General features: G+C 38.6%; 1 protein-coding gene across 1 annotated transcript; it reads right to left on the reverse strand.

Annotated features, from left to right (window-relative positions):
• Positions 1–121,915: 121,915 nt before the first annotated feature.
• On the reverse strand, positions 121,916–122,635 carry LOC149182450 (uncharacterized). Its single transcript, XM_089414559.1, has one exon. The coding sequence runs from the start codon at positions 122,633–122,635 to the stop codon at positions 121,916–121,918; it is 720 nt and encodes a 239-aa protein (XP_089270685.1).
• Positions 122,636–144,179: the final 21,544 nt, after the last annotated feature.

Genomic DNA, 144,179 nt, shown 5'->3' on the forward strand with positions numbered 1-144,179 from the left:
TTTTAACGAGTTCGAAAATATAAGTGCTCGACAATCTTTTCATATTTTGGGAGTATGAAAAGAGATGAAGAGGACTCCACCTGGAGGAATGAGTGGTGTTAGCACTTGAAATTTCACCTCAGGCTGAAAAGGCAAATCTCAAAGCTACATCAAACCATTCAGCCTCGTAGCTAGCCCTACGGGGCAGGAGAAGGCTCTCTCCGGTCAATCTCGGTAAATTTTCAATAGGAAGAGATGACCAATCAAGGTAACATTGATATTAGGCTAGTAAACTGATTTGAAGGTTGATTTGGGGGTTTCTGGGGTTTTTGGTGGAAAATTGAGGAACTGCAATTTAGGGTGCGGGGATTTGACACAGTTTCTGCAGGGGGGTCTTTGGGGCAAGGTAGGAACCTGTATTGATGTCTTTAGCTGAAAGGGATGATTTAGAAGAAACATGAGAGGGCTAAAGAGAGAAAAAAATGGATTTGAATTCTCTTTAGACAGCAGAAAACATAGAAATTAAACAAATTTAAAAGCAGAGCATGGCAAGCATGAATTCTAACTTTATCACCTTGTTTGTTTAATATGCAGCAGTATAGAAAGGAAATGAATCACATAACAAAGCTTACAATAACATGTAGAAACACACCATCAACACATGAGTCCACAAGAATCCCAATGATGACTGCAAAACCCTGGTCTTCCTTAGCCAAAAATTGCAGAGATACAAGTGAAATATACAATGATAGCTCCTCCCTCAAGAGTCCAACCATGAAAATGAGCAAAAGAGTGCATAATATAGATGATATAACCTCTTTCCCCACCTCTAGGGGTCGATCTCCCTTTCCTAGGAGCTGTTTCAACTACTTCTAAACTGAGCACTAGATAATAGGCAGTCATAACAACTTGCCTCTATAAGCTAGGAAACCTATCCATACATTAAATATTTACCATTTACATTCAAGAAACTTATAGAAGTGTTAAAGAAGAGTAAAAGTGTCTTTGAGTCATGATAGTTACATAAAAATCCATCATCTAGAACCCCAAAAAGTCAAACTAAGTGAAAACAGTGATTTTTTGGCCGAACTGGTAAAATCTGGCACAATTTCCTCAACGGGTCGCGCACACTTTCTCAACAGGTCGCGAACTTTGGAGCTCTGTTTGGAGGCCTTCCTGTGGTCAGAATTGAGTGCAGGATAGCTCGTTGGAAAGGTCTCTGATTCTAATTTCCAACCCAACTAGAATTTTTGGATTTGGAGGTAATTTTCCCAGTCAATGGTCAATTCTCCCAAGACTACTTCTGTAGCTCAAAAAAGGGGCAGAAAGTCAAAATTTGGCTGTATTTTGACCTTTTGGAGGCCTAAAACTCCATGAAAACTCAAATCCATCCATAGGCATGTGTAGCTTTGCATGAAAAATCCAAAAATGTTGAGTTTTTGCAAAACGGAGCTACGATGACAAAGGGTCTCACCGGGGGTGAGACCTGTTGAGAAGCCAAAACCTGTAAATTTCCCAAAAATACCAAAATGACCCAAAATTCTCAAAAAATTTTGGGATTTGTGCTGTAGCTGATGCTAGTGAGTGCCATGATCCTTGAGGGATGCCTCAGCCAAGATACGGAGTGGATTTGGCCTTTTTCTCCATTTTAGTGCCTCGGTCAACCTCCTTTGGAACATTTTCATTTTGGCCTTGCATACATGCATTCTTGCCCAATAATGATTCTTCATGTTTCTCAGCAGCCTTTTCTCTTGGTTGGCCTTAGCCAACAGCCTCTCCAAGTATGCATTCACCTGAATGAGCAATGACTCCCGGTCAGCAGGCAATAGGTCACCGGGCCTCCTTCTTTTCAAGATTCGGTCTCCTCGAATCCTCCATAGCTCATCAAGGACTTTCTCATATCTCCCCAACATTTGGAATCCCTGTAGCCTGTGCAATCACCTCGGGTGTCAAAGTGAAATCCACCCCGGCAAGGTTGACATGTCCTTCATGCAAGTGCAAGACAAAGAACTCATAACAGGACATGTACTGAAAGCAAGAAACTGCCAAAGGACAAGCTTGTAGACCTGCCAAAGAAGTAGGCTCCTCTCTCCTGTGATGGCCACCTTTTCCACCTCTATGTGGCCTCCTCTGTACCTAAACCTCTGAAGATGATGAATGGTCATCACTTTTCTCATATGTTTCAGTGTCTGACATGTTTGAGGAGCCATTTAAAATTTCATCCACTTGCCCAATTCAACTTTTGCACACGAGAGCCATCAATCATGACAAACCACCAACTGAAGTGTAGAAGGCCTACCTCAAACAAATTTGATGATTTGGAGGAAGATTGAGCAATTTTGTGGTCACTTGGCAGCTCACTGGCAATTTTTTGTGGAGAAATCCTCAACGGGTCGCGCCCCTCCCAACGGGTCGCGCACGTTGATTTTTTACACTGCAGGAGGGCTCTCAACAGGTCGCGCACCTCCCAACGGGTCGCGCTTTTGTAGGAGGATTTTGGAGGCCTTCCCGATGTCAGAATTGGGCACAGGATGGCTCGTTGGAAAGGTCTTTGAGTCTACTTTCCAACCCAAGTGGAACTTCTCAATTTGGAGTTGATTTAACATGTCAAAAATCAAATCTCTCAAGACTGGTCAAAAAGTGCCAAATGAGGCTGCCTGAAAGAAGAGTATTGTTGCAGTAAACTTTTGAATGCTTTCCTCAACCCCAAATTGAGCCCATGATAGCTCATTGGAAAGATAGTTGTGTCTAGTTATCATTTTACCCATCAAGCAAGTAATTTGGCCAACCAAGCTAGGAGACAACTTGATTTTCCCAAGGTCACTTCAGAGGTGTCTTTGATTCTCCTGAGGCAACGGTATTCTTGACATTTCTCTCAAAAAATGACACCTGTGAAAAACGTGAAGGAGGTTTTTCTTACTTGGCATGTTATGAGAAAAAACCTCTCTCATTTTCCCAAAATTCATCTTTGATTGCTCTAAAACATCATTTGAGTGAAACTTGTCCCGATGTGTGAAACAAGGAATTTTGTCGAAATGAAGCGAAATGAAGAGGATAAGGGGCTTCTAAATTCTTGGGGAAATTTTTGGGAGTGGGGAGGGATGTTAGGAAGCAGGGGAAACTGGAATCTTAGAGATTGAGTAAGGGGAAGGGGTCGAAAAGGGCAAAACACAGGCCAAACCTAGAAACTAGGGTTTGTGCAAAAATGAGGAATTTGGCGGGTCTAAGGGATGGGAAGTGTTTGATAAGGTAATTTAAGGATAGGGGAAGGTGTATGAACATTAGGAAACAAGTTTTTCCGGTGATTTGACTGTCCAAGAGAAATTGGCTTTCAAAACCCTAGGAGAGGGAAATGAGCTTGCCTAGGCACAACTGAAGCATGAATAAGGTGTAAAATGACTCATTCAACACTGACATGATAATGAAAACCCTCTGAATGATGATAGGCTCAGCTGAATGATGACATGGACTGACATTTGGGCAAAGCCTAGACCTAATGCCTAGTGACCAAATTTTGCTTGAAGACTCACTGAAATGACAAAATTTGACCTTGACACTTTGAGACCACTTTGTAAGAGCACATTTGATCACTGGAGGAAGGCTGGAAAGACTGACACTAACATTGGCTCCAATGGGGATGGTAGCTCCTTGGAGGTGCCAAGAACCTTAGACCTCTGGGAGAGCAGACCAGTTCTTGCAACCATTGGGCGATGGGGTAAAAAACTCAAGCTGAAGTGCATGACTGAAAAATGATGACTTGATAACACAAATTGACTCTCACTCAACTAAAAACTGACTCAACACTTAAACACAACCGACAAACTGAAAATGATGCTCAAAGGGGAGCTTATTCATCACAACCTACTCTAACAGTTTCATACATCACCGGGTCAAGTGAAATGAAACAACCAATGTAACCAAGCAAGTATCCGATCTGCTGTTCAAATTCTCCACAATTTCTCGCTTATGAATAACAAGAGAGAACTACTGAAAGGAAACTCCCATGACAACTTAGAAACAGATCCGTGGAATGATATGAATTCTCTATCCACCTCCAAAAACACTGCATAAGGATCTTGAAATTCAAGCACACTGGAACTTAGCTCATCCAATGGATTACTTCTCGTTTCCTCATATGAATGCAATTTGTGATCTGAGCCTTGTGACGAGACCTCTACTGAAAATGACAAATAAACTGACTGCTGGATCAAATTCATATCAGCACATGTTTCAAGCTCACATGTGGTCAATGGAGAAAGAATTTGACTGCAAACCTCATCCAAAACATCAGCAATTGGATCATGAAAAGCTTGAAAAGACTGTTGCAACCCATTTTCTATTGGTTCCAATGTGATTACATGATTGCCTACATGCTGCTCATTCTTCACTGAAGATGGACTATGGAAATTTCCCTTCAAATACTGAAATGATTCAAAACAGAAAGGTAGGGAACCTTCTTGTATCATTTGATCAAATATGTCAGCTTCCATGCTTTCATCTGCAACATGACAACCAATGGCATTTGGGGACTGCAAATCTGAATATGTAAAGTCTGGAACAAGGTTTTTATTGCCTTCAAGATGGTCTAGATCAAGACTTGTTGACAGCTGATTTCTAATTTCATGGAAGTTGTCTCTAATGAACTGACATGAATCAAAACAAAAAGACAAAGATCCGCCACTTACTTCAAACTGTGCTGCACTTTCCTCGTCAATGTCATAGCTGATATGTGATGGCTGAACATTGTATTCAAGCTGCTGAAAATGAACTTTTTCCTTCCACAAACTAGCTGCTTGTTTGATTGCAAAATTAGCCTCTGTTAGGAGAACATAATCATCATCATACTGATCAAAACGAGGCAAATAATCACTATAAAACACATCATCAAGAATGCATGTCATATCAATAGATCTCTCTTCTCCAAGGTGATCTACAAAACAATCATTATCAGATCTATGAGAACTAGGGTAAGAAACAAAATGTTTTGGATCAGCAACTTGTTCTTCTTCAATCAGCGAGCCATGGGCTTGAACATAATAAGCATTTCTTGCGTTGATCTTGTCCATCATATTTTCTACTGCACTTACCAAAATGTCAAGCTTCACCTCTAGAGATTTTGATTCGGCCGGATCTATGTTTTTCATCTCTTCTTCTTTCAACCTTGCCCTTCGGATCAGCAGATGAGCCTCTACATTTACTGCACTGTTTTGCATCTCGTGAAGTGTTGCAATATCCCTTTCTCTCAACTGAAACTCCATCTCCGGATCAAAGGCACCTGGATAGTGCAAGAGAGCAGATTTAGGAGTAGGCCTTATATCAACTGGGATTGAATAATAAACTTGATTAAATCTGGCTGAAAACTGTTGTACTGTCTCCCCTGGCAATCTTTTCAGATGGTTATACTCTTCTACAATCAAGAAAAGGTTTTGCCCGATCATCCACCTGTCGAGAAAAACTTTGACAAACTGCTGGAAATCTGAGATGCTTGTATTAGGCAAGGCTTTGAACCAACTCTTCACTTTGGCTTGCAAAGAAAGAGCAAAAAGCCTTATACTAACATCTTCTTCATCAACTTCAAAAAGATCTAGAAAATTCTCAAAATTCTGGACGTGCTGCTCAGCGTTGACATTCTTACATTCACCATCAAACATCGGCAAGTATAGATCATAGTTTTTGGGGAAAGCATGAAGAACAGAAGGTAAAACAAGAGGTTTATACCGATCTGGAAATTTACAAGGTATAGGGGTATGTACAGCAGGTATAAAATCAGTCTTGGTCTCTTGAGATTCATCAATTTGAATATGATCATCGGAAAATTCGGAAAAAGGATCTTGATCAAGCTCAAAGGCATGCAAATCATTGGTATTCACAATCTTCAAAGGGAAAGAATCAACGGCAGGTCGAGGATCTTTTCTCAAGCATAATATACTTTGCAAAGCCTTCTTGACATTCTTGGGAAAAGAGAAGAAATAATTTATGACAAAGAACAAAATGTCTTGGATAAATTTCCAACTTGAATACCTGATATGTCCATGTTGTCCTTTCATGTTTCTGCTGGTCGGGATTATCCTCCAGTGGAGTCTTTGGATCTGATCTTGAAAATGATTTAGAGTCGCCAAGTGAATGATTTCAGCCTGTCAACTGTCTGATCGTTGTTCACCATCAACAATCAGATCTGAACTTGATACATGTACTGGGGTAAAGTGTCAATGAAGCGCTACATTCACAAGCTCACGGAGATTGACTAAAGCAGCGTTTATCTACTAACGCTGATGTAAAACAAGAGCGTTTTCGAAGGCTACCTGGCGTAACTTCAGGCTCCGTCTAAGACTTATGAAATAACACGTCAATGAGCAAACAATCAGTTGTTCTCCCCAGTATGGTCGACAGTATGTTAGCACTTGAAATTTCACCTCAGGCTGAAAAGGCAAATCTCAAAGCTACATCAAACCATTCAGCCTCGTAGCTAGCCGTACGGGACAGGAGAAGGCTCTCTCTGGTCAATCTCGGTAAATTTTTAATAGGAAGAGATGACCAATCAAGGTAACACTGATATTAGGCTAGTAAACTGATTTGAAGGTTGATTTGGGGGTTTTTGGGGTTTTTGGTGGCAAATTGAGGAACTGCAATTTAGGGTGCGGGGATTTGACACAGTTTCTGCAGGGGGGTCTTTGGGGCAAGGTAGGAACCTGTATTGATGTCTTTAGCTGAAAGGGATGATTTAGAAGAAAGATGAGAGGGCTAAAGAGAGAAAACAATGGATTTGAATTCTCTTTAGACAGCAGAAAACATAGAAATTAAACAAATTTAAAAGCAGAGCATGGCAAGCATGAATTCTAACTTTATCACCTCGTTTGTTTAATATGTAGCAATATAGAAAGGAAATGAATCACATAACAAAGCTTACAATAACATGCAGAAACACACCATCAACACATGAGTCCACAAGAATCCCAATGATGACTGCAAAACCCTGGTCTTCCTTAGCCGAAAATTGCAGAGATACAAGTGAAATATATAATGATAGCTCCTCCCTCAAGAGTCCAACCATGAAAATGAGCAAAAGAGTGCATAATATAGATGATATAACCTCTTTCCCCACCTCTAGGGGTCGATCTCCCTTTCCTAGGAGCTGTTTCAACTACTTCTAAACTGAGCACTAGATAATAGGCAGTCATAACAACTTGCCTCTATAAGCTAGGAAACCTATCCATACATTAAATATTTACCATTTACATTCAAGAAACTTCTAGAAGTGTTAAAGAAGAGTAAAAGTGTCTTTGAGTCATTATAGGTACATAAAAATCCATCATCTAGAACCACAAAAGGTCAAACTAAGTGAAACCAGTGATTTTCTGGCCGAACTGGTAAAATCTGGCACAAATTCTTCAACGGGTCGCGCACACTTTCTCAACGGGTCGCACACTTTGGAGCTCTGTTTGGAGGCCTTCCCGTGGTCAGAATTGAGTGCAGGATAGCTCGTTGGAAAGGTATCTGAGTCTAATTTCCAACTCAACTGGAATTTTTGGATTTCTAGGTAATTTGCCTAGTCAAAAGTCAATTCTCCCAAGACTACTTCTGCAGCTCAAAAAAGGGGCAGAAAGTCAAAATTTGGCAGTATTTTGACCTTTTGGAGGCCCAAAACTCCATGAAAACTCAAGTCCATCCATAGGCATGTGTAACTTTGCATGAAAAATCCAAAAATGTTGAGTTTTTGCAAAACGGAGCTACGATGACAAAGGGTCTCACCGGGGGTGAGACCCGTTGAGAAGCCAAAACCTGTAAATTTCCCAAAAATACCAAAATGACCCAAAATTCTCAAAAAAATTTGGGATTTGTGCTGTAGCTGATGCTAGTGAGTGCCATGATCCTTGAGGGATGCCTCAGCCAAGATACGGAGTGGATTTGGCCTTTTTCTCCGTTTTAGTGCCTCGGTCAACCTCCTTTGGAACATTTTCATTTTGGCCTTGCATACATGCATTCTTGCCCAATAATGATTCTTCATGTTTCTCAGCAGCCTTTTCTCTTGGTTGGCCTTAGCCAACAGCCTCTCCAATTATGCATTCACCTGAATGAGCAATGACTCCCAGTTAGCAGGCAATAGGTCACCGGGCCTCCTTTTTTTCAAGATTCGGTCTCCTCGAATCCTCCATAGCTCATCAAGGACTTTCTCATATCTCCCCAACATTTGGAATTCCTGTAGCCTGTGCAATCACCTCGGGTGTCAAATTGAAATCCACCCCGGCAAGGTTGACATGTCCTTCATGCAAGTGCAAGACAAAGAACTCATAACAGGACATGTACTGAAAGCAAGAAACTGCCAAAGGACAAGCTTGTAGACCTGCCAAAGAAGTAGGCTCCTCTCTCCTGTGATGGCCACCTTTTCCACCTCTATGTGGCCTCCTCTGTACCTGAACCTCTGAAGATGATGAATGGTCATCACTCTGCTCATATGTTTCAGTGTCTGACATGTTTGAGGAGCCATTTAAAATTTCATCCACTTGCCCAATTCAACTTTTGCACACGAGAGCCATCAATCATGACAAACCACCAACTGAAGTGTAGAAGGCCTACCTCAAACAAATTTTATGATTTTGGAGGAAGATTGAGCAAGTTTGTGGTCACTTGGCAGCTCACTGGCAAGTTTTTGTGGAGAAATCCTCAACGGGTCGCGCCCCTCCCAACGAGTCGCGCACGTTGATTTTTTACACTGCAGGAGGGCTCTCAACGGGTCGCGCACCTCCCAACGGGTCGCGCTTTTGCATGAGGCGTTTGGAGGCCTTCCCGGTGTCAGAATCAGGCGCAAGATGGCTCGTTGGAAAGGTATTTGAGTCTACTTTCCAACCCGAGTAAAAGTTTTCAATTTGGAGATGATTTGTCCTGTAAAAAATCAAATCTCCCAAGACTGGTCAAAAAGTGCCAAATGAGGCTGCCTGAAAGAAGAGTACTGTTGCAGTCAACTTTTGAATGTCTTCCTCAACCCCAAATTGATCCCATGATAGCTCATTGGAAATATATTTGTATCTATTTATCATTTTACCCATCAAGAAAATTATTTGGCCAACAAAGCTAGGAGAAAACTTGATTTTCCCAAGGTCACTTCAGAGGTGTCTTTGATTCTCCTGAGGCAACGGTATTCTTGACATTTCTCTCAAAAAATGATACCTGTGAAAAAAGTGAATGAGGTTTTTCTTATTTGGAATGTTATGTGAAAAAACCTCTCTCAGTTTCCCAAAATTCATCTTTGATTTCTCTAAAACATCATTTGAGTGAAACTTTTCCCGATGTGTGAAACAAGGAATTTTGTCGAAATGAAGCAAAATGAAGAGGATAAGGGGCTTCTAAATTCTTGGGGAAATTTTTGGGAGTGGGGAGGGATGTTAGGAAGCAGGGGAAACTAGAATCTCAGAGATTGAGTGAGGGGAAGGGGTCGAAAAGGGAAAAACACAGGCCAAACCTAGAAACTAGGGTTTGTGCAAAAATGAGGAATTTGGCGGATCTAAGGGATGGGAAGTGTTTGATAAGGTACTTTAAGGATAGGGGAAGGTGTATGAACATCAGGAAACAAGTTTTTCCGGTGATTTGACTGTCCAAGAGAAATTGGCTTTCAAAACCCTAGGAGAGGGAAATGAGCTTGCCTAGGCACAACTGAAGCATGAATAAGGTGTAAAATGACTCATTCGACACTGACATGATAATGACAACCCTCTGAATGATGATAGGATCAGCTGAATGATGACATGGACTGACATTTGGGAAAAGCCTAGACCTATTGCCTAGTGACCAAATTTTGCTTGAAGACTCACTGAAATGACAAAATTTGACCTTGACACTCTGAGACCACTTTGTAAGAGCACATTTGATCACTGGAGGAAGGCTGGAAAGACTGACACTAACAAGTGGTATAAAGGGTAGCAACTAGTTTCCATCATGATGTAACTACTAAAACCACGTAGAGGTTAAGAGGTTGACTAGTAAGACCACTCATTGCAACTGTTCCTCAGGAAAGGATAAAACAACCAAGTGAAAGCGCATGATCAACCAAACAGATGGTGATGATGGAATGAGAAAACCAAGGCTCATCTAGTAGAAATAGGTTGATGATAATGGAAATCACAAGGGATAGGATGAAAATGGTTTCATTTCTTAAACAAGCTTGAAACATGGGAAACTAGGCTTGAGATTACTTGAAGAAGGTTTCACTTTTTTCACAAGCTTGAAACATGAGAAAAACTATGCTAGGAATTGGTTTCATTTTTAGGCAAGATTGAAACATGAGAAAAACTGTGCTTGAGATAAGTTTGCATTCCCCCAACATAATCACTCAATTCGAGGTACATGCCCCCAAGCTTCATTTCATTCACATAAGTAGACTACTAGTTACTAACAGGTGGATGGAATGGAGGTTCATTTACGATATCTAGTTAAAGAATACTCGACTTGGAACGGGATCTAGTTCATTTTTTAATGAGATTGAGACAGGAAAATAACTATGCTCTAGGGACCTTGTTTCATTTTTTAATGAGCTTGACACAAGAAAAGGAACTCTGCTCCAAGGACCTTGTTTCATTTTTAACAAGCTTGACACAAGACAAGGAACTCTGCTCATAGGATCTTCTTTAATTTTTTAATGAGCTTGACACAAGAAAAGGAACCTTGATCATGGCCCATAAGAGGCCATGGCTTCCAAGAGGTTCTCATTTTATGGGAGAACAACACTCTGGAAGGGATACATATCAATTGATCTAATGCAAAGATCAGGCTCCAATGCCCCTAATACATGATGCACTATATCACTTACTAGATCATCAATAGACATGGGCATGGAACATGTTTCCACAAAATTAATCTATGGTGGGGGAGATACTACTTGTATATAAGGACCATTTAGGGATGTTTATTGATTGGGAGTCAAATTAGGACCAATGAATGAAAGATGGTCAATGGCCACGATTTTTCCTTCATGCGGGAAACACATCACACAAAAGAGTGAAGAGATAAGAGCTCCCATGACATAAACATAATCATGCCCAAGGATTAAATTAAAATACAAAGAGCCTTGGAAAACCATCACATCGATATAGAAAATATTTCCTCCCAAAGTAATAGGCAACTTAGGAAGGACCCCTAACGGTTGACTGGTTCCTCTGTTAAAATCCAACAGATTCGGGGTAATGGGCACAAGTTGTAGAGAACCTAAATCTTGCCAAGTAGTTGAGTACATAATACTAATAGACATGCCTTCATTTATGATTGTGCTAGGTACGACCACATTATAAGCCTGTACTATGATCTGGAAGGGCATATAAGGAGGAAGATGATATCCTGCCAGCTGATTCCATCAAAGGAAGTGACCACACTAATTGGAGGGGGTGTTGTGGGAGAACTTCCCCCTTGTAATGTGGGAAGAAGAGGATTTCCTCCTAGTTCATTGGAATCTGAAGAAATAAGAAGAACCTGAGTGGTATGAAGTTCACTCTCTACGAGAAAGGTACGATCAACTAAAGGTGGAATCGAGTCAACCATTTTCTCAACCAATTTTTGGTCGAGAACAGACTCATGGGATTCAAGTTTAGAGAGAGTGGGATTGACTAGAGATGAATTTTGATCAATCACTTCATACACTAGTGGAGGATTAGGGGAAAGATTTAGATAACTAGCTGGAAGATAGGGCTGAGAAGATGTAAGGTTGTCCAACACTTTTGAGGCTTCATCCATATAAGGACAAAGGTGAATAGGATGATTCCCTTCACATAATTTGCAGGGAAATTTGACTTTACCCTTCTTCCAAGTGGGCCTTACTATCACTAGGTAATGGTTTATCACCAACATGATCTCCAGAGGCTGATGAAAAAGGCTGATGTGAGCCTATGGACCACACTTCTAATACCTTGGGAATACCAGGACGATCTCTGAGACGGTGGTCACCCTTACATAACTTGCAAGGGAATTTAACTTTACGAGGCTGATTGGAAGATATCTCCATACTAGTTGCATCGATAGAAATGGATGCTTCATTTCTCCCTTGCTTATTTTGCTTCTTCTTCATCATCCTCTTCTTCTTCTTCTTAGCTTCCTGGTTACTAGGATCAAGACTTTTACCAGGTGAGGAGGAAGAACGAGATGAAGAAACAACAGGTGAAGAAGACAAAGGGTCAAATTTAGGATCAACTTGAGGTTGATATTGTTCAGGTGGAGGAGAACTTAGTTAAGGAGCATTTTGGACATTCGGAACCATAGGGGTCGAAAATAACCAAATTGGTAAAGAAATGGTAAATATGAGAAGGGACAACATTGCCATATAAGGAGCACCAATATTTCCAAAAGGAGGAAAATTACTAGGATTCACATCAGAGGGGTTTCCTTGATTGATAGGCTCGGGAACTGTTTCCATTAGTCTCCACCTAAGATCTACTAATGAGTTGTTCCATGGGGAGGATGTTGTTCTGCGGTCAGTTAATTGATTTTATGAGTTAAAGACACAAATAAAAACAAAGAGGGGTAACTAGGCAAAAGGGTTACCAAGCAACCGTGAACTGCAAAATACACCTTGGAGAACCAAGGACTTAACGTACATGTAGGAAATATCCACAAATGTTGTTTTCGGTGTATCATAGTATACAAGATGACTAACTCGGTTACTTATGGCGAGGATATAAATTACCTATGGTGGACTTCCAAAATATACTTGAAGGTACGTGGAAGTGCAGTCTGTAGTAGTGTTGTCTAATGCGTAATTATTCAATGAGATTGTTCCCATATAATTTTCATGTTTGGAGCGCCATCCAATATACCTGAAGGTACGTGGAGTACGATCCTATCCATTTACGTGTGTGGAACGGGATATCACCCCCGGAATGAAATGATGGAAAAAAACGACAGCTCCTACATTTAAAGACATCAGAACACGTCTCTAGCCTAGACCTCTTTGGTCTACGAAACCAAAGATTCTGGGTTCAATCCCCAATGGAGTCGCCAATTTTTTATACGGAATCTACGACTGTGGATAGAAGTATCTTCCCTAGATTGGGTGTGTTAGTGTCGATATCCTCATCCCTCCATCAGTGATCAAATTCTCTTGTTGCATTGCATGTTAGGTGTCTCATCCGATCAACTGCATTCCATTAGGATCATGGATCATCTAATGGTAGTGGTGTTTTATAAATTTTTCCCTCATGATCTTTACCTGCTGGCCCATTTTCAAGTCATTTACAATTATTTTTTGTCTTTAAATCTGCAAAAGTCATTTTTAGGGTTTAGGTCTCATTAGGTCTAGGGTTTCGTCAATAAGGTCTTGTCAACACTCAATAACGGTCAGCAGGTGCATGAGGAGGTCAAATAAAGTCTCAGCAACCTCAGCAAAATTTTTTTCCATAATCACATGCTCAGTGATTGATTTTTTCCTCAAAACCCTGTTTTGAGGAAAAACAGAGTTTTTTATGTTTCATGTACTGAATTTCATATAATTTCATTTTTTTCCTATGTAATAATTTCAGAAACGGCCCTGGTCACTTTTCCCAGCCTCTGCTACTTCAGTTCCTGCAAAAGAAACAAAATTCCAAAGTATTTAGTCTATCAAAGCCAAAAATAAAGCAAACTACCCAAAACAGATTTTTAAAAAGCAAGTGAAAATCAAACATTAGCAAAGTGGGTTTTCTTGAATGAGAAATTAAAAGCCATCACTATATAAAGTATATTCATATCAAAGAGGTTCATTTGCATGCCAAAACTGAAGAAGACCAAGTGTATTTGTGTTTCAAAATCCAAGAGAGCAATTTTTGGCCAAAACAAGGAAAATTGCAGGCGCGACGCACCTGGGTTAGAGCACGGCGCACCCAACCCACTCGGCGCACCGGATAGTAGTGTGCAGTGTAATTTTATAACAGGTGCGGTGCATAGAACAAGCGTGGTGCACCTGTGAGGTGGCGCGGCGTACAGGTTTCCAAAGCTCGAAATTGCTCATATCTTCCTCCAAAGGCTCTCAAATTGTAAACTCTTCCTCTTACAAGTAAGTCGACACTCCCTTATGGTAAATGAATGAGTTTGTCTTAGTCTTCTTGGTGATTTAATAGGGAAATACTGAAACCCTAGTTCCTTACAGTTTGATGAAAAACCATTGCATAGGGTTTACAAATTGTATTTTTTGCTGCTAAACCTACTCCTCTCATTTTCACTCCCTCACTCCCTCATTCCCTCACTTCATTTTCTCTCTCCCTTTTCACTCATATTTTCCATTCCATATTCCCCATATTCCTAAACTACAAACCCTAAATCCCTAATCCCACTGTCCCGAACCCTAGTCAAATATCCCCAAACCCTAATTGTTATTCCCAAAACCTAAGTATCATCCCCTAAGCCCTTCTATTCCCCAAAAACCTGTTAGTAGCATTCCCAAACCCCTCATATACATTCCCTCATACATTCATATCTTTGGTAGCAAAAAACTATTGACACCATAAAATCTTTTCATACTCATCTAAGAAAACTCAAACATTGGCAAACATGGAGTCAAATTCTTCCTATGAAGAAAATGAGGAAACAGTCAGTGATTCTTCTAGAGAAATGCATGCACCAAGGAGGCCTCATAAGAGTAGAAAAAATAACCGGGAGGAGCCTACTTCACTTGCTGAGCTGTTGCCCTATCCTCTTGCTGTCACATGCTTCCAACATCAATCTTGTTTTCAATTTTGTGAGATGGTGGCAAGAGTTAAATATCACAATGAGCTGGCCAGACTATTTGTGCTCCATCTTCATAATGGCCAAGTCACTTTGGCAGGTGTGACATTCACCTTGACACCTGAGATTATTGCTCAAGCGACCGGTATTCAAAATGTAGGTGAGCAATGGAATAAGGGGCAGTTTGTTGACAGAGATCATTATGAACCTTACATCAACGTTGGTTTTCAAAGGCAGATTGGCAGATTTTTCCCTTTCAGGTACCTTCAGGACACATATGCACCCTTGATGAAACTCATAATTAAATATTTCAGCTGTGAGGGCAGATTTTCTCGCCTGTATGCTTACCACATCAGACTGTTGATGCACTTCACTAGGGTGAGAATGATGAATCTCCCCTATTTTATTTGCCAGAATATTGAGAAGATGACCACCTTGGTTCAAAGGAAGCCTCCTCATCAGCAGTATAATAGCATCTATCACTTTTCACTCATCAAAATTGTGGTCTTGCATCAGCTTGGTTTATTGAATATCTCATGGGAGGATTTCATTGCACTTGAGTTCTTTATAGGTCCTCAAGTACCCCCATCAGCTTTTCGTGAGGCAGGAGAGCCTTCACATCAGCAGGAGGTGCATGAGACATAGACTACCAGTGTGCCTGAGTTTTTTACATACCAAAAGGGCACAAGGAGATTGTTTGTAGCAGCAAAACGAGTACTATCTCCACCTGAGGTGGCAGGGGTCTCATTTCCTTCAACAACAAAGCAGATACAGGACAAGGGTAAGCAGCAATTACATGATGAGGGACCTTCAGGGGGACAAGAGATAGATTTCATTCTTATTCAGGATGATGACACCGATTTGGGCTCCCAAAGCTCAAAGCTCAAGGAGATCATTCAGGAACAACAAGCTGACATTCATGATTTGTCTCTCAACCTGGAAAGAGCCAAATGGATAATCAAATATCTAGAGCAAAGAAACAAACAGCTAGAGGATCAGCAAACCATCATGGAGCTACAAAACATACGAGAAAACGGCAAGCTCCCAAGAGGAGGAAAATCAAGTTGACACCACTTGAACAAGAAATTGATGTTGATCATGAATCTTGGCTTGAGAGGGAAAATATGCACTTGGAAAAGATGCTAGAGAAGGCCAACAGGGAGAAAAAGATGTTGAGGCACATGGCCTACCACTACTTGGCGAGAAACAAGGTGTGCAAAGCAAGAATCAGGATTTTGAAGGCCAAGTTGAAGAAAGCATCGAGGAAGTGAAAAGAGAAAGATAGACTCTAGATCTTGGCTGAGGCTTCCTTAGCCCAACAAAACACTTGATTATGGACACTCAGCCCAAATTTCAAGAAATTTGGGAAACTTTTTGCAAATTTTGAAAATTTGGCCTAAAAAACAGGTTTTTCCGTTTGGTGCACCGCGCCACCTGGCACGCACTTTTGCTAGAGACCTCCTTTTGAGGAAAACTCAACATTTTTGGATTCCTCATGGAAAAATATGAATTCCCTCACATGGCCAAGAAATTTTGATAGGTTTTGAGCTTCCAAAAAGGTTAAAAACACCTCAAAAATGACCTTTCTGCCCCTTTTTGGCCACACAGGAAGCAGTGTCGGGAGAACTCATTTTTGGAGGGACAAATGGAGGCCAAATTCAAAAATTCCACTTGTTCTGGAAAGTATACAGGTAGACCTTTACAAAAATCCCACTTGGAGAAATTTTGGTGCACGGGAAGGCCTAAAAAATCAGCTCCAAAGTAGCGCGGTGCACAGGATCAAGAGTGCGGCGCACAGGATGAAATTTGGTCATTTTGGTCAAAAAACTCTGTTTTTTCGCCTAGTTTCTTCACAATTTGACTTTTCTCTTTCTATTAGTCAAACTCATGATGTAATTTTATGTGACTTGATGGATTTTGATGTAAATATGTTAAATTTTCACTCATAGAGGTAGATTCATCCATGAAAAGGTAGTTTGCAACTGAATGAATCAGTTCCCTAGTTTTTAGAGGCAAGCTATTCCATTGCCTACTTTTTAGTTCTCAGTTTAGACTTTGTTGGAACAGCTCCTAAACTTATGAGCTCGACCCCTAGAGGCTAGGATAAGTTGTTGGTTGCCTATATCTTGTAATATTTTGGTCATTAGAAAAGGTTGGACTCTAGTGAATGCTTTGAGCATTATTGTACATTAATCTCTGCAGTTTGGCAAAGGAATAGACCAGGGTTTGCAACATTTTGTGGGATTCTTGTATCAAGTTTGATTTGGTATTGTTTTCCCTTCTGTAATTCAAATTTTACATGTGTTTATGTATGCCATCATCTCTCTCTTTTCAGCTGAACTAAATGAATCAAGGATAAAGGTAGAATTCATTGATGTTGCAGTGTTCTACCTAGGGTTTGTTTAGTTTTCTATGTTTTCAGTAGTTTGAAGAGGATCCCTGAGACTTTCATGCCCTCTCCAACTCCTCACCAGTCTTAAGACTCTCTATCTCATTCAATTTCAAAGTACTAAACCATTTGCCTACCTCGCCACAAAGAAACCTCTGCAAGACTGAGTCCGTTCCCCGGACCCAAATCTGCCTTTCACATTTGAGCCAGCAAACCAAAATTAAATTCAATCAAACTCCTCTGAGCATATACCTAGCCTAAAATTAGTTTTTACATCAGTCATCTCAAACCTCATTGATCATATTTTCCTGAGATTGACAAGGAGAGAGCCCTCTCCCGACCTGGTAGGGCTAGCTACCAGGTTAAGCGTGGTTTGATGTTACCCTAGATCCTGCCTTTCTCAGCCTGAGGTAGATTTAGGCCCTAACATAGTGGCGACCATACTGGGGAAGAAACAATTTGCTTGCTTGTTAGTGTTCTTTGCTTTATAAACTACAGGCAGAACCTGAAGTTAACCAGGTAGCCTTCGAACTGCACATTGCTTTGCGAGTGCATAAGTAGATAAAAGTTGCTTCAGTCAATCTCCGGTCTAGTCTTATAAACGGAACATTTGACTTGCAAATTTCCCCAGTACATGTATCAAGTTAGATCTGATTGTTGATGGTGGACAATGATCAGACACAGGAAGGCTGAAATCATTCACCTGGCGACTCTAGTGTCAAAGAATCCCAAGGTTCAGAATTTTTATGGCGACTCTACTCTTCAAAAATCAGTAGCCTAAAGAATTTCTTGGTGAATTCATTGTTATCAAAATGGTTTCGCTGGATCGAAGGTATGCTCCCATGAGTCGAGATCACATTCCAGGTTTTCCAAATAAAATTCCTAAGGTAGATTGGCAAAGGAATTTTCCTATGTTTAAAGATGATGATAGGAAGGATGCTGCTTTACATCTGGTTAGATTTCACATACATATTCGCAAGTTGAAGGTTGATTTTCCTGAAGACTGCTTGATGAAGATATTCATGGCCACTCTGGAAGGTGAAGCCCGATCTTGGTATGAAAGTTTTCCACCTGCTTGTATTTACTGTTTGAAAGATTTTCATACCATGTTCTTTGAAAGGTATAAAGAATCTTATCCATCCTTAAATTTAGTTCAGAATTGTTGCAAACATGTTTATAGTTTTATTGAAAATCTTGAGAAAGTTTATGAAGATGATGACTTCATGGATGATGAGATCATGGGAGCCCTGTATGAAAATCCATTTCAGCAGCATAAAGAGAACTTGGAGGATACTTATCAAGATGCTCAAGAAAATTTGCAGCAGGATCAAGATCTTAGTGCAATGGAAAATGATGAAAGAGAAGGTCTTACTTCCGATCTGCTCATAGCAGATGATAATGTTAGATACCTATACCAATAGGTTTCATATTTCATGATTGGCAAATGAAAGTTTCAAATATGCTCTGCTTTGGTGATGCAAAGATCCCATATTTCCAAGAGAAGACAATGTATGTACATAGCTTAATGTTGACTCAATTTTGATGGATGGTCCAACAGCCTAATCTGGATCATGCCATGTTTCAATTTTCTGTTGTAGCATAGAGAAAGAAGTCTGTCCAAACTGTTTAATCTTGGCAGACCAATAGTTAGGTAGAGAATTAAGGTTCCCAACTGCTTAATCTGGGGCCTTGGAAGCAATAAGGGTAGTTCTAGATAGAAAATCAAAAGAAAAAGCCAAAGGAAAAGAAAAGGCACATGAGGGTCTGCAAGTCCAAGTGCACCCTCCATGAAGAAACAAAAAATGCTAGGCAAGTAGATGGGTAGGTAGATGGGGTTGCAGAAATGTCATTCCTTTCAGTTGAATTTTGCTGGTCTAACATAAAGGAAACATCAATGGATAGAGAAGGTCCTCTCCTCTATCATTTTGCAGCAACTCAATGGAGCATGTCTAACTTCCTAATTTCCCCCCTTCACATTCATTGCTAACATCCCTACACCAGTTGTGTTCATGAAAGAAGTCAAGGTCTTGTGTTGGTTCTTGTTTCTTTAAGAGCCACATTTCTTGTCTAAAATTCTTTTCATTTTGATCTACTTCCTAAACTAAGTTGATTCCATATAAAACTTAGTGTTTCCACTTCTCAATCCACCTCTTCCACTCATATTAACCCCTAACTTTTTACTATGTAACTCCCTATACCCCCTATTCCCCTTATTGCTATGTAAATCATGTAAAAAACCCAAAAATAGCTATGTATCCCCTTCCCCGAGCATTATAGCTCTAAGCTTGGTTTTGAAAGGTTTAAGTGCTAAACCATTGAGCGCGACCCACAGAGCGCTAAAAAAATTAATCCTGGGATTAATCCAAGATCCGCTTGGATTAATAACCTTAATCCGGCTTTGTCAATAAACCCGCGCATAATCATTTTGCCCGTAACATAGTTTGAAAACCCACTTTTCTAAAGTTTCCGCTGGGCGCGCATTTCACAAAAAATATTGTTTTATTCTCCCGCCCGCTGCCGTATCGCCCTGACATCTCGATGATCCATCAACCGTCGGATCCGAGGTTCTTCATCCGACGGCCCAGATCCATATCGGGTCGGTCCCGATGTACTGCCGTTATCGCCCGAGAAACTGTCAGAGGGTGACGTCAAGCCTCTGCCAGGCGTCACCCCCATATTCTCTCGGGTCATCCTCTGACAATACTGCTTCCGTATCCAGAGCGGTCCGAGAAAATCCACTTACCGCTTCTGGTTTACCGCTGGTCCCGTCGCGCCCACGTCATTGCTACGTCATGCCCACGTCAGGCCACCTCACTGCCGCATCAGCGCCCTCGCTCGGCAATGCTCTGACATGTCCGCCACCTATGCAATCCCCGTGGACCACCCACAGGCCACCACGTCACCCGATGACGTCATGCTGACGTCACCCGACCCTGACCCCAGCTGATGACGTCATGCTGACGTCATCCAAAAAAGGCGCTAATGACCCAAAAGTCCATATTTTCGCCGAAAATTGCGTTTTTTCTCTCTTTTTGCAAAAACAACTATTGCTCCCCCTGCATGCATTTTACGACCAAACCAGCGCCAACCTGCAGAAATTGCTACAAAGACCGTGGGCGCGTCCAACCAACCTGCATATGTAACCATTGCCGGCAAAACGCAAGGTATTTATCCAAATCATTCCCTCTGAGCCTGGTTTAGTCCATAATTCTCCAAATATAGCTTAAAACGAGTGAAGAACACTGTACCTACCCGCAAACTCCAGCAACCGGTACCTATTTTCAACTGTTGGGTCGCAATTCCTTTGCAGAACCTACATTTAGCGAAATTTACCTAAATTTACAGCTGGTTCGCGCATTCGTGAACTCAAGACCCGAGCTACTCCAAATCCACCATGAAGAAAGTTTTTCAGGCCTGGCATTTGCTCCATCACTCCTCTGTGCAGTATTTCAATTGCTGTCATTACCATTTACCCTCTGTTCCTTTGCAATTCACCCCTCTGTTCCAGAGATACCTCTCTGTGTTGCTCTGTTTAGTAACACCAGTTCTAATACAACTCATAGCACTACTTAACCGTGGAAACACCAGTAGCCCTGAATATTCAACCTCTGAATGCCCCACAAAGAGAGTTAGAATGGAAGGCCCTAGGAGATATAGATTATCATATGTTAGACTGGTTCCCAATAAATTCTAAGTTTAATATTCATATGATAAATGAATTGAAAGCTCAACACCTCAGTGGAGCTGATATTTTAGGGATTTTGGACTCCAACTTGCCCATTTACAACCTCCCTCAAGTCAATGCCCTTCCAGACTTGATCCACAGATGTTGTGAATTCTATGATCCATGTCAGAGAGCTGTTCTCAATCCCACAGGCTCAGTCTTGTTTCTTTACAACATAAGGGAGGAGGGATGGAAGGAAGCAGATATGATCCTAGAGGGTCTCCGATTAGAAACTAGTTTCAAATGGGTACCTTATGACCCTAATCATTTCATTTCTCTCAGGAGGATAAAACATAAATTGGGTGGCTATGATCACATTAAATTGCCTCATATTGAGAAATATGCAAATTTATTAAGTTGGGAAGAGGGCACTGTAGAAGAACCAATCACTAGAGAGCAAATTCTACAAAGAGAAGCAAACAATATTGAAAAGGAGGCTGACTTGGAAACTTGTGGACAGGTTTCCTATTCATACCAAAGGTAGCTTGGAGCAGCTGCATCATCTTCAACAGCACATCAGCAAGAACAGCCACCTCCTATGGCAGAAAAGCAAGCAGAAAATCAGGTAGAACAACAAGAAGAAGGGCAAAAATAGGGGCAGCAAATACAACAGCAAGAACAAATAGCTGAAGCCCCAATATCCATTGAGCAACAGGCTCAAGAGAATGTGCCCCCTAGGCAAGAAAAGACTGTGGAGGCCTCAGTGCTACAAACTCCACAAAAAGAAGAAAAGGGAAAGAAGAGCGATAGAGAGCAGGAGACTCCCCTCACCACATCTATAAGTCAAGGGGAGAAAAGGCACAGGATGAATCCCCTCTCTGAGGAAGAAATGCCTATTGGGCAATCATAAGGCATGGGCCCACAAAGCATGGAGGCATCTGTAAGTTCCTTTCAGTAGGAACAAGAAAGGACAGTTGGAGGAGAAGTCAGCTCCTCAAGCCACCAAAGGGGAGCTGAAGCAGGCATCAAACAACAATTCATTGATATCAAAAGAGGAATGAGCCACTCAAGATACAGCTCTACAATCACTTGTTGAAAATGGCCCCTACAAACTAGCGGAGGTTGATGTCTGCATATGATGTACATGAGGGCAAAATGGTAATGAGTCATTTCATGCCAACCATGCTGCAGCCACAGTCAGCTGCAGACTACATAAGGACCAACCTTGAGGTCCTTGCAAAAGACATCCACCCTATGGATCAGATTGAGTTGCACAAGCAAACGGGTGAGATGGTATATGCCACACTTGCAGACAAAACATTGGTAAATCTTAGGCTGGAAAGTAGCCTAAACAACACAGCTGCCCAACTTGAGTTGGAGAAAGCATCCTCTCAAGCAAAGGACAACCGAATCAAAGCTTTAGAGGATATCATCATAGAACTTGGGCATGATCCCAAGGACATCAAGGCTGTACAAGCGCTGCTGAAATTAAGAGATGTAGATATGGCAGCACTAAGAAAAATGGTTAAGATCCCAGCAACCATTCACCCACAAACATAAGAGGTTCCCCAGCTGAGACATGACCAAGATGCAGCAGCTATGCTGGTATCATTATACAAACAACTGATCTAGACACATGAGAAATTGGGAGAATCAGAGGCAGCACTGCAGGCAGCCCTACAACAGAGGGAAGTAGGCCAAACATCTCAGCCTCCTCCACAAATAATCAACCTTGAGGAACCCCCTCAAACTAGTGCTCCTCCTACAAAACAGACAGCTCAGGCAGCACCATCTACATCAGCACCAGCACCAACAACAGAGCAGGCTCCAAGCCTTGATATGCAGAAGCTGAAGAATGAAATTCAGGCCTTAGAAGCCCAAATGGAAAAGTTAAATGAAGCCAAGGAGAATTTGGCTAAGCTCAATGAAAAATATGACAAGTCAAAGAAAAATGTAGCGGAAAAAGGAAGGGAAATAAAGGCCCTTAAGGAGAAGATAACGGAGCTGGAGAAGGAGCTCACCCTTGACAAAGTGGTAACTGAGCTCAAGACAGTTTTATGGGCCAACATTGGCCAATCAATCACAGATCAATGGCAATACATTGAGACCATTCATGAGCAAATGGAGCTCATAATCAAAGCACACAGAGAAGTCCAGAGAGCAAGGGAATATCTAGGCAACATGCCTGAGGTAGCCAATAGAATGATTAATGTGCTCAATAACCGTATAGGTCCTCAGCTGGTAGCAATGGGAATTCCCAACAGAACTAAAACCATTTTGCTGATAAAGAGGGTCCTTACATTAAGAAGCCTGGTACAAACACTGGAAAGAAGAAGCCAGGACATGCAGATAGAAGTAAACAGGTTCATGGATAAGTTTGCAGCATTGCAAGGCAGAGGTCTTCCTGGCTTACTGAACAGCGCAGGGAGGCTACTTTCACATGAGAACTATGCAAAGAGGGTCAACACATTTGCTACAAATCAGATCACTGTGAGACCAAGTACTTCAGAAGAAACAGGGCCAGCATCTGGACAAAGTCTCTATGACAGAGTAGAGAATTTATTTTTTATTATGAATGAGATCAAGCATTTGTTTGAAGTGCCTCCAAACTTCTACAAATATACAGAGGCAGATGAGACCTTAGATGCAATTTTGAGACATCAACTGCCCACACAGGAATGGTGGACCAAAATGATACAGTTGATACTGTAATCAAGAGCCTTTCATCAAGTTTTTTCATCAAAAAACATAAGTCATCATGTACAGGAAAATTTGATGCATTCAGTATGACTGAAGAAAGATGGACTGAGCCAACTCAACAGAAAGATTCGGCCACTAAAGCAACACTAACAGTTACAGATGACAGGGCCGAGAAAGCTACAGCATAACAAAGACATAAAGACACATCATTCAGCATTTATGCAGAACGCTCAACCGACTCAGTGGCCTCCAAAGGTCAAAAGGACTTCTGACAGAATTAAAGAGCATTCATTTTGTATTTAAGAGCAGTAATAACTTCTTTATCTGCTATTTTGTAAAGTTGGTGAGCGTATTTAATTATCAAAGTGACTCAGCGGTTCAGATATTTTGTAGAACCAATTGTATATATTCCCCCTCGCATAAGATTGCAGGGGTTGTTGTTACTTGTTCAGAAAGAGAACTCGGCTGTATTTTTGGAGATAATACAAAGAAATTTCGGGACTTCAGAGATTGTCTTTTCTAATGTATGATGTGTTGGAACCATTGGATGCTGCAGAATTCTAGTGCTATAGCTTGATACAATAAGTTTCTCTATCTCTGTCTGTGTTAAATTTTGTGTATTTCATTTCTCTTGTATGTGGTCTGTTCTCAACAAGAAAGAAGAAGAATAACTCAGGATTTGTCCATGGAGACACCCTGAATTCAATCTTTCCTTGCTATACATGTTTTCTTCAGGTTTATCTGTTAAATTGGAATTCTTAAATGCTCCAACTTACTATAAATCTTTAACAGTTTCTGTGCAGTAATTCTTAGATGCTACTGAATAGAAACAACCCTTCTCCACTTACAGTCACACCATGTATAAGTTTCCATTTCACTCTGTTTCATTTATAAACCAAAATTTGTATCATGAATAGCTGTCTAGCTCTGTAGTAAATCCTTCTCCATCACAGACATCAAGACCAACTCAATTTCTGACTCCATATGCCCAATGAACTAAAAATCCCTCAAACATTTCATGCCCTTCTCAATCAACAGTTCACAACCAAAACCTTAAACAAAAACCGAACTCATAACTAGCCTAAAATCCTCACAAAACAGAGATAAATCTTAAAGAGAGAGCCCTCTCTGATTACAGTTTGGCTAGGAACTGTAATCCAAAGCTTGGTTAGTGGTTACCCCGGCCATATTCCCTTGGGAGTAAAAGGGAACAACCTGGGAGTTAACATAATTGGCGACTCCACTGGGGAATGAGCATATTTTTCAACTGCTGTCTGTCTTTAGACAGTGGTTCTAAAAAACAGCTCGAACAGTCCCTTGAAATAGTTCTAAAAATATCCTAAAAAATACCAAAAAGAAGTTTAGAAGTTGGCTCCCAAAAGGAAGACTAGGCACACCAGGTCAAATCCTGACCCAAATCCTCCTCCTGTTTTTGAAAACCCCAATTTGATCCATAAAACTCATAAGAGCCAAAAGGAACCAGATCAATCTCCTGAATCTAGCCCTGAGGCAGTTCAGCACACCTTTATTCCCACCCCTTCTAAGCCAACTTTTCACCTCCATACAACTCATTCCTCCCCCTCTTCATCGTCTACTTCACAAAATATATTGGCAACACCTAACACACAAATTGTTGTAGTTGTCCCTGTTGTTCCAGTTGTCCCATTTATCCCACCAAATATGGCTAATCGTTATGCACCCCTCAAGCTGCCAAACAATCCTGAGGCTATGCCTCAGGATTACCAAGGAAAAATCACTTATTTTGATGGAACTAGTACATACACTGCCTTACAACATACTAAGAAAATGCAAGATTACTTCGAAAACTATGAGATAGATGATGATGATGTGAGAATGAAAATTTTTGTACAAATTCTGACAGGTGAAGTAAGAACCTGGTTCAGGGCATTGGCTGCAAACTCTATAGATAATTCGGGTGCTCTCTACCAGTCCTTTTTAAACAGATGGGAAAAGAAAAAATACCCTCTACATATTTTATCTGAATATGACACCATAAAGAGAGGTCCGCAAGAAACTGTCTCGGACTATTGCACTAGATTCAATTCTATCTATAGTGCCATTCCTCAAAACCTTAGGCCTCCACCTGATTTAGCACTAATAAAGTTCCCTGATGGGTTTGATGCTGATATGGCATATCAATTGAGAGAAAGAGCCCCTGCAACTTTGGCAGACATGCAAGACATAGCAGTGAGTGTAGAGGCAAATCTGATTGCCAAGAGAAATAGGGCCAGAACTGAAAGAAGAACTACCTTTAAGGAAGAACCTTTAGCATTTGAGCAGAAGTTGGATGCAATTATCAAAGGCATGGATAGACTTGGGGACAGAGTGGAAACCATAGAAAGAAAGGCATCATGGGAAGGGCAAACAAGCAATCTAAGAAACCAAAACTTTAGAAAGAATCAAAATCCCAATGTGGGAAGAACTGATCCTGACCAACATATCGGACCCCCTTTTCAAGAGAATTATGCTGAGGCTTCCACATCCAGTGAGCCTAATGAGGACCCTCACATCAACCTAATGGGTCTGGACAGTGGGAATCAAGTTTTTTTAACACAAGAATATCATAAGGATGATGATATCAAGAAGTTCCAAACCAAATCAGGTGAGTCATTTGATTTCAAACAAGGCTATGATACAGCTGTTTATGAGGTTCACAAGCAATACAAATTGAGAAGTAGAACAATAAATGTGACACAGCCTGACAAAACAAAGGAAACCCCACAAACTGAAAAGGCTATTGTCACAGAGCCAATTGACAAAACTGATCCAATCTCAAAAGAAGTAACCGTGGAAGAAATAACTGAAGCATCTCCCTCAAATCAACAGCCAGTGGCTACATCATCCTTGCAACATAATCCAAGCAATATTTCTCAAAAGGTGAATAAAAAGGACACACTCCAAGGTCAAAATGAGAATCAAGAACAAAGCTCTAAGGAGTCCATTGAAAGAATAAAGGTTGTTAACCAAAACACTAAAACCCAATCTGAAAAACCTTTTGACTTGGAAGCTGAAATTGGAAAATTGAAAATAGCTATTCCTCTCTCAGAGTTGGCCAAACATGACATCTATAAACAACAAATCAAGAGATCCCTTCAGCTTACCCATAACAAAGATGATGTTAATGTGTTAGATGATACTCCAGAACTACTTTTCGGCCCAGAGGTTGATGGAAAGACAGCAGTTACAGGTATCTTAACTTTTTATGTCAATCTGCATGTTCATGATAAGATATTACACAATGCAATGTTTGACTCAGGGGCTTCCCACAACCTGATGCCCAAGTCAGTCATGGAAAGATTAAATCTAGATATTCCAAGACCATATAAGGACCTATTTTCATTTGACTCCAGCCAAGTTAAGTGTTTAGGTCTCATAAAGGATCTCTGTGTCTCACTTGTCCAATATCCCAATAAGACAATCTTGATGGATGTTGTAGTTGGTGATATCCCACCTAAGCATGGAATGCTATTATCAAGATCATGGGCAGCTAAACTTCAAGGTTCTCTTCAATTGGACATGTCCTATGCCACTATATCTGTCTTTGGGCAACCAAAGAGACTATACAGAGAAACATTGATGAAGTACATGGTAAGCAGTGAAGAAAAACCTCAAAACTTTCCCATATATGCTGTCCATTCTGACATAGACTCCTATATTCTCTTCAATGATAATACAGGTCCTACAAATGAGGATGAAGCTAAGACCCTCAAACAAGATCAGGATATAAATGAACAAGCTACTGCTCTGGAAATGATGGTTGAGAAATCAACAAACGAAACTTTTCAAGAAGAAAAACCAAATGTAAGCCAAGATCTCAAGTTGTTGATGCCAAGCCCCATAGTGGTTGACAATTCCTCCCTTGACCAAAAAATCCTATGGTTCATTGAATTTGATGGGTCAGTCAACAAACTAGGGGCAGGAGCAGGAGTTTGGATACATAACAAACAAAACAATCATGCAGAAGGTCAAGCCTATAGACTAAATTTCAGATGCACCAACAATATGGCAGAATATGAAGCTCTTTTACTAGGCCTCAAACTAGTAAAATCCTTACAAGCCACAAAAATTTCAGTCATGGGAGATTCAGACCTAATCATCCAATAGATGAAGGGAAATTTTGTCACTAATGACAAAAGACTGAGGTCGTATAGGTCTGTTGCTGTAGAAATACTAAATTCCTTCACTGAATTTCAAATTACCAAAATTTCTAGAACCCACAATCTCCATGCTCACAGTTTGGCCACATTTGCAAGCACATGTAAACTCCCTTTTGAACCCAAGCACTGCTTCACAGCTGAGATTAAACACAGGCCTTTTGTCCCAAACAATGTCAAGGACTGGCAAGTGTTTGATGATGATACATAAATAAATAATTTCTTGACTTTGCAGCAAGAATTTTCAGGACTGAACATTGATACTGAGGCTGTAAGTGAATCACAAACAATATGTGCACAGTACCAAACAGCAGTGTCACCCAAAACAGCTAACCAAATGCTACACCCAACCATTTTTAACAAAGACAACATACAAGAAATTCAACAAATCAGTTGTGAAGAAGTAGCTGAAGCTGAAGCTGAAGTGATACAATTAAAAGACAATTTTCTTCCAACAGGCCTAACTCCATTGGAGGATATTTTTGACTCAAATGATGTCCCTAGAAAACCAAAAATGCAGTCCCTAAATGCTGCTATTGAAGAATGCAACATTGGAACTATTGAAAAACCCAAGATAATAAAATTGTCTGCATCCTTACCTCCTGATCAGAAGCCTAAATACATTGACCTCTTCAAAGAGTTTCCAGATGTCTTTGCATGGAGTTATGAGGATTTAAAATCCTATGACACCTCTGTTATCCAACACACCATCCCTCTCAAGCCCAATCAGAAGCCATTCAAACAAAAATTGAGAAGAATAAATCCTATGCTTCTTCCTTCGATTGAGAAAGAGGTGCAAAAAATGTTTAAAGCTGGTATCATAGCACCTATCAGGTTTTCAGACTGGATTTCAAATTTGGTGCCCACAAGAAAGAAAGCTGGTGAGATAAGACTTTGTGTTGATCTAAGGAATTTAAACCAAGTATCCCTAAAAGATAATTATCCCTTACCTAAGATGGATCACATTCTCCAAAGAGTGGTAGGGGCTTCGAGGATCTCTTTACTTGATGGGTTCTCAGGTTTCAACCAGATCTTGGTTCACCCTCATGATCAAGACAAAACAGCATTCAAAACCCCATGGGGAACCTTCAAATATGTAAAAAGCCTTTTGGATTGAAAAATGCAGGAGCTACCTTTCAAAGAGCAATGGATATTGCCTTTGCCAAAGAGATTCATGACTTCCTTGTTATTTATTTAGATGACCTCACACCTTTCTCAAAATCTGACCAAGAATACTTGAAGAACTTAAGACAGATATTCTTAACATGTAGGAAATATGGGATTTCCTTAAATCCTAAGAAATCTCTATTTGGTTTGGAAGAAGGTACGCTATTAGGTCACATCATTTCAAAGGATGGCATTAGAATTGACCCAGACAGGATACAAGCTATCTTACAAATGCCCCACCCAAGAAACATCGAAGAATTACAAGCTTTCTTGGGAAAGATTAACTTCTTAAGGAGGTTTATCCCAAACTTAGCAAAGTTGATCAGATTACTAAATAACATGCTAAAGAAGGATTCAAAAGTGAAATGGACAATAGAAGCTAATCAAGCTTTCGAAGGCATAAAATTGGCCCTTACCCAAACACCAGTCCTAACAAATCCTAAATTTGACAGAGAATTTATAATTTTCTCCTTTGCCTCCCAGCATACCATTGCTGTTGTCTTATTACAGAAAGATGACCAAGGAAATGAAAAACCCATTGCTTTCTTTAGTAGAGCTCTTAGAGATGCACCCCTGAAATATCAGATCATGGAGAAGCAAGCTTATGCTTTGGTCAAAGCCATTAAAGACTTTAGGATTTATATCCTATACTCCCATGTTATAGCTTATGTGCCAAGTCCCATTGTGAAAGACATACTCACTCAAGAAAACTTGGAGGGCAGAAGAGGCAAATGGATTGCCAACATCTTGGAATTTGATATTGAAATAAAACCTACAAAACTGATAAAAGGGCAAGGTTTGGCCAAATTAATGACAGAAGCAAACTTTCAAGCCTTAGACATTAACCAACTCGACAATGAACCGGAGCTGGTGACTCCAAAGATCAATGTAGCCTTTGAACAATCCTCTTGGTATTATGATATATGTTATGTGTTACAAAACCTGTGTGCTCCCCCAGGATTGTCCAGAACTAAATGTAGGTTCCAAAAAATGAAAGCTTCAAGATTTTGTGTCATGGATGGTAATTTGCTTTGGAAAAGCCATGAGGGTGTATTGTTAAACTGCTTGATTGAGAATGAGACTAACAATGTCATAAAAGAATTTCATGCAAGTGATTTGTGGTGGACATTTGTACTGGAAGTCCACTGTGGATAAGATATTAAGGGCATTTTATTATTGGCCCACTGTTTTCTCTGATGTCAAAAAATTTACTACTTCATGTCATAAATGCCAAGTGTTCGAGGGAAAGAGAAAGTTACTGCCACTTCCTTTGAGGCCTATTGCAGCAGAGAGACCTTTTCAACAATGGGGTTTGGATTTCATTGGGGAAATTCATCCCTCATCCTCAGGCCAACATAGATGGATTCTAACATCTACAGACTACTTTACTAAATGGATTGAAGCTGTTCCATGTAGACAAGCAAATGATTCCACTATCATTCAGTTCCTTGAGACAAATATTCTCTCTAGGTTTCGTTGTCCTGACAAGATTATAACAGACAATGTTGCTGCTTTTAGATCCAAGAAGATGGTCAACTTCTGCCACAAATTCCACATTACCTTGGGCCATTCTACTGCATACTACCCTCAAGGAAATGGCCTAGCTGAATCATCAAATAAAAGCCTTATAAACATCATAAAGAAGATGTTGGAAGAAAATAAGAAGAATTGGCATAAGAAGCTAGTCAATGCCTTATGGGCAGATAGACTAACAACCAAGAGATCTATTGGGGTCAGCCCATATGAGTTAGTCTATGGATTAGAAGCCAAATTTCCTTCATCACTGGGGATTCCTGTTATGAAACTACTTCAAGAAAGTCAAGCTGAGCCCAATGACATACAAAGAAGGATCAATCAAATAATATGCTTGCAGCAAACTAGAGATCAATTCTATAACAGAGTTCAAGTTTTACAAGAAAAGTTAAAGAAAGCTTTTGAAAGAAGGACTAAGGCTGAAGACTTTAACATTGGGGACAAAGTCCTCAAGTGGGATTCAAGAAGGGAAGATAAAGGAAAACATGGAAAGTTTGATTCCCTTTGGAGAGGACCATTTGTTATTCAAGCAGTGCAAGGAAACAATAATTACTTTCTTAAAATTCTTGATGAAACTGATTTGGATAAAGGTCCTGTGAATGGCAGGATGTTGAAGCACTATTTTGACTACTCTCCATGTATATAGCATGGTTGTTCCCCTATACATAATTTGTTGTATATAATGTTTTCTTTCAGCATGTGAATAGCTCAGTTTGAAAAGTCTTGCAGAATCAGGAAAAGGCTTTAGTTCAGCAAGTTCCACAAGTATGATAGATTTCAATTTTGAGATTTCAAGGAAGAAAAAATCCAAGTTTTGGTAAAAAGAAGTCAAAGGGCCAAGGCATTCTGACCTGCTGTTCTTGGTCTTTCAAAAAGAAAAACCATCCCCATGTGGAGCCACTGTTAGATACCTATACCAATAGGTTTCATATTTCATGATTGGCAAATGAAAGTTCCAAATATGCTCTGCTTTGGTGATGCAAAGATCCCATATTTCCAAGAGAAGACAATGTGTGTACATAGCTTGATGTTGACTCAATTTTGATGGATGGTCCAACAGCCTAATCTGGATCATGCCATGTTTCAATTTTCTGTTGTAGCATAGAGAAAGAAGTCTGTCCAAACTGTTTAATCTTGGCAGACCAATAGTTAGGTAGAGAATTAAGGTTCCCAACTGCTTAATCTGGGGCCTTGGAAGCAATAAGGATAGTTCTAGATAGAAAACCAAAAGAAAAAGCCAAAGGAAAAGAAAAGGCACATGAGGGTATACAAGTCCAATTGCACCCTCCATGAAGAAACAAAAAATGCTAGGCAAGTAGATGGGTAGGTAGATGGGGTTGCAGAAATGTCATTCCTTTCAGTTGAATTTTGCTGATCTAACATAAAGGAAACATCAATGGATAGAGAAGGTCCTCTCCTCTATCATTTTGCAGCAACTCAATGGAGCATGTCTAACTTCCTAATTTCCCCCCCTTCACATTCATTACTAACATCCCTACACCAGTTGTGTTCATGAAAGAAGTCAAGGTCTTGTGTTGGTTCTTGTTCCTTTAAGAGCCACATTTCTTGTCTAAAATTCTTTTCATTTTGATCTACTTCCTAAACTAAGTTGATTCCATATAAAACTTAGTGTTTCCACTTCTCAATCCACCTCTTCCACTGATATTAACCCCTAACTTTTTACTATGTAACTCCCTATACCCCCTATTCCCCTTATTACTATGTAAATCATGTAAAAATCTCCAAAATACCTATGTATCCCCTTCCCCGAGCATTATAGCTCTACGTTTGGTTTTGAAAGGTTTAAGCGCTAAACCATTGATCGCGACCCACAAAGTGCCAAAAAAATTAATCCTGGGATTAATCCAAGGTCCGCTTGGATTAATAACCTTAATCCGGCTTTGTCAATAAACTCGTGCATAATCATTTTGCCCGTAACATAGTTTGAAAACCCACATTTCTAAAGTTTCCGCCGGGCGCGCATTTCACAAAAAATATTATTTTATTCTCCCGCCCGCTGTCGTATCGCCCTGACATCTCGATGATCCGTCAGCCGTCGGATCCGGGGTTCTTGATCCGACGGCCCAGATCCATATCGGGTCGGTCCCGATGTACTGCCGTTATCGCCCGAGAAACTGTCAGAGGGTGACGTTAGGCCTCTGCCAGGTGTCACCCCCATATTCTCTCGAGTCGTCCTCTGACAATACTGCTTCCGTATCCAGAGCGGTCCGAGAAAATCAACTTACCGCTTCTGGTTTACCGTTGGTCCCGTCGTGCCCATGTCATTGTTACGTCATGCTCACATCAGGCCACCTCACCGCCGCATCAGCGCCCTCGCCCACCAATGCTCCGACATGTCCGCCACCTATGCAATCCCCGTGGACCACTCAAGGCTGCCATGTCACCCGATGACGTCATGCTGACGTCACCCGACCCTGACCCCACCTGATGATGTCATGTTGACGTCATCCAAAAAAGGCTCCAATGACCCAAAAGTCCATATTTTCGCCGAAAATTGCGTTTTTTCTCACTTTTTACAAAAACAACTATTGCTCCCCCTGCATGCATTTTACGACCAAACCAGTGCCAACCTGCAGAAATTGCTACAAAGACCGTGGGTGCGTCCAACCAACCTGCATATGTAACCATTGCTGGCAAAACGCAAGGTATTTATCCAAATCATTCGCTCTGAGCCTGGTTTAGTCCATAATTCTCCAAATATAGCTTAAAACGAGTGAAGACACTGTACCTACCAGCAAACTCCAGCAACTGGTACCTACTTTCAACTGTTGGGTCGCAATTCCTTTGCAGAACCTACATTTAGCGAAATTTACCTAAATTTACAGCTGGTTCACGCATTCGTGAACTCAAGAACCGAGCTACTCCAAATCGACTGTGAAGAAAGTTTTTCAGGCCTGGAATTTGCTCTATCACTCCTCTGTGCAGTATTTCAATTGTTGTCATTACCATTTACCCTCTGTTCCTTTGCAATTCACCCCTCTGTTCCAGAGATACCTCTCTGTGTTGCTCTGTTTAGTAACACCAGTTCTAATACAAGTCATAGCACTACTTAACCATGGAAACACCAGTAGCCCTGAATATTCAACCTCTGAATGCCCCACAAAGAGAGTTAGAATGGAAGGCCCTAGGAGATATAGATTATCAGATGTTAGACTGGTTCCCAATAAATTCTAAGTTTAATATTCATATGCTAAATGAATTGAAAGCTCAACACCTCAGTGGAGCTGATATTTTAGGGATTTGGGACTCCAACTTGCCCATTTACAACCTCCCTCAAGTCAATGCCCTTCCAGACTTGATCCATAGATGCTGTGAATGCTATGATCCATGTCAGAGAGCTGTTCTCAATCCCACAGGCTCAGTCTTGTTTCATATTACCCCTGAGGCCATAAATCAAATGCTCAACTTTCATTCTGCAAGACCATTGACTCCTCTCTCCATGTTAGATTTATTAAAGAAGGGGGGCAACTTGTCCAGTGCCCAAATCATCAAAATTAATCAGTTATTCATTCAGCCAAGCTCTGAAGCTCTGAGAACACCTCCTATTGGACATCCATATCTCAATGACTTGGGGAGGATGCTGGTAGATTTGATTAGCTATGTCCTGGGGTACAAGGGAGTTGAGGATGTTGGCGACACCATAATGGCCATGTTGTCCATATTTTCTCCTGGAAAGCCTCCTGTTGTACACTATGACTATGCTGAGTATATTGCAAACAAGATTCATGAGCAACTGATAAATCTAGAAAGGGAAAAGGTGTTCAGATACACCTCATACATCTATCATATGTTCCTATTTTATCAACCAGACAGTTTCCCCATTCCCCTCAAGAAACTTGATGCCCAGGGGAATCCAAGGTCTGTAGTATTTTGGACCTCAGTTTTCCATTGCACCTCCCGTTCACCATACACATACTGTGAATTCATAGACCTGTTCATTCATCCGGCTATGACTTTGTTATTTGGTGTTCCTCCTCCAAGATTAACCGAGGAAATGCAAAGAATTCTCCATCTCTCTAAGTCCTACAGCATTGGTGATTGGTACTTTTACCAACACCATACAGTAATCAGAATATATGGCTGTGAGTTGAACCCTTATAGGCTGCCAAGATATGTCCCGATGAGATTATTTGCCTTGGAATATTTCAGATAGTTTGGAAATGCAGACCAAATCCATTTCCATAGTAAAAACAAGAAAGTGCAGCTAAAAGTCAGGAACCAGCTAGGCCCTTTTCTTTACAACATAAGGGAGGAGGGATGGAAGGAAGCAGATATGATCCTAGAGGGCCTCCGATTAGAAACTAGTTTCAAATGGGTACCTTATGACCCTAATCATTTCATTTCTCTCAGGAGGATAAAACATAAATTGGGTGGCTATGCTCACATTAAATTGCCTCATATTGAGAAATATGCCAATTTATTAAGTTGGGAAGAGGGCACTCTAGAAGAGCCAATCACTAGAGAGCAAATGCTACAAAGAGAAGCAAAAAATATTGAAAAGGAGGCTGACTTGGAAACTTGTGGACAGGTTTCCTCTTCATACCAAAGGCAGCTTGGAGCAGCTGCATCATCTTCAACAGCACATCAGCAAGAACAGCCACCTCCTATGGCAGAAAAGCAAGCAGAAAAATAGGTAGAACAGCAAGAAGAAGGGCAAAAAGAGGGGCAGCAAATACAACAGCAAGAACAAACACCTGAAGCCCCAATATCCACTGAGCAACAGGCTCAAGAGAATGTGCCCCCTAGGCAAGAAAAGACAGTGGAGGCCTCAGTGCTACAAACTCCACAAAAAGAAGAAAAGGGAAAGAAGAGGGATAGAGAGCAGGAGACTCCCCTCACCACATCTATAAGTCAAGGGGAGAAAAGGCACAGAATGAATCCCCTCTCTGAGGAAGAAATGCCTATTGGGCAATCATTAGGCATGGGCCCACCAAGCATGGAGGCATCTGCAAGTTCCTTTTAGCAGGAACAAGAAAGGACAGTTGGAGGAGAAGTCAGCTCCTCAAGCCACCAAAGGGGAGATGAAGCAGGCATCAAACAACAATTCAATGATATCAAAAGAGGAATGAGCCACTCAAGATACAGCTCTACAATCACTTGTTGAAAATGGCCCGTACAAACCAGCAGAGGTTGATGTCTGCATATGATGTACATGAGGGCAAAATGGTAATAAGTCATTTCACGCCAACCATGCTGCAGCCACAGTCAGCTGCAGACTACATAAGGACCAACCTTGAGGTCCTTGCAAAAGACATCCACCCTATGGATCAGATTGAGTTGCACAAGCAAACGGGTGAGATGGTATATGCCACACTTGCAGACAAAGCATTGGTAAATCTTAGGCTGGAAAATAGCCTAAACAACACAGCTGCCCAACTTGAGTTGGAGAAAGCATCCTCTCAAGCAAAGGACAACCGAATCAAAGCTTTAGAGGATATCATCATAGAACTTGGGCATGATCCCAAGGACATCAAGGTTGTACAAGCGCTGCTGAAATTAAGAGATGCACATATGGCAGCACTAAGAAAAATGGTTAAGATCCCAGCAACCATTCACCCACAAACAGAAGAGGTTGCCCAGCTGAGACATGACCAAGATGCAGCAACTATGCTAGTATCATTATACAAACAGCTGATCCAGACACAGGAGAAATTGGGAGAATCAAAGGCAGCACTGCAGGTAGCCCTACAACAGAGGGAAGTAGGCCAAACATCTCAGCCTCCTCCACAAATAATCAACCTTGAGGAACCCCCTCAAACTAGTGCTCCTCCTACAGAACAGACAGCTCAGGCAGCACCATCTACATCAGCACCAGCACCAACAACAGAGCAGGCTCCAAGCCTTGATATGCAGAAGCTGAAGAATGAAATTCAGGCCTTAGAAGCCCAAATGGTAGAGTTAAATGAAGCCAGGGAGAATTTGGCTAAGCTCAATGAAAAATATGACAAGTCAAAGCAAAATGTAGCAGAAAAAGGAAGGGAAATAAAGGCCCTTAAGGAGAAGATAAAGGAGCTGGAGAAGGAGCTCACCCTTGACAAAGTGGTGGCTGAGCTCAAGACAGTTTTATGGGCCAACATTGGCCAATCAATCACAGATCAATGGCAATACATTGAGACCATTCATGAGCAAATGGAGCTCATAGGAAAAGCACACAGAGAAGTCCAGAGAGCAAGGGCATATCTAGGAAACATGCCTGAGGTAGCCAATAGAATGATTAATGTGCTCAATAACCGTACAGGTCCTCATCTGGCAGCAATGGGAATTCCCAACAGAATTAAAACCATTTTGCTGATAAAGAGGGTCCTTACATTAAGAAGCCTGGTACAAACACTAGAAAGAAGAAGCCATGACATGCAGACAGAAGTAAACAGGTTCATGGATAAGTTTGCAGCATTGCAAGGCAGAGGTCTTCCTGGCTTACTGAACAGTGCAGGGAGGCTACTTTCACATGAGAACTATGCAAAGAGGGTCAACACATTTGCTACAAATCAGATCACTGTGAGACCAAGTACTTCAAAAGAAACAGGACCAGCATCTGGACAAAGTCTCTATGACAGAGTAGAGAATTTATTTTTTATTATGAATGAGATCAAGCATTTGTTTTAAGTTCCTCCAAACTTCTAGAAATATACAAAGGCAGATGAGACCTTAGATGCAATTTTGAGACATCAACTGCCCACACAGGAATGGTGGACCAAAATGATACAATTGATACTGTAATCAAGAGCCTTTCATCAAGTTTTTTCATCAAAAAACATAAGTCATCATGTACAGGAAAATTTGATGCATTCAGTATGACTGAAGAAAGATGGACTGAGCCAACTCAGCAGAAAGATTCGGCCACTAAAGCAGCACTGACAGTTACAGATGACAGTGCCGAGAAAGCTGCAGCATAACAAAGCCATAAAGACACATCATTCAACATTTATGCAGAACGATCAACCGACTCAGTGGCCTCCAAAGGTCAAAAGGACTTCTGACAGAATTAAAGAGCATTCATTTTGTATTTAAGAGCAGTAATAACTTCTTTATCTGTTATTTTGTAAAGTTGGTGAGCATATTTAATTATCAAAGTGACTCAGCGGTTCAGATATTTTGTAGAACCGATTGTATATATTCCGCCTCGCATAAGCTTGAAGGGGTTGTTGTTACTTGTTCAGAAAGAGAACTCGGCTGTATTTTTGGAGATAATACAAAGAAATTTCGGGACTTCAGAGATTGTCTTTTCTGATGTATGCTGTGTTGGAACCATTGGATGCTGCAGAATTCTAGTGCTATAGCTTGATACAATAAGTTTCTCTATCTCTGTCTGTGTTAAATTTTGTGTATTTCATTTCTCTTGTATGTGGTCTGTTCTCAACAAGAAAGAAGAAGAATAACTTAGGATTTGTCCATGGAGACACCCTGAATTCAATCTTTCCTTGCTATACATGTTTTCTTCAGGTTTATCTGTTAAATTGGAATTCTTAAATGCTCCAACTTACTATAAATCTTTAACAGTTTCTGTGCAGTAATTCTTAGATGCTACTGAATAGAAACAACCCTTCTCCACTTACAGTCACACCATGTATAAGTTTCCATTTCACTCTGTTTCATTTATAAACCAAAATTTGTATCATGAATAGCTGTCTAGCTCTGCCGTAAATCCTTCTCCATCACAAACATCAGGACCAACTCAATTTCTGACTCCATATGCACAATGAACTAAAAATCCCTCAAACATTTCATGCCCTTCTCAATCAACAGTTCACAACCAAAACCTTAAACAAAAACCAAACTCATAACTAGCCTAAAATCCTCACAAAACAAAGATAAATCTTAAAGAGAGAGCCCTCTCTGATTACAGTTTGGCTAGGAACTGTAATCCAAAGCTTGGTTAGTGGTTACCCCGGCCGTATTCCCTTGGGAGTCAAAGGGAACAACCTGGGAGTTAATAGATAGTATGTAGGGAAATCAAATTTCAATTTCAGAATGTGATAAAGTCAGGTCGGCTATTTCAGATCGTAATGATGAAGAATACCTTGTGCTGAATCCCATGAAGGATAGATCTGCTTTTGAGATCATCTGGAAAGAAGAAGATAGAGTTATTGACCCAAGTGTTCTCATTTCATTAGAACAAAGCCTTCATGAGGAGGTAATCCAATCATTTTATGAAAAACAAGATGAGATCTTTATTCAAGTAAGTAAAAAATCTTCTTTCGATAACTCAGTGGTAAATGATAATTTGATTTCCATGTCATACGAAGATGATCAACAATGTTTTCAAATTTCAGAAGATCAGGGAATTAAGGACTGTCATTCAGGCTTTTCATGTTTTTCATGTTATTTCAAGAAGACAATAATCATTTGAGCAAAACAAAGCAGAAAGTATTATCTCCTCTGTCTGAAGATGAGATAGGTCGACTCCTAAAAGGTCATGTTACAACCCAAGATAATGCAGGTCTGCAGTGTGCACATGGTCAAGAAGGTGTTGGTGAAACTTCTTTCTCTTTTGAAAATGATGATAGTCTTGAAATTAGAATTATAGATCAGCGAACAGATAATAGTTTCTTTCATGGAGATAATAGTGCTGTCATTTTTTATAATCTTGAAGATTGTTTTCTGTTTCAGAAAGACCTAGACCATGAAATTGAGGAATATGAGAGAGACAGTATGCCAGAAAGCGAGTCAAAGTTTCTCATGGTCAAGGAATTTATAGCTAACACTCAGATGGCAGAAGCTTATACCTCTCTATGCCTTCCTATCACTCAGCAATCAATTGTTCTTTCATATTAGAGCGAAGGGAGTACTTGTTGTTGCTGGATCTCAAGACAAGCTAGTGCTTCAGGATTTTCAAGATCCCTTTGGCATTCTTTTTCAAGAATTAGAGAAGATGAATGTTGCCTAGTTCGTTAGCATAAGCCTTGGTTTCAGTTGTTATTGCGATTTGCTTACATGTACATTGTTCTACCCGCTCAACGAAAGTGAGAGTAGAATTTCAGTATGTAGCCATCTGCTGGATTGGTTACATTGGAAGGCCCACTTCACATGATTGTACATATTTCATCAGTAGGCTGGTGGTTGTCATCATGATTTGAAGCCCTCAAAGTCCTAAAATCTTGATGGTCTGCTTCTATTCAAAAATCTTTGTAAGTACTTGTTTCAGTTAAGTAAGTGTTGAGTTATGTTTTGTTTTAGTCAATTCAGTCTTGAGTCAGTTTTGAGTCAGATTTCAGTCCTGAAATTGAGTCGGTTTTGAGCCAAGATATTGGTTTTTGTTTTTCAAAGGTATTGACTCCATAGCCCAATGGACGAAGGCACTGCCTACATTCCCAGAGATCTGTAGTTCTTGGCACCTCTAAGGAGCTACCATCCGCATTGGAGCCAATGTTAGTGTCGGTATCTTCATCCCTCCATTAATGACCAAATTCTCTTGTTGCATTGCATGTTAGGTGTCTCATCCAATCAGTTGCATTCTATTAGGATCATGGATCATCTAATGGTAGTGGTGCTTTATAAATTTTTCCCTCATGATCTTTACCTGCTGGCCCATTTTCAGGTCATTTACAGTTATTTTTTGTCTTTAAATCTGAAAAAGTCATTTTTAGGGTTTAGGTCTGATTAGGTCTAGGGTTTCATCAATAAGGTCTTGTCAATGCTCAATAACGGTCAGCGGGCACATGAGGAGGTCAAATAAAGTCTCAGCAACCTCAGCAAAAAAAAATTCCATAATCACATGCTCAGTGATTGATTTTTTCCTCAAAACCTTGTTTTGAGGAAAAACAGAGTTTTTATGTTTCATGTACTGAATTTCATATAATTTCATTTTTTTCATATGTAATAATTTCAGAAGAAGCCCTGGTCACTTTGCCAAGACTCTGCTACTTTATTTCTTGCAAAAGAAACAAAATGCCAAAGTATTTAGTCTATCAAAGCCAAAAATAAAGCAAACTACCCAAAACAGAGTTTTAAAAAGCAAGTGAAAATCAAACATTAGCAAAGTGGGTTTTGTTGAATGAGAAATTAAAAGCCATCACTATATAAAGTATATTCATATCAAAGAGGTTCATTTGCATGCCAAAATTGAAGAAGAGCAAGTGTATTTGTGTTTCAAAAGCCAAGAGAGTAATTTTTGGCCAAAACAAGGAAAATCGCAAGCGCGATGCACCTGGGTTAGAGCGTCGCGCACCAATCCCCAGCAGCGCACTGGATAGTAGTGTGCAGTGTAATTTTATAACAAGCACGGCACACAGAACGAGCGCGACGCACCTGTGAGGTGGCGCGGCGCACAGGTTTCCAAAGCTTGAAATTGCTCATATCTTCTTCCAAAGGCTCTCAAATTGTAAACTCTTCCTCTTACAAGTAAGTCGACACTCCCTTATTGTCAATGAATGAGTTTGTCTTAGTCTTCTTGGTGATTTAATAGGGAAATATTGAAACCCTAGTTCCTTTCAGTTTGATGAAAAACCATTGCATAGGGTTTACAAATTGTATTTTTTTGTGCTAAACCTACTCCTCTCATTTTCACTCCCTCACTCCCTCATTCCCTCACTTGATTTTCTCTCTCCCTTTTCACTCATATTTTCCATTCCATATTCACCATATTCCTAAACTACTAACCCTACATCCCTAATCCCAATATCCCAAACCCTATTCAAATATCCCCAAACCCTAATTTCTATTCCCAAAACCTAAGTATCATCCCCTAAACCCTTCTATTCCCCAAAAACCTATCAGCAGCATTCCCAAACCCCTCATATACATTCTCTCCAAAGTCCATCATACATTCATAATCAAATATCTAGAGAAAAGAAACAAATATCTAGAGGATCAGAAAACCATCATGGAGCTACAAAACATACGAGAAAACCGACAAGCAAGTTGCCAAGAGGAGGAAAATCAAGTTGACACCATTTGAACAGGAAATTGATGCTGATCGTGAATCTTGGCTTGAGAGGGAAAATATGCACTTGGAAAAGATTCTAGAGAAGGCCAACAGGGAGAGAAATATGTTGAGGCACATGGCCTACCACTACTTGGCGGGAAACAAGGTGTGCAAAGCAAGAATCAGGATTTTGAAGGCCAAGTTGAAGAAAGCATCGAGGAAGCGAAAAGAGAAAGATAGACTCCAGATCTTGGCTAAGGCTTCCTTAGCCCAACACAACACTTGATGATGGAAACTCAGCCCAAATTTCAAGAAATTTGGGAAACTTTTTGCAAATTTTGAAATTTTGGCCTAAAAAACAGGTTTTTCTATTTGGTGCGCCGCGCCACCTGGCATGCGCTTTTGCTAGAGACCTCCTTTTGAGGAAAACTCAACATTTTTGGATTCCTCATGGAAAAATATGAATACCCTCACATGGCCAAGAAATTTTGACAGGTTTTGAGCTTCTAAAAATGTCAAAAACACCTCAAAAATGACCTTTCTGCCCCTTTTTGGCCACACAGGAAGCAGTGTCGGGAGAACTCATTTTTGGAGGGGCAAGTGGAGCCCAAATTCAGAAATTCCACTTATTCTTGAAAGTATACAGGTATACCTTTCGAAAAAGTCCACTTGCAGCAAATTTGGTGTACGATAAGGCCTCAAAAAGCAGCTCAAAATTAGTGCAACACACAGGATTAGGAGCGCGGTGCACAGGATGAAATTTGGTCATTTTGGTCAAAAAACTATGTTTTTTGGCCTAGTTTCTTCACAGATTGACTTTTCTCTTTCTAATAGTCAAACTCATGATGTAATTTGATGTGACTTGATGGATTTTGATGTAAATATGTTAAATTTTCACTCATAGAGGTAGATTCATCCATGAAAAGGTAGTTTGCAACTGAATGAATCAGTTCCCTAGTTTTTAGAGGCAAGCTGTTCCACTACCTACTTTTTAGTTCTCAGTTTAGAATTTGTTGGAACAGTTCCTAAAATTATGAGCTCGACCCCTAGAGGCTAGGATAAGTTGTTGGTTTCCTATATCTTGTAATTTTTCAGTCATTGGAAAAGGTTGGACTCTAGTGAATGCTTTGAGCATTATTGTACATTCATCTCTGCAGTTTGGCAAAGGAATAGACTAGGGTTTGCAGCATTTTGTGGGATTCTTGTAGCAAGTTTGATTTGGTATTTTTTTTCCTTCTGTAATTCAAAGTTTACATGTGTTTATGTATGTCATCATCTCTCTCTTTTCAGCTGAACTAAATGAATAAAGGATAAAGGTAGAACTCATTGACGTTGTAGTGCTCTACCTAGGGTTTGTTTAGTTTTCCGTGTTTTCAGCAGTTTGAAGAGGATCCCTAAGACTTTCATGCCCTCTCCAACTCCTCACCAGTATTAATACTCTCTATCTCATTCAATTTCAAAGTACTAAACCATTTGCCTACCTCGCCCCACAGAAACCTTTGCAAGACTGAGTCCATTCCCCGGACCCAAATATGCCTTTCACATTTGAGCCAATCAAACAAAATTAAATTCAATCAAACTCCTCTGAGCATATACCTAGCCTAAAATTAGTTTTTACATCAGTCATCTCAAACCTCATTGATCATATTTTCCTGAGATTGACAAGGAGAGAGCCCTCTCCCGACCTGGTAGGGTTAGCTACCAGGTTAAGCGTGGTTTGATGTTACCCTAGATCCTGCCTTTCTCAGCATGAGGTAGATTTAGGACCTAACATAGTGGTGACCATACCGGGGAAGAAATAATTTGTTTGCTTGTTAGTGTTCTTTGCTTTATAAACTACAGACAGAGCCTAAAGTTAGCCAGGTAGCCTTCGAACTGCACATTGCTTTACGAGTGCATAAGTAGATAAAAGTTGCTTCAAACAATCTCCGGCCTAGTCTTATAAACAGAACATCTGACTTGCAAATTTCCCCAGTACATGTATCAAGTTAGATCTGATTGTTGATGGTGGACAACGATCAGACACAGGAAGGCTGAAATCATTCACCTGGAGACTCCAATGTCGAAGAATCCCAAGGTTCAGAATTTTTATGGCAACTCTACTCTTCAAAAATCAGTAGCCTGAAGAATTTCTTTGCTGAATTCATTGTTATCAAAATGGTTCCGCTGGATCAAAGGTATGCTCCCATGAGCAGAGATCACATTCCAGGTTTTCCAAATAAAATTCATAAGGCAGATTGGCAAAGGAATTTGCCTATGTTTAAGGATGATGATAGGAAGGATGCTGCTTTACATCTGGTTAGATTTCACATACATATTCGCAAGTTGAAGGTTGATTTTCCTGAAGACTGCTTGATGAAGATATTCATGGCCACTCTGGAAGGTGAAGCCTGATCTTGGTATGAAATTTTATCACCTACTTGTATTTACTGTTTGAAAGATTTTCACACCATGTTCTTTGAAAGGTATAAAGAATCTTATCCATCCTTAAATTTAGTTCAGAATTGTTGCAAACATGTTTATAGTTTTATTGAAAATCTTGAGAAAGTTTATGAAGATGATGACTTCATGGATGATGAGATCATGGAAGCCCTGTACGAAAATCCATTTCAGCAGCATAAAGAGAACTTAGAGGATACTTATCAAGATGCTCAGGAAAATTTGCAGCAGGATCAAGATCTTAGTGCAATGGAAAATGATGAAAGAGAAGGTCTTACTTCCGATCTGCTCATAGCAGATGATAGTATGCAGGGAAATCAAATTTCAATTTCAGGATGTGATAAAGTCAAGTCAGCTATTTTTGATCTAAATTCACATCGTAATGATGAAGAATACCTTGCACTGAATCCCATGAAGGAGAGCTCTGCTTTTGAGATCATCTGGAAAGAAGAAGATAGAGTTATTGACCCAAGTGTTCTCATTTCATTAGAACAAAGCCTTCATGAGGAGGTAATCCAATCATTTTATGAAAAACAAGATGAGATCTTTGTTCAAGTAAGTAAAAAATCTTCTTTCGATAACTCAGTGGTGAATGATAATTTGATTGCCATGTCATATGAAGATGATCAACAATGTTTTCAAATTTCAGAAGATCAGGGAATTAAGGACTGTCATTCAGGTTTTTCATGTTTTTCATGTTATTTCAAGAAGACAATAATCACTTGAGAAAAACAAAGCAGAAAGTATTATCTCCTCTGTCTGAAGATGAGATAGATCGACTCCTTAAAAGTCATGTTACAGCCCAAGCTAATGCAGGTCTGCAGTGTGCACATCATCAAGAAGGTGTTGGTGAAACTTCTTTCTCTTTTGAAAATGATGATAGTCTTGAAATTAGAATTATAGATCAGTGAACAGATAATATTTTCTTTCATGGAGATAATAATGCTATCATGTTTGATAATCTTGAAGATTGTTTTCTGTTTAAGGAAGACCTACACCATGAAATTGAGGAATATGAGAGAGACAGTATGCCAGAAATCGAGTCAGATTTTCTCATGGTCGAGGAATTTATAGCTAACACTCAGATGGCAGAAGCTTATACCTCTCTATGCCTTCCTATCACTCAGCAGTCAGTTTTTCTTTTAAATCGGAATGAAGGGAGTACTTGTAGTGTTGTTGCTGGATCTCAAGACAAGCTAGTGCTTCAAGATTTTCAAGATCCCTTCGGCATTCTTTTGTAAGCATTAGAGAAGATGAATGTTGCCTGGTTCACTAGCATAAGCCTTGGTTTCAGTTGTTATTTTGGGTTTCTTACATGTACATCGTTCTACCCGCTCGGCGAAAGTGAGAGCCGAATTTCAGTATGTAGCCATCTGCTGGATTGGTTACATTGGAAGGCCCACTTCACGTGATTGTACATATTTCATCAGTAGGCTGGTGGTTGTCATCATGATTTGAATCCCTCAAGTCCTCAAATCGTGATGGTCTGTTTCCATTCAAAAAGCTTTGTAAGTAATTGTTTCAGTTAAGTAAGTCTTGAGTCATGTTTTGTTTTAGTCAATTCAGTCTTGAGTCAGTTTTGAGTCGGATTTCAGTCCTGAAATTGAGTCGGTTTTGAGCCAAGATATTGGTTTTTGTTTGTCGAAGGTATTGACTCCATAGCCCAATGGATGAAGGCACTACTTGCGTTCCCAGAGATCTGTAGTTCTTGGCACCTCCAACGAGCTACCATCCCCATTGGAGCCAATGCTAGTGTCGGTATCTTCATCCCTCCATCAATGATCAAATTCTCTTGTTGCATTGCATGTTAGGTGTCTCATCTGATCAGCTACATTCTATTAGGATCATGGATCATCTAATGGTAGTGGTTCTTTATAAATATTTCCCTCATGATCTTTACCTGCTGGCCCATTTTCAGGTCATTTACAGTTATTTTTTGTCTTTAAATCTGCAAAAGTCATTTTTAGGGTTTAGGTCTAATTAGGTCTAGGGTTCCGTCAATAAGGTCTTGTCAATGCTCAATAACGGTCAGCGGGCGCATGAGGAGGTCAAATAAACTCTTAGCAACCTCAGAATTTTTTTTTTTCCATAATCACATGCCCAATGATTGATTTTTTCCTCAAAACCCTATTTTGAGGAAAAACAGAGTTTTTTGTGTTTCATATACTGAATTTCATATAATTTCATTTTTTTCATATGTAATATTTTCAGAAGCAGCCCTGGTCACTTTGCCAAGCCTCTGCTACTTTAGTTCTTGCAAAAAAAATAAAATGCCAAAGTATTTAGTCCATCAAAGCCAAAAATAAAGCAAACTGCCCAAAACAGAGTTTTAAAAAGCAAGTGAAAATCAAACATTAGCAAAGTGGGTTTTCTTGAATGAGAAATAAAAATCCATCGCTATATAAAGTATATTCATATCAAAGAGGTTCATTTGCATGCCAAAATTCAAGAAGAGAAAGTGTATTTGTGTTTCAAAATCCAAGAGAGCAATTTTTGGCCAAAACAAGGAAAGCCGCAAGCGCGGTGCACTTGGTTTAGAGCGTGGCGCACACATCCTAGGCGGCGCACTGGATAGTAGTGTGCAGTGTAATTTTATAACAGGCGCGGCACAGAGAACTACTGTGGTGCACCAGTGAGGTGGCGCGGTGCACAGGCTTCCAAAGCTTGAAATCGCTCATATCTTCCTCTAAAGGCTCTCAAATTGTAAATTCTTCCTCTTACAAGTAAGTCGACACTCCCTTATGGTCAATGAATGAGTTTTTCTTAGTCTTCTTCGTGATTTAATAGCGAAATACTGAAACCCTAGTTCCTTGTAGTTTGATGAAAAACCATTTCATAGGGTTTACAAATTGTATTTTTTCTGCTAAACCTACTCCTCTCATTTTCACTCCCTCACTCCCTCATTCCCTCACTTGATTTTCTCTCTCCCTTTTCACTCATATTTTCCATTCCATATTCCCCATATTCCTAAACTACTAACCCTAAATCCCTAATCCCAATATCCCTAACCCTAGTCAAATATCCCCAAACCCTAATTGCTATTCCCAAAACCTAAGTATCATCCCCTAAACCCTTCTATTCCCCAAAAACCTGTTAGCAACATTCCCAAACCCCTGATATACATTCACTCCACAGCCCCACATACATTCATATCTTTGGCAGCAAAAACCTATTGACACCATAAAATCTCTTCATACTCATCTAAGAAAACTCAAACATTGGCAAACATGGAGTCAGATTCTTCCTATGACAGAAATGAGGAAATAGTCAGTGATTCTTCTAGAGAAATGCATGCACCAAGGAGGCCTCATAAGAGTGGAAAACATAACCGGGAGGAGCCTACTTCACTTGCCGAGCTGTTGGCCTGTCCTCTTGCTGTCACATGCTTCCAACATCAATCTTGTTTTCAATTTTGTGAGATGGTGGCAAGAGTTAAATACCACAATGAGCTGGCCAGACTATTTGTGCTCCATCTTCATAATGGCCAAGTCACTTTGGCAGGTGTGACATTCACCTTGACACCTGAGACTATTGCTCAAGCGACCAGTATTCCAAATGTAGGTGAGCAATGGAATAAGGGGCAGTTTGTTGACAAAGATCATTATGAGCCTTACATCAAGGCTGGTTTTCAGAGGCAGATTGGCAGAGTTTTCCCTTTCAGGTACCTTCAGGACACATATGCACCCTTGATGAAACTCATAATTAAATATTTCAGCTGTGAGGGCAGATTTTCTCGCCTGTATGCTTACTACATCAAACTGTTGATGCACTTCACTAGGGTGAGAATGATGAATCTCCCATATTTTATTTGCCAGAATATTGAGAAGATGACCACCTTGGTTCAAAGGAAGCCTCCTCATTAGTAGTATAACAACATCTATCACTTTTCACTCATCAAAATTGTGGTCTTGCATCAGCTTGGTTTACTGAATATCTCATGGGAGGATTTCATTTCACTTGAGGTCTTTACAGCTCCTCAAGTACCCCCATCAGTTTTTCATGAGGTAGGAGAGCCTTCACATCAGCAGGAAGTGCATGAGACACAAACCACCAGTGTGCCAGTGTTTGTTACATACCACATGGATAACTCATAATGGCATAGGGTTTCGAAATAAACATATTTACTAGATAGAGAGACTAAACGTCATTTTCTGAGTTAGTTTGATAGAGAGATTAAACTCGTATAAGTAAGCTAGTTTACATAAACCCTGATATGTGGCATGTGTTCTTCTATGAAAATAGCATCTAATATATTTTAGGCATTTACATTGATGAGGTGAAGGTCTTGTGGACCTTGTGGAACTCACTTAGGCAAACTTTTAATTTCCTTGTTTATTGTATATAAGGCTTTATGATGAGGCACATATAAATTCCTTGTCCTCAATGATTTGGTTGATTTATAACTCATTAATGGTATGCAAAGCAATATTTGGAGGTCATACAAACACACAATTTATATTATCCAACACAACCCTAAAAGGATGGCATGTGCAACGTGGTGTTTATGCCTCGAGGAAACTCATTTATTGACACAGGTCATTGGAATATTCTCTTGGATAAGGAATTTGTATAAATTTGTCCTTGGAAACCATGGTGCATGATTACATTAAACAATGAAATGACACCAATTGAGAAGAGAAATGATAACATATTCTAAGGGACAAGGCACGCTCTTTATTACATGATGGGAGTTTAAATTAAATAAAGTTGGGCATGCATAATGGATATTTAAATTAAATAAAATGTTTCGTGCCTTCGATGAACAAAAGGAGGAATTTGTGTATTATGCACAAAGGCCATTCAACATATGCTTTGTTAAAGGCATTCACAACTAATGAGAAAATCATGTGACCTTGGGTCAATGGGAAAGGGATTTTGGTATCTTGACGCTAAAGGGTCAATGCACGCTACAATGGTCACAGAGCTACCAATAAATCATGCACATGAGTGATATAAACAATGCACGTGCAAAGATTCAACACAACAATGTGATGGGATGGAAGTTAGTATATGTGCAATCCACACCAAGCGCAGGGAGAATATATCAGTTATTAGCCTCCAAAAAAATGCGATGGATTCAAAATATGTGGCAACATTTCATTCCAATTTTTTTTTAACCAAAACATTGGAATCAAATGTTAAAAGGCATGTTAAATTCCATATAGAAAGGCTAGCGCATTGAAGGTATAGTCACAGTTCAATGGGAAAGGAAATGAAAGACATGTTTTGTGGATAATACAAGATTTCAAGGGGCGCATAACGCACTAATTGTGCACAGGTTTTGTCTAGTTGATGTGGGATGTATGTAAAAGGTCACATATTATTTTGATAAACAAGTATGGTGTAAAAATCATACATCAGATATTACACCATCTTTATTAACCAACAAGTGTAGGAGCACCTCCATTCCACACAACTAATTGATGATTGCAGCGTATATGTATGTATGTCTATATATATATATATATATATATATATATATATATATATATATATATATATATATATATATATATATATATATATATATATATATATATATATATATATATATATATATATATATATATATATATATATATATATATCAAAGGCTAGTGACAATTTTCAACTATCAAATCTTTGGTGGATTACATTATGAGCATATTATGCGTTCAATTGAACCTGTTACAGGCCCCTACAACTCTACAATGTGGTGATATAAATAGAACAAATATGGCATTGAAATAATGCTAGTTATTTCTCGGTGAAAACGTCGTAGGAAAACAAACATATCGAGAGGACACATGCTTTGGGAAAGGATACCACCGAGTTCTATTTGTTGAATATTCTGGTGACTATACCCAAACGATGTGATGTTGTATCTACTACTCAGAAAAGGGTACGAGACTGAAAATTTTGTAGCTTGCGATACAATGTCATATGTAAAGCCACCAAATTTTACTCTTTGTATCAAGTATTGGTAATGCATGAGGGAAAGAATCCTTGCTTTTGGCAGCTCATGCAAAAGGAAATTGTTATCCCTAGCCATCATTGACTATGGTGATAAAATAGTCAATTGCACAAGTCCCAAGCCAAGCAATTGATATTAATATGGCACAGAAAGAAGACAGAAATGTGAAGATTGAATTGGTTGGTTTTTCCTCAAGAAGCCATTGAATATGGGATAATTGAATAGCTTAATTATCCTGACGAAGGTATAGAGGACTGTGGTACTGTTGTTGACCTTAACAAGTGGTAGTTAATATAAATAGTGGAGATCAGTTGTTTACAACACCATAAGCTTATTTCCACTATCAAGATTACATAAGGGATTATGACATCCTATGAGGTTTCCCTGGTAGTGGTCGTGTTTATAATTTCAACCTATATCTACAACTTTGTAGGCTATAAATCCTTGGAAAATAGCAATAGTTCCATTCTCTAGCACATTCTTTCAGGCTACTGATAGGATCCCCACTTATCAAGATGATGCTAGCAGGTAAAAGGGTCTTTCTATAGCTGAATCTTTCAAATGGGAGAAGGGAGAGTGATTGGTTCCAAACCACATTTATTAAAATGCGACCAGTCTACAGGTCACAATGTGAAAATACGACTAAAGAAATCGCACTAGGAAATGTGACTAGTCGTCGCTCGCAACCTCATAATACAACGTCAAGTCATGTTAACCTCAACATGTGACTATGTGACCTATCCCTTAGACGCAAAATCGTGTGTTAAAGTTTCAACACATAACCATAAAATGTGACCTAGCTTGACTGTGACTATGTGACCTTTCCTTGGGTCACAAGGTCACAGTGATGTGCCCAACAAACTAACAAAAGAACGCGACCTCCATTGTAATGTGACCTCACACCTATATTGCACTTATATTATTTGATTAACATCGTAGGTGACATAATCGCAATTTTCAGACTCAGGCAAGCTACCGGAAGTGTGACTGCCCCTCAACTATGACCATGCGACCCCCAAAAGTCACAAAACTGCACTTCTTGTTCTAGGACAAGCGACCAACAAATGCGACTTGTGTTGGAATGCAATTATACAACTTCTATAGGTCACATTAATAAAAATAACTACTCCTAGCCCAAAACTTGTGACATGCATTGTGATCTACACTAAGATTCAAAATCGCATTCTCATAATGCAATTAGCTTCTTGCTATGACATAACACAAATTTCAGGAAACTGTTGAAATGAGCCATCATTGAGTGCATATATTCATGACATTGTTTATGAGAAGAAGGCTATTCACATGTTGTATTGGGTCATTGTTGAACAAAGTGACCAACCTGTTTTACCCTTAAGTCACTTGGTTGGAACACATATGAGAATTCAAGGATCACGTAGTTTAGCAAGGTCAATTTTGATATTGGTTGAAGTTGTCAGAAACACGATATAGGTTGTCAAATTGTGGAGTGCCAGGATTTCCAGACCTACACTGAATGATTGTCTTAATGAAGCATTGGTGCCCTTCAAGAAAAATCAATAGTCTAGTGTAAACCCAAACCTGGTCACCGTGGTGAATACATTTAATAGACACTTTAACACACCTTTGGCTTCCTTTCAATAAATGTAAAACCTTTATGTGAAACTTCCCATGGCCCAATTAAGGGCATCCTTTCAGCATACATTAAGCTGGGAAATAACACACTCGCATGATGCTGCATATACCATAATGAAGTCAGGGGTGGAGCAAGAGAAAGTAGAAGGGTTCAAGGTAATAAGATTTTGGCATGTATGAATAAGGTTGGAAATGCTTGGAGGCACCACAACACCCAAACACTAGAATAAAACAATGATGGATCAAATGTGACTTAAATTACTTAGGTAAAAGAAGATGCACAAGATTAGTTGGAACCATGCACATGAACAAATGAGGTTCGGAACTTGACAAAGTGATCTAGGTGGCTCTAGAAAGGCTCAAAAATAAAATTCTTCATATTTGATTGAAACCAAAACCAGAGCGTAGATCTCATCGTCCTGATTCCAACAATGCAGATGACACTAAAATATGAGTTTGTATGAGAAAGTTATTGTAGTTTGAAGTTTGCACCAAACAAAAAAAAATAAAAGTCAAAATTCAACCAGAGGGTGCCACGTGACACTCCCATAGGCTTCCATGACAGCCCAATCAGTAGACCAGGTGGACCACAATAGGCGATGTCGTAATATCACAAGTCGACACATGGCATGTAGGTGACAAAAGTGGCATATGATGTGGACCAATGACAGCCTGCCACATGGACCAATCACATGGTGCCACATGGCACCTCAAATTAGGCCCAAGTGGTCTTGGCATGGTACAACCTACATTTTTGTCTTATTCTCATGGTTTGGGGAGTGAATCGTTACAATATGGTCATACATATACCATATATTATATAGCTTGAAAACTATATTAAAACCAAAATTGGGCTTTAAAACCATATTAAAGAAAAATTGAGAGTCCATGGGCTTTGAACCCAAAACCTATTCAAAAAAAAGTTACTTAATATGAATATGCCAACCACACACTTTGTCATATTCACCCTCACACTTTGTTATAAAATTCCATTCAAATGGTTCAAAGGGGACCATGGAGAATACATGAGAGATGAGGGTGCAAGTAGGCCAATGAAGTCATGAATCTCATAATTATGCTAAATTTATACTCATTTTTCTCAGATTTTTGCGAGGAACACAATGGTGTGATTAGTTTTTTCGTCTGAGTAGCCGAATTTCAGTCATCCTGTAGAAGAGAATCTTTGAGATTCTCGGGGAGCCCAAATTTGGCCGAGTCAGAAGGGGGTTGAGATTACAGTCAGATTTCACGATTTTTCACCAAGAATTCAATCATTCAATTTGTTTCTTCAGCAGAGGGGTGCACTTTTAGGCCATCCCCAGAAGTGGAGGTATAATATGCATTGATTCCATGTCTTATTTTGACTTTTTCCGAGATGATGATTTGATGTTGAGATAAGCTTTTATGCCACTTTGTGAGAGGATCCTTGTATGCCACTTATTGTGAGAGTTTGATATTTTATCATGTTGAAGGAGAGCCTATATGAGTGAGAGTTATTATAGGAGAATGTCTCGTGAAGAGACATGCCACTCTAGTTAAGGCAGTTCTTCCTTGTATTGATAAAGAATACATCATGTAATCATCATCATCTTGTAGCATTTAATGAAGTGGCCTCCCCACTCTTGACATCGGGCCCAGAGATGTAACCAACACTAGGTGAACTCCATTATCAAGTTGTGTGTGTGTTCTCTGATTTGATGGTTTCCTTTATGTTTCCTATTCTTTTAAGTATGCACATCTGGTTTTTAATACTCTTTCACATGCAATTTTTCTAACATCATAGAAGTAAAAGATCTTGATAGTTGATAGTGCCAATACAGATTGTTTCTTACTCATCCAACTGATTGTACCTCCAAATAGGTTAAACACATACCCACTTGTAGATCTTCTCTGATCCAGATCTCCAGCCCAGTCTGCATCAACAAAGCCACGAATATCCAACACTTTGTCCAATGCTGGTCTTCCTTGGTAGCACAAACCATAATCACTAGTGCCACACAAATACCTGAAAACCCGCTTCACTGCTATCCGGTGCTCCTTCCTTGGTTTTGGCATAAGCCTTCTCAATACTCCCACCGCATGTGCAATGTCTGGTCTAGTACAGACCATCACATACATCAAGCTACTGATTGCAATTTCATATCGAACACGGGACATTTCCTCTTCCTTTTCTTGTGTCTTGGGATATTGTTCAACATATAACTTTACACCTACAGGAATAGGAACCTTCACCAGTTTACTATCCTGCATATTAAACCTCTGCAATATTGTTTCGACATACTTCCTTTGGTTTAACTAGAGGTTCCTCTTTATTCGATCTCTTTTAATTTCCATGCCCAAAATATAGTTTGCAACACCAAGATATTTCATGTAGAATTTGGAGGACAAATGGGTCTTTAAATCCTGGATCATTTCTTTGTCATTTCCAACCAGCAACATATCATCCACATACAAGACCGGATAAATAACACGGTCACCAATTAATTTAAAATACACACAATGATCTGCTTTGCTTCTGGTGAAGCCAAGTCCCTATATAAATGTATCAAATTTCTGGTACCACATCCTTGATGACTGTTTTAACCCATATACAGACTTCTTTAACTTGCATACCAGTGCTTTCTTACCCTTCACACAAAGCCTCCAGGTTGCTTCATGTAGATCTCCTCTTCTAGATCCCCATGAAGAAATGTTGTCTTCACATCCATATGTTCTACCTCAAAATCAAAAGCAGCAGCAACAGATAAAAGTAATCTAATAGAAGTTACCTTGGCAACAAGAGAAAAAATATCACCAAAATCAATTCCCGGCACCTGGGAATAACCTTTTGCTACCAATGGATCTTTGTATTTCTCCACCTTTCCTTCTGCATTTGTCTTCTTCTTGAACACCCATTTGCTACAAATGGGTTTCCTTCCAGCCGGCAACTCCACCAGATCCAAAGCCTCATTTTTGTGCAAAGATTCCATTTCATCAACCATGGCCTCTTTCCAGAGTTTTCCATCCTTTGAATCTACTGCTTCCTTCACAGTTCTAGGATCATCATCAGTAATAGATAAAGAAAATTTTTAATAGAAAGTAGATGGACTATACCTTTCTGGCCGCCTTCTTTCTCAAACTCATCTTCTCACACCCAGAGTTTGTGGCTCTTAATCTTCTAATTCCTTCTCTGTTGTAAAGTATGATTCTTCCTCCTTTAGATCAAAATCTATCTTCTCAGGTTCCTTTGGTTGGAATTCATGTTTAATAACATCTTTCACCTCTCTGAACACCAAATATCAGTTGTACACAACCTTCTTTGTTACTGGGTTCCAAAGCTTATAACCCTTTAAACCATCCTTATACCCAATAAAGATGCACTTTTCAGATTTACTATCCAACTTGGTTCGTTTCTCCTTTGGAACATGTACATATGCATCACATCCAAATACCCTCAGATGTGAAAGAGAGGGTTTCTTACCAGTCCATACCTCTTGTGGAGTCCTATCCTCCAATGTTGATGAAGGTGATATGTTGACCAGGTAACATTCTGTCTCCATCGCGTCTGCCCAGAATTCCTGTCCTAACCCGACACCACTAAGCATGCTTCTTTCCCTTTCCATCAACGTCTTCTTCATTCTTTCTGCAACTCCATTTTACTGAGGTGTATATGGAGTAGTCTTATGTTGTGTTATACCACAGTTCTTAAAAAATTATTCAAATTCCTTACTGCAAAACTCTACACCATTATCTGTCCTCAACACCTTTATCTTCTTCTCTGTCTGGTTTTGCACCAGAGCCTTAAATTCTTTAAACCTGTCAAAGACTTCAGGTTTCTTCTTAAGGAAATATATCCATGTATTCCTTGAGAAGTCATCTATAAATGATACATAGTACACAGACTTACCCAGTGATGGAACCTTCACAGGTCCAAACACATCACTGTTCAGAAGCTCTAATATTTGTTTTTCCCTCTTACCACCAATGGGGAAACTCACTCAATTTTGCTTCCCATATACACAATTTTCACAGAAATCAAAATCCAGTGAGCTATTACTCATACCTTCTACCATACCTTTACCATGAAGTATTCGAAGGCCCTTCTCTCTAATATGTCCAAGCCTTTGATGCCACAACATGGTCTTCTCTCCAGAGACCACTAAATATTCTGCTCCACTTTCAGGAACCACAGAACTGTTGCACCCATCAACAACAGTGCTACCTTGTAGCTTGTATAGAGTTCCAATCCAAACTCCCCGCATCAATACCAGTGCCCCCCGAACAATCTTGTAGGTATCCTTCTTAAACACTGTTTTTACACCTACATCATCCAGCTTTCTTACAAAAATCATATTTTTTTCCAATGCAGGAATATGTAGGACACCCGGAAGTGTTCTAACCCTTCCACCTTGCAACTTCAACTTTACTTTTCCGCGACCAATGATTCTAGCCTTCCTGTCATCCCATAAGAAGACATCACCAACATCTATTTTTCATACTCACAAAACCACTCTCTATGTGGAGTGAAGTGAAAGGATGCACCTGAGTCAATCAACCATGCCTGATGATCTACATGTGTACTTGAAGAAGCCAAGTACACTTCCCCACCTTCATCTGAGGTGGTTTTTGCCTCTATAGAAGGAGCATCATTAGATCCCTTTCCTTTTTCAGGAGCTTTAGATTTACAGTCCATTTTGTAGTGCCCTTCCTTTCCGCATTTCTAGTACACCACCTTTACAGGTTTTCCTGGAGATTTAGATCTCCCTCTAGATTTAGATCTCCCACTCGATGACTTATTTTTGGTTTCTATTCTGGGACCATCCTCGTACAGATAAGGCATCACCATTCTGGCTCTCCATATTTTTCCGTCTCATCTCGTTCCTCAGCAAGGATGAGACTATTTCATCAAACTGCAGGGTAGTTGTATTGCTACCTATTGCAATAACCAGACTATCCCACGAATCTGGTAGAGAACACAACAAACTAATGCACTTATCTTCATCTGAAATTTTGATATCAACATACAGTAACTGACTTACCACAGTATTAAATGCATTCAGATGCTCTGTCACCGAGTCTCCATCTTTCATCCTCAAGTTATACAACTTTTTCCATAGGAACGGTTTATTCACAAAAGACTTAGATTGGTACAAAGTCCCTAACTTGTCCCACAAAGCCTTCACCGTAGCTTTCCCTAATACATTCAATAATACTGAATCTGAGACACACAATCGTATTTTGCTCTTTTCCTTCTGATCCAACTTCTTCCATTCTTCATCGGACACTCCCTTTGGCTTAGTACCTGGATCTACAGCGATCCATTGATCTTTATCCACCAACAGATCCTCCATCTTGATTTTCCACAACTCAAAACTCTGATCATTAAATTTCTTGATCTCTATCTTTCCACTACTCACCATCTTCTTTCACCACCAGAATCGATCTTGCAGATCTCCAACTGAACAGGGTCTACCACAGGCCCGAGCGAAACCCCTCAGCAACAAAGGCATCCCCTTGAAGCCAAAAGAGCTCTGATACTAAATGTAGGTTTTAACCACCTACAAAAATTACCTGCATACGAATTCTAAAACACAGAAAATAAACAATGCAAGAGCATAACACATAAAACACATATACACAGAGATTTTCCCCTGGATCCCAAAACCGGGACTACCAGCTTGATTTTTCATTATGTTCCTTTCAATGTTACAATACATATTTATACATGTCGAAGCATTCAGTACCATGGACCAAAAACCATCGCGTCCAAAACCATGGACCGAAAACCATCGCCTCCAATACCATGGACCGAAAACCATCGAGTCCAAAACCATGTGCGAAAATCATGCCCAAAACCATAGTTAGGTCTGCCCATCCTAACATAGGGTCCAAAACCAATATTTTCTGGGGCGCTGCCCTGGACCCCATAGAGTAGGGTTACCTGCAACCCTCAAACCCTCTGTGACTCCCCTGCTACGCAATTGGCGCAATATACATGGGCTAGTCGTGGAAAGAATATAACACAACCCAACACATAGGGGAAGAATTTTGAAGGTGTCATAATTATGTTGATTTTATACTCATTTTTCTCAGTTTTTTGCAAGGAACACAATGATGTGATCAATTTCTTCATTTGAGTAGTTGAATTTTAGTCATCTTGTGAAAGGGAAATTTTGAGATTCCCGGTGAGCCCAAATTTGACCGAGTCAGAAGGGGGTTGAGTTTACAGTCATATTTCATGATTTTTCACAAATAATTCAATCGTGTAATCTGTTTCTTTAGTAGAGGGGTGCATTTTCAGGCCATCCTCGGAAGTGGAGGTATAAGATCCATTGATGCCATGTCTTCTTTTGATTTTTACTAAGATGATGATTTGATGTTGAGATCCTTATATGCCACTTTGTGAGAGGATCCTTGTATGCCACTAATAAAGAGAGTTTAATATTTTTTCATGCTAAAGGAGACCTTATATGAGTGAGAGTTCTTACTCTAGTTAAGGGAGTTCTTCCTTGTATTGGCAAAGAATACATCATGTACTCATCATCATATTGCAACATTTAATGAAGAGGCCTCCCCACTCATAACATCAGGCCCGAAGTCGTAACCCACACTGGGTGAGCTTCATTATCAAGTTGTGTGTGTTCTTTTATTTGATGGTTTCCTTTATGTTTCCTCTTCTTTTAAGTATGCACATATGGTTTTTCATACTCTTCCACATGCAATTCTGCTAACATCACAAGATCTTGATTAATTTCGGTAGCTGAGAAAATCCATATCACAAAGGAAGAGCTCACCAAGCATATGATACCCAAATCATTCTGTTACAACTCACTTATTGGTACACATTGTTGTGGCCATCACAAAATATTCAGAGTTGTAACCAAAGTGGCATCATTCAGGAAGTTCTATTCATATCTACAGATGAGGATAAAACCTAGGGTCATTTTTGAATGAGACATCAAATGATAGATCTACCTCATGAGTTATGTCATGGCTCCTGCGTAATCTATACATACCATAATGACATTGTGGTGTTGAAAGGGACTACATAGGAGTCCCAATTAATGCTTTTCTTTCAATCAAGTGATTAAACTTTTAATTCCATTATTTGTTGGAAAGTATGTATGACCAATGCCATTTTCTTGTAGGTAGAAGAAAAGAAGCAAGGATGTTGATCTATGAGGAGGGATCAAGGTTTTCTTGCAAGAAGATGCACAACTCGGGTTTTGACAAACATGTTGACTAGATCCACGTAGTTGTACAAGGCACTGCATCAACCATAAATGGCAGGTGTATTAGAAGGAAAATGAAAATTCACACAACAAATGAAAATTTCCACCCTATTCATCAGCCTATACAAGTCACCATACCTTTGCAATAGGATTGGCCCCTGACATTAGGGTTTCCAACAACCTTCTATATTCTCCTCACAATTCCTCTTCTATCAATATGTACATATTTCTCATCATAATGACCATAGCTATGCAAAGATTAATTTGGCACGTAATAGTCATTGGACATGAGAGAATGGTGAGGAAGGTCAAGAGTCATGATGGTAGATGAAAGGTCATAGGAGGAATGTGAAAGGTCACCCTCCTCACTTCTATAAGTAGACCTTCATGCCTCATTTAGGGGGGACTTTTAGCACTTGAAATGGGACCAGTAGTAGATAGCTTATTTATGCTTGAGAACTAGAGGCACTCTAATCTTGGAAGCTAAGAGGGTGAGCTAAAGTGTGGCTAGGGTTTTGCGTTGGATAATGGCATGAGAAAACCATGTCCCACTATTGGTCTTTGATGAATTGAAGGATATGTACTTGTATTTGTAGCATCATTAATAAGATGTTCTTCATTTTTGGCACTAATTCCCATTCTTATTCATAGTGGTTGTATCGGTTGTTTGATATTCTCGCTACATTTGTATGTGTTCTTTCATACACGTAATATGTTATGGATTGGTTTGTATTTGTTGCATGTATGTATGCTTTCAAATCTATGATTACTTATTCCACGCCATGTCAGTGATCTATTGTGAACTAATTTACAATTAACCTCTGAGATGTTCTTGTTCATGTATGTCTGATTGGGTTTTGGCTCACTGATCCTTCTCATGGCATAAATCTTCTTAGTGTTGTGGTGACTTTCTTGTACTTCTTTCTGTATGTTGTCAATCTTAGGATGACTTTGTTTCATTGTTTGGACATTTAATTCTTGTTCTCACTCTGAACTCTTTTCACTTGATAGCCAAGAGTGAAATATTCATGGTGGCAGTCGGGCCCACATAACAGATGGGGCTCCTATCTCAAACGATGTGAGGTCTAATTATGACTTCACACAAGGGAGACCCCCTAGCTGTTGGCAATATATTCCATCCTGTCAATAAATTTTGGTGCTAGAAGGAGGGCCAGATAACAAGCTGAGACCTTGGAACTTGTATTTTATTTTCATATCTCTAAATGGGTCCGTCCTGAATCTCTATTCCAGGATTCTTTTCTAAAAGAATTAATATTTTGGTACTCGCGTAAATAGTCTCACTTGTCACAATGGAAGTTTGATGGTGAGGGTCAAACAATGGTATTTGGACATATGTGTCAAGTCATTAGTTTTTGTCACTCTAACGAAATACACTGCAAGGATGTTATGGGCATATTTTCCACCCTCACGCTTGAAGGTCGCGTCAATTAGTGGTGCCACATGTTTCCAACTGCTTCAATCCACTCATTCGAGCAACTCATCACTAAACTTCGTCAAGCCTTTAATAGGTACAATTTTCAAGATTTTTTTAAAGGATAAATCGAATTAGGAGGAAGCCCGAAGAATCATTAGAATATTTTTCTAGTAGGTTTGTTCATATTTGTTGTGAATTTCTTGAAAGAGACATAGACTCGGTGTATTTGTGTGACAAGTTCCAAAGTTTGGTTTATGTTTCTCTACAACATGCTCAATTTGAAATGAATCTCGATCATCATAATAATCTGCAAGTTACAAATTGGCTTGATCTTATCCCTAATATTATCTTGCCTATCTCTATGATTCAGGAAAAGCCTCAAGCCTCCAATAAGGAAATTACTGCATGTGAAATTCCTCCTCATCCTTCAGAATCATTCCCTAATGAAATTGTGGTCGTAAATAGTTTAAATGATGAATAATGTCTGCAGGGAAAGGAATCAAGTTGTCTAGCTCCCGAATCTCTCATACATCATGTTGAATGTGAAAAATAAGAACAAGTTGATGTAACATCTCTTCCTGATGATGAAACCCAACTCGAGCCTATTAAACATATGCCTAATTTTATTCCTAAATTTCATTCACCTGTTGGCAATGACTTAGGTCTTGTCTCAAATAAAGTTGAATTTCCTATCAAATCCACAAAGCATGACATGCATGAAGATTCATTGCTTCCTCGGGTTGACACTAATGTATGAGGTGTAATTCATAGATCTAATTTAACTACAATTGATGTTCCTTCACTTGAATCTTTTAATTCATTGTACCCTGATTTATTTGATAAGTCTATTGAACTAGTGGTTTCCCTGAATTCATTAGATATTCCTCCTACTAGTTTTAATTATGATTAGACACATGATAGCGTTGCCTCACAATCAAAGAATGAAAATAGTGAATCTCCTATTTGTGATCTTTTCAATATGCAATATTTACCAACTGAAGAAGAAGATTTTATATTGCAAGAAGTTAAAGATGGTACCCTGGTCAATCTATTTTCACTCTTGATCCAAGATGGGTCTTATGTGTCAGATACCCCATCTGATCGAATTAATGACTTTGAAAATTGTCACCAAATTGATAATGTCTTCACTGATACTGCTGATGACAATAGTTCACATTCTCCTATTGATCTTACGAAGCCACCAAAATTTGAAGATTCACCTTTCGAAGGTTGGGGGACTCATCAGGAAGTTGAGGAACTTCAGCTTCCACTGATGGTTATGTTAGGTCCTCACGATCCTGATGAGATCCCAGAACTAAGTCAAATTAGGGTTTTTGCACTCCACTCTCCTCTCAACATCATCATCTTGGATGCAGGTTTGTCTTGGAAATCCTTTGATTCGAGTGATTTTTCTCCAAGAATATCTTTCCACCCTCTGTCAGCCGATACACAATACTTGTCTGCTAAGCAGAGTATGCCAACCATTATTTCAAGTCCTTCTGATTCTTCCCTTGCTAGTGTAAATTGTCATCAGGTACAAGATGATGTTTTCATGCATTCCAATATATGCAAGCAAGAAAACCACAATACTCAATTTTTTCCATAGATTCATCTTGTTATTTCACCTCCTTCTTGGGAATCTGAAGAATCCAATATTTTGGGCAACTAGTTGATCCTTGTTAGAAAATTTGATGAAACCAAAAATTTATTCATTGATGGTTGTCCTATCACAGCTAATGATGACCATATGAATTCACCAGTTGATCTTATGAAAACACTGATATTTGATGACCTAGCATTTGAGGGTTCATAAATTTGTCAAGACAATGAGGCACTTCAGATTCCGCTGATGGTCATGTCAGGTCCTCACATCCTTGACGAAATCCATGAAGAACTTAAAACTAGGGTTTTTCAAAATTAGGGTTTATGTTCTTGAATCCTCTGGTATCTCTGTTGCACCTGGTGAAGGCCCATATTTTCAGAGTCATCAAGTTGATCATCCTCAATATCATGATAGGATTGTTGAATGGCTTGAAGGATCTTATCTAGCTAATTCCTCTACAACCAGGAAACATCTTGCCTCCCTTGCGTTGAATTTAGGGTTAAGCATGAATGATTGCATCTCATGGCTGGATTATCATGGTTTTCAAGTTTATAATTTTGTTGACCATGATAGGATTGTAGTTGGCTTGAATAGTCTTTTCTAGCACATTTTCCTTAACGTAGACGTGACCTTCTTTCTGTTGTGGAGGTTTCACAAGTAAGCATTGTTGTTTTTGCACAATTCTCTATATTGATTCTAATTGCTAACATCTTTGTTTTTGTAGGTTGGGAACTATTATGGTGGCTACATTGGAAGTTTGATTTCTCATGACCCGACCTCCTCTCTTGTTAAATTAGGGTTTTAGGTTTAGTCTAGTTAGGGTTTTTTAATTAAGGTTTACTTTTCCAAGTTTTCTAATTAGGGTTTATTTCCTAGGATTTTATTTATGGTTTAAATATGCTTTGCTATGTTTTCTTTATTGTAGGTAGTTTAGTTTTTTGCACCATATTAAGCCACCAGGTTGCATTCATAGTCCTGCACTACTCATTTTTGCATGGCATTCATGAAATCTATGCATATGTATGGCATGGGTCTTTTAATTACAATTAGTTGATTTCTTCTTTGCATTTACATAACATTACATTGAATTCTAGCTTTTCCTACTACATTACATCATGCATTCACCTTCTTGCATAACATTACATTGACGTAGCATTGCATTTTCTCTTTGTTGCATGCAACCACATGACCCTTCACAAACTTGGAGCCCTTTGAACCTTTGGTGCTATGACTAACTTTCTTACACGTGTTTGCACATGATCAAACCTTAAAATGACTTCTTTAGCCTCTTTCCACGGGATGAAAACCATAGAAAAGTTTCCTGGTCACTTTTCCCTAATACTAAAACCCTAACCCTAATGATTGCCTATGGTTGTGGCGCCTGCTCCAAGAGGCAGCCTCTCATAGAACCACTAATCGAAATTGTGTCCAAAACATGTCTCCTAGCAGTATATTTTATTGACGAGGAAAATACGAGAAAGTACTCTAATTAGTTCGAATGACCTATATCTGTAACCTGAACTCCATTTTCGGCTTGGTCATGGATGTTTCCTGGTATGTGTTCATTCTTCACCTATCAATTAGAGATATGATGTGGAAGCAGGGCATGAGAGAAAACCTAAATCATAAAATATTTAAGTTTCTATCAATCAAGAAACAACCTCTCTTTCCCATAAAATAAGTCGGGATCCCTCATCCTCCTTGGCACCATAAATGCCCAATAAATAATTCCAATGTACACATGAAAGAAAATAAAGTTAAGGGTAAAGGATTGAGAAAGGCTTCCTGCATAGATAAGTTATGCAACAACTCTACTAGGGTACTACCCAGGCCTACTGGCAACGAAGCAACGTTTGTGATTTCTTAAAGTGACTCTGTCTGGGTATTTTTTAGGCTAGTTGGTAGCGGAGCAATACCATAAACCTATTTTAAAATTTTGAATACAATAATCCATCTACCTTGTTCTCTACATCATCATTAACTATTGACATGTGTGAACTTCTGATGTGGTGTTTAATGACAAATGAGACTTAGCTGAGACACAGGGGAAGGGAATATCTGTTAAAGGTAGAGAAACCCTAGGAGTACCCATAGTACCTGGTTCAATACTTCCTTTCATTATTCACCATACTCAAGATGTTAAAGTGATGGAGTAAGATAATATGGATTCTATTAGTGGTTCACCAATTGTTGTAGCCGCTACAACAACTCCTAAAATTTTTTAGTACATCTAAAAATTTCAGGTCCCCCCTGTGTTTTCCTAAGGCTATAAGGGTTATGACCATGTTATAAGTCAATCAATCTCCCCGTGACCTATTTCTATATAACTCTATCAATGTATAAGCCTTAATGACCTATGTTCCTTCTTCTTTCTTGCTCCATCGTGGCTCTCATCCAAGCATACCCATTAGGGTTTTGGTAACTATGTTTCTTTCAAAACCATATGCCATTATGAGTGAATTCAAAGTCATTTTTTGAGTTAGGTTGATAAGGATATTCCACTCATACACGCAAGCTAGTTTTCATAAACCCTAATCTGTGGCATGCGTTCTTCTCTCAAAAAATAATCTAAGATATTTTAGGCATTTACATTGATGAGGTAAAGGTCTTATGGACCTTGTGGAACTCACTTAGACCAAACTTTTAATTTCCTTATTTATTAATGTAAGGATTTATGATGAGGCACATATAAATTCATTGTCCTTCATGATTTGGTTGATTTATAACTCATTAATGGCATGCATGGAAATCTTTGGAGGTCGTACAAACACACAATTTATATTATCCAACGAAACCCTAAAAGGATGGAATGCACCATGGTGTTTATGCCTCGAGGAAACTCATTTATTGACTAGGGTCATTGGAATAGCCTCTTAGATAAGGAACTTGTATAAATTTTTCTTTGGAAACCATGGTGCATGATTACATTAAACAATTAAAAGACACAATTGGGAAGAGAAATTATAACATATTCTAAGGGACAAGGCACACTCTTTATTACATGATGGGAGTTTGAATTAAATAAAAATGGGCATGCATAATGGATATTTAAATTAAATAAAATGGTTTGTGCCTTCGATGAACGGAAGGAGAAAGTCATGTATTATGCAATAAGGGCATTCAACATATGCTTTGTCAAAGGTGTTTACAACTAATGAGGAAATCATGTGACCTCGGGTCAATAGGAAAGGGATTTTGGTATCTTGACGCTAAAGGGCCAATGCACGCTACAATGGCCACAAATTTGCCAAGAAATCATGCACCTTAGTGATATAAACAATGCACGTGCAAAGATTCAACACAACAATGTGATGGGATGGAAGTAAGTATATGTGCAATCCACACCAAGCGTAGTTAGAATATATCAGTTATTAGCCTCCAAACAATGCGATGGATTCAAAATATGTGGCAACATTTCATTCCAAAAAAAAATTAACCAACACATTGGAATCAATTGACAGAGGCATGTTAAATTCCATATAGCAAGGCTAGTGCGTTGAAGGTATAGTCACAGCTCATTGGGAAAGGAAATGAAAGACATGTTTTGTGGATAATACAATATTGAAAGGGGTGCATAACACACTAATTGTGCATAGGGTTTGTCTTGTTGGTGTGGGATGTATGTAAAAGGTCACATATTATTTTGATAAACAAGTATGGTGTAAAAATCATACATCAGGTATTACACCATCTTTATTAACTGACAAGTGTAGGGGCACCTCCATTCCACAAAACTAATTGATGATTGCAGCGTATATGTGACAATTATGATCATATTATGTGTTCAATTGAACACATTACATCGCCCCTACAACTATGCAATGTGACGATATAAATAGACCAAATATGGCATTGAAATAACGCTATTTGTTGCCTGATGAAAGCGTTGTAGGCAAACAAACATCTCTAGAGGACGCATGCTTTGGGAAAGGATACCAACGAAATTCCATTTGTTGAATGTTCAAGTGACTATACCACGATGTGACTTTGTATCTACCACTAAGAAAAGGGTATGAGACTAAAACTTTTGTAGTTTGCGATACAATGTTGTATGTAAAGCCACCAAATTTTATTCTTTGTATTGGGTATTGGTAACATATGAGGGAAGGAATGCTTGCTTTTGGCAGCTCACACAAAAGGAAATCATGCTTCGTGGCCATCATCTACTATGATGATAAAATAGTCAATTGCACAAGTCTGAAGCCAAACAATTGATATTAAGATGGCAGCAAAGAAGACAAAATTGTGATGAGCAAATTGGTTGGTTTGTCCTCAAGAATCCATTGCATATGGGATAATTGAATAGGTTAATTATCCTAATGAAGGTATAGAGGACCATGGTCCTGTTGTTGACCTTAACAGGTGGAATTTAATATAGATAACAGAGGTGGGTTGTTTACAACACCATAAGCTTATTTCCACTATCAAGATTACCTCAGTGATTATGACATCTCGAGAGGTTTCCCTGGTAGTGTCAGCATTTAAAATTTCAACCTATACCTACAACTTTGTAGGCCATAAATCCTCAAAAAACAACAATAGTTCCATTCTCCAACACATTCTTTCAGGTTATTGATAGGATCCCCAATTAGAAAGATTATGCCAACATGTTCAATGGTCTCCTATAACTGAATCTTTCAAATAGGAGAAGGGAGAGTGACTGGTTCCAAATCACATACGAAAATGTGATTAGTCTACAGGTCACAATGTGAAAATACGACTAAAGAAACCGCACCAGGAAATGTGACTAGTCACCGCTTGCAACCTCAAAATGCAGGTTCAAGTTGCAAAATCATGTGTTGAAGTTTCGACACAACCAAAAAATGTGACTTGGCCTGATTGCGACTATGCGACCTCTCTTCAGGTCGCAAGTTCGTAATGATGCTCCCAACAACGTAGCAAAAGAATGTGACATCCATTGTAATGCGACCTCGTGCACTATCTTACCCTCAAATTATTTGATTAACACTGTAGGTCACATAATTGCGATTTTCAGCCTCAGGAAAGTTACCAAAAGTGTGACCTGCCCCTTAACTACGACCATCCGACCCCCAAAAGTCACAAAATCACACTCCTTGTTCTAGGAAAAGAGACCAGCAGATGTGACTTATAATGGAATGTGATTCTATGACTTCCACTAGTAACATTTCTAAACACAACTAATCATAGCCTAAGACTTGTGACCGACATTGTGATCTGAACCGGGATTCCAAATCACATTCTCATAATGTGATTAGATTCTTGTTATGACATAACACAAATTTTCGGAAACCATTGAAATGAGCCATCCTTGAGTGCATATATTCATGACATTGTTTATGAGAAGAAGGCTCTTCACATGTTTTATTGGGTCATTGTTGAATAAAGTGACCAACCTGTTTTACCCTTAAGTCAATTGGTTGGAATGCATATGAGAATTCAAGGATCATGTAGTTTAGCAAGGGTAATTTTGATATTGGTTGACGTTCTCAGGAACACTATACATTTGTCAAATTGTGGAGTGTCATGATTTACAGGCATGCATTGAATGATTGTTTTACTCTCTGCATGCACACATTTGACAACTGTACACCCTAGTGAATACATTTAATATACACTTTAACACACCTTTGGGTTCCTTTCAATAAAATGTAAAACCCTTAAGTGAAACTTCCCATGTCCCAATTAAGGGCATCCTTCCAACATGTATTAATCTAGGAAATAACACACTCGCATGATGTTTCATATACCATAATGAATCCAGGGGTGGACTAAGAGAAAGTAGAAGGGATCAAGGTAATAATATATTGGCAACGATACGAATAAGTTAGATCTAAGACTTTTGTGATCCATAATGTGGAATATATGTCTTTCGGATCAATCACATAATCTGAATTTGGTCGACATTTTGAACCAACTAATGTGGTCCATCCTCAGGACAAGGTGAAGAATCAATCGATCTTAAGGAATAAATAGTATGGATGCATCATTGCCCAGAATTAGCTGTTGAAAACTAGTCGTTGGTAAATTAGTTAGAAATTCTTGGAGGCACCACAACACCCAAACACTAGCAGAAAACAATGATGGATCAAATGTGACTTAAATTACCAAGGTAAAAGAAGATTCCCAAGATCATTTGGAACAATGTAGAAGAACAAATGAGGTTGGGAACTTGACAAAGGAAGAGCTCGCCAAGCATATCATACCCAAATTATTTTGTTACAACTCACTTATTGGTACAAATAGTTGTAGCCATCACAAAAGATTCAAAGTTGTAACCAAAGTGACATCATTTAGGAAGTTCTATTCATATCTATGGATGATGAAAAAACCTAGGGTCATTTTGCATGAGACATCAGATGATAGCACTACCTCCTGAGATATGCCATAAATCATGCGCAAGATATACATACCATAACGACATTGTGGTGTTGAAACGGGCTACACAGGGGTCCCAATTAGTGTCTTTCTTTCAATCAAGTTATTACGTTTTTAAATCCATTATTTGTTGGAAAGTATGTATGCCCAATGTCATTTGCTTGCATGTAGAAGAAAAGAAGCAAGGATGTTGATCTATGAGGAGGGATAAAGTTTTCTTGCAAGAAGCTGCACAACTAGGGTTTCGACAAATATGATGGTTAGATCCACATATTTGTACAAGGCACTGGCATCAACCATTGATGGTAGGTGTATTAGCAGGAAAATGAACATTCACACATCAAATGAACATTGCCACCCTATTCATCAACCAATACGGGTCACCATACCTTTGCAATAGCATTAGCCCCTTACATTAGGGTTTCCAACAAGCCTCTATATTCTCCTCACAATTCCTGTTATATCAATATGTACATATTTCTAATCATAATTCCCATATCTATGCAAAGATCAATTGGGCACGCAATAGTCATTGGAAATGAGAGAATGGTGAGGAAGGTCAAGAATCATGAATGTAAATGAAAGGTCACATGGGGAATGTGAAAGGTCACCCTCCTTACTTCTATAAGTAAAACCTCATGCCTCATTTATGGGTGGACTTTTAACACTTGAGCTCGGACTAGTAGTAGATAACTTATTTGTGCTTGAGAGCTAGAGGCACTCTTCTCTTGGAAGCTAGGAGGGTGAGCTGAAATGAGGCTAGGGTTTTGCCTTGGATAATGGCATGAGAAACCCATGTCTCACTGTTGGGCTTTGATGAATTGCAAGATATGTACTTGTATTTGTAGTAGCATTAATAATGTTATGGACTGGTTTGTAGTTGTTGCATGTATGTTTACTTTCGAATATGTTCTTACTTATTCCACGCCATGGGAGTGATATATTGTGAACTAATTTGCAATTAACCTCTAGCATGTTCTTGTTCATGTATGTATAATTGGGGTTTGGCTCATTGATCCTTCTCATGGCATACATCTTCTTAGTGTTGTGGTGACTTTCTTGTACATCTTTCTGTAGTTTGTCAATCTTGGGCTGACTTTGTTTCATTGTCTAGGCATTTAATTCTTGTTCTCACTCTGACATATTTTTATTTGATAGCCAAGGTTGAAATATTCATGGTGGCAGCAGGGCCCACATACCAGATGGGGCTCCTATCCCAAGCGATGTGAGGTCTAATTAGGACTTCACATCGGGGAGACCCCCTAACTGTTGGTAGTACATTCCATCCTATCAACATTATGAAGGAAATCAAAGAGGATGCTATGTCTAACCAAATCAAAATATTTTTCCATATCCAATTTGATGAGCATTCCTTTCGCTCCTTGAATTTTGCTTGAATGAACTACTTTTTGAAATAGTATGATATTGTTTATGATCTACCTTTTTTTGGATAAATTTTCTTTGGTTTTCTAAAATTATCTTCTGGAGAGGAGGATTTATCATATTTGAGATATTTTTTTATATGATCTTCTACGAAATATTACAAAGAGAAATGGGTTGAAATCTATCAATGTAGGATGGATTAATTTCCCTTGGAATTAGTGCTAGAAATGTTGAATTGATCCCTTTGATTTTTGAAATTTTTTGGGCATAGGATGTTATTCTTGTTAAAATATTCTTAATTATTATCCAACAATGTTTGTAAAAATGGGTAAAGAATCCATTTGGTCCTGGTAATGTTTTTGGATTAAATGAATTCAATACATCCAAAACTTCATTGGCTATAATTAGTTGGATCAAATTTTCATTTTCCTCTCGGGTTATTTAATGAGGGATATTCTCCAACATGTTTGTTGTAGTCTTGTCATCCATTGAAGGCTACTCTCTACACAAATTGGAATAGTGTTCTATTGCAACCCCTTTAATTTGATTGTACATAGTCAAATTCCCATCCTTAGTTGTATTTATTTTACATACATTGTTCCTCCAGATTCTCTACTTGGATTGTTTGTGGAAAAAATTGTGTTTCTCTCTCCCGCCTTCAACCATATACTCCTAGACTTAAGAAGTCACATTTCCTCCTCATTTCTCAATTCAGTTCATAATTTTTGAATTTTTTTTGCCTTCCATTAGTAGAATATGGTGACTATTTGTTGTTACATTTTTTCTTGAGTTTCTTTTAACTAGATGTTCAAGATGAGAATATACTCCTTATCTTTTTATTGATAATATTTAACCTAGATTTCAAGTGCTTCCTTAACCTTTTTATATTTTTCTCCTAGATGTATATCGACAATACATTTATCCATTGATTCCACACATTTAAGACAAGTTCAAAGAATTCATGATTCTATGTCTAGATGGGATTGTACTGGAATGGAAGAGGTCCATAATTCTCAAGAGAGGATAGTGTAGGAGATATTGGTATATGATTAGAACTTGACCAAGGGAGGATTTGAGATAGGGGTGTGATGTTTTCTTCTAGAAAGGAGTTATAGACAAGGAATTTGTTAAGCCTAGCAATAATGTGTCTGGGTCCTAAACTTCTATTGGACCAGGTGTATTTCCCTTTTATTGGATTAAGATAAACAAGGTGACAGAATGAAATACATTTTTCTCATTTTTCTCTAAAGGTGAGTTTTTCTCATTTTTCACTAAAGGGATCCCCTACCAATGAGCCCCCATTTTTTCCTAGGCATGGATGGTGGTGTTGAGGTATCTTGCATAAATATTGTTTTGTTCGTAGATTGTATCTTTCAATCTTGATAGAGAATTCTAGCATGGAACTTTATTTGGATATGAACTTGGCATGTACACCTTGAAAAAATTGACAATCTTAATTGATGGGTTATGAAGCAATCTTACAACGATCGAATGCATTGAGGATAGTTCTTAGATGAATTGGAAGTGGGATGATGACCATATGCATAATCCTCTTGATGCTCATTTTTAACTAATAACTTTTCCTATACTATTTTTTCAAACTATGTTTCTTTTATGGAGGGTTACTTTTTCCTCCAGTTTAGTCTCTTGTAGAGGAATAATTTGAGGATTCCCTACTTTGATTATGTTCTTTACTATTTTCCATTTTTCATCACTCCCCAAATCTATGCAGTTCTAGGAGAGAAATTTCATCATTTACTATTTGCTTTAGAAGCTCCTCCCATAGGAGGAACTAAAGCACCTTTAAATTTTCTAGTGTTTCTAATATAGTATCCCTCTATAGTGCATCGAATACCTATTCCTTTATCCAAGTTTGCTTGTTCTTCCCTCTTTTTCTTATTATATTTTCTTCCCAATTTCATTATTGATTTGATTACTCATCACTCTTTGGTTGCATGTCCTATAATTTCTCCTTTATTGGATTAACTTCTAGAAGTACTAGACCAATACTAGATCTGGGGGTCCCTATGATTTTGTAGATTGCAGGGATTGCTTCTTTAGAAGGGGGGATGATGGTTTCCATTGAATGAAAGAGGGCATACTCCAATGGAGGCATTACTTATAATTTTTATCCCTCATTATCTCCTATATTGTTAGTTTCTAGGGATTTGATTGACACAAGACTTCATATCCATTGATGTGTGAGGAGGAAGGAATTCCCTTTCTAGAGGGTGAGGGAATTTTTAGGGGTTATTTATAAAGGGGATATTGTGAGTTAAGGGGGAAGGCGAGGAAGGATAAATGAGGGAGTTTGGAGGTTGGCTCTTGTATTACTCATCTCCTTTTAGGTTGCTGCTATTATTCTTCCCACTTGGCCTATTTCTCCTCTATGGGGATTTTTGGGAAATTTATTGCAAAATGTCCATATTCATGGCAAGTTTTGCATTTGAATCAGAATATGATCATAATCCAACTTTTGAATAAAATTCCAATTGTCTAGGTTGAAATTAATGGCTAATGACATCACTTTTTCTAAGTCCACTTCTACACATATTGTGGCACAAACAAACTTTCCATATTTGGGTTCAACTTTATCTATGTATTTCCCTAATGGATTTCCTATATTTTTTAAGGTGCCTCCATTTCAACAATTAAGGGGTAAATATAGAATCTTGGCCGAAACCATGATTATCGAGGCTCTATCATTTTTAGGATTAAATCCAGGGTTCCATCTATTCAAATATAATCCTTGTGTTGCCATGATGTATGGGTCACACCTAAAAATTAAGTCCCTATCTTCTTTTTCTTCAAACCTGAATGTGGAAAATCCTTTTGCATAAAAAGATAATGAAATCTTACCTTTTGTTAACGTCCTCCAATTTTAATCTGCCAAGGATGCTAGCATTGAAGGAGAAGGTTAGATTCCTATGAATTTTCCAATGAGCCCCCATTTTACATGATGGAGTGCCATGATGTGAGATTGTGAAAGAATTAGAACTTTAGGGATCTCCTCCATACTTTTTACGAACTTGGATTGGGGGTTTTTTCGGATCTAGTCTGAGCTAAGATAAATGAGTTAAATGTAGCTATGTCTAGTAGGAGAGGAGGAGGAGGTAGGCCTCCTCCTGAGGAGTGACTCATCATTGAAAGCGAAGTGGGTAAGGGTTAGGGTTTCACATGTGTATAACTATAGAAAAAAAAACATGATGCCAATGTGCAATAACTGTATATGCTTTTTATGAGGAAGCTTCAAATTATGAAATTTTTATACAATTAAGGAGAGATATATAGGTACTCATAAATATCTTTCCTTCATTGAATAATTAGGGGTTATATATTCGACATGTTTAATCCTATATTGCAAATATTATGGTGCAATGAGGTATTTTCAAGAACTTGAAGCATTTAAAATGCTTCTTTATTCTATATTGTTAAGTCTAAAGATGGGACATGCATTCCAAGACTAAAAATATAAGTTTACTTACAAGGGCAATGGTATTGGAAATAAAATATACTCACTATTAAACTATTAGGGTTTAATAAATTCTATTTAGCTAGGAAGTCAAAGATAGAGTAAAAGACTTAGCTCATGCCAACACCTTAGCTCACAATATTTCTTTGCAAGGCATAATCACACATATGAATTGTTTCTAGCATATATGAGCCTAAACCCAAAAAATATGTAAAAAATATCAATATATTTTGTTAACCAAGATTACTCCTTCAATCACACAAGAAATTTGGAGAAGACATCAATATTATTCTTATCATCATCCCCTCCCTGTTTGTTTTCTCCAACATCCTTCTCCCTATCACCATTCATTTTATCGCTACCACCACCACCTTCCTTCTTCTCCCCACTTCTTTCTTGCCCCCATCCTTCATGTTCCCTTCCTAATTGTCTCCATCCTTATTATGTGGGATGATCTCCACATAATTTCTAGTCTTTTTTTGAGATAAAATGTCTCATAATTGTTATTACAATGAATGAATGGATTGAAAGTAAGGATTAGAGCAAGCAATATATATATATATATATATATATATATATATATATATATATATATATATATATATTTGGTTGACTAAGAGGTTAGGTGTGGGATTTGGAAGCCAAGAAAATAAATGTTTGTTTGTTGCTTGGAGTTTTTGTATTGAAGAGTAGAAATCATATTCGGGATAGTTATGGAAGCTCCATTGATGATGTGGGTTGATATCCTCAACTATTTCACTTTCAATGTGTTATTCTTACTATTGAATGTGGGATTAGAACCATTATTGTTACTTTGGAATGCACCAAAACAACACCAAAATGGATCTTAGAAGAAACCCATCTCTTTTATATAGACTAAACACCTTCAGTTTATCTATAAATAGTGTTGAGGAGGTTGGTGACTCTTAAAACTAGGAAAAATAAGAGAAAGTGTCAGATAATGCAGTAACAATACAAGAGAGAAACAAGGCTGAAAAGTAAGGATTACAACAAGTTATACAATTATTTTTATTTTTGGTTAACCATGAGGGGATTTGTGAGATCTAGAAGCCAAGAAAGGTTTTATTTTTCTTGCAATTTCTATATTATATAGTAGAAATTGTGTAAAGGATAATTAGGGAAGCTTTTCCTTATATGTGGGTTTTCATGCTCAATTGGTCCATTCTCATTGTGCTACTAAATGTGGTGATTAGAATCATTATTGTTGCTTTTGGATGGGGGATTTTTTAAGAACGACCCTAAGTATATAGGTATAATAAATGGGAAAATCCTCATGATACATAGGAAAATTTGAAGGCTATTTTATCAATAATGTAATATGTACATATAATTTTTTGGCTCAAGTGCTCAATTTGCATATATCCTTTGTCAAGTATTCACAAAAAAACTTATTGAGAAGGTTGAAAAGGGATGATAGAATGATCTCAAGAATTTTGAGATTTCTAGTATTTTTCTTGCACCAGAATTTTATTGAGACAATATTTTAAAATGAAATTGCATACAACCCTTGCAATACATATGCAAACCTTCATAGTAAATTTGGTGGAAATCCATACAAATGAATTTCATAAAACATGAATTATAAAAAGTGATGAAGAAACATATAACATAGTATCTTTATCGGCCTAATTAATAAATCCTCAAATTATCACCAAACATACTAGAAATGCATAACACATGCAAATAACTCTCTCGATCATGAAATTTAGCCATATCCCACCTTCTTCCATGCCACATACTTCCACAATTTCTTTGATAACTATGTAATCCAACAACATCAAGGATTTGATAAATCTGAAAAGGTATAATTTCTAAGTAAACAATTGAGCCATGTTTCAACAAATAATTTAAAGTTATTATATGTTGCTTATTGGTGCCTAGTAATGAAGCCTCCCAACATGAAATAAAGAAAGGTAACACAAGTTGGCTAGATAGTTTTGTAACCTTGGTGTAAAGATATCAATAACACATGCAAGCAAAGTAGCTAAAGTTCAACCATAAATCCAATATGCAGTACACTGTTAGAATATGAATAAAAATCATAGAAAAAAATGAACTACAACTTTAAGCATATCTTTGGAGCATTATCACCTTTGTTTCTCACTCTAGGTCCATATATTTTAATATTTTTATTTCAAAATGTGCAAGGCACCAATCAAAATTTTCAAGTAGTTCTTTACAATTGAAGCATTTAGAAAACTAACCATCAAAAGTTATGCTCTGTTTCCATATTACCTACCAATATGAATCTATCATTGAGATAATAGCCTTCATCATTAAATGTAGTTTACATGTACAAAAGAATGTAGTACAATAACTCCATTATTTGTCAAACCATTGTAACAAGCTATAGTGTTGAAGTTTGGGTGTTAAGGCAATGAGAAGACATTGATTACATTGCCATTATCTCTTTTCACTCTCTCTTAGATGTAACAACCCATTTTCATTGAGAAGCAATAAATAATGGTACTTTTTGGTGTAGGTTTTATTGTGCTTCAAGTAACAAGTTGAGCATCTCTTTCTTGCCGTGGTTAGGCAATGACTCCATTCCATTAACCCTTCTCACTCTCTCCTGGAATGTAACAACCCATTTTTATTGAGAAGCAATAAATAATGGTACTTTCTGGTGTAGGGTTTATTGTGCTTCAAGTAACAAGTTGAGCACTTCTTTTTTGCCTTGGTTAGGCAACGACTCCCTTCCATTACCCCTGGAAGGTGTCCATGCATTTGTTTTGTATTTTTTGGGGGAATATATTAAAAATTCTAGCATATTTAAGGCTAAGAGATTAACTATACTTATTCTAATATTATAATATATGCATAGATAATATAAATATATTTAATATTGTTTTCTGCTGAGAGATTAACTATTCTTGTTATATATATGCATAGATAATATAAATATGTTTAATATATGCATAGATAATATAAATATGTTTAATATTGTTTTCTTTAATTTTCTACAAATATGTTTAATATTGTTTTTTGCTGAGAGATTACTTATTATAATATATGCATAGATAATATAAATATGTTTAATATTGATTTTTTTAATTTTTCTTTATGATGCATATATAATAGAAAACATAAAATATTATCAATAAAAATGTCTCGCCATTAACAAGTGCATGATCGTTGTTTCTTTATTTTCTTATTCCATTAACTTGATTTGGTGGTTTATTTTCATTAAATCTAGAGGAGGATTAATGTGTGCTTTACTATTGCTAGAATCGTATGGTTATACTTGAGTTATCTTCTTTCCTCTTTCTAAGTTCACAACAATACTTAATGGCTTCTTTTTTTCTTTTTCTTTTTTTGGAGATATTGGTTACTTTGTAGCTCAAAGACTTTAGTATGAAATTGTATAGGATCTTTCTCCTACTAAACATAAGTGGTTGTTGAACAATAAAGGTTGTAATATTTATTTGACTGTCTAGGAAACTTGGGCTTTGATGCATTAAAACCATAAATGGATGCAAAAATCTATGTTTCTTTGTGATTTGACTCATGAAATATTTTTTTTTTCATATGAGCTAGATATAATATTGAGAATAAACTTCAATATAGATTAATCACATTCTTATGGAAATGAAATTGTATCTTACATCTATGCTATAAAATAAATTGAAGAGAGAGTTGCAACAAAATAATTTTTCTTGGTGTGAAACTAACATGTATACATTAACTATAGAACATACCTTCCACATAGGAAAATGTAGGAAATTGGTTACTATCAAATGTTGAGATTTCCGCTGTTGAAGCATCTAAAAGATTGAGGGGGACCAAAGGATATATAAGCCTTCGCAGACCCCTTTCAACCTACTATTGAGGCCCCACATCCTCTCCAAACCTTTCTACTCTTATTCAATATTTCGTCCTCACTCAACTTTATCTCTGAGAGAAGGAGGATAAGAGGTTTTTCATCATTAATTAGGCTTCTTACTTTTGAAATCATGTTTTCATTTTCTATCCCCCTACAGTTCCAAGAGACCACCTTCATCATTTTCTTAAGGATTTGATGTTACCCCCTTGAGTGGGATCACTCCACTTTTCTTCCTTAACATTCTTGTTACTTAGTGCAATGTTGTTTGAATAGTCAGTTGTGTCCCTAACTCTTTTTCCTTATCAACCTATTTAATCTAGAGATCACAATTATTGGTTCCCCCTACTCTCTTGGAAACTTGTTTGTGTTCAACTTCTCTTTCAATATTTCCATTAGACTTCTAATATTCTAACCATGGGACACCTTGGGTATTTTTGGGATATTTTGGAGAAAGGAACACCTCCTCTTCTTCCTCATATTTCCCTTCCCCCTCTTCTGGGTTTTCTATAGGGACATCTTCTAAAGTTGGCACTCCAACGTCATCTTCTTTCCCTTTTTTATTATTCTCCTTCTCCAAAGGATCTACCAATTTTCCTTGTCCCTCTTTAGGATTTTCCAGGTATTTTAATGCATCAAAATGACTTCTTGTGGATCCTTTATGATGTGCTTGTTGATTAGATGAAGAGTTCTCTTTAAAAGTACATTGGGGAGGGGGAAACATGTTTGGATCCCTTGTATTTGGATGTGGGACCTTTTGAGGATTTTTCTTCCTATTAGGACCTCTTCATCTTTTGGATTTTTTCCACTCCTCCACTTGTTCTTGTTGCTTTTGTTGATCTTTAGCTTTGGAGGATTTTCTATTGAAATACATATATTCATGGAAAAACTTGCATTTAAAGGGAAGCTAATCATAGTATAAAGATTGGATGAAGGGCCAATTGTTTAGCGATAGTTGAATCACCTCTAGAATACCTTTGTCTAAATTGATCGCCGGACAAGTTCGAGCGTAGGAAAACCTATTGTCTTTTGTCTTTGTTATATCTATGTATTTTTAAGGGAATTCCAATATTTTTAAAAGTTTCCTCATTATAGAAATGAAGAGGAAAATAGGGGAGTTAACCTATATTGGCACCATTGAGGGGATCCCTTTTTGTGAGTTAAAATTTGGACTCCAGTGATCCAGATAGAGAAGTTGATCCCCCATAAAACAAGGCCCACTTCCAAGTATTAGATCCTTATCAACCTTTTCCTCAAAGTAAAAGGTAAAAAACATTTCCCATAAAATGAAACAAATGTTTCCTTTATCAGAGGCCTCTACTTTTTATCAATCCAAAAGTTCAAGGAATTTTGGGAGGGCTAGATCCCTATGAACTTCCCTACTAGGCCTTGATCTACTAAATGCAAGTCCATTGAACATGACTAGTTAGCATTAATAACTACTTTGGGTATATCATCAAATTATTTTCACAAACTTGGAGAGTCACAGCTTTGGATCTCTAGGGAGAATGGAAATGAGTGCGTTAAATGCACCTATGTATAGAACTTGGGGAGGTGGGGAGGAAGTCGATCCCTCAAATCCTCATGCCTACAAAACATTTGCAACTCATCATCTAGAGTTTTTGGAGAAGAAAACATGCCTTCAAAAGCTAAGGATTACATTATTAAGAATATAATATTATATAAAAAATAACTTTATTATTTTTATATTCAATATAATAATAATAAAATTAAATGAAAACATACCTTGATGGGAGTGGATGAACAAAGTGAGAGGGATCTAGGGAGAGGTGATGTTAGGGCCTCGAGTTGGTGAGTGCCCGTGAGTTCCCACCAACATGGAGAGAGTAAAAAAATCGAACTCGTGTGAGTCAGGTGTTGTGGGGAAAAGTATCCAACACGGAATGACCCTATCCCACTCTAAGGGTGATAGTTCCTTAGCAACAGCCGAAGCAAAGCTATCTAAAGTTACTTCTTTATGACATGCAAGAGATGAAAGGAAGAGATCCACTTACCGATGTCTTGCGCAAATGGTCGATCCAATCTCCTCTATTTTCCGCTCGCTCCCAGCTCCAAGTCTTCTCACGGGCCCAGCTACACGAGATCCTGCTAACAAGACAAGAAAAGGAAACTACAAGAAGCATGCATTCATAATTGATTCAAGGATTAACATAAATCAAATACGCAAGTAAGACAATACACCATTGAAACACATGCGAATAGAAGAACCTCAAATGCTTTATTAATATAAGGAAGTAAGGTTCAGGCGGTGATACAACCATAAGAGGTCCAATCCAGCATCACCTTCCCGACGGAAAGAAATCTCCTCTTCACCTCCCTCAAGCAATCACCCAATACTCTCAACTGTAAACCAACAGCAATTCTTTGCACAAAATTCTGGCCTTCAGATCCCATGGGATGAGATCCTTATATAGAGTTTTGGAGTGAAGATAAGTCAGCTTGATGTGTGACTTGTTGTCCTCTTCAACTCCAGTTGTTCTTCAGTCCTTGAGTCCACTCAGAGTTTCTACCTTCCACTTGGAGTTTTAGAAGCTCTTAACTCATCATTAGGCAAATCTTCTGATCCAAGTGTCATTTTGGAAGCTTCCTGGGCACTGGCACATTGAGAAAAGATTCCTCCACATGTCAAAGTACGCCTAGCGCAGGTAGCCTTTGTTGCACTTTCTATGAAGCGCAGGTACACCATAGAGCTTTTGACATTCAGCGCAGATGCTTAGTGGAGCAGCTGCTTTGATCCAAAATTGACCTGTTTCTGAGTGTTTTTCAGTGGAGAATTGATCTGTAGTGCTGTGGTTTGCTGACCTTGTTCCTCTAGGGGTAGGAACAACATGTTTAGGGACTTTGGATCCCTCAGATTATTGACATTTCATGCTCCATGCTGTAAGGCACAAAAATGTCTATAACATCAGATGACAAGCACGTCTAACAAAACGTGCATGAGGGCGAGTCAAAAAATAGAACTAATGTGAGGTGGGGTACACAAACGCATTTAATCTACGGGCATGAGATGAGGCATAGCGGCGGGCGCACACCCAACTCGCAGAGAGCATGACGTATAGTGACCGAGTAGGCAAGTGTTGGGCTAGTAGCATAATGGGCATGGGCAAGACGTGTGAATGGAGGGCGAGCGACTAGGCAACGTGCAGGCAAGGTGCGAACGAGTGACCTGGCAAGGCGTACCCACCCGAACACATGATAGGTTGGCTCGTGGCATTGTGAACAAAGAGGCGCATTCAACACATGTCGACTAGGATGTTCACACATATTGGCAGGTCGGCCAATGCTTAGGTTGAATCAAGAAGGTGAACAAATGCATCGGTTGGGTAAACACTTGGGCAAGAAGGCGTATAAGTTTGGAGGAAGTGGAAATCATTCAAGGCATTAACTAAGCAGTTTGTACAATTTTAGACAAGTGTAAAGGGCGAAGGTCGAAAAGTGAACGGGCAAGTTCAGGAGGATGCGTGCAAACCAGAACCGTAGGAAGAGAGGTGTGACGTGGGCCATGCACCCGCCCAAGGCGGTAAGGCTAGGCATTTTTTTGAATGAATAGATTTGGAAGTACAACGTATAGAACTTGGGGTTTCTGGTGTTCAGGCAGGGCCACAGGTGCCTCATTCATGTAGGACCACATTTAGGCAGCGACTGTTGCTGCACGTTCACACAGGCTACACAACTGACATAACAACGTTCAAGTAGAGTTGTGCACAGAACGTGCAGGACGTTTCATGATCAGGCAGAAGTTGTATTGGGCTGCAAGAACAGGTTGTACGAGTGGGCAGAATTTTGGGCAGGCTACACAATAGACTGCACGAGTTTTGTAAATTATAAACTTGTAAAATATTTGTCGAGTTTTATTATATAGTTGGGGAGATTTGTTTGGGGAGTTGTCCCCTCCCTTCATAAACATGTGTTTACTGTTGTTAATACTATTTATTGGATATCACACATTTTATGAAGATAATTAAAGCTAATGAATTCTGTTGCATATATACTTGAAGAAAAATTGAACAGAAAATAATCTAAGTGTTGGATGTTAGGCGTAGTCTGAAAGCTTTAGTAGTGGTGAAACAAAAAAGTTAGTCGGTGTCACACCACTCCCACAGTGGACTTAGAGTCACCACTAGCATGGGGTCATGATAGATGGTATCAAATCTTGGTTCAGGAAGGACTGAGCTAGCTTGAGAAGTTGGTCACAGTGCGACATAGTTTGACAGGGGCAAGGTAGCAAGCTGGGGCCAAGTTGAACGACAAAACAATGGAAAGTTGGCTAGAGTGCCATGGGAGACTCTTGCAAACCTTGTATAGGTTGGATCACATGAAAGATGAGAAACCAAGGATTCGGGTTAAACTTGAAGTTTTGGAGGATGAATTTAAAAGAGAGCTTCATCGACCTGGTTGGGTAGTGGAGTAGGATGAATCTTTTGATTGCGATGAAGAGGAAGTTGTGATATCTGAAGAAGAATGTGTTGCGGAAGTGCCAGTGGAAGAGGAGGAACTTGGGACAACATTACTTGCCCAAGTTGAGCCAGATTCATTCACAATGCAATCATTGAAGGAAGGAGGCACTCACATGGAGAGATCTCATGAAAATGTAAGTATTGTTGTGACTTGTGTTTCGTTGAATCTTTTGGAAGTTAGACCATATGCAGAAATGGATGAAGGGCGTATTTGTTTGCCAATGCGATTGACATAATTTCAGTGGGAGATTATGATGAGATCTTATGCACTTGGGAAACAAGGAACATTGGTTGTTACAAAACTTCTCTGGTTAGTATGCGACCTTAGAGTAGAAGGTGAAGATGCTCGTGACATTGGTGGAACATGATGAATTTTGCGATGGGTGAGTCATGCTTAGCTGAACAGAGAATTAGCTAAGTGCTCAACATGACTCATGGACAGAACGAAAGGAGGGCACACTGAAGTGAAGAGAATATGATACACATGATTTGGATGGACTTCATCATTAAAGCTTCGTTTGGGCCAAGAGGCAGTGTTGGTGGACATTTAGTGGGGAAGGCAACAATGATGGAAGGGACCTGCGATACAATATGAGGGTAAGGTGACCGAGGGTGCCAACTTGAACGAAAGCAAGGATGTGATGATTGAATTTGCATTGGGTCTACTGAAGTGGATGAGTTGAGCAACCAAAGTCATGGGCATTGAGTTAAAGAAGAAGGGTGCATGGTAGACTTCATGTAGAGGCATCAAGCGAGAGCACGTGTAGAGATTTCGTATTGACATCAAGGAGAAGTGCCAATGTGAGGATGTGGGCAGGATGGACTTTCCAATACGACATGAGGATATTTTGCAAATGGACCAATGGGTATGTTGGACACATTTGAATAACAAGACCATGGTCATTCTTGGAGGAGACCTGCACAACGTATGAGAGTGTTGATACAATGAAGAGGGCAAAGGAAACTTTTGATGGCACTTGTGACCGAGACAAGTGTGCCTACCAAAGTGTTGGATGAAGATGATTCATAGGAGCTTATGACGACTTGAGAGAGTTATAGCTGATGAAGGCTTCATACTATTGTGGTCTTGGAGTATCTTGTTCATTGAGGAGATGAGGTCAGTTTGACACTTGACTTTGATGCGGTATGGGATGCATACCTTGGACATAGTATGGGATATGTTCATGAGGAGTGACTTGATGGATGCATTAGAGATGAGACACCTTGGAGTTGGATGGAGTTGCAATGATGGAGGTGCCTTGGTGGGAACACTTGGGCATGGGTTGAGTTGAGACTTAACCATTTTAGTTGGACATGGTGATTGTTGGTCTATGACCATGGGCAACACATGGACGAGATGATGAGAAAAGTGAAGACTTGCCCCTTTGACAACATTAATTGGCAACATATCATAGATGAGATGGAGTTTTCTTCATGGACCTGGGTATGGCACATTGAGCGATGGATGGGAAGAGTTCTTGATCGAGTTGAATATGTGACAAAATGCTAGAGAAATGTCTAAAGAAAGCATGAGGAGGTGCATTATCGTGGATTTGGATGATGGTTGGCCTGGCCATCCAACTAGTTTGAGACATGGGTGAGCTTAATGCACTGAGATATGTTTGATTTGAGTTGGAGTATCATAGCAGCATCTCACATGATGACAATACATGGTGGATTGGCATGATATGAGTTGTGATAGTAGCATGCAGCTGAGTTGGAGGGGGAAACCTTCCATGAGTTGAGGAAGTATGGAGGATTGCGACGAGTTGTGGCTGATGACCTTAGATTGAAGAGTCTTACCTTCATAGAGTCATGAGCCTTGATCGAGGTTTGTGCAATGGAGAGCAGGGAGTTCATGTAGTAGGGATGGTTGATGTTGGAGTTGGTGACACTTTGTGACATTTAGTCTTGGCGATGGAGTTTGCTGGGATGGTGTTGTCGAGGGAAAACAACATTTTAAAATGGGGGAGGATGTTAGGGCCTCGAGCTAGCAAGCATCTATGACCGCCCACCAACACGGAGAGAGCCAAAAAACCGAACTTGGGAGAGTCAGGCGATGGGCGCGTTTAACTGAATGCACATGAGGGCCAGTTGGGAGGGTCCACACCTGCATGAAGGTGGGGCGCTCGAACACATTTAATCGATGAGCGTGCAATGAGGCATAGTGGTGGGCGCCCACCTAACTCGTGGAGAGTGTGACATGTAGCGACCAGGTATGCAAGCATTGGGAGGTCAACATAACGGGCACAAACACGACGTCCGAATGGAGGGTGAGCAGCTAGGCAACGTGCAACCGAGCAGACCCGACAAGGGGCGCCCTCCCGAACACACGATAGGTTGGCTCATGGCATTGTGAAGGAAAGGCGCATTCAACACATGTCGGTTGGGGTGTTCACACATATTGGCAGGTCGGCCAATGTTCAGGTCAGCTCAAGAAGGTGAACGGATGCGTTGGTTGGGTAAGCACTCAGATAGGAAGGCGTATAAGTATGGAGGAAGTGGAAATCATTCAAGGCATCAACCAAACAGTTCGTACAAGTTCAGACAAGTGCAAAGGGTGAAGGTCGAAAAGTGATCAGGCAAGTTCAGGAGGATGTGTGCAGACTAGAACCACAGAAAGAGAGGTGCAACTTGGGTCATGCGCCCGCCCAAGGCTGGCAGGCCAAGCAGTTTTCTGAATGAATAGTTTTGGCAGTTCAGTGTATAAAACTTGGGGTTTCTAGTGTTCAGGTAGGGATCGTTGTTGCACGTTCAAGCAGGGCGCGGGCTACACGACCGACAGAACAACGTTCAGGTAGAGTTGTGGAAAAAACGTGTAGGACGTTGTACGATGATGAAAAATACGTATTGAGATCCACAAATAGGTTGTACGAGTGGGCAGAAGTTTGGGCAGGTTGCACGACAAACTGCACAATTTTTGTAAATTGTAAACTTGTAAAATATTTACAGAGTTTGATAATATAGTTGGGGAAGACGTGTTTGGGGAGTTGCCCCCTCCCTTCATAAATGTGTGTTTACTATTGTTTATTACTATTTATTGGATATCACACATTTTATGAAGATAATTGAAGTTAATGAATTATGTTGCATATATAATTGAAGAACACTTTGACAGAAAATAATCGAAGTGTTGGAAGTTAGGCGTAGTCCGAAAGATTTAGTAGTGGTGAAACGAAAAGAGTTAATTGGTGTAGCACCACACCCACAATAGAATTAGATACATCACTAGTGTGGGGCCGTGAGAGGTGGGGTGACTCCCAGGTGTTTAAGGTGGAGGGTGGTGTGGCACACCATCCCATGCACGATACATGTGTGGTTATTTCCATTCAATGAGCCAAATTTTCAAGGTCCTTTAGTATTTCTCGACAGAGAGTATGCAAAGGAAAGAAGAGCGAGGGTTTAGATGGCTGCATGGGTGTTGTCTCAACATCCTTGCAATTCGATATTCCATTCTCCAATTTGGAAATTTCCTAATTGAGTGGGGTTTCTTTGTGAGATTTGGGTGTGGTCTGGGAGGTGTTGTTGTTTAATCCTTTATATATTCAATAGTTATTCCCAGTATTTGCAATTTTCTGTCTTCAGTTGGTGGGGGAGAGAGCCAGCTCAAGCGAGACAACTATTTTGAAGATTTCGAACTAGAAATCCTCAGCTCCTAAAAACGTGGGGGCTTCGGGCACATGACTATAGCCGAGGTCTTATGACGTTTTAAAACTAACTTTAAGGTAATTTTGGGTGCCTGATTTCTCTGGTTTAGATACATTGTTAAAGTTTATTACAAGATCTTTGCATATTTTTAGAGTTGCTATGGTTTCAAGGCACAAACTCACCTTTTTGGGGTTTTTGTTGTTGCTCTGTTTCACTAGGTTTCAGTCCAATTCCTATTTGGGTTTATCATGGGTTCTGCTTCCTCGTCCTTATTTCTTCTGGGGTTGGGTTTTATGCCAGGTGTCTGTCATCATTCTTATCTTTCCCATTGCCTTGTTGGACCCTTAGAGGTGAACTTCGTTTCGATGACGAGAGAGTAAGCTGGTAGAGTGAGTCTGATTGGGAGTAGTTAATTCTGGACAAATCTAGTGGAGCTTGAGTGGATATATCATCAACGACTGAGTTTTGAGTTCCCTCCATCACAAGCAAAGCTTGGTTTGTAGTGCAGTGCATTATGTCGAGACAAAGAGGTTGTAATTGGATGGGAAGGGGTGAACACGGGCAGTTCAATCGCAGCTAGGCCAGTCACTCTTGGGCTGAGATTCAGGCTTAGGAGGCAGTTGTGACATTCGAGACCGCGACCCCTCCATGCACTCAATCTGATATATGTTTCTTTTACTCTAAAATTATTGGTGGAGTCTCCCATTGGCTCTCAAACTTAGGACACACTAGCAGGAGGAGAAATCAATATATTTATTTGTTCACCTTAAAAAACTTTGTTGGCATAGATTCTCAAGGAGAAAAATGATGAATTCCTCAATGATTTACAAGGGAACCAGCTGAGGATGCAAGACCATTTGGATAGGTTGGAGGCTCATTGAACCATTTGGACACATTCTTAAAACACATGGAATGGCTCATTCAATACAAATTTCCGCAGTGATGATCCCCAAGTTCTAGTCCGACAAACCCAACACCCATAGCTTCTTTTGATTCTTGATGTTTAAAGGTTTTGTGTCAATCTTGTTGGTTTTCTAGGGTACACTTTTGTTTAGTTTTTTGGGTTACTATAAAAATTCTAGAAACTCAATAGTGGGCCAATAAATCTAGTAGGAGTGAGGTTGGTAAGAAAAACTCTGAAAAGTTGTAAACAACAATGTAACTTTTTGCCATAATGAAAATTTTCTTGACTTACAAAAAATGTCAAAAAGGGCATAACTTCTTTGAAGATAAATTTCAACCTTTGTTTTGTGTTTATAACTATAAATATTCTGTAATATTCTATGGAAGTTAAATTACTATCCACTTTATAATTATTGATAATTAAACTAAAATTGTAAAACCCTATTCCAAAATAAACATGTATATTAATCTAATTTACCAGCCTAGATCCATCTTAACTCTGGATCTATCAAGCGTCGAGAGTGATCAAATCTCTCGAGGTGAAAACCTCTTATTTGAGTGCAAAACTTGAGGATATTTTTTCACCTCGAGATATTTGATCCCTCTCGGCGCTTGATAGATCCAGAGTTAAGGTGGATCTAACGAACATATGATTAATTTTATCAATAATGTGTAAATTCATCTAATATTAATATAATCATCTTAAATATGCTAAATATGTCTCAGATTAATCTGGTCATTTTAATTTTAAATTTGCTTAGTTACCTCAGTTTGTTGAGATGATAAATATTGTTAATAACGTTAATGATGAAAATGATGAAATAAAAATTTTGAATGTAAAGTGACAATGTAATAGTGTTGAATGATAGAAAATGTGAATAATAAGAATATAGCCAATTACAAATAGTCTTCATTGTGATTAATCTCAAACTCTTTTCTTCTACTATTCTTATTGTCACCCTTGTTACTTTTGTCATCTTTTCATATCAATTATATGAAAAGGAAATGTTAAATTATAAACCATTTAAATCTTTAGCTCAAGCTATTGTAGTAAACATCATACCTTCTCTCTCTTTCTCTCCAATATTAATAGGTTGAACTACTATAACACAAAAACCAATGTACATTGTCAATAATTTTTTGTGCTTACACTGAAATCAATGCACAATGTTAATCCAATCACTTTAAAATTAATGTATCATCATACATCCAATTACATGAAATCAGAAATCAACATCTACACTGAAATCAATGCATGTAATGCAAGAAATAAAATAAAATTAGAAAACAACATTTACACTGAAATCAATGCATCTAATGCAAGCAATAAACTAGGATTAGAAATCAAAATTTACACTCAAATCAATGCATCTAGTGCAAGAAAGCAAATAAGATTATAAGCCTACATCTACACTGAAATCAATGCATCTAGTGCAAGTAAGAAAATAGGATTATAAACCAACATCTACACTAAAATCAATGCATCTAGTGCAAGTAATCAAATAGGATTAGAAATCACCATCTACACTGAAATCAATGCATTTAGTGCAAGCAATTAAATAGGATTAGAAATAATCTACATTGAATTCAATGCATATAGTGCAAGAAGTCAAATATTATTAGAAATCACCATCTACATTGAAATCAATGCATCTAGTGCAAGCAATCAAATAGGATTAGAAATCACCATCTACACTGAAATCAATGCATTTAGTGCAAACAATCAAATACGATTAGAAATCATCTACATTGAAATCAATGCATCGAGTGCAAGAAATCGAATATCATTAGAAATCAACATCTACACTAAAATAAATGCATCTAGTGTAAGCAATCAAATAGGATTAGAAATCACCATTTACACTGAAATCAATGCATCTAGTGCAAAAAATATTCTTCCCTCTCTCCCCCCTCCATCTATATCTATATCTCCCACCATCTCTCGTTCTTTTTCTCTCTATCTCAATCCCCCAAATGCACATGCTCTCTCACTCCATATCTATCAATCTCTTTGTCCCTCCCTCCCTCTCTCCATATCTATCTTCTTCCCTCTCTTCATTTTCCATCGATATCTCTATCTCCATTTGTCTCTCTATATCACCCCCAAAAGACACACTCTCTTTCTCCAATCTATATATCTATCCCTCCCTACTCCTCTCTCTCTCTCTCCACCTCTTCTATCTCTCTTCCCTTTTTTTGTCCTCTCTCCCTCTCTCCCTCCCTCTCCATCTTCCTTATCACTCCCTCTCTCTTTCTCTCTCCACCTTTCTCTCTCTATTTATTTCTTCTTACCTCCCTCTCTCTCCCCCTCCAACTCCATCTCTCTTTCTCTCCCTCTCTCCACTCTCTCACATCCTCTCTCTCTTCATTCCTCTCTCTCCCTTTGTCTCCCACCTCTCTCTCTCTCTCTCTCTCTCTCTCTCTCTCTCTCTCACACTCCAACTCTATTACTATATCCTTCCCTCTCTCCTCTCTCCTTCTCTCCCCCATTCTCTCCATCTCTCCTTCTTTTTCTCTTTATCTCTCCCTTGTAATTCCCCCTCTCTCTACTTATCACTCTCTATGTATTTCTTCTTATCTCCTTCTCTCCTCCTCTATCCCTCCCTCTCTCATCCTCTCTCTCAAGTCTGCTCTCTCTTACTTCCTCTCTCTCCCTTTCTCTCCTACCTACCTCTCTCTTTCCCCATATCTCTCTCTCTCTCTCTTTCTCTCTCTCTCTCCAATCCTCTCTCTTTCCCCATCACTCTCCTCCTCTCTCTAAGGTCTTATCTCTCATTCTTCCTCTCTCTCCCTTTCTATCCTACCTCACTCTCTCTTAGCCAATCTCTCTCTCTCTCCCCAACTATGTTACTATATCCCTCCCTCTCTCCTTATCTCCCTCCATCTTTCTATCCCTCACTCTCTCCTCCTCTCTCGCAAGTCCTCACTCTCATCCTTCCTCTCTCTCCCTCCATCTCTCTCTCCCTCACTCTCTCTCATCTCTCGGACGTCCTCACGCTCATCCTTCCTCTCTCTCTCTTTCTCTCCTACCTTCCTCTCTCTTCCCCATATCTGTCTCTCTCTCTCTTACCTACGATCCTCTCACCATCTTCCTCCCTCTCTAGTTCTCTCTCTCCCCCCTCCATATTTGTGTCTCTCTCTCCCTCTCTGTCTCTCTTCATTCCTCCTCTCCCCTCTCCTTCAGTTTATCTCCATCTCTCCCTTGTCACTCCCCCTATCTCTCCGCCTCTATCACTCTATGTCTTTGCTCTAGAGTTAATATATATCATGATATATTAATATATATTATAATATAACAAATTTAATATTATATTAATCCAAAATTATTAAATTTAATAATATTAATATTATAATATATTAATATGAATATCAGAATTAATAATAATAATAATAATAATAATAATCTTTTAATATTAATATTAGGGTTAATAAAAAAAATTGCATGGTATTAATAATAATTTGGCCCATGGTATTTGACCCATAGGCTTCACCTAAATAAAACCTTTTTTTTAGTGTTAGCAAGTATAAAGAGGTTTATGGAGTAAATATATAAAGAGGTTTTATTTATTTACGATACCTCTAGTTTATTTATATTTATATTTATTTATCATATCTCTTTTATTTACCATGGTATTTGACCCATAGGCTTAGTATATAATTAGATGTTGATTTCTAATCCTATTTGATATATTTTTATTTATTTACCATACCTCTTTATACCTCTTTTATAAATATGGTATTTGGCCCAAGGTATTAATAATTATTTGTCTCGCGGTATTTGGCACATGGTATTAATAATTATGTCTCATGGTATTTGGCCCATAGGCTTCACCTAATTAAAACTTTTTTTTTGAGTTTTCCTAAATATAAAGAGGTTTATGGAGTAAATATAAAAAAAAAAAGGTTTTATTTATTTACGATACCTGTAGTTTATTTATATTTATATTTATTTACCATATCTCAGCAATAAATATATATAAAAAAAAAAATTATTTATTTACCATACCTCTAGTTTATTTATTTACCATACCTCTTTTCTAAGTGTTCGTAAATAACTTTATATTTTAAATTTATATTGTGTTTATACATAATGTTAGAGGAAGGTTTGATAACAAGAAAGATGGAGTGGGAGGGTTTCGAAGGGTGGGCTAGGGTTTACATACCTCTGGTTTATTTATATGTTTATTTATTTACCATACCTCTTTTCTAAGTGTTCATAAATCTCTTTATATTTTAAATTTATATTGTGTTTATACATAATAATAATTAGATTGATTTTTCATCTCAGATGGTAGAGATTGAGGGAATGTTAGAGGAAGGTTTGATAACAAGAAAGATGGAGTGGGAGGGTGTTGAAGGGTGGCCTAGGGTTTACAGGTTCTTGCAGGCCCCGATCCATCGATGGAGGTAGCCACGACAATTTTTTCTAGTGATAGTCTAAGCGCACTACCGGGGGAAACTTTTGTCCCTTCTTCCAAAGACTCCATTTGTTTTTCCCCTCCTACTCACAGGCTTGGGATGCGGCTGGTACTTTCTTACAGTTTGGTAAGAGTCCTTTTTAACCATTAATATCCTCCTCGGGTTTAATTACTTGGTTTCACTGTCAGAGGTTGGGAACGGACACGATTTTCCTGGGGTCTTTCCATTTGAGCTTTTCGCGGCAGTTAGGGATTATTACTATTGCAACAGATAAGGTTTGTAAGGACAGCCGGTCTCCGGGAGCCTTGAAAGAATTCAACAGGGGTCAGTGTCTGTCAGGGGTCTCACCCGGTTTTCTCGGAACAACAACCTGCTCTTCAACGATGTTGGGTTTATGCATGGATGCAGAGCTGCTTGATTATTCCTCTGACACCTTGGCCCCATCAGATATATGGGTAGAAGAAAAACACATGTCAAGAGCAGGGAAGGAACCAGAATCAACCCTTCCATCGGCTGTGTAGGTAGCCGAACTCTCGACGTTAATGGAAGACATGGAGGTATCGCTCCAGGTTTTGGGCTTCTTGCAACCGGCTGCAGCGGTCTCAGATGGACTGTTATGTCTGGGTGAGGGTTCTGAATCTCCTTTTCTTTCCATCCTGTCACCCTTGGAGCTCCATACCTGGTCAAATTCTCAGCCGAGTACAGATATTCTTCAAGGTTGCACGGGTGTATTGAGGACAGGGTTTTGTGGAACAGCTCCGGAAGTGCGGAGCATTTCACCTCCACCCTACAACACTCTTGGAACTGCACCTATCGGCTATTCTCATCTGGTCCCTGCCACAATAGCTCACTCCTTGGGTTTCTTCGATGACATCTCTAGACAAGACATGGGGCCTAAAGAAAATCAATTCTCGGACTCAGACAAAAACCCTCAGGCGGAGGGAGCACCCTCAAGCCCGCAAAAAAGATATGGGAGAGGAAAAAGGACAAAACTATCAAAAAATAGGGAACGTGGCCGACTCCTTGTGTTCAGGGCAGAGATAAGCATGGCCCAAGTTGATCTAACTGAGAGCACGGTTCTAGTGGGCAGGGTTCATGGAAGTAATTACACCCCAGCTTGCCTTAGGAAATGGACTGCGAAGGTTTGGGGGAACCTGATGGAGCAGCTACCGCAGTCATCACATTATCAAGAGGTTAGTTCGTGCTCATCTTCTCGCAGCTGGAACCGGTGGATTGGGTATTGATGCAGTACTGGCACATCGAAATGACACCAGTCCTACTAAAATGTTTTTCTTCGTTGTTTGATCCTGACAAGGAAAACATGGGAGTGGGTCCAATTTGGGTTTGCCTCCCTGGCCTCCCTCTCCAATTCTGGGCAGAGGACATTTTTCGGTGCTTTGGAGACGAAATGGGGGTGTACCTAGACCATGACAGGGCTTACCAGGACACTGGTTGCATGGCTATTGCAAGAATTCTGGTGCATTTAGACACCCGGGAAGGACTGGTGGAGAGTTATCGCTTACAGATGGGCGAGACCACTAGGTGGCAGATTTTAGACTATGAGGGAATCCCATTTCACTGCAGGCAATGTCACAAGGTTGGACACTTGTATAAAGACTAGCCCCTGCTTTCTTGGAAACAACTAGATCCTCCGAGGTCTTTAGTTTCAGCAAGCACCCAAACATTGGAGGTGGATTTCCCTTCACAGACAGATCTTCCTGGTGTTTCAGTGCTGAGACGGGACGTTTCAGGGTGACGCCTTTGTCGCCGGACTCCGGTACCTCAGTGCCACCTTTCACTAGATCACGAGCCAGAGAATCAACTCCTTTCTCGGTTACTCCTCCTCCCCCTCCTATGTTTTCTCATGATTGTCTGTTATCTGGTATTGCATCTGTATCTATGTTATTGTCTAGTTTAGTATCTAGGGTTAACAAACTGTGTTCCCTAAATTGTCCTGTGCTATCAACTCCTTCCCCGCCCCTCAGTTCTACCCCCACCATTATATAGATTCCCCCTCCTCTGGCTCCCAGAGGTAACCCAAGCTCTAGTGGTTCTCACCGCTACAACCTGTGATCCTTACCTATCACTCATACCTCTTCTTTCGGCCTAGATGAGGATCCCCTCCCTTCCTTACACTCAAATCCCCCTAGGGGTAGACAATCCCATTTATCTAAAGCCATCAGGAGAGCTGGCATCGAGGTGGCTTCAGGCATTCAAAATCCCATTTACTGGGTCCTTAGAGAAAATGGAAACCCTGCAAAGGTTAACCCATGAAGTGCCTCTCTTTCAACTATAGGGGTTTGGCCAGCCTAGAAAAAAAACTGGCGCTAAAAAGGTTATGCAACTCAGAGTGTTTAGACGTCATTTTTCTGCAATAAACCTTGGGGGAAGGGAGTTGTTTAAACAAAGTGCTCATGAAATTTCTTCTGGATTGGGTCTTTCATTACTTGGATATTCGAGGGCGATCGGGAGGTTGTGTCATGGGCTATAACAAAAGATCGATAAGTCTGGAAAATGTTTGGGGAGGTGAGGGTTACTTGGGTGTAGACATCATCTCTACCAATTTCAACCTCCCCCTCAAGCTCATCAACATCTACGGGCCCTACCATAACAGGGAGTCTTTCTGGGAAAGACTCCTGGATGCCCACTTCATGCAATCAGAAAACTTGATCATTGGTGGGGACCTAAACTTCTCTTTAGGGCTTGTGGAATCCTAGGGCAACAGGGCCCAGACCGACCCCTTAATGACCTTTTTCGAAGTTTTGTTGGATTCCCATGACCTTCTAAACATTGAAACGATAAAGATTGTGCCGACTTGGAGGAATAGAAGGACCAGGGAGGATGCATTGGTGAGACAGTTGGATCATTTTCTTATTAAGGCTCCACTATTAGCTAGATTGGACCACATTCGTCAATGGGTGGGCTTAGGTGGACTATCAGATCATAGCCTGATCTTCTTGGAGATTCGGGATGACAACCATAAGCCCCATTCACCTTTCAAGTTCAACTCGACCTAGCTTTCTGAAGCTGAATTCCACAAAATAGTAAGAGAAACTTGGACTCACTATAGTCCTGATGGCCGTTCATCCCCAGCCAAAGTAATTGCAAATAACTTGGCCTGTTTAAAATAAAAAACCATCAGTTGGGTGAGGAACAAACAACAAAAGGATGAGGAAGATCTTCCAAGGATTGAAGGGGACCTCAAACAATTGGAAATCACAGGGCTTTCTAGTTATGCATCTGCTGAAACAAAGGAACATCTAATCAAACTAGAAACAAAGAAGATCAGACTTTTGAGATAGAAAGAGGAGACATGGAGCTTAAAGAGTAGAGCGATTTGGCTAAAAGCAGGTGATGAAAACTCCAAGTCCTTTCAACAATATGCTCATGGGAGAAAGTCTATCAATACCATATGGGAGCTGCAAGATCATTCGGGCAGGGAGGCTAGCACATTCAATCAGCTAGTTGTTAAGGGAATGCATCATTTTTCACATATTTACAAGGCTCCTAGGGGTGCCACAGGGGCACCACCCTCCTTGAGATTCTCCGCATTACTAAGGTTCTCCCTAGGTTTGTTGAGCGGGATGAGGTGGAGTCTTTAAACGAGCCTGTTTCACTAGGGGAATTGGAATCAATGCTGAAATGCTTCAACAAGGACAAAAGCCCAGGGCCAGACGGGTCACCCATGGAATTCTACAACACTTTCATAGAGCTAATTGGGCCAGATTTACTATTGGCTATTGAGGAATGCAGAATTATAGGCAGAATGCACGAAGGTTTTAACTTGACCTTCCTAGCCCTCATCCCAAAAGTTGACAAACCCCTCACCTTTGATGATTATCGACCCATATCCCTCTGCATTTGCATCTATAAAATTATATCCAAAACTATTGCCATTCGTGTAAAACCAATCTTTTCCAAGATGATATCCAAGGAGCAATTTGCTTTCCTCAATCACCGTTAGATCCATGAAGCCATTGGGACCGCTCAGGAAGGCCTCCAATCGATCAAGAAACAAAACAAAAAGTCCATTATCCTTAAGATCAATCTTTCCAAAGCTTTTGATCGGGCTAGTTGGTCCTACCTACAGCTCATTCTCACTCATATCGGTTTCCCTCACTCCTTCATTAACTAGATCGTGTGTTGTTTCTCTTCCGCTTCCTATAGTATTCTCATCAATGGGGCAACTTCTATTTTTTTTCATGTTGAATGGGGGCTGAGACAAGGATTCCCTCTATCCCCCCTACTTTTTTTGTTGATCATGGAAGGCTTAAGCAGATTGATAAAAAATGCTCGCTCGATGGGAGCTCTTGGGGGAGTCCTGATATCAGACATGCCATTTTTTTAAATGGTTTTTTCCATGATTCCTATTGTTTCAAGAACATTCTATCACTTTTTTGTTAAGCTACAGGTATGGTGCCAAACTATGAAAAATCCACCATCATTTTTGTGTCATGTCTTCAAAATGAGGAAAGGTATGCATCTCAACAATTCACCTTTGTCAAACAAGAGATGGATTCAAGCCTAAAATACCTAGGGTTTAGGCTGAAGCCAAATGGGTATCGCATCGCCTACTGGGCTTGGCTTATTGCAAAAATTGAAAGCCGTATAAACATCTGGCAACAACGTTGGCTCTCTAGAGCGGGTAGGCTCACTTTGATAAAATCAGTGCTAGAGGCCATTCCAGTTTACTGGATGACCCTTTCCTAGATCCCTAAAGGCATTCTCAATAGGATTCAACAGATTTGTTGTAGATTCCTATGGAGGGGTCAAAATGTGGGGAGGACTTTTGCTTGGGTCCACTGGGACAGTATTGGAAAGCCAAAAAAATAGGGTGGATGGGGAATAAAAGATCTCTAGATCTTTGCAAAGGCTCTGGAAGCAAAGATGGGTTGGCAAATAATCAAATCTAAAAGCCTATGGAAAGAGGTAGTCTACGTTAAGTACATCCATCCCCTATCAATAATTGATTGGATTCGTAGACCCAGTCAGTCTTTACCCGGAGCATCCATCATCTGGAAGGCCATCTCCTAATCTTTAAGTATAATCTAGGAAGGCTTAGCGCGAAGAATTGGTAATGGCGAGCAGGTTAGAATATGCATTGATTCCTGGACCGGATGTGACAATGCTCACATTCTCCGGAGGGCTCTGAGAAAATTTCTTTCAGGGACTGGTATCACCCAGCTTGCTCAAATTGCTGAGGTTGGAAATGGCCAATGGGCTCCTCAGCAATGGCTGGATTACAGATTCCTAGGTATCCCAGATAGATGGAGTAGAGTCTGGCACTACTTCATTGGTGCATTGGAGGAAGCCAATATCAGATTAACAGAGAGGGAGGATGAGATCACCTGGGCCCCTGCCCCTCACGGTCGGTACACCCCAAAAGATGGATATGCAGCTCTTATGAATGCCCAGGATGTTGGAATAATCTGTTGGTGGTGGCGCCACCTTTGGAAACTAAAAGCCCCCATGAAGTCACGGTTGTTCATGTGGTGTTTCCTCTCGAACAAAGTTCCAATAGAAATAAACCTCATGAAACAGGCCTTTCAAGGTCCCTCCAGATGTTGCTTTTGAAAATCCAAAGCAGAGGATACAGACCATCTCTTCCTCCATTGTCCTGTTACAACACAATTTTGGTCTGCCATTATCATCTCCCTCAACATGAAGAAAAAATGGGAAGGTCAAAATATTGAGGAAGCTTGGCTTCATTGGTGGTCCGAGGCACCCTCTCAAAAAGCCAAGAATCTTCCCCTGATAGTTAGCTGGGCCATTTGGTTAAACAGGAATCGCCTTATCTTCCACAATGCTCAGATCAACTAGTCAGTCACCTGCAACAATTCTGCTGCCATCTTCAACCTGATACCAGACGATTCAGTCAGTCAACCTCCTCGGGTCATCACTCCTGAAATTAGTGATAAAATCTCCCCTTGGGCTTATTTCGATGGCTCGGCCCAGGCTGTGGGTTGTGGTGGGGGGGATGTCCTCCACATCAATGAGCACCTATCTTTCAGAATCAATGTGGGGTTAGGGAGGTGCACAAATAATTTTGTTGAGCTAATCAATTTAAGACACCTTCTCATTTTTTCTCTGGAACAAAATTGTCACAGGGTACAGATCTTTGGGGATTCACAACTTGTTATAAGTTGGATCAATGATGTATATCATTGTCACTTGCACACACTCAGGGATTCACTAGATGATGTCATTACTCTAAAATCACATTTTGATTTTATTGTATGCTCTCACATATATAGGGAAAGGAATGAGATCATTGATCGTCTTTCCAAAGAGGTCGTGCAACTGAACAGGGGGCAATGGATAATTCAGGAATTCAGAGATGGTGCCTTTTTCCAGTTTTTCCATCATCCATTCATCGAGATGGATGGAAATTTTTCGGAATGATCCTCACGATCATTCCATGGTTTTTTTTCTTTTTGTCTTCACTCAGTTTATGGACTCCTTTTGGATTATGTTATTACTGCTATTTACTTTATGCAATTTATATTATTTATCTGTAAATATGTAATTGAACAATGATTGTTATGTTCACAAGTGACTGCATCTCATACATGTTGATGATACAACATGTAATTTTCTTAATTTATTAATGAAAATTGCACCTTTTTTCCTTGGAAAAATAATAATAATTAGATTGATTTTTAAATAGGGCTGACATTAGATTAAAAATATTAAACATTGCATTTACATTTACATGGTTATGTTTTTATGTGAGATCTACCCCATACTGGGTTGTAGAGTGCTCACAATAAAAATACATCAAATTAATATATATAGTTTTTCGTTTTAAAGATTCATTTTACAAATATTTAATTAAAAAAATATTAAAAGATTTTGGAGCAGTATTTTGGATTCTTTGTATTGAATTAATCTTTTTTCTTTTGATTTAAGAAATGGTATTGGCTCAAGTAAAGAGTAAAGATGTTTAAAATTTTATCTAATTTGGAACTTTATTGTGGTAATTTTTTTTGTTAAAGGTAAATTTATGATCCATTCAAATTCACGTATATGATAAAAGAGATATTAAACACCATTCAAATTCATGTATATGATAAAAGAGATATTAAACACATTAGCGATTTAAGATTCAAGTGATTGTTTTGGCCGACATTAGTGAAAATTATTTTTATTATTTTTTGAGGACGTGACATACTTACACACCAAGGTCATATTGTGGTGTAGAATGCGCCTCTCGCACAATAAAAGTAAAATATTTACATATTTAAATTAAATTATATAAATATTATTAACTAGATTAAAGAATTTGAAATTTTTATGATATTAAGAAAATTAAAAATGAAAAACTCTCTCATATCTATATATATATCTATCTATCTATATATCTGTGTGTGTGTGTGTGTGTGTGTGTGTGTTGTTCTTCATGTTTTAATCTGCTACAACCACGACAATATTTTAAAGAAATCTAAGTAGCATAATTAATCACTCATAAAACTAGAATTTGATCTTGTGTTGTCGTCCACACATTTTGGTCGTGTTATCATCTACAAAACTTGGTCTTACACATCAATCTCTTTCATTCTAACTTGAACTATCCTGAAATTAGATCCATTTTAAAAAAATAACAAACCCTTTACAAATGGTCCAACAAATTTTTGATGCAAGGAAATTGGTATTTGTTCTTAATGGTCACCAATCTAAAGTTAATGACTAGTTACCATTTATGGGTTTAGGGATAATAAAGACAAACAATCCATAAGGTGAGGAGCTAGGATAAACCCTTGGAGTTTGCTTGCAATAATACTTGCTTGCGATAATACCTTGAGGCTTATGTCGTTGGATGGCCTCAAGTTCTCCACCAACTTACCTAAACCATATATCTGCCATCGAGCGGGGCAATGGGTCACATATCACATGCATTGTAGAACAGAACAAGAGATTGATCTTTCCATAAATCCATTTCCTCAATGGTGTGTTGAATTCCAACATTGGAAATGAAGCTTAATAACAGATTAGCCAGTAGACCTTCTTGGTTTAAAAATTTCAGTATCATCTAAAATTTCTTCGAAAGTCTTATTTACGACATGTTTGTTATAAAGTTCACATGGATGTATTTATTAATAATGACATTCTATTTTATAATTTATTGTTCACATGGATGTATTTATTTGATATTTTTATAGGATTGACAATGAATATTTTGGTTAGGTAGCTTACTTTCAAGTGATGATAAACTAGTTTCATCCACCTAAAGGCATTTGAGAGTTCTTTGTCACACAATGTCTAACCTAGGTAGGGGTGATGGAACCATATGCTTGCACACTAGATCTCTCTATTGTGGAGTTATAATGTTGGAAGGAGATTGGACTTGCGTAGTGAAATGACACTATCGAAGAGGATGCTACACCATAGGAACTTCATCATCAAGGGTTTGTGCACCAATTTTCTAATTTATTGTTCACGTGAATATATTTATTAATAATGACATTCTATTTTATAATTTATTGTTCACATGGATGTATTTATTTGATATTTTTATAGGATTGACAATGAATATTTTGGTTAGGTAGCTTACTTTCAAGTGATGATAAACTAGTTTCATCCACCTAAAGGCATTTGAGAGTTCTTTGTCACACAATGTCTAACCTAGGTAGGGGTGATGGACCCATATGCTTGCACACTAGATCTCTCTATTGTGGAGTTATAATGTTGGAAGGAGATTGGACTTGCGTAGTGAAATGACACACTATCTAAGAGGATGCTACACCATAGGAACTTCATCATCAAGAGTTTGTGCACCAATTTTCTCTCTAATTTCATCAATAGTATAATTAGCTTGAAGCAAATCCATCATCATCTGGTCATCCACAACAATTTTTTATGATGGAATATTCATTAGAGGTTCATCTATTGTTCTAAAATTTGGATTCTTCTTTTCTAAAAGCTTATGTTTTGCTATACCTACGCTAGCCTTTTGTCTTGTTTCAATGACATTTTCCATTGGTTCTTTAAATAGCTTGCAATTACAATGAGACAATAATTGTCTACGAATTACAAAATAAAAATAATTGTATTCAAATTACATAAGAAGAAAAAGATCATTTCCTAGTTTCATAAGAAAAAACAAAAATTGACATCCAATTTTACAATATGACAAGAAATGCTTTCCAATTACACTAGAAGGAAACAAATGTCTTATAGTTACCGAAGAAGATAACAATTGTCTTTAAATCACACAAATTGACTCTCAATTACAAAAAAGATATCTTCTAATTAGAAAACAAGACAAAAAAATTCTTCACAATAACACAAAAATATTATTTCCAAGTAACATTTCTCTTTGTGTATTTCCTATATTGTTGTTTGGATGTTGAGTCAGTGGCAAGAATGAGTGGGAAAATAACTAGAAACAATGTGCATGCATTATGTTTAAGAATTTGTAAATTTTTTTGACAAAGCACACACATTCCTATGACCAATATTCATTATCATTAATGCCTTACCTTCCATCCATGCCCTTCCTCTCATCCTAGTCCTTGACAGGAGCACACATGCATTTTTATTAAGAGTATGCACATGTTCCTAAGAACATGTGCACACTTTCTTCACTTATCCTTTCCTCTCTCTTATGCCATTCCACCCTGCCTCTCTCTTCCCCCTCCCCCCCTCCCCTCTCTCCTTCCTCTCTCTCTTTCCCACCCCTCTCTCTCTTCCCCTCTACATCTCTATCCCTCACTCCCTACCTAAAAAATAACCTAGAAGTGGCCTCCACCCTAACTCTCTAGAACAACATCATCTCTCTCTCTCTCTTGTGACTCCCCCCTCTCCCCCTCATTCCAAAAACAACAACTCTCCTCCAACACTATCTTTCTCTCCCTCTCTCTCTTACGACCCTCCCTAGTCCCTCCTTCACAACTCCCCTATAATGTTATCTTTATCTCCCTCCCACTCTCTTTCTACTTCTCTCTTTCTCTTTCTCTCTCTCCCCCTCTCATTGTCCACCTCACTCTTCCCTTCTCTTTCTATCTCCCCCCCCCATCACTCTCTCTATCACTTTCTCACAACCCCTTATCTTTATCTTTTTCCATCTCCTTCTCTGCCACTCACTTTCCCTTTGTTCCTTCTCTCTTCTTTTCTCCTTTCATCTCTCTTCTTCCTTTTATCATTCCCTATCTCTCCCTCCCCTTTAGCTATGTCCCTCTCTCACTCTCTCTCTCCTTCACTCTCTCTCCCCCTCACTCCCTATTTCCTTCTCTTTCCCTCCCCTCTTCTCTCTATCTCTCTCCATCTCATGCTTTTCTTCTCTCTTTGTCTCTCTCTCTCTCCATCTCATGCTTTTCTTCTCTCTCTCTCTCTTCTCTCCTCTTACTTTTGTTCATCCCTCTCTCTCCCTCTTTAGCTTTGTCTCTCTCTCCCTCCCTCTCTCTCACACTCTCATTTAATCTCTATCTCCTTCTCTCCCTCCCTCACTCTCCCTTCTCTCCTTATTTGTCTCTCTTTTCTCCCTTTATTTCTCCCTCTCTCTCCCCCTCTAGCTATGTCTCTCTCTCCTTAAGTCCCTCTATCTTTCTCTTTCTCTCCCACCCATCACTCCCTCTCTCTCACACATACACTCTTTCTCTCTTTTTATCTCCTTCTTATAGACCCTTTCTCTTTCTCTTTCTCTCTCTCCTTCTATCCTTCACACACACACACACACACACACACACTCTTTCTCTCTTCTTCCCTATATCTATCCCTCTCTCTCCCCCATATAAATCAGCCCCTTCCTCCCTCCCTCCCACTCTTCTTCACTCTACCTCTTTCTCTCTCTCTCTCTCTCACACACACTCTTCATTGTTTTTCCCCCTCCTCTTTATGTTGGGTATGTATTATTTTCTTTGCACAACTATTCCCACATGTTATACATTGTGTCTGGCACAACGAGGGGGTCACAAGGGGGGCAAATAAACCCCTTGATTGGGGGGGGGGGGGGGGGGGGGGGGGGGGGGGGGGGGGGGGGGGGGGGGGGGGGATTTCATAAGGGGGAAAAGCCTCATTACATAGGGGGTTCATAGGGGGGAAATTCCCCCATATGTGGAGGCTTGGGGGCAGAGCCCCCTCAAAAAAAAATTGGGTGTTTTTTTGCATTTGTTTTTGGTAGTTTTCAACACACAATTCTCGCCTTTACTGGTTTTGTGGTACATGGTAGTTTTTCCCATGGTTTTTTAGTTTTGGTTAAGAAACTACAATTGTATTCTAATCCATTGTTAATGGATTGGAAATTTATGGATGTTGCAGGATGTGTGTGTGTGTGTGTGTGTGTGTGTGTGTGTGTGTGTGTGTGTGTGTGTGTGTGTGTGTGTGTGTGTGTGTGTGTGTGTGTGTGTGTGTGTGTGTGTGTGTGTGGGTGTATTTATTGTGTTAATATTGTAAATGAGAATATATCTTAGAAAACATTTCCGGCATTAAGGTAATTTTGTGGTAAAAAATGGGTCTCAAAATAAAAAAACGTATAAACAAAATTAACTTTAAATAAACTAGTGTGATTCAAGATGATGATGTTGTTGCTAGGGATAAATATTTTGAGGGAAAGAAGATAAATATTTTTTTTAATTGTATTTTTTACTTATCTCTTTATAGGTTTACTCAAATGTCAAGTGCAAACACCTGCTGGATGTAGAATTAAACTTGACATGCGATGAGTACTCACTAAACATACTTCTGAGTAGACCCACATCGAGAAAAAAATGAAAATACATGAAAAAAACGTGTTCAACACAAATTTTTCATGTATTTTCATTTTTTTATTTTTTTATTTTATGTGGGCCTACTTAGAAGTAAGAAGAGTGCATAATCATTGGATGTGAAATTTAATTTAGCATCCAAGAGGTGTCTACACTTGAAATTTAGTAAACGTATAAGGAGTTAAGCCAAAAATATAATAAAGGAAAATAGTTTCCTTTACTTTTATTTAAAATTTCATAACTCTTATTTTATTTTTTTAACTATCGTTTTATTAATTTACTTAAAAATCCCATTTTAGACCTCAAAATTCCCCAAATGTTTTCCCAATTTTGTGTTTCCACGGTAAAAATATATTTGTTTTACATGACATCTATTCTGTTTTATTAATAATCGGTTTTCATCAAATAATTATTGAGGTTCAAAACCAACATTTGGTGTTAGAGTAGTTTTGGCTTCAACGAAATGACTTTTTCGCTAAAGGGTTTTGTTTAGGCTTGTGGTAATCCTTGTTAAAGTGGGATATCTGTGAAATTGATTCTTGTGAGTAGTTTAAAGATAGTGATTGAGCCTAATTTAATGGGCATAATTTTGAGTTGTGGAAGCTTAAAATGTAAGATTTGTTGGTGGAAAAAGATCAATGGATCATTGTGGATCGAAGAACTACACCAACAGGGATGTCAACAGAAAACTTGACCAAGTAGGATCAAAAGGAAAAGAGCATAATACACTTGTGTCTCTTGGATTTAGCATTATTGAATGTTTTATGAGAACCTACAATGAAGGAATTGTGAAACAATATAAAGACTTTATATTAGTCTAAGTTGTTGGTGAATAGATTGTTCCTAATAAAAAAGTCGTATAACATGAGGATGAATGATAAAAGTGCACTGGAAAAGCATCTGAATGCCTTCATTATTGTGGTAAGTCAACTATTATCTATTGATATTAATATTTGAAATGAAGATAAGTGTATTGGTTTGTTATGCTCTCTATCAAACTTGTGAGATGGTTTGGTCGTTGCCATAATAATGCAACTACTTTAAGTTTCAATGAAATAGTCTCATCCTTGTTATCGAAGGAATGTTGGAATGGAGATGTCTTTCCTATAAGAGGACACTCCTAGAATATAAATAAAAATAAGTCCTTGAGTGGGGGAGATCTAAATCTTTAGGAAAATTTGTAAATGTATGTCAGAGATGTTGAAAAGAAGGGCATTAGAAGAAATATTGTAGATCCAAAATTGCTTAAAAAGGGAAGGGATCTGATGATGCTCCTTTTACAGAAACAAAAACCTCCTCAGATGGAGGAGGGGATGTATATTTGGTTTCTTCAAGTACATGTGGATCATGAGGCATGGTTAGTCAACTTAGGTGCATATTTTCATATGACTCATGATAGGGAGTGGTTCTTCAAGTATGAAAGGTGTAATGGTGGTGATGTTTTCTTTGGAGATGGATTAACAACTAGAATCATAGGAAGAGGAAAAATCAAGTTTAAACTCATGGGTGGAAGGATTAGAATTTTCTTTGGTGTTTTCCACATTCCAAAATTGACCAAAAATTTAAATTTTAAAAGCAATATGAGTGATGCAAGTGTAAAAACAATGTTCGAAAGGGACATTTGCAAGATGCTTTGAGGAGAAATGATATTTCTAAGGAGAGTTAAGATAGGAACTCTATATAAGCTATTAGGAAGAAATATTAGTGATGGGTGCAATAGATTTTTTGTTCTTGAGAGTGGAACAAAAGAAGGAAAAAATCTTGTAGCTTCTGGGGAAAAGACTATGATGTGGCATCAAAGACTGGAACATATCAGAGAGAAGGGCCTTCAAGTACTACATGGTAATGGTATGATAAAAGGTATGTCTAATTGTTCTTTGGATTTTAATTTCCATGAACATTATTTATGTGGAAAACAAAATCATGTAAGATTTCCTCTATGGTTCTACGAGGTTAGAGGGAATATTAAAATTGGTGCATAGTGATGTGTTTGAACTTGTGTTGGTTCCATAATTGGGTAAATATGTGCACTCTATATCTTTTATAGATGACTTCTCAAGGAATACATGGATTTATTTCCTTAGGAAGGAATATTAATTATTTGAGAAATTCAAAGAGTTTAAGGTTCTTGTGGAAAATTAAACAAAGATGAAATTAAGTTGATGCTAAGGACTAATAAGGGTGGATATTTTTGTGGTAATTAATTTGAATAATTGTGTAGTAAGTGTGGTATACCAAGGCAAAAGACTACTCCATGAACACTTCATTAAAATGGAGTTGCGGAAATGATGAACAAGACACTAATGGAGAAAGCAAGGAGCATGATCAATAGTGTTGAGTTGGGATAGGAATTATAGGCAAAGGTAGTAGACATTGTGTGTTACCTTGTAGATAGATCACCTTCATCAACATTGGATGATAAGACTCTACATGAGGTCTAGACTGATAAGAAATTTTTTTATAAAAATATTAGGGTATTTGACTGTGATATTTATGTACATGTTCCAAAGGAGAATAGGAGTAAGCTAGATAAGAAACCTAAAAAGTGTATATTTATTGAATATAAAGATACAAAGTTTGGGAAGTAATGCACAAAGGGTGCAATTTGGTAGTACAACTGTGATTCCACCACTCGGAAAGCCCCTCCCCTTGACATAGTTTCCAAACAGGTCAAATTGGAGGTCAGCCAGGTTGTAGCAACATACTGGGTTTGCAATTTGCGCTTCCAGGTCCATGAAGGGGTCAAGGCTTGATGAAGGCTTGGGATCATGGGTTTTTGGAGCCCTTGGGGTTTTTTAGGGATTTGAGGCTATCATTTTCTGATTTAAACTGCTAACTTGTGAAAATCACGGAGCACAGGTGAGCAGGTTAGCTAGTCACCACAGAGGGGGCCGAAAATGACACTAGGATGGGTGCGCAAATGGAATTCTTTGTAGGTTATAGGCAGGAGGAGCACCGAGAAGTAGCAAAGAAATTATAAAAATTTGAGTGGGGGAATCCTTTTTATAAATAGTTTGGTCAACAGTTAGGTGATGTCATGACGACGTCACGAAGGATGGACACGTGTCATGATGAGATTAAGCGATGGCGCGTGGAGTGGTAGACAAGAGATGGGGGGGAGCACATGAGTTACCATTGAAAATTTGAAATTATTCCTTTCTTCATGAATCATAGCACCGGTGGATGAAATTTTCTTGGCAGTGTTGTCCCCACCCTGCTCCAGAGGTCGAATAACGGGAAGACAAACATTTCCTCTACCCCTCCCCCCCAGAATTAATCTCCACCATTGGATCAAATTTTGAATAGTCAACTCTGGAGGGGTGGAGAAGCTTAACGTCCGAGCAAGTCACCCCTCCGAACTGCTTCCGGAAGGCGGCAAGGCGAAGATTAGTGGAGATCTACCCAGAAGATGCATGATCTTTAAATAGTAGGCCCCTCATCAGTACTCTGGATCCTTTCTCTTATCCTTTATCTTTTTTGTTTCATGGGACCGGGGGCTATGACTGTGCGCCAATATATCAGAATCCCCTGACCTTGTAACTTCTTAAGAGACTTCCCATGAAAACTTTCAATATCCAATTCCCGATATGGGTCCCACAAATTTCTTATTTCCCCGATATCATTCCTCGACATTTTAGCATGAGGTGGTCATTCCTTTAAATTTCCCGATATTCTGAGGTTCTGAGGTCCAATATGAAACCTCAAAGCCTCTCATTTGTTGCCACGTCTCGCAGGGGGAAGAGAGAGAAAAAATACTTTCGGGCCTCTGAAATCTCTCATTTTCCTTTGATTTGAAGTCTTCTCCCTTGTCTTCTAGTACTTAAGCTCTTCTTAGGTCCCCCCTTTTCAAAAATGAAATATGATGCCTTGTCTCATGAAAAATAGGGCCTCTCTAGCATGAATGCAAGAGGGGTAGAGTAGGTGACAACACCAAGCGAGGTCCCAAATAAAATTCTCCTCCACTAGTACTCTTTCGAACATCAATATTACCTACCCAATTTGCGTATGTGTAAGCATGAAGTGAAAAATATGCAACTTTGGGATACCATAGACCAAAATATTGAGTTCCTTGTAAGTACTTGAATATTATCTTAATCTTGCAAACAAGATTTTTATCATTGCTTAGAATAAATCCTTCGCGTTGTTCGATATAAACTTCTTCTTCTAGATCCCCATTTAAAAATGCAGATTTAACATCCATTTGAAATACTTTGAAGTTATGAAAGCTTGAAAGTGCAAGAAACATTCTTATGGCTTCAAGTCTAGCTACTGGTACAAATGTTTGTTTAAAGTTTATTCCTTCCTATTGAGCATAGCCTTTACATACGAGTCTTGATTTGTTTCTAATTACCTCTCCATTTTCATTCAGTTTATTTTTGAATACCCATTTTGTCCGAATAACATTTTTATCATGAGGTCTTGGTACTAATTCCCATGTATGGTTATTTTCTATTTGATCAAGTTCTTCATCCATTGCCTTAACCCAACATTCATCTTTGATTTCTTGATTTACATTTTGAGGTTCAATTGTGGATAGTAAGGCCAGGTAACTAGAAGTTCCAATAAGATTTCTTCTAGTTTATACTCCAGCTTCCTTTTCACCTAGAATTTGAGATTCAAGATGATTTTTCTGAACATTCCTTGAAGGAGTCTTTTTTGATTCTATTGTGATTTGATTTCTTTCTTCTGGTGATTCATTAATTCCCTCTCCTACAACCTTTTGGCTTGTTGTAGTAACAAGTTTGTCATCTGTTGGTGCTTCCTTTTTGGTACCTGTGGATGATTCATCAATTACAACATCAATGCATTCAACAATAGTTTGAAGCCTTTTATTATAAAATTTATATCCTTTTCTTCTAGAGGAGTATCCAAGGAGAATTCCTTCATCAACTCTAGATTCAAAATTTCCAAACTTATCGTCATTATTGTTTATGTAACATTTTCTTCCAAAAAATCTAAAATGTTTAACAATTGGAGGCTTACCAAACCATAGTTCATAAAGAGTTTAATCATTGTTTACCCGAATATGAGCCTTTTTGAGGATATTCATGGTTGTATGTGTTGCTTCCCCCCAGAAAGTATGAGGCGCTCCAGACTCATCAAACATGGCACGTGTCATTTATTGGATTGTTCTATTCATTCTTTCTGCCACTCCATTTTGTTGAGGAGTTTTAGCTATAAAAAATTGCCTCTTGATGCGATGTTGTTCACAAAAGTAAAAAAACTCATCTGATATAAACTCTCCTCCTCTATAAGATATAAGACATTTGATTTTCAAATCTAACTAATTTTATACTAGATATTTGAAGACTTTAAATTTATCAAATGCTTCATCTTTATGTTTCAATAAGCCAATCCAACACATTCTAGTAAAATCGTCAATGAATAATATGAAGTATTTTTTACCTCGAGGAGACTTCTTTCTCAAAGGACCACACAAATAAGTTTGAATAAGTTCAAGTGGCTAACTTGAAGTACCTTCTTTAGCATTAAACTGAACTTTGGGTTGCTTACCAAATTGACAGGATTTGCATATGTTGTTTTCTGGCAGAGAGATGTTAGGCAAGTCACATACTACTCCCATTCTGCTTGACTTGTGTAATTGAGTGAAGCTTAGATGTCCCAATATTTTTTTCCAAAGCCAACTTTCTTCTAATTTTCTCAAGTAACAATGTTCTTAGCATCCTTCCAAGACATATACATTACCTGCAGTTCTTGTTCCCTTGATTATGATCTTACATGTATCGAGATTCCGTACCACGTAATTTTTTGATCTGAAAACAACCTCATGCCCTTGGTCACACATTTGACCAACACTCAACAAGTTATGTCTTAATCCATCAACAAACAAAACATTTCCAGCCTTAACCTTATCCTTTAGCAAAACAATTCCTTTCCCTTTGATAGCAACATGTGAGTTATTTCCAAAGGTTATGCTCTTTTCTTTCTTTATTTCATTAAAGGACATAAAGTTATCTTTATCACCTGTCATATGCTTTGAGCATCCACTTCCAATGTATTACAAATTTTCTTGATCTCCTACATACAAGGCTAAACCACAATTTTCATATTCTATGGTTTTCTTTTTCCATACCTTGGATGTTGTTGCCTTTTGTTCATTCTGAAGAGTTGGTCTCATTTTGCTTCTACATTCATTCTCTCTATGCCCAAATTTATTGCAAAAGGAACATTATGTTTGATCTTGGAGAGGTGAGAAAGTATTGTAAGAGTATTTCTTTAATCCAATCTCATTCTTTTGTTTTCTTGCTTCTCTAGTCATGATAATTTTATAAGCGACACATTGAGCAACCTTATGACCAAAATTATGACAAGTGAAGCATTGGCCATTGAAGTAGAAGTTCATGGGAGTATAGTACCTTTTTGTGTAGTTTCCCTTTAGATTGTGGTAAGGATGTTTTACCTGAGAGACATTTGATCCATCATTCCTTTGCTGAGAGTTGTAATTTTGTTGACTTCTTCCCTTTACTGCATTGAGATAGCTTCCTGTACATGTTTAAGAATATTTTACAATCTTTGATGATTCTCCATTGTATTCAAGGCTTTTTTTATTAGCGAAGAGTGTTGTACTTTGATGATTTCTTCTAGGGTATTAGATCCTTTAGCAAATATAAGGTTTATACCTTTTGTTTTCTCAAGTTAATTTCTTAGACTTACTATTTATAGTTCTAACTTTTCATTATGCCGCTCCTTTTCTAGAATTTGTTTCTTCAGTGCCTCTTTTGCTAATTTAGCTTCTGCTGGAAGAATTTTAAATGAGTTATTTCTTCAATGAGATTATCCTTTTCTTCTAGGGCATCCATATAAACATCATCAAACTCATCAATACATTTATCTTCAAATGCTATAAGTAATTGATATTCTTGATCAGACTCACCTTCTTCACCATTTGAAAGACCATCACTATCTTCATGTGTGTAGAAATTTTTCTTGTTTTCAAACCTTCCTCTAATATTTACTTTTGTAGATTTCTTCCCTTTTTCATGGTTTTCTTTATAAGCGCATTTAGTAGCATAATGACCAACTTTTCCACAAGAAAAACATTTGAAAGGAATCTTACCTCTAAATCTCCCAGTTCCTATTTGGAGTTTCTTTACGAAGTTCGCCTCTTCTTCATCTGATACGTAACTTGATTCCTTAAGCTCCTCATTTTCTTTTCTTTTAGAAGTAGCTTTGAATGTTGCTTCTCTAATATCTGAAGGGACCCCCTTTCATTAGGGGAGTTTTGAGGTCTAAAATGGGCCTCCCAAGGAAATTATAAAATAATAGTGGAAATAATAAAATAAGATTTGATTACATCATCAAATTTTAGAGGGAAAAAAAGAAAAAACTATTTTTTCAACTTGTATTTTCAACTTATCTCCCTATAGGTTTACTCAGATTTCAAGTGGAAACACTCGTTGGATGCGGAATTTGATTCCTCATCCAATGAGTACCCATGTTGCATATTTTTTATGGACCCTACTACATGAAAAATAAGAAATACATGGAAAACATGATTGCAATCACGTTTTTTCATGTATTTATCATTTTTCTTGTAGCAGGGTCCATCGAAAGTATGGAACATGGGTACTCCTTGGATGAGGAATTAAATTTTTCATCCAACGAGTACTCCCACTCGAAATTTGAGTAAAACCTTAGAGAGATAAGTTGAAAATATGAGTTGAAAAAGTAATTTTATTATTTTTTAATCTTTTTACTTTTTAACTCCAAAAATGGTGAATCATCCCCCATGGTTGACATCATCATCTTGAATCCTATTGGTTCTTATAAAGTTTATTTTGGTTGTACATTTTTCTTAGGAGGCCCATTTTAGACCTCAAAATTCCCCTAATGTCTCATTTCATAAGCTATTAAGATCCCATGAAGTTGTTCAATAGTAAGGTTCTTCAAATCCTACATTTATTCAATGGAAAATACTTTCGAATCGAAATTTGGGGTTAGATATCTAAGGATTTTCTCAACAATCATTGAATCATTTACTTCATCACCAAGATTTATCATTGAATTAACGATATCATCTACCCTAAGAAAGAAACTTGTAATACTTTCATCACTATGCATTCAGAGAGTTTCATATTGAATTCTAAATGTTTGAAGTTTGGCACTCTTTACCTTAGTGTCACCTTCATAACTTTGGATGATCTTGTCCCATATAGCCTTTGTTGTATTCAGCTGCATAAGATTCACAAATTCTAATTCTGTTGAGCTTCCCAACTGAGCGTTGACAACCTTTGCATTGGTCTCATATTTTTTCTTTTCACTTCATCTGTGGGAATGGAGGATGGATATTGATAGCCTCCTTTAAAAATTTCCCAAACATCAACTCCAAGTGACTGTAGATAATCTCTTGTTCTGACTTTCCAGAAAACCAAGTTGGTCCCATTAAAAAATGGTGGCCTGATAGATGTTACTCCCTCTTGATTTCTCATCTTGATGAATCTTCCTTCAAATGATCAAGCTTCTTCTAAAGGACCTGATCTAATACCAATTGTTAGGAAAAATACTGAGATGGGTGAGGGTGAATCAATATTTTACACACTTCAATTTCAATTTCTTATTCCAATTTTTATACGCAATTGTTGTAAAGGGAACTAGCATATGTATGCAACTATTTCTACAGAAACCTGCGTATATCTAGATAACTTTTTTTATCACCTATGCAAGATTAATCATTGCATTATTATTCCATTATTCATCAATTAAATAGTAATTATGAGCAGTTAAGAAGTAGATAGAACATTAACATACACAACCATATGAACACCAGGATTTTTAGGTGGAAACCCAATGTGGGAAAAAACCACCAGTGCTATCATCTCTATCTTTTTCTTTATTAAAAGTAATCTTCTTACAATCTTGTACTGGTGTAGACTTTAACCAGTACGTAGGCTCCTACCTGTAGAAGGCTACAACCTTCTCTCATTTTCTATCTCCTACTGGAAGGGAGCTACAACTCCTTCTCTGAAGACTGTTATCCTCAACTCTTTCTGGATCACTTTTCAAAATGTTTCAAACTAGATCCACTCCAAACAATTATAAAATAAACTACTCAAATAATGAATCATAAAATATACTAATGTAACCAATGCAACTAGATCAAACTAGATCATAACAAATCATATCAATGCATATCCACTCATCAATATACCATGTCAAACATTGTTACCCATCACAGAAGCCAATTGTTGCTGCTACAAACCCTGATCAAGCATGCATCAGCTTATATACGTTATTGTTCTTAATCATACCTGCGTATGTACACGCTTCTCCTGAAGAATACCCACATATAGATCTCAAAACACTGATACCTGAATCTGAATCACTGTCACATTGAATCAATCACTAAATCACATGCTGAACCCACCACAGATTATTGAACCAAATACAGATCATCACACAATAGCATCATCCTGAGTCAACATCCTTTACAACATGCACAATATTGAGAAAAACAATTCCCAACATAGCCAAGGAATCTGAAACCTCAAATCCATTTACTTTACCTTTCTCATGCCCATATTGCCACCATCCATTTACCACAATGGGCCAACCAGTCCAACCTATTGTCATAGTCTTATCTTTCGTTATGCTTACTCATGCACAGAGCTTCATCTGAATCTTACATTACCTATTCGATACCACACAACTCTCCCCGAGCTCCATTAACTTTCCTCTTTCCCAAACATTTCCTAAGACTCAAAACATAAAAGGCAATGCCAAGAAACAACCAAGAAGAAAACCATGAAAACCAATAACAATATGAAACCACAATCAAAGTGGTAAGGCCTTGCACTAGACATAAACAAAACCGCAAATTAAGCTCAACAAATCATAAAAGACCAAAAGAACAAGACTAACAATAGACACCATGACTCAATCCCCATAGTTCCCAAGGAAAGCTCAACCTAAGTCTTCTTCAAGATTTCATGGAAACCTCTCTTGCCATGCAACTCCTTGCATCATACTGCCATAAATACATAATTTTCAATGCATAAATAAACATAACAATACACGAGCTACCTTATCTTGTTGTGCCACGTTCATTGCCTTGTAGCTGAACACGCCCATGCCATCTCTCAAGGGACTCCAATTCCCTTGAGAAATCCACCTGTAACTAGAGACTAGCTAATATACCTGTCAAATACATGTCCATGAATATAGCACATATCCACATAATGTCAAACAAAATCAAGGTTAAGAAAACTCCCCGTATGAAAATCACTCATTTGTTTGGAATTAGGGTTTCCAAACATAGCCAAATAAATTGTTTCCCAATTCCTTTCTTTTACCTTTATACCTTGCTGCAATCAAGGCTTACTATGTGCTGTCACATCACCCAAATGTTAGTTATATAAACACGTCAACAATTACCTTGTCACGCTACTACTAAGCATGTTTCCTGCAACTACTCACACATGTCAACCATATGTTCCAAATATCAATGCAATCATATCTATCAATTTGAAATAAACCTTTACCAAGGCTAACAATCATGTCATAATCCATAGTCATAAGACATAATGCTACAACTATCACCTATTACACTCAAGTACATATCAATTGTCTCAACACATATGTTAGTACAATCATCTTAAAACAAGATCATTTCTTCATGAAATCCTATAGGCTCATACTCATATCATGCGATTAGTCAAACATTCAACCACATATAGATGACATAATCAAACATTCAAGCACAAAGTAGATGACATAAGCAAGTTCATACCTTAATGTATCTCAGGGGAGGCAATCTTGTCTGCACAATCAATCTAGTTAGCAGGATATAACTTCTCAACACATCAACTTAAACATAAATAAGATCATGTTATCCATAACAATCACTAACTAACATGTTCACATCCTAACTCATAAATAATTATCATTTATGCATAGCAATCACATATGTACAATCGGTCTAGACTAGTACAACACAATAAGTCGACTCATACCTAAATGTCATAACCCTAACCATATGCATAGGCCAATCCAATTTAGCATGATACATTTGACGTCAAGATCTTAATGAAATAACCTTAATCATCAAGTTACTAGCATATAACAACCATAAGATACATATCATGCTCATCAACAACATATAACCTAACTGTCATATAACAACAACAAGTTAACCTATAACATACTCATCAACAACATATAACATAATCATCAGTTTATCTAATACAAAACAACTACATGTTACTATCATTCTTGACTATCTGACACATGTGAATATAACTACACTAATCAACTAACATCTATCATGAATGTAACCATAACGTGAAAAGACATGTACATAAACCTAATGTATATAAACCTAACACATATAAAAATACTTTACTTACATACCTGCATGACAAACATACAATACCTGTATGATGATCTGCTCTTACCCCAAGGTCCAATGTTGCAACCTCATTATGATGATCTACATCTCCTGCTCTATCTCAGCCAACACATTAGCATCATAACATACCAATATCACCCTAATGACCTAAATTGCATACCATGACTTCACAAGTCATGTTTGACCTACTATTCATGCATAACTATAACCAAGACCATACATGCATAACAATTGCATATAGAAATATAACATATGAGTACCAAACCATATACACATCATTCTAGCTAAAGTCCAATCATCAATGCATGTCCATGTCAACCACAAAAACCATGACCTCATGCATGACAACAACCACTACTCCATTGTACACATTGCCACATGCAACTATCAATATGCATAAGCAATGCCTAATCAACTACACATACGCATGAACGCATGTAGTCGAGCATAAGCGATCAATTCTTGTAACCAACCTACAAGACTGATACATGTAATCAAACAACCAAGAATGTAACCTAACATACAAGGATTTAAGTAGGCGACATAAAATCAACATGTAAGCGACATATAACCATATGCAACCAGTCATAGACTCATGACGATGCATTCCACAAAATCAACATCAAGTTCCTCATGAAAACCTTACTACAATCATGATCAATCATTATGCAATGCAACAAGCACATGGAATGCAAGTGTAAGAGACACACATGTAATTGACATGCATGCATGACCAACACCTTCACCCAAGGAGAGCACAACAATGCTCTGATACCAACCTATAACAACCCCTCCTCCTAGGTCCACCCAAGCAACCAACCAGCCGAGAAAACATGTGATGAGAGAGGTTACTATAAGGGATTCAATCTCCTTGGTGACCTTAAGGAAATGGAATCGATGGAACTCATCAAACAAATCCATCCACATCAGCAACAACACCCCCAGGAGACATGAAATCCACTCAGACATCTTGTCCCTAGGTCCCACTAATGTTTTAAGCCTTTTAACTCAAATTCACTCTCATGCTATAGGCAAGACAATGAACAACAACCCAAAGTCACTCTCATAGGCCTATGTGCCAGCGACTGTGGACTTTTCTCAGTAGACCTATGCCAACGACCCTGAGATTTGAGCCACTTTACTAGCCCAGAATCTTGGCCTTTGCCCAGAACTTGTTACAACTTCCAGAATAAATCCAAGACATGATGACAAGATAAACAAACCGAAAATCAACCTCAGGACTAAGCCTGAGAATCCCCATCCGGGACTGACATTTTGTCAAACACTTGGCATCAATACAACCTACATGTCTAAGATACAAGACAGAGCATAAATGACTGAAAGAACTTATGAAACATAACCAAAAGGATCACCACCTTCTCCCTTGAACTATTATATCATCCATTAGGTCTTGCATCCATCCATTTAATAGTTACAAGTAAATACATGAAATAACCATGACATAAACCAGTCATCTAACCATGCTTGTAACCAACATAAAACCATGTAAATATCAGAGATATGACAACCATTAAATCCACATATAAACAAGTGCAAAAGTAAGAGAACTTAGCTTTTATTATTCATAGGAAAATCTGACCAGGTTCGGTACTTCCATGTACCACCCGACTATAGACATGGCTGAACCAAATCTCTCTTTCAGCTAGTCACCCCCGTTCCATATTCCAAGCATGAATGCGGGATCTCATAGAACAACCAATCCAAGAACAACCAATGGAATCTAGAGGTTAAACCACCTCCACCCTCATCAAACCGTGATCACACCATAACCAGTGCTCTGATCACAACTGAATTGAACTTGGAATGCCATCCAGAATCCATCACTATCCTTGAGGAATTTTTCGTCTCCTTGTCTCTCAGGCTTTACCACAATCCAAACAGGATCACTAGGCCCTAAATCGAGACTAGTCTCTTAGGCTTTACTGCAATCCAAACCCAGATCACTAGACCCTAAACAGAGACTTCTCCCTTAGGCTTTACTATGTATCCCGCCAAAACTAGTCAAGGGATTACTAGGCCTTTGGCAATGGAACTTGAAACCACCTCCGCCCCGGATTCCGAAATCCATCCAGCAAACCAAATCTCAAAAACCGAAATAAACATCCCAACATACCATGGCATATGGAAAAAGGAAAGGCTAGGCTAAAAAACCATTGTCATAACCTGACAAAACCATGCCACCAACAACAAGAGAACCATACACCAACATGCAAAGCCATGCATGCCCAAACCAGCTAGGAAATCACACATGCAAAAGGTTACCTGCAAATATTTCTGTTGAAGCTGCTTGAATCCTGCTTTCCTTTCCTTGATCCTTGCTTTCCTTCCTTTCCTTTGCTTGCTTTTCCTTCCTTGATCCAAAGCTAGAGTGCTCCAAGAAACTCTAAGTGACCAAGAGTGAGAGAGAGAGAGAATAATGAGAGAGCTCCAAACTTGAACTGACAAAATGTTAGAAAAATATTTCACTGGAAAAAGCTTTCCAACTTATCCTCATAATCCTTTTTATGTATGAGGCCTCTAATTTCTTCATTTTCCATTATTTTCCTTCATTTTCCTCCTCACATGCAACCTGCGACCTTTCACCTTACTTTTCTCTTAATTTCCTTTATTTTCATAAATAAATGTGCCAAAATTCCTTTTTGTCTTTTAATGCCTTTGCCTTAGGCTTTGCCAATTTTCCTTAGCCAAAACACAAATCCAGTGATGCCCACTAGGATATCTTTGCTCAACATTCCGCTTGGAATAAGTGTCCCTTACTTGTGGTCTTATTTTGCCTTTATTAACTTTATTACATGAACTTTTCACCAGGGTTGTCACAAACACATTCCATTATGTTGTTGTAGATGTCATGAATATAGACATCTCTACATAAATTTCCCCATGATGGTTCTTGAGACCACTCCAGATCAAGGTCAAGCTACATATCAGGATGACTTCTCTAGATTTATTAATTAGAGTCATGAACCCAAGCCTCCACTCCCATAGACACAATATGGAAAAACTCTTGTTACTAGCAACAACTTTGAACTGCTTACAAATATTGAATCTCAATGCCTCCTCTGAACCCTTCCCCAAAAAATCCTAAAAAATCCCAAAACCCAAAAAATCCTCTAAGGTTTCTCCTTTTGCCTCCTCAAAACCCTCGAATATGGATCCTCAAGAAACCTCATAAAAAGATTCTATGTTGCTGCAAAATAATGAAGGCATTGAATAAATATATTTGGACGCTCTTAACCTCCTAAGCGTTGATAAAGCATGGAAAGATAAAAATTTGAATTTTTTTAATATTCGTTAGTTTTTATAAATAACATGTTATTTAAAAAAGTGATTTTTACCTCACCATTTTTATAAAATGAGTTAAAAACCCTCCAAATATGAGAAAAGGTTAATTTAAATGACACAAACTTTGGAGTGAGATCATATTTTTTTATTATTAAAAATTTATATATTTTTAATATATAAATTAATTAAGAGTTACGAGATTTAAATTTTACAAATTACATAAATTGAAAATATCTATTAATTTGAGTACACTAATTTTAGTAACTACTTATAAAGATAAAGAAAAAGAAAAAGATTACACTAATTTTAACACTACTTATAAAATAGGCAAAATTGTAGGAAATGTCAAGTTCTCACTACAGTGAAGAAACAAACACAGGAATAGGCCATGGTAATGGGGTTGTTGTGCATTAACGGGAGTAAAAATTAGATAGAAAAACTGACATGGACACATTAGTGGGAACCAATGTACATAGACATTGGAGGACGTAGTCAGTGAGGACGGATGCAATTTTGAACACAAGAAGATACAATAATGAGGGGATTAGGTTTGAAATTTCAAATTTATCTATTCTATAGTGGAAAATTGATGTAAGGAGGGGATTAGGTTTGGAATTTCAAATTTATCTTGTTTGTAGTGGAAATTTGATGACGACTATTTGTCTTTTTATACATGTTATTTCATATTTTAAGTAGATTTGTGAGGGTTAATTTTTTTGTATTGTTATATGCAATTATTGAGAGTTAAGTTTGAAGATAATTATTTTAAAGAAAATAATAACTTATTTTTTTTTGTAAGTCAGTAAAAGTATATTAATTCACAAAGTTACATAAAATACAAAGGTCTATAAGACCTGACAGACCATTCCGCTTATCGCTTGGTCGATCAAAAGTTGTGCTGAAACTGTAGGAGAACTGGCCTGCAAACTGAGAAGACAGGCCTGACCAAGATACAGACAAAACAAACTAACTGAAATTTTCCATATAGTACGAAAAACTAGAAGGGGCTAGCCACGCAGGGCTGCCAGAAACCAAAGACAAAACTAAAGAGTGACTAGGATGACGAGAGACCCAGAAACAGGATCAAAATTCAGACAAGAAGACTTCAAGGCTGGCGGACGTAGAGCATAGTGCGCAGACAACTCTACAGCTCAAGTTCCACATAATCTTTGAAGGTGGCACTAGGGCCAGCAGCTGCTTTAACATGTTCCGCTTTCGGGGCCTTCTGGGCATTCTGGCATTGCCCCACAGGAGCGTTGGTATCTTCCGCTGGAAAATCAACAGCAATGTTCATACCTCGTTGGACAGAGAGTTTAAAGATCCTGGTGAAGGCCCTCAGATCCTCTGCCAGCATTTTGATTTCCTCTGTGAGCGACTTCAGGCAGATTTCCAAAGCGTCAAGTCTGGCAGAGTTTTTAGCCGAAGCCAGTGTAGTGGTGTAGTATGCTTCTTTCATGGCTTCCCCCTACCTGACGAGAGCTTTGGCCAGTATGGTCTTCATTCTCCAAGCCTCAACCTGTGTCCTAACAAACTGCGTGGCTCTAGTGGACGGGGTTCCTGGATCTGCAATCCACTCAATTTCCTCCTCAATTGATTGCATATCTAGCTTCTCCTGCTCCTCATTTACTTCGGCTTCCATCTCATCGATTATCTTCTTCCCTCTGGCCGAGACTTGAGTTTCATAAGCCTCCCTAGCTCTTTTCAACTCTCTGTTCGCTGACTCATTGCGACAACCCCCAGTTGACATAGTGCTTTTGAAGGTGACAGTGGGAGAAGGATGCACTTCAGAGAACCAGACAAAGAACAAAGCAGAGGGCTCAGGACGAAGAGTCGGGCGAGGAGCATAAGATGCGAGAGCTTTTTGGTAAGACACTATAGTTATAGTGGAGGGATGAGCGTAGAGGTTGAGTGAGGTTTGTGTGGATCTCCGGATTCTGGCAGCATTACTTCTCTTTCTTTTCTGGCGTGCCTTCCCCTACCTGCAATCCGAAGCAACGGATTTGTCATGCTTGGGGTTTCTTGTTATGGGCCACGTGTCATCCACTGGGCCTAGCGTTCTCTGACAATCATTCTTCTACAGGATTTCCTTCATCTTCCACTGTGGGTGATGGTACCTGCCCTCCTCAATCCAATTCGGGGTATAATGATCTAGTAGGCGAGCCTTAATGGCTATCTTCATTTGTTATTAAGGCATGTCCTGTCGCACTACTACATCCCTCCTCCCTGTACCGAATGTCTTTTCTCGAAAGAAGTAAACACTTATCCCAAAGTTTTGTGCATGTGACATCATGCCAACAAGTGTCTGGGTAAGTAATGTGGTGATCGATCTCGTAGTTGGCTAGACAATCAGCCACCGTATTTTCCATTCTTCTTACCGCTTGCAGAATGATTCCGTCGAGGCTTGAGAGGTGCTCTACTATGAGCTCTGTGACCTTGGCCAACCTCCAATGCTTCATTACCTTACCTGGTTTCAAACCCATCTGTAGTTTCCTTGCGGCATTGATAGCCAAAAGAGAATCCCCTTCCACCACTGTAGCTCTTGTTCCCAGGCGAATTAGTATTCGGAGCCCTTGCTCTAAAGCCGTGAATTCCATCTCATTGTTGGTACCTTCTCCCATAGCTTGACTGAAAATATGTTGAATGTCACCTTTGTAATTTCGGAGGACACCTCCTATACCTGCCGGTCCAGGATTGCCTCGAGAGGCACCGTCAAAGTTCAGTTTGTGAAAGCCTGTTGGTGGCGGTAGCCAAGCATTCGTGGAGGTGCCTTGCTGTTGTCGCGGTTCAGATGAAATGGAGATGGTACCTGCCTCAATTCCAAACGTCTGGAGAATTTGTAAGTCAGTCACCGATAGATCCTTGTTCTGTTCTGCTTTCCATCTGGTGAAAGTCGTTTCCCTCATGTTTTGCAGTATGGTGGCTTTGATAAGCTCAATGGTTTTAGCTTCATTTTGAAACACTCTTCTATTTCGTTCTTTCCATACCGACCACACTATGAACCCAGGGATCAGTTTCCATAATGTATTGACTGTTTGGGATTTGGAAAAATTACTTCGCCAGTTTGCTATGCTTTCCTGTATTGAGTCTTTGTTCCTGTCCGTACTCTTGAAGATGGTTTCCATCCAGTTCCAAAGACTTTCTGTCCAGTTACAAATATTGAGGAGGTGATTCATTGATTCCTCCTCATTTCCACATAGGGGGCAACGTGAGGGGCCTATGAACCCTTTTTTCTGGAGGTTCTCCTAGGTAAGAGTTCTTCGGTGCATCAAGAGCCATAGAAAGGTTTTAATCTTCAGCCATAGTTCAGCATCCCATACTCTGTTATACCAATTGACTTTTTCCCCTTGGTCTCTTTCTTCAATACAGACTCTTGCTTCTTTGAGGGAGAAGGTACCCCCTTCGAGCTTGCCCCAACGTAGTTGATCTGCATCATGAGCGTTTCTTATTTTCCTTTTAGCCAGCTCTATTTGCAGTGCCATCATATTGTTGTCCCTTTCTTCTGGTTGCAAAGTATCATTGAAGATCCATTGTTTCCATGCTTGATTAGTAGTATTAGGCTTCTAGTAATGATTCACGGTTATCTTCCCTTGTTCCTGGTATCTTCTCTGGATGGTGAGGAAATCTAGGCTTTCAAGCTTAGGTAATTGCTGCCAAGCATCCTCCCAGAACAGAGCAGTCTGTCCATCACGGACTTCCCAAAAATTGTGTTCCTGAATGATGCCTCGATTAGCGCTTGCTAGGTTCCAGATTGGAGATCCTTCTGGAGGTTCCTGCATCCTGATCAGATTCTAAGGGCTATAATGAGCTGCATATTTGGCTTTCCAATGTTTAGCCCAGGGAATGTTCGGTTCTTTAACCCATCTCCACCATAACTTGGCTCCACAAGCTCAGTTGACGGTGTAAGGGTCCTGAAGGTTTAACCCACCCAGGTGCTTGGGCTTGCAAATTTTGTCCCATGCCATTAAGGACCACTTCTGTTTAACTGAGTTTCCTGACCACAGGAAAGCTTTCTGAATGAGTCGGATTCTTTGCAGCACACCTTTAGGTGCCGGGAGAATAGACAGCATGAAATGTGGAATGGCCTGGAGTATGGTTTTGGTGAGGACTAGGTCGCCTTGCAAAGTTCAGGGTTCTATGGGTCCAATGCTGACACCACTTCTCTAGATTGGCTATCATTTTCTCCCAATGAATTTTTTGCTAGGGTTTGTCTATCAGTGAAATGCCTAGGTATCTGGAAGGGAGGTTGCACCTCTTGAACCCGAGGACATTAGAAATATTTTTCTGGACAGCTAGGTGCGTATTAAAAAATAATATGGAAGATTTAGCGAGATTGAGTTCCATACCTGAAGCCAGGCTGAAGCGATTGAGAATGCTTTTGAAACCAAGAGCTTCTTTGACTGAAGGCGTGCCATGCAACATAGTATCATTGACAAACTGCTAATGAGTGGTTGCAGGGCATGAGGGCAAGGGTTGGAGTCCCTGAATTATGCTATCCTCTTTAGCCTTTCTGATAAGCCGGCTAAGACCTTCCATTAGTATGACAAAAAGAAAGGGGACAGGGGATCCCCTTGCCGTATACCTCTAGTCGGTGTAAACTGGGCTGTGGGAGCTCCGTTAACCAGGATGGAAAATCTAGTGGACTTAATCAGGGCTAGGATCCATGTTATCCATCTCTTCGCAAAGCCAAAGGCATCCAAGTAGTTCCAGCTGACTTTATCTTAAGCCTTCGAGAGGTCCAGCTGCATTAGCATTCCAGCTTTTTTCTGAGTTTGGAGAGTATGAATCATCTCTTGAGCTAGCAATATGTTATCCATAATCTGTCTACCTTCTACATAGCCAGATTATTCTTCCGAAATGATCCCTGGAAGAATTGGCTTTAATCTTCCAGCTATGACATTTGATATAATCTTGTACAGAACATTGCACAATGCAATTGGTCAAAACTTTGATGTTGTATTTGCTTCCTTCTCCTTTCGTATAAGGGTTATGAAGGTGGAGTTAAGGGATTTTAGGATGGACGAGGAGTGCCGGGAATCTTCCACCACTTCCCGAACCTTTTCTTTGATTATTTCCCAACATGCTTTGTAAAAGTCAATGGCAGAACCATCTGGTCCTGGCGCCTTACCATTGGGCATATCTCTCACTGCTTCTTCCACTTCTTCCAAGGTGACTGCTCGATTTAGAGCCTTGTTTTGATCCTCTGTGATAAGCTTGGGAATAGAAGTCGTTAAATCCCTAATAGCATCCTCTCTGTTAATGTTGGGCTCCAAAGCAATTTGGCTAAAATGGTTTATGAGGAGGGCTGATATTTCATGATGTGTTTGAAAAGAGGTCCCCTGTTCATCCTTTATTCTCAATATTTTATTAGCACTCTTGTGATCAATGGCCAATCGATGAAATAATTTTGTGTTCTTTTCACCTTCCTTAAGCCACTGAATTCTAGATTTTTTCTTCCACAAAGTTTCCTCCTGTTGGCATCTGGCCTGCCAATTCTGCATGAGCGTTTGTTCGATGTTCATTGTTTCTTGATTTATATTCCCCTGTATCCATTCCTTGTGAATATGTTCCAATTGCTCCTCCAGTACCTTCTTTTCTTTAAATATGTTGCCGAAGACTTCTTGATTCTAGGATTTTAACCTGTTTTTGATATGTTTAAGTTTAGCTTGGAGAATGTACATCTTGGTTCCTCTTATGCCTGTCGGTTCGCTCCACCATTGTTTTATTTTCGAAGTGAACTCTGGATGACTAAGCCAAAACTTTTCAAATCTGAAGGGTTTATTCCTTGGGGTGCCAAGGATGGCCGCATTCATTATTATGGGCCAGTGGTCCGAACCTCCACTTGGTAGTATGTCTGAATCCACAGTAATCCCTTCCAGAAGGATGGTTTCTGTCACTAAGAACCTGTCCAGTCTAGAGGTGATCTTCCTATCACCTCCTCTTTTATTGTTCCATGTGAAAGCCCCACTCTTGGGGAAGATGTCTACAAGCTTGGCTGATTTGATAAAATCTTTGAAAGCTTCAGCATCCCGATTGAGCATTCTGATGCCTCCTTTTTTCTCCGTAAGCGAAGTGATCATATTAAAATCTCCTCCGAAAATTGCTTTTGCTTGGGGATATCTCTGCTGCAAGTTGGATAGACTTCTAAGCATTAGCAATTTTGCCTCTAGTTTCTGAGGGCCATAGACATTTGTGCAGAGATAGGTATCTGGATTTCCTACCATTTGGAATTCTATTGAGATGTGAGATCTGGCAGCTTCAGAAGACAAAAGCTGGAGAACCTGAGGATTCCAAAGAATGGCCAGGCCCCCTTCCATTCCACTGCTTTTTGTTTCTAGGTAGTCCATTCTTTTGCCCAATTTTTTACTGATGTTTTCCATTGTTTTGCTTGAGCATTTAGTTTCTTGCAAAAAAATCATATCTGGTTGTTCCTTTTTGACTTTTTTCTTTAATAATCGCTGCTTCTTTAGGCTATTTAGCCCTCTAGCATTCCAAGAAAGTACTTTCATGATTAACAAATTTTTAGGAAGTGAGTGTGAACGCCTCAAGGGCTTTCATCTTACCTGAGTTTAGGAGCATTTGACCGAGCTCTTGTAATGCTTCATTGTTTGTTCTTCTTCCCCGTTTTTTTCGGTGCTTTGGGTTGGTTGTGGTTTGATGCAGTCCTTGAGCTCTCACCCCTAGACCTTTTGTTGTTCCCAAGCTTCTTCTCTGCATGTCCATTTCTGCTTGTTGTCTTGCTATGAATAACGTGTTGATTCTATTCACCTCCTCTTCAGATATGTGTTCTATGCCTTTCTTTTTCCATTGTTCTACCATGTTTGGCAGATCCATACCTTCCTATTCTAGAATGTCGCTTAGCTCCATATCCTCGAGCCCCATTTCGCTAGCCATCATTTTTGAATCTTCTTCCAGTCCTTCTGTTGGGCCAGGAGCAAGTGGGATGTTGCTTGATGGATTGGAATTGGGGTCTTGTGTCCTTGGTGTGATTGTGGTCTGGCTGTCTTGCAGTGGCTCTTGCTCTTGATTGGTGTCCTTTGGTTCCGTCTCTGATTCCAACACCTCAAATGCATTGCCTGTGCTTCTGATGGATGTACTTGCTTTATTATGTTTCCTTTTGTTTGCTCGTTGTCTAGCATGAGGTCGAATAAAAGCCTCCTTATTCTTACCCCTTGTGTTTTCCTTGGGTTTCTCCATCGTTCTATTCAATGGGCATTCTCTGATCAAATGTCCATGTTCATGACATTTCCTGCATCGAAAAGGGATCTGCTCATAGTCTATAGCTTGAAAATACACTTCATCTCTGTATTCCAACCACAGACCCTCATGCAGAGCCCCCGAAACATCCATCTCGACACAGATTCTAGCACAGGAGGTGTATCTCTTCTGTAAAGTTGCCTCTGAGGCTTTGATGAAGGTGCCTAACTTATTGCCTATCTATTCTAGTGCTGCATGTCCCCAGTAGTCAATCGGTAGAGAAAACAAGCGAATCCAGACCGGTACCTGTTTGAAGGTTTCCTGTTCTGGTGTGAAGTTGGGCTTCCAAGGTCTCATGTATAGACCTGCTGAGGCGAAGAAGTACGGGCCTCCATCGAAGATTCGATCCTTGTCATCCAGATTGGTGAATACCACCATGAAGAATCCTTTGGCCCCTAGGTGGAGTCTTACATCCCCTCTGGGTTTCCATTGCTGCTTGATCCATAAGCACAGGGCTCGTTTTGTTGGCCAGAAACTCATATACTACATGTTCTGCCATGTGGTCTCGGTACGCCTGTAGTTCTGGGTCAGAGATTATTACCCTTAGGTTTTCAGTGGCTTTAGGCTTGCAATGTCCCTGGTTCTCTTTCTTTTTGGCACCCGTAGTTGTCCCTTCCTGTTCTGCTTTACCTTGGTTCAGATCCTCCTTTTTCCTTGTCCGCTCATCCCCCAACTCCTTCTCTTGTGATGTCTGTTCTGGAAAAGGGTTTTTCCTGTCTCTATCAGCTATGTTGTTGCTGCCATTGATTTCTTTTTGTTTCTGGGTGTCTTTGCCCTCACCGTTTAGCTTTCCCTTATTGGGCAGAACCTCCTTTCCTGTCTTCTCCGAACTTGAGATTTGCACCCCGTCCAGTGCAGTTTTATCCTTGTGCATCATTGCCTGTTTATAAGATGGGGTCCCATTGGACCCCGCATTTTTCATCTGTTGGGTCAAAACCTGCCCTCTTCTGCGAAGCTTTGTCGCTTTGGCACTTTCCTCCTCCAAATTTGGTACTGTGACTACAGCTTGAGCAGGTTTTCTTCAAACCCTAGCCACCATCGCCCAGACAAGTTTTTTTTTTCTCTACTCAATTAGATCAACAAGAAAAACACTATTTACTTACAGTGTCCAAACAATGAAACACTAAGAAAATAATACCTTATTAGTCTAACTCTATAATACTGATTTTTTATTTTTATTTTATAAAATGTATATTAATAATGTTTAAATAAAAAAAAATGCCATTACTTCAATCTTTCTCTGAAATTTTTTGTGTTTCTATAATAATCTCATTTTTAGCCAAGCCAACCCAATATTGGTGACAAGAAGTAAGTTTTAATTTGACCTCTCATTAAAATTTATCACAAGGGACTTAAATATTTAATTTATGGTTTGCAAGGTTTTTGGATAACCATCAGATATGCTTAAAAAACAAAAAAACCATCATGTATAGGCAAACCAATTATAATGGGTTGATGGAGGGCAAACAAAGTCAACAAATAGAGATAGCATAAACATGTATCAAAAATAATAAAATTACTTGAGGAATGGCCTTCACAATATTCACTGTGAAGTGAAAAGCATGATACGTTATTGTATCTGCCTCCAAACTAAAAAGAATTCAAAAATGGGTCATTAGACAGAAAAAGTAGATTTCAAGTGGTATGCAAGCCTACGTTTTCTGAAGAACCTCTCCCTACATAGTGTAGAGACACATTTGGAATAAGTATACATTTGGATATGGGTCCACAGTTTATACATGCATTTAGTTTTTCAGATTTGATTTCCAAATATTTTCGTTATAAATTTATAGGTAAAGAAAGGTCAAACTTGATAAGAGGACTTTTGAAAAACTCATCACTCTTAAGCTAAAGTTTAAATATCATATTTAAAGGTTAGGGAAAAAGGATATCGAGAGACCATGATGAGACCCTAGAGGCACTGTCGGGTGTGGAAGGAGCTGGAATAGGAGATGAAATTAGCCCAGGAAACTGAGAGGCAAACCCATTGGTTCTAGAAAGGAGACCACATGCCATGCGGTAGCTCCCATAGTGGCAGATGACTAGGCGTTGGTGTTCTGCAATGTCGTGAGTGGTTGGTCATCTCACCACCACGACCACTACCCATTCCTCCCTACTTCGTCGCCACGACCACTACCAGTTCCTCTCTACTCCGCTGAGCCCGATGGCATACTTGCACTCCCACCACACAACTGATCAAACACGTGTCATTTCACAATAGGCTCTAGATAGACAACGAAACTCCTTAGAGCACCTTCCCCTTAAAATACACCTTCGGTATAACTAGCAATTGCCCCAAAAGGTGCAAAGACACACCGATAAGATTTTTAAATGGAAAAATTTGTAAATTGATTTCCATAATCAAGTAAATAATATTTGATACATTAAATTTATGTTTTTAAGTGTAAGGTTTGCACCTAGAGAGATTTGATCCCTCTCAAGGCTTGTTAGATTTGGACTTAAGATGCTTGGTATATTAAAACTAAAGATTGATCTTTATAAATATTGTGTATATATTCAAAATAATGTTTTCTATTATTATTGTTTAATAAAAAATGTAATTAAATTTATTAAGTTCTTTGTATTTTATAAATGATGATTTTTATTATTTTTATTGTTGACAATTTTTTTTAGTTAAGTAGTTGATCTTCAATGTTAAAAAGCAAATTCTAAAAAGTAAATTCTTACCAACCCTATTGTCACAATGGTCCTTATTTGAATCTATTTCCTAAGCTTATAAACATTCAACAATCATATATATATATATATATTCTCCTGGTGCCTATTAAAATAAAGCTAAGTACATTTTTCTCTATTCTATGAAGTTAAATTTTTCATCATAAAAGAAGAAGATGATGGTATTAATGAAATATGGCACTAGAGGTAATCAACCATAAATCCCTACCCATTATAGGGATATCTCATTAACATCATATCAATAACCACCACAAACCAATGGTGGTTTATCCTATGAAGTTAAAATTTTCATCATAAAAGAAGAAGATGATGGTATTAATGAAATATGACAGTAGAGGTAATGAACCATATATCCCTACCCATTATAAGGGTATCCCATTAACATCATATCAATAATCACCATAAGCCAAAGGTGGTTTAAAATGCATGATAACAATACCTAAATATAAAGAAAAGGTCCATGTGTTATCCTTGTGACCAGACTATAGAGTCAACTTGCTAATGCTACCTCCATGTCCAATATTGACATCTAATAGTTGAAGATAGAAAGTTGATGTATGGTAGCATAAATAACAAGTGACTAAGAGTCATTATGTTAACTTCAAGGAATATTTCAATGTTAAGATAAACAGTTGATGCATGGTAGCCTAACTAACAAGCAACTAAGAGTCATTATGCTATATTTAAGAAATCTTTCAATTTTTAGCTAAAACCCTCATACCAACTAATATATTCACTAATTGTGTTAATAATGAGTGAATACCTCCTAATAACTTGAATGTTCTAGGAAAGAAGAAACCATCATTAGTGCACTTGTAAATTATTTGTTGTGTTTTCTTGAACAATTGGAATGCCTCCAAACATTCTTCTACTACAAATAATTTATTATTATTGATTATACTCCAAGAGTCCCATTGATTCATTATCCATGATTAAATTATTGACAATATTTAGATTACTTCTACGTGCCTTGAATTTCCAGTGACTAGGTGTGGATTTTTTTTATACACAGTTTTAGTTTTAGGTCAAGTCAAGTTCATGAGCAGCCGATCAAATACTAGAATAGATCTATATTAATCTTGTAAGCCTTTATTTATAAGTACAAAGAGATAAAAACTAAACCTCGAAAAATATCGAAATTTGTATCTTAATTTTTTAATCATTTATAAATCTAGGGTTGACATAAGTAATTTGCAGAGCATTGTGAAAAAAAATGTGATTCGGTTGTCTATTATTAATGTATTTTTTCTGAAAATAACATGATTGTGTATAATTAATTTCCTGGACATTACTTGACTTCTAGTTTCATTTTGGCAATTAACTTTCCTTCTTTTTGTAGGACATTTTGAAAATGAGATGTGCTTGTATATGATTTGACATTTTTCCCCAATTAAAAGTAACACTATCTCTGTAATTGTTGAAAGTTACCTCATTAGTGTTTTCTTTCTTGCGCTAAACGTGCATCCTCTCTTGCACATTGTTTTTGCCTCATGAGGAACGATATGGATTTAAAGATTTTCTAACTTGACAAACAGGATTTGGGTGAAAGTCCCTAGGTTGATGGAATGACATCTTTCTTCTCTTCGGTAGTAACAACGCCTGATGGTTTTGCTTGTTAAGTGGATCAATTTGGTGTAGTGGTTAGTTTAATTGTATGATGGAATGTTTTTTTAGCATCAAATCTCACTGTTGTGTGTCCCCTTACAGAATGTAAGGTTACTAAATTCATGTCAATCATTTCTTCTGCAAATATGTATATTTTTCCCACTCCAAAATAAATTGTGTTTTCCCTTTTCTTATTAACATATATGATGTATTTAAATCAAATTACCAACATGCTTGCTGAAATACAATTTTTTTTAATAGATAATTATTGGAACAGTAAGGAAGGGGATAGTTAGAAAGTTAGGCAAGTGCATGGAGGACATTGGGTTCATCACCACAGAAGCAGGAACTGGCAATGCAATTATATTTCATGGAAAAACTATATACATAATGGAGACAATTTTTGGGGAAGTGTCTATGATTTTACAGTTTGCTTATGCCAAATGTAAGATCAGAGAGAAGTCGTGGGTACCCAATAATGCCTTTTTGCCTTCAGTCTTTCTTATTTCAGGTACCCATAATGCAATATTAACTCCAAATAATGTTAGAACAGTTATGGAAAACAATGAGGCTTTCATATTTATGCCTAAAACCACCAAGATTTTGTGTCCATTTACTCGTGTAGAACAAAATTTAAGTTTGTTTAGCTGGAAAAATTTATCCATAAACTGCAAAGAAAAGGATGGTTATAGAACCTGTAGCTATGGATTTGCTTCTACAACTATATTTTCTAGAGTAATTTTTGAGTACTTTGATTTAGAGGTTAGGGGAACTAGTTTGGGAGCACTTGTAAGTGATGATGAGGAGAAAGTTGTGATTGTCTTAAGTGGGTCTCTATTATACTATTGTGTTGTGCGTTATATTCTTTCCTTGACTAGCCCCACGTGCCAAGCCAGGGGGTTAGAGGGGGGTGGTCATCCCCCCCCTTCGTTGCGCCAGGTGGTTCATAAGGGGGGCGGCAGCCCCCCCTGTCAGGGGGTTTGAGGGGGGCAGTAGCCCCCCCTCTACGGGGTTCTCCTGGGAATTTGTTTTTTTACCCTATATTAGGTTGGTGGACCTACCTATGGTTTTGTGCATGGGTTTTGCACATGGTTTTGGGCATGATGGTTTTTTTCCCATGGTATCTTGTAGATCCGGTCAAGGGAACTACGGTTATGTTCTTATCCAGGGTTAATGGATTGGGGTTTATGGATGCTTTGACATGTATATATATGTATTGTAACATTGAAAGGAAAATAATGAAAAATCAATCTGGTAGTCCCGGTTTTGCGATCCACGGGAAAATCTCTATGTATATTTATTTTATGTTTTATGCTCTCACCATTGTTTATTTTCTATTTTTAAGAATTTGTTTGCAGGTAATTTTTGTACAGGGTTAAAATCTACATTTGGTATGGGATTTGTTTTGCCTTCAAAGGAACACCTTTGCTGCTGAGTGGTTTTGCTCGGGCCTGTGGTAGACCTTGTTCAGTGGGAGATTTGGGGGATCGATTCTCCCAGTGAAAGAAGATGGCGAGTAGTGGAAAGATAGAGATTGAGAAATTTAATGGTCAGAGTTTTGAGTTGTAGAAACTCAAGATGGAGGATCTGCTGGTGGATAGATTAGTGGATCATGGTAGATCTGGGTACTAAACCAACGACAATGTCAGATGAAGACTGGATGAAGTTGGATCAGAAAGAAAAGAGCACAATACAATTGTGTATCTCAGATTCAGTATGGTTGAATGTAGCAGGGGAAGCTACAACGAAGGCTTTGTGGGAAAAGTTAGGGAATTTGTACCAATCTAAGTCTCTCATGAACAAATTGTTCCTATAGAAAAAGATGTATAACCTAAGGATGAAGGATGGAGACTCGGTGACAGAGCATCTGAACGCATTTAATATTGTGGTAAGTCAGTTGTTGTATGTCGATATTAAAATTTCAGATGAAGATAAGTGCATCAGTTTGTTGTGTTCTCTACCAAATTCGTGGGATAGCCTAGTTGTTGCAATAGGTAGTAATACAACTACCTTGAAGTTTGATGAAATAGTCTCATCCTTCCTATCAGAGGAGATGAGATGGAAAAATACAGAAGGAAAAAATGGAGATGCCTTATTTGTACGAGGACAGTCCCAGAACAAAAATAAAAATAAGTCCTCAAGTGGGAGATCTAAATCTAGAGGAAGATCTAAATCTCCAGGAAAACCTATAAAGATGTGCTGGAAATGTGGAAAGGAAGGGTACTTCAAAAAGGATTGTACATCTAAAGCTCCTGTGAAAGGAAAGGGATCTGATGATGCTCCTTCTGCAGAGGCGAAAACAACCTCAGATGAAGGTGGGGATGTGTACTTGGCTTCTTCTTCAAGTACATATGTAGATCATGAGGCATGGTTGATTGACTCTGGTGCATCTTTTCACTTCACTCCCCATAGGTATTGGTTCTACGAATATGAGAAATATGATGGTGGTGATGTCTTATTAGGGGATGACAAGAAGGCTAGAATCATCAGTAGTGGAAAAGTCAAGTTGAAGTTGCAAGGTGGAAGGATTAGAACACTTCTGAGTGTTCTGCATATTCTTGCATTGGCCAAAAATTTGATTTATGTAAGCAAGATGGATGATGCAAGTGTAAAAATAATGTTCGAGAAAGATACCTGCAAGATGGTTCGGGGAGCACTAGTATTGATGCGAGGAGTTCAGATTGGAACTATGTACAAGCTTCTGGGTAGCACTGGTATTGATGGGTGCAACAGTTCTGTGGTTCCTGAAAGTGGAGCAGAAAACCTTGTGGTCTTTAGAGAAAAGACCATGCTATGGCATCAAAGGCTTGGAAATATTGGAGATAAGGGCCTTTGAATACTTCATGGTATGGTATGGTAGAAGTTGTGTCTAATTTCTCTCTGGATTTCAATTTCTGTGAACATTGTGTATATGGGAAGCAAAATCAGGTGAGTTTCCCCTCTAGTGCTAAGAGGGCAAAAGGGATATTAGAGCTTGTGCATAGTGATGTGTTTGGACATGTGTCGGTTCCATCACTAGGTAAGTCTGTGTACTGTATATCATTTATAGATGACTTCTCAAGGAACACATGGATATATTTCCTCAGGAAGAAATCTGAAGTCTTTGATAGGTTCAAAGAATTTAAGGCTCTGGTGAAAACTAGACAGAGAAGAAGATAAAGGTGTTGAGGATAGATAATGGTGGAGAGTTTTGCAAGAAGGAATTTGAAGAGTTTTGTAAGAAGTGTGGTATAGCATGACAGAAGACTACTCCATACACACCTCAGCAAAGCGAAGCTGTGGAAAGAATGAACTGGACGTTGATGGAAAAGGAAAGAAGCATGCTCAGTGGTGTTGGGTTAGGACAAGAATTCTGGGCAGAGGTAGTGGAGACTGCATGTTACCTAGTAAATAGATCACCTTCATCAACATTGGAGGATAAGTCTCCACAATAGATATGGACTGGTAAGAAACCCTCTCTTTCACATATGAGGGTATTTGGCTGGGATGCATATGTACATGTTCCAAAGGAGAAAAGAACCAATTTGGATAGTAAATCTGAAAGGTACATTTTTATTGGGTATAAGGATGGTTTAAAAGGTTATAAGCTTTGGAACCTAGAAACAAGGAAGTTCGTGTACAACGGAGATGTGGTGTTTAGAGAGGTGAAAGATGTTATTAAACATGAATTCATACCAAAGGAACCTGAGAAGATAGATTTTGAGCTAAAGGAGGAAGAATCAGACTCTACAGCAGAAGAGGAATCAAAATATGAAGAGCCACAAACTCCAGCTATGAGAAGATCAGTTCGAGAAAGAAGCCAACCAGAAAGGTATAGTCCATTTGTTTTTTGTTCAAATTTTGCTTTATCTATTACTGATGATGATCCTAGAACTGTCTAGGAAGAAGTAGATTCAGAGATGGAAAGCTTTGGAAAGAGGCCATGGTTGATGAAATGGCATCTTTGCACAAAAATGAGGCTTGGGATTTGGTGGATTTGTCAGCTGGAAAGAAACCCATTGGAAGCAAATCAGTGTTTAAGAAGGAGATGAATGCAAAAGGAAAGGTGGAGAAATACAAAGATCGGTTGGTAGCAAAAGGTTATTCCCAGGTGTCAGGAATCGATTTTAGTGATATTTTTTTTCCTGTTGCCAAGGTAGCTTCTATTAGATTACTTTTATCTATTGTTGTTTCTTTTTATTTTGAGGTAGAACAGATGGATGTGAAGACAACATTTCTTCACAAGGATCTGCAAGAAGAGATCTACATGAAGCAACCTGAAGGCTTTGTGGTGAAGGGTAAGAAAGAACTAGTATGTAGGTTTAAAAAAGTCTTTGTATGGGTTAAAATAGTCACCAAGGATGTGGTATCAGAAATTTGATACATTTATACAGGGACTTGGCTTCACCAGAAGCAAAGAGGATCACTATGTGTATTTTAAATTAATTGGTAACCGTGTTATTTATTTGGTCTTGTATGTGGATGATATGTTGTTGATTGTAAATGACAAAGAAATTATCTAGGATTTGAAGACCCAATTGTCCTCCAAATTCGACATGAAGGATCTCGGTGTTGCAAAATATATTTTGGGCATGGAAATTAAACGAGATCAGGCAAAGAGGAAGCTTTGGTTAAACTAGAGGAAGTATGTAAAGACAATATTGTAGAGGTTTAATGCAGGATAGTAAACCGGTGAAGGTTCCTATTCTTGTAGGTGTAAAGTTATCTACTGAACAATGTCCCAAGACATAGGAAGAGGAAGAGGACATGTCCCGTGTTCCATACGCAAGTGTAGTCGGTAGCTTGATGTATGTAATGGTTTGTACTAGACCATACATTGCACATGCAGTGAGAGTATTGAGCAGGTTTATGTCAAAACCAGGAAAGGAGCATTGGACAATAGTAAAGCGGGGTTTCATGTATTTGAGTGGCACTAGTGATTATGGTTTGTACTACAAAGGTAGACCAAGATTAGACATAGTTTTGGACATTCGTGGCTTTGTTGATGCAGACTGCATTGGAGATTTGGATCAGAGAAGATCTACAAGTGGGTATGTGTTTAACCTATTTGGAGGTGCAGTCAGTTGGATGAGTAAGAAACAATCTGTAGTGGCACTATCAACTACAGAGGCAAAATACATGGTAGCCACTCATGCAAGCAAGGAAGCAGTTTGGTTGCAGAGATTGTGTTCAAATATGGGGTTAGTACAAGGAGCTATAAGTATAGACTGTGACAGCCAAAGTGCATTTTTCTTGGCAAAGAACCCTGCTTATCATTAAAAAACAAAGCACATTGATGTTCAGTATCACTTTGTGAGGGATATGGTTGAGGACAAAAATGTGTTGCTGGTAAAGGTGGACACTTTGAAGAATACTGCAGATGCATTGACGAATTCTGTGAGTATTGAGAAATTTTCTTGGGGTAGAGAAACAATGGGCACTATAGGGCTAGAATAATGACTAAGCTCTCCTGTGATCCCTTGTGTGGAAAAGAAAACAACAAGTGGGAGAATGTTGGGTGTGTGTTATATACTTTCCACAACTAGCGTCACGCGCAAAGCCCAGGCGTTAGAGGGGACGTGACCAACCCCCCTTCGTTGCGTCGGGCGTAACTGAGGGGTTGCAGGAGGGGCAGAAACCCCCCTATCAAGGGGTTTGAGGGGGGTGGTAGCCCCCCTCTACAGGGTCCACGGTAGCACCCCGAAAATTTTCTTTTTTGGACCCTATATTAGGTGGGCGGACCTACCTATGGTTTTGCGCATGAGTTTTGCACATGGTTATGGGTGTGATGGTTTTCCGCCCATGCTATCTTGTAGATCCGGTCAAGGGAACTATGGTTATGTTCTAATCCAGGGTTAATGGATTGGGGTTTATGGATGCTTCGACATGTATATATATGTATTGTAACATTGAAAGGAATATAATGAAAAATCAATCTGGTAGTCTCAGTTTTGGGATCTAGGGGAAATTTTCTGTGTATATATGTTTTATGCTTTATGCTCTCGCCATTATTTATTTTATGTTTTTAAGAATTCGTTTGTAGGTAATTTCTATACAGGGTTAAAACCTACATTGTGGAAGTGCCAGGATATCGAGAAATGAGTGAGATGGATATTCATGACTCAATATACATTCTTGTTGGTGCTTGGTATGCACCTGTTCCTGCTTATCCATACACTAAAGCATTTATTTATGTTTGTTGGAGGAGAAAGAAGATGGTAACCAAAAAGAATTTCCGGTAATTAGGGGACTTTTTAGGTTCCGAACGATTGTTCTGCAAAGAGAGCAGGCATACGATCCCTCCAATGAAAATAATTGTGATGTAATTTTAGTTAATGCTTTATGGAAATTATTTGCAAATACTTCCTTCTGAAATATTTCTGGAGGAATCCGAGAGTTTATAGAATTAAAAAAGTGAACCATGTCTCCTGTGGAATATTGGAAAGGCCCCAATGGCTTTTGTTGCAATAGATGTGTGTGGGTATGATGAGCAGATTGACTGGTTGTTCAATGGAGACCCAAATGCTTCGTCATACTATATTGCTGGAGGCAGAACCATGAGGAAGAGTTGAATTATCTGGTGAGCTTTTGGGTTCAAATAAGTGGATTTGACAACATTTTTCTCTTTTTTTAAACCTTGTTTATGTTGTGAAAAAATATTCTTCTCATGGGGTTTCAAGTCTAGAGTTGTACAAGCAATGTCGGTTGGGAATCAATTCAAAAGCTTAATATTTATCTTAGTGGCCACCAATTCCTGTGAAGATGCAATTTTAAAAGCTCCATCTCAATCATAATTGTATTACTCATAACCAAATTGTGCTACCCCATATTTGAGTTTTGGGAAGGGGAGATTATGGCTATCAGGTTGCTAACATGATACAACATTAAGAAAATCATTGAATTTTGACTCCATTTATTCGCCTTTCATGCAAAAATTCATGTAATCCATTTATGTATAAGGGATGTCTCAATAGTAACTGAAATAAAGCAATTTGGCCACTTTTGGATAGGGTTTAGTTATAGTAAAAGTCAAACAGATCATTGTTTGAGTCAAGTTGTTAATAAACTGATTTGCATATATGCATACATTTTTCTGCCTTCACAGGATCTTTTTTATTTCTCTATGGGAGTTGAATGATACTACCCTGAGGTGAGAATCAACAACAATTTCTCCTGAGAACTATATGATTTTGATATGGAATTTCCAGGAACAAGCAGAGAATTCTTCGGCCAAAAAAAGGTTGTGTTTTGGAAGAAGTCTGGATTCAGCAAACTGATATTAGTATTCATGGGACAAGAAAAAGGGGGACCCGTTGTGTCATGTTGGAGAATTTCTCAATTTGCTTAGAAGGTCAGAAGATGGACTGCTCTATTCTTTGAGGAGTGTAGACTCACCATCTCCTTTTCATCGATGGCTTCCATTGGTACACCCATGGAGCTTTCATTCTGATCTAGTGCTAACTTCTCAACACTTGTGTCTAAACTTCTTCTACTGTCTAAACTGACAGAAAATCGACTGTAAATGTCTTACTCTTGCTACAATTGTCACTCCATCAGATAACACGCTGTTGAAATTTCCATTGCATATACTCGATGTTAATGTATCATTGTCGCACCCGTCATGTATCATGTATCGACGTAAAATGGAGCCACCCTCCAACAAGCGTAACAGTAACAAGGCGAATGGTGTAACACAGTTTGACAGATGTCACTGATTGTAACAAAAGGGAAGTTGAAGCACCACTGCGTAGAACCAGACATATGGCGAACAGTTCTGAGGCGGAAAATTGACTGAAACCTGTGATGCATAACAATGGTTGAAACCCTGCGTTGCGTAATAATGGGCTGCAAAATCGGTATCGAAACCAACCATTTCATATCAATGGCTGGAAGTGTCAGACATGATCAGACGGGTCAGGGTAAAAGGGTCGACAAAGGTTAGCCTAGCCATTTTAAAAAAGGAACGCCTATCGGCGTAATTAAAATATATATGTGTGTGTGTGTGTGTTTATTGTAATGTAATTATTTAATTTGTAAGGGATGAGAGAAATATTGGATAAAACATATTATAATTTCTCCAATATTTTTCTCCACCCCATCATGAATAATAAAAAAATTTATTCATGTTAATATTGTTATATTGGATTAATGTGGTTATGGTGGTCTTGAGACTTAGAATTGAGCATTTACATGGTGTATGAGCCCATGATTGTGGATACACGTCAAACTTGGATAATAACGGACAAAAATGGTAGAGAGAGAGAAATGATATTTTCATGGAAAACAAAAAAAATTAACAGGGGTGTCAATAGAGGGGTGCTATAAAGTTATTAGGGAGGTGTTACACTTAGTTCTTCCCTAGATATTCAATTAATTATGCCCATTTATATCAAAGTTCTAATCACCCATTTAAATATTATATAATATAATTTGTCATATACTAGTGTGTGAGTTGCAATTGTTGGATCATATTCATGAAAAAATAGTAGTTTCCATTTGCAAGTGAGAGTTGAGAAGAATTTTCCATCCACACTCATAATAAGTCATGCATGTTATATGTTTTTTTCATATGAAAATTATACATTACATGTTTGTTTTTATACGATAAATGATGCATTACCAACCTTTTTTATTTCATATGAAAAATGATGCTTTTGTTGCATAGCTTCATTTATAATATCACACTTATGAAGCTAATAAAATAAACATTAATATACCCCCGATCGGGGTGGCGGAGTGGGTAATCAAAACAATTATGGAAGTCAGAGGCCAAGAGGCGAAAGGACTGCCTACCACTGCCCACACGATTATACTGCAGGGCGTGGTGGAGTCCCGCATGTCTGCAACAACGTCAGAAGGGAGAAGTGGCGTTAGGTACGTAGGTAAGAGGAGAGGTGGTGAGGACGGCAGCGTAAGGTGGATGGGACGGCAGGTAGGTAAGGCAAAGTATGAGAGGAAGTGTAGAGAAGGGAGGATAGCTAGATTGCAGGGTAGCGGGAGAACGAGAGCGGAGGACCAGCCATACTCGCATTCAGCAAGCAAACATAGCAACCACGTGTACGTTAACTATTTTCTTTCTGTAATTCGTGAAGGAAAGTACAATATGCCGGGTGGGGGAAGAAATTTGTGCCAGGTGGCGAAAGAAATACCACAGGGAGAGGTTATGCTGCGCAGAAAGAGCAAAAGAAGTGAGGAAGAGTGGCCCTGTAGCTTTGCGTTGATGCTGGCCAGGCTTGAGGGCATAGAAGCTAATAGGGAGTGGCGCATTTTGCTCAGGGCTAAGGCTAGCGAGGCTAGAGAGGATTTTATCCAGGTGGAATGGAGGACTGAGGGTCTGGAGAATTTCCTCAGGCCGAATTTCTGGGTAGATAGGGGGAGCTATGACAGCAGAGAAGAGCAAGCCTGGGAGGGGAAGCTGGGTAGGAAGCTAAGCAAGGAATGGGTGACATGCAGAGGAGGTAGCACTACGAGGAGAGGGAGTGGCGATGGCAAGCAAGGCAAGGGGAGGGAGGAGAGTCTCAGCGCGAAGCTCCCTTCGTTTGCTCTACCAGGGTCGCACAGGGAATGGGTTAATCTGAGGGACCTCAACACGGGAGGAAGGGACAGTGGAGGAGAGACAAAGACTAAGGGTCTGACAGAGAGGCAGTTCGGGGTGAGCAGGAAAAATGTGAAGCCCACCATTGGTCCACTTGAATGCCTGGGATAAACGAAGTGCGGACAGAGGGGAGGCAGTGATGGAGAACAGAAACCCCACGAGGAAATTGGCATTTGGAGTGGTAACGGTTGTTTTATCCTGACATTGAATTGTGATCACTATGAGCATGTAGCAGACAACGACGACATGGTGCGTCCATCCAAAGGAAGAGGTCATGGAGGACGAGGAAAATCTGGTCCTCCTTCAAAGGACATGGGAACCTCGGAATAGAGGCAAGGAAGAAGACCCATGGACGAGACTGTCAGGGCAGCAGCAAAAGCATACAAGGAAGGGATGGATGTAGGGATTCGAAAAATTATAGAAGAAATGGAGGAAAGTGTTAGAGCTAGCCCTACCAGGTCGGGAGAGGGCTCTCTCCTTGTCAATCTCATTGAGGATGGTTGCAGTTATGTCTTGAGATGACTGAAATGTATGCTGATTTTAGGCTAGGTATAGTAGATTAGGGTTTCTAGTTTGATTTTCAGGTTTTGGTTGCTGGATCAATTGGAGAAGGCAGATTGGGTCCGGGAAATCAACTCAGGGATACAATCATGTTCTGTGGGGTGAGGTAGACAACGGTTTATGTACTAATAATGGAGTTGAGATGGTAGTTTAAGACAAATGAGGAGTTGAAGAGGGCATAAAGAAACTATGAGTCCTCTTCAAACAGTTGAAAACATTGAAAACCAAACTATTGTAGAGATATACAATAGAGTTCAGAGCTTCCACAAGAGTCCAACCTTTACAAATGACTGAAAAAGTACATAATATAGGCAAGAAAACAACTCATGCTAGCTATCAGGGGTCAAAACCATGAGAAGAGGAGTGGTTTCAACCATATCTAAACTAGGAACACAAAAGTAGGCAGTGGAACAGCTTGCCTCTAAAACTTAGGAAACCAATTCATTCATCATCAAAACCACTTGAAACTTGATGTATCTACCCTATGAGGTATTTTTCATCCATATTTACATCAAATTCATCATTTACCATGCATACATTTACCAAGGAATGAGGAAAAAGTCGATTTCCAAGAAAACTAGGAAGAAACTCGAAATTTACGCAAAACTGGCAAAATTAGTTTAATGCACAGCGCCAAAAATTTAATGCACGATGCCTTTTCAGTGCCAGTTTTGGAGGCCTTCCCGGTGTCCAAATCAAGTGCAATTTGGCTTGTTGGAAAGCCCTGCCTGTCAAGTTTCCGGAACAATTTTATTTTTCTAATTTGGAGCTCATTTTCCCCTCCAAAATTTGATTCTCCCAAGACTGCTCCCTATGTGGCAAAAAAGTGGCAGAGAGGGCACTTTTTGGGTGTTTTTTTGCCCTTTTGGTGACTAAGACCTTGTCCAAAATTTCTCAATATTTCTGAGTTGACTTATTTTTCCATGCTGATTCCAAATGTGTAAGCCATTTTGCAAGAGGATGTCCCCATCACCTATTGGAAAAACTTATTTTTCTAATTTCAAAATTCAGAAATTACCAAAATTGCTCAAAATTTCTTGAAATTTGGCATGAGGGATCCTTATTAGGTGCTTTGTTGAGCCAATGATGCTTCAGCCAAGATTTTGAGTTTATATTGCTCTTTCTTGTTCCTCAAAACTCTTCTTAGTTTGGCTTTTAGCCTCTTTTTCCTTACATTGCAAATCTTGTTCCAAGTTAGGTAGTGGTAGGCCATGTGGTGAAGCATCTTTTTCTCTTTGTTTGCCTTTTCAAGAAGCCTCTCCAAGTGCATATTCACCTTCTCCAACAAATATTCCCGATCATTCTCTTGTTCAATGGAGGTCAACTTGCCCTTTGCCCTCTTGGACCTTTGCCGGTTTTCTTTGATGATTTGCAGCTCCATGAGTTCTTGTTTGTCAGTAAGCTGCTTGTTTTCTTGCTCAAGGTATTTAATGATCCATTTAGCTCTCTCAAGGTTAACTGATAAGGCTTGTATTTCAGCCTCCTTCTCTTTGATAATCATGTCCTTGATTCTTGAGCCTTGAGAGCCCAAGTCAATGTCATCCTCCTTGGATTTTTTATAATGCTATAAGTGATGTAAGATGAAGGATGATAGTGATAACAAGATGAGTATGAAGAGATTTTAGAAATACAAGGTAAGTGAGGTGTATGAGGATGTGAATTCTTGAGGAAGTAGGAATTTGGGGTTCTTTAGGGGAATGAGGGGAGTGAATTTTGATGACTGAGGGATAGGGAATGGGATTTGGAAAACTCAATATGAATGGAGTAAGAGAGAAGAGCAAATGACCTTTGATAACTTGTGAGAGGTGATTTAGCAATTAGTTAGGGTTTGTGTTTAACATTTAGCTAGGGTTTGCTCTAAAGGAAGCCAAACACACTCAAGCAACCAAGCATAACTCTTCTTAGCAAGGAGGAATGATATACTTACTTGAAACAGGCATCAATTGGTTTTTTAGGAAGTTTGGAGGCGATTTGAGGCGATTCGGGCTTCTCCAACAGGTGCACAGCGCTCAATAACAGGTGCGCAGTGTCGTTTTAATGCGCAGTGCCAGACCAAATTAACACTGTGAAACTGCAATAGGTGCGCAGTGCACTTTTAATGCGCAGTGCCAGGGAAATAATGCGCAGCGCTAGCAAATCTTTGCCAAATTTCCTTTGTTTTCCTCCCTTGGCTCAAAATCGTGTTTTCAATTCTCCTTAGCTCTCCAATTCAACAAGGAATGAATAAAACATATGAATTGGCCTTTTATACTTTTCCTCTTTTGATTTTTCATAAACCAAAACCCACTTTTCTATAGTTTTGATAGCTTTTTCAAAATGCTCTGTTTTGCTAATATCTGACTTTTTGCCTTTTTGCAGGTGGACTGATTTTCATCATATTGACTTTTTGCAGTGGCAGGAGCTGGCATTGTTGCCAGGTCACCAGGAACAGCTTGTGAAAAATTATTACATATAGGAACTATAAAATTACATAATTTACATGAAATGAAACCATTAAGTACAAATGCTCTGTTTCACCTCAAAACAGAGTTTTGAGGTGAAAGAGCTTTATTTCAGCATATCAGAAGTAAACTCATGACTATATGAACCTTTTTATCCTCCTCATGTGCCTGCTGACCCTTTTATTCATTTCTGAATGACCATGATGACAAACCCTAAGACCTAGTGAAACTAAACCCTAAGACTGGTTTTTATAAATGAAATGAACTGAAATGACTATGAATGACTGAAAAGAGGTTTGAACAAGCCAGCAAGTATATGACATGAGGGAAACTGAAATGAAACCACTACCATCAGTTGATCCATGACCTAATGGAATGCAGCTGATTGAATGAGACACCTAACATGCATGCAAAAAGAGCAATTTTGATCGCTGATGGCAGTGTGAAGATACTAACACTAACAGAAAGAATTATGGAAGAGGATTCTGAGGACGAAATGGAGGAATGGAAAGACCACATTCTAGATCCTGGGAACACAAGAGGGAGACTATCCCAATTCAAACAGACCCTACATTTGTATTGGCTCATGAAAAGACTGGTAGGAAAATCAATGGAACAAGTGTCCATGGGGATGGCTCTGATCATCAGAGACATGCTAGACTATAAAAAGGACCTGCAAACTATCTAGTTCCAGCTCTGCAAGCAGGACATAAGATTGGACCGTATACAACGACACATTCCATGTATTATTGAAATGACACCAGCACCTGGAGATTCAGCTGAAGATCCAGTGACAGTTGAGTCAGAACCGAAAGACCTCAAAGAATAGTTGAGCACAATGATAGCTCAGGTTTTTGTTTTTTTAGCGGCTAGCTTTCTTTTACATGCATGCTTATGGGATCTAAGACTATAGACTGGTTTTTAAATAGTTATGTATACATTGCTTGGGTAGAAAGACTGATAATTTATCGTTTTTGGATGGCTTACAATATGCATAGGTGGCCAACAGACTTGGTTTCCCAATGGGCAAGTTGAGGCCACCTATTAACTGTATGTGGTTTCAGTTTGCTTTCATATAAATAGAAAAGGAGGCTCTACCTAAGCTTACAAAAAAAACATTAATATAATCATTTTATTGATCTCGTACTCTTGTAATACTACTTAGAGATATGCAGTTAGCTAGATTTTTCTCTCGAATGAATTCTTTAACAAAACTGGGTTAGTGAATATGATATATATCTTTTCTTCCCTACTTATAGAATTGTCCTCCAACATGAATCATTAATGTTATAGTCTAAGCAATGACAAATTTTCTAATAGGAATTATAATTATTAAATTTTATCAATTTTATTAGATCTTCATTTTAAATTACAAGTTAAACCAATTATAATTACCTAAACTTTATCAATCCTATTAGATCTTGGTGTTGAATTCATAGTCAAGCTTAATATAGCTAAATGTGTCTCTTTCCACATAGATTTCTAGCATTCAACAACTCTCTAAACCATTTTTGCTTTCATTCTTATAACTAACTATGATGGTTTGGTAATTTTTGATGTTATATAATGATTTCTTCAATATATAAATTTTGTAACATGATGATGATTTCCTTGTTAGTTTTTTTTTTTCAAACAATTTATATTACATAAATTTTGAAATCTAAAATGGGCCTCCAAAGGAATATTATAAAATAATAGTGGAAATAATAAAATAAGATTAGATTACCTCATCAAGTTTTGGAGGGAAAAAAGAAAAATGCTACTTTTTCAACTCGTATTTTCAACTTATCTCCCTATGATTTAACTCAAATTTTGAGCAGGAGCACTCATTGGATAGAAAATTTAGCGTAGCCATTTTGCATACTTTTGATAGACCCTATTACACGAAAAATGTGAAATACATGAAAAAACGTGATTGAAATCACATTTTTCATGTATTTCACACTTTTCGTATAGTAGGGTCCATCGAAAGTATGCAACATGGGTACTCCTTGGATGCAAAATTAAATTTTTCATCCAACAAGTGTTCTCGCTTAAAATTTGAGTAAAATCGTAAGGAGATAAGCTGAAAATATGAACTGAAAAAATAGTTTATTTTTTTATTTTTTAAATATTTTTATCATTTTACTCTGAAAATGGTGAATCATCCCTCATGGTTGACATCATCATATTGAATCTTATTGGTTCTTATAAAGTTAATTTTTGTTGTACATTTTTTAGGCCCGTTTTTTACCTCAAAATTTCTCTAATGACAGATTGAGTGCTTGAATCCTGTTTTTTTAATGGTGTAAATGGATTCAATGCCATCAAAACTCCCTAGGGGCACCCAAAATATTGAAACTTATCTTACCAAAATTTCTATTTTTTTTTGGGGCAAATTTGAAGCCTCACTAAACTATACATGTGTTCGCTCACACATATATTTTATATTCATAGAAAAAAAATTGATTAATTAAAATTTTCAAACTTATTAAATTAAATTTGTATATTCATTTTACATTTCCACTTTAAAATTTTCAAACTTATTAATTTAAATTTGTATATTCATTTTACATTTCGACTTGTTCGATGGTGTTATATATATTTTTTAGCTTTTTAAAAAAATATATTAATTTTCATTTGAGAAAAAGAATTGCATTTTTTTATCATACATCATAGCATTCAATATTTTGTCCATGTGACACAAAACTTATGTTGTATGACTTTGTTTTTTTCACACATTTAATATTAGTTGATATAGATTTAGAAAGAGGGTTGTTATGAGATGGTAGTGTTATAATATAATATTGCATTTAATAAATAGTTAATTTTTATTATTAAAATAAATAAAATGATATGATCAAAGTTAATCACTTTATTTTGGATTTATCTATAAAACCATCTTCCCCATTTATGTAAGGAATTAGTTTTTGGAGTTAATAGAAGTATTCAACTCTGCACTATTTTTTCTCTTTATATATATATATATATATATGAAAAGCTAATACTCTTTAAACCTCTTCACCTCCTTTATCATTCAAATCTCTCCTTTTTAGCTACTAAGATGTTGTCATTAAACCCACCACATTACCACCTCCATAACATATTGAGCATATTATTAACATTATGCCGAACACCACCCTTCCCAATAGCTAGTCTTATAATCTTATCCTTACTAAAACATCTAAGATTAACAAACAAATTTAAACATTATTACAAACCAGAAATTTTATAGATTACCTGACTTATGTTATTATTCCTAATTTTGTTTCAACTAAAAAAACTAAATAGCTTGTCACCTAAATTACTCAATAATAACAAAAACAGAAATATAAAAATTAATCTTAAAATTATTATCCCAAAACTATAAATTACTCAATAATAACAAAAATATAAAAATTAATCTTAAAATTATTATCCCAAAACTACAAAAACCTACAAATGACATCAAACCCAAAAAGCAGTTAAAAATATTTCAAATTCTACGTCTCGTAAAAAAGACCCCAATCTTCCCTACTAAAATTGTTACCATAAATATTATCATTAATGCTCGACATGCTTACTCAATTCTATTCCATAAAATCTAGATATTTAAATTACTTATACCATTTATATCAAAGTTTTAATCACCCATTTAAATACTATATAATATAATTCGTTATATACTACTATGTGAGTTGTCATTGTTGGATCATATCTATGAAACATAGTAGTTTCCATTCGCAATTGAGAGTTGAGAAGAATGGGCTATCCACACTCATAATAAGTCTTGGGCGT

Source organism: Pinus tabuliformis, chromosome 3_2 (assembly GCF_031772625.1).
Source record: "Pinus tabuliformis cultivar Carrire ecotype Pingquan chromosome 3_2, CPIR1, whole genome shotgun sequence".
Taxonomy (NCBI): domain Eukaryota; kingdom Viridiplantae; phylum Streptophyta; class Pinopsida; order Pinales; family Pinaceae; genus Pinus; species Pinus tabuliformis.

Bases quoted from the DNA above. Each gene is read 5' to 3' on its own strand.
- LOC149182450 (XM_089414559.1), bottom strand. From the start codon at position 122,635: ATGGACTACCTAGAAACAAAAAGCAGTGGAATGGAAGGGGGCCTGGCC.